Source organism: Pezoporus wallicus, unplaced genomic scaffold (assembly GCF_028554395.1).
Source record: "Pezoporus wallicus isolate ANWC-B61680 ecotype Strahan unplaced genomic scaffold, APGP_CSIRO_Pwel_v1 contig_3812, whole genome shotgun sequence".
In the NCBI taxonomy this organism is placed as follows: Eukaryota; Metazoa; Chordata; class Aves; order Psittaciformes; family Psittacidae; genus Pezoporus; species Pezoporus wallicus.
Genome location: NW_026639618.1, coordinates 1,352,574 through 1,496,752, shown reverse-complemented (window position 1 = coordinate 1,496,752; position 144,179 = coordinate 1,352,574). Strand labels below are relative to the sequence as shown.

The 144,179-nt window shown below is 41.5% G+C and overlaps 2 protein-coding genes and 1 long non-coding RNA gene across 9 annotated transcripts; 2 read left to right on the top strand and 1 right to left on the bottom strand.

Moving 5' to 3' along the window:
• Positions 1-25,285: 25,285 nt before the first annotated feature.
• Positions 25,286-30,953, top strand: CCN3 (cellular communication network factor 3). Its single transcript, XM_057415250.1, has 4 exons — positions 25,286-25,878; positions 26,079-26,330; positions 28,115-28,323; positions 29,776-30,953. Exons 1-4 carry the CDS (start codon positions 25,875-25,877, stop codon positions 30,070-30,072), a joined length of 762 nt encoding a protein of 253 aa, XP_057271233.1. The 5' UTR covers positions 25,286-25,874; the 3' UTR covers positions 30,073-30,953.
• A 32,308-nt stretch (positions 30,954-63,261) lies between these two features.
• LOC130602408 (uncharacterized) lies at positions 63,262-65,144 on the top strand. 2 transcript variants are annotated; one of them, XR_008972897.1, is made up of 4 exons: positions 63,262-63,368; positions 64,248-64,378; positions 64,494-64,548; positions 65,014-65,144. It is a non-coding gene; the product is annotated as an uncharacterized LOC130602408 (long non-coding RNA). The 2 variants fall into 2 exon arrangements; XR_008972898.1 differs by having other exon boundaries at positions 64,494-64,553.
• Positions 65,145-68,997: 3,853 nt separating this feature from the next.
• On the bottom strand, positions 68,998-138,624 carry ENPP2 (ectonucleotide pyrophosphatase/phosphodiesterase 2). 6 transcript variants are annotated; one of them, XM_057415244.1, is made up of 26 exons: positions 138,361-138,624; positions 123,823-123,925; positions 117,965-118,120; positions 115,730-115,855; positions 113,730-113,790; positions 112,466-112,563; positions 111,556-111,635; positions 110,249-110,368; positions 100,873-100,928; positions 98,595-98,660; positions 97,789-97,861; positions 92,916-93,071; positions 89,213-89,324; positions 87,925-88,050; positions 85,924-85,955; positions 84,997-85,124; positions 82,872-82,959; positions 82,661-82,748; positions 81,622-81,794; positions 81,270-81,321; positions 80,646-80,782; positions 79,453-79,588; positions 78,222-78,299; positions 75,612-75,744; positions 74,820-74,976; positions 68,998-69,608 (listed from the first exon to the last, which is right to left on the bottom strand). In XM_057415244.1, exons 1-26 carry the CDS (start codon positions 138,622-138,624, stop codon positions 69,438-69,440), a joined length of 2,970 nt encoding a protein of 989 aa, XP_057271227.1. In that variant the 3' UTR covers positions 68,998-69,437. The 6 variants fall into 6 exon arrangements, with proteins under 6 accessions (XP_057271227.1, XP_057271226.1, XP_057271222.1 ...); XM_057415243.1 differs by having other exon boundaries at positions 138,366-138,518; XM_057415239.1 differs by lacking the exon at positions 138,361-138,624 and adding an exon at positions 124,364-124,497.
• Positions 138,625-144,179: the final 5,555 nt, after the last annotated feature.

Genomic DNA, 144,179 nt, shown 5'->3' with positions numbered 1-144,179 from the left:
CATTTCTGGGGACATCTCCCTGACACCCAGCACTAAGATACATAGATTGGTGAAGCCTTTATTCAGGTTTCCTATGTCTCATAAATCCAGATTAAATCAAAAGCAGTATATATAGATATATATATGTATATATACATAATATATATAAAAATGTACATATATACACATATCTATATAGATATACATATGTATATCTCTATATATATAAATGTAAAAGAATTTGTAGTTCTTGCAAGCACAGTGGGCTATAGGCTTGTTTCAAGACTGGATAACTTAGGTATCACTGATACAGCATGAGAGGAACTCTTCCAAAATATCCTTCATGTGACCTTTTGGACCATGCATATGTTACCAGAAAATGCATTTATAACAGACATCGGGAAGGGGAGAGACTCTAAGCTATGTGTGTTAATTCAAAATCTCAGAACACTCTTCAATAGTAAAGAAATAAGACCAGTGATGGCACCTGTGCATTTATTATTTGCTAGGTGAAGTAGGAATTTAGCTAATTCATTTGGTTCTGCTATCGTATTCCTTTATAGTTAGACGTTGCTCCTGAAAATGGCTCTGGCTTGGGCTTTCCATCCTCAGAAGCAAGAAAGAGAGGTTCTGCAATGCACCAGCAACCACAAACTAAAGCCAGTGCCTGGTTCTGCTACTTGAAGGAGTTTAAAACATAAGGAGTGTAATTGTCTGCCCAAAACATTAATAACTATCCAAGGCAATGACGGGAGCAAAGGAGGCTCCACAAGGGCTGTGACTGACTACAGGAACAAAATAAGAGCTCAGTGATTGCAAAATTACTGTTCTAGAAAGCTTATTTTAGCTACTGGTTTCACGTGGCTCTTGTCACTGATAAGTGGCTTGAAAGCAATGACAGTTATAGAGAAAACAACAAGATGTACTTTCTGTTTTGGTCAAGTGTTTTTGTATTTTGGTGAATATTATTTTCTTCTCAAATCCAGGAATTAATTACTAAATAAATACACATTCTTAGTTTCAGAGTGTAAGAGCCATAAATTCCTCCAAACCAATGAAATCTGCTTGCCTGGAGACTTAAAACTTTCTATTTGAAAAGCTGGATTTTACAGACCAAAACTTGCAAATTTTTGTGTGCTTATATTATCTATCATGTGTATCCCACTGCAAATTTAAACAAGAACCTTCCTCTGAAAAGACTGAAGAAATTATTATAATAGTTCTCCATATTAGAAGTTTTCCATATTCCTGCTTCCCCTCCTGCCAGAAGTATTGGCTAACAAACTGTGTATACAGCAGTCCTCAGGAGAATACAGTAGCTAACTATAAACCTCCAGGAGGTGAACAGTTCTAACATTTAAAGTTCTCCCTATTATTCAAATTTCAACACGATTTTCATTCCAATTTCTTTCTCACTTTGATCTTCAGTATCTGATCCTACTGAAGTGACTTTGAACGATACCACATTGACATTTATGACACATCGGCATAATAGAAGAAAGGAATGAAAGCCTATTGTCTTGTGGAGGAAGAAGTAAAAGTACTGATTTAATTTATTACTTTTTTCTCGTTGCAGCAAAAAGCTGGATGGGGATAGACACAATTCGTCAGCACTTGGGTTAAGTTGCTATATCTTCATTTTCTATAGGAACCAGTCCATGCTCATTCCTGGAGGTATGCAGACTGTATACTTGTCACCAACAGCGTCAGAAATATGTGGGTGTAGCCAACATGTGCGATTGCTTTTGCTGAATGTTCTGGGCTGTCGCAATCTTCTGGTAATGGAGGCAAAGGGAAACACATTTCACTACGCATGTAAGGCAAGACAGATGTGGTTATGTGCTTCTCTCATCCTTTCCATTTTTAAAATCCTATTTAATATTAACTCTAATCTTACCAGTGCTTCCTTGAAGAAAGAAAGTAGACAGCTTTATCTCCATTGCACAGATGGGAAGACTGAGGCGGAAATATATCACAAAACACACCTGTAATTTAGAAGTCAGAAATCTGTATCATTTAATCCTGAACACTCAGCAGAGTATATTTTAGGAACATATTTCAGTATATTTTAGGAATACCATAATGACCCTTCATAGCAATATGCCATCATTTTTCATACACAGCAAATAGAATGGAATAAAAGTAAATCAGGGCTCATTACCACATATATTCACACTTCCGAACATTAAATGTATTATACACTGCTTCCTAAGTCCATATCAACTCTGACTTATGCAGTCAATTTGCAGTTTTAATTTAATCATCCTTCATTCTATTTTTTATTTATGATTTGACATGGAAATATTCTTTGCAGCATTTGTGACCTACCATCTAATGTGAACTACATGATACTTTATCCAACAAAGAACAAAGCCTCAGAACAAGATTATGTCTAGCCTGGGCCTGCTCCTTGTGTCTCACCTTTTAGAATTCTGTTGGCACTGCTACAGAAGCAAGAGGTGGATTATTTTGCCCCCTACATGATATTACTCAATATTCTTTGAGATGTGGACTTCTAAGAAACGAGAAGTTTCTTAGGACAGGTGTTTGTGTAGGTCATGTGAGTCTCTTGTGGGCTGTCCCATTGCATGCCCTAGCTCTTCTGTGGTTTGTACATCTTTGCTGGCACCTCTGATCAGGTCACCTCTCTGAACTGGGTATGCTGAATAATGTGCCAGTCAGGAGAGTGCTGTCTGTTCCAGCTGCTGTACAACTAATTACGAGTAGAAGACATGCACAGATGTTCAGCTCTCAGCTGTCTTTTAAGTACAGGGAAGGATCTGTGAACTCATAAACACATAAAGGCCAGAAGGGAGGGTTACAATCTCTGTCTAGCCCAGTCTTCTGTATGCTGCAAACACAGAGTTTCTTCAAACAATATTTACATCCTGCCTTAAGTGCTGGTAGAGCAAGTGAAGATGAAGCTAACCCTTCTGCCCTGCTATTCCTCATTTAGCTGAGATCTACCATTCCCATAGGACTCAATGAGCAATTAACAGTGAGAGGTGTCCCTGTGTCTCTGTGGATCCTTCTGCTCCACTCAGGAACAGCCTAGAGCTGGGACTTTGGGTGTCAGAGCAAGCTGAAGATATTTTCCCCATAGCCCACATAACCTGTCCACAACCAAATTCAGGCAACCACACTGGCTAGACACCCATTAACCACACGTGGCTGAAATGGCAACCCCTGAATAACACCATGGCTATGAAAGAGCTGGTGCAGGACTAGCCTCACATTCTTGTCACCTCTATTCACTATCTCCTGGCCTCCTTTACCTTACACTAATCTTATTAATTTCCCTACTGACTTCACCCCAGAGTCAGAAACACTGAACTGTGACAAATAACTGTTGATCATTTACTTGTTGTCACATAGTTTTACTTAGAAATGAAACTAATAAGCGGTGTGGGAGGAGAGGTTAATCTCCTACTTAAATTCCTGGGTGAAGTTTGCTACCCTTGAGTCAGATATGCTGAGACCCATGGCAGTTTCCTCTAGAAAGAGACAAAACCTCCGAAGAGTTTGAAGTCTGGTGCTACAAATACGGCCAGAGTGAGATTCTGAGATTCTGTCAGCTTCATTGCAGTCAGTTAAGTTTTACCGTTATTGTGGTTTGAAGGTAAAATTCATGGAGAACATCCTTAAATTAATTTGGATATGAATTTAGACATACAGTTACACACACCTATTTTTAAGGACAAGGATATTGATCTTGGCAAGGCAATAAATTCCAGTAATATCTCTCTGCAGAATAAAGCCAAGACAATTCAAACCCGTTTATTTTTTGTCTTCACAACATTTTGCCAAAACCATCATTTTGTTGGCCACATAATTCTGATTTATATTCAACAAGAGTAGTAAAAAGCTTTTATAGAGGAGACAGCCAGAGTGACATTTTCCTATAAATCACAATGATTTTTACTGCCACAAGATCCTGCGGCTCAACTTCAAATACAACTGTGCTGTAAACTGTGTGGATGAAGCTGCATTCCTTCTGAATGAGAACCATGTTTCCCTTTCCCAGTGAGTGACTCCACATTCCTATCAGTCTCTAGCAGATAATAACAATATCCAAACAAAAGCAATTTTCAGAGCTGGTAGAGCAGCAATGGGAAAACATGTTTGAAGTGGAAGTCACTCTATATCATATCATTCTTTTCTGGGTGAAAAAAAACCATCACAAAAGGACATAAGCAAGATACTTACCAGACAGAAAGTGCTTTTTCTCATGTTTCTGTTGGTTGCAATTTTGGGGAGTATATTTTCCTTCTGGTGGAATATGAAACAATATAGGGAGGACCAGAGCAACATTTAATTAGTGACCCAGAACATAGTACTCCTGAGCTTCTATTTAATGATCAAGGCACTTTAATCAGATAAAGACAATTGGAAAATACCTGTATTAACTTAACCTAACAAAGGAAAATCCATCAGGCACTGCTGAAATTAAAGTAACACTAATCTGTTTTATACTGTTAGGCATTTATTTCCTAACAAAGGCTGACATTTCTGTTCCACGATCCTCTCATTTTCTTATCTGGGACCTGTACCCACCAAAGCCAGGTGTATGGAGCAGGGTCAAGGATGCAGTGTTCTGGTCTGACTCTAGATTAGATTTAGGCAAAGATCCACCCATAGGCTCAGCATATGCTCCTACTGTGCCAAAATCACACTCGGAGCTGTGATGGGCCTGCAGCCATATCCAAAATAGAACCTGGAAGTTATTTTACTGCAGTCCATCACATAACCTCTAGCATTCCTAACTCTATAGTCACCTGAACTCAGGTGACAAGGGCTCCTGCTCCCAGATAATATCATGCTCAGGACTCCAAATCTCTTCTGAGGTTCTGTGTTCAACCTGGCCATGCTTCCATTCTCTGCCCATCCCCACATCTCACTTCCAGGATACAGAAGCCAAAGTGTCTATGCTGGAAGAGAGGCACCAGCAGGAATCCAGTACCACACTAATGGCAGCCTTGCTCCAGAGTCATAGGCAAATGCCGTTTTGTCACTGATCTCCCACACTTGCTTTTTTCCTCCAAAGGCACAGCTTCTGGAACAGCTGGTTCATGGGATCACTTGCTAGCCAGTAAGTAAAAATGTTAATCTGAAAGACACAAGTATAAGAAGGCAACAAACACATTTTCTAGTTATGATTTAAAAGCCACTTACTTGATTGATGGTGCATGGATTGTGATTATTTATAATTTAAGCCTAGAAGATGACAGTCCTGGATCTCCTCTTCACAGCACACTCTTCCTCCCAGCCTCTCTTCAGTGCACATTGTCAAATGGAAATGGGAATTGTGTGTGAGTCCAAGCTCAGGATCCTCCAAAAACCTCTGTGTGAATGGAAGAAGGTTCAGATTTAAATCTCTAGTTGTAGACAATTTCGGGGTGGAGAGGAAATGCACTTATACCAGACTGCTAATAAAAATATAACAGCTGTAAACTGCTGGAATATGTAGGAAGTTGTTCTTCCACATCTCTTAAAACTAAAATCCACTTCAAAATGTTTGTTTTTCACTTCTATAACTATAAATGCATAAAAATCAGGAAAATCCTGAAGGCTAAATCACCCCTATGGGGGCCAAGCTAACCCCAACTGACCCAAGGGATATTCCATATGATATGGCATCAGCTGGGGTTAAACCACAACAGAAGTAAAGAATGGCTCTGCCGTAAGTGTGCTTTATAGGTGCAGCACCCAAAAAGGGGGTAAATTTGGACTGCTTTTATTTTGAAACACCCATGACAGTGTTACTTCTACTAATTCTTTCTAGCCTCCTCACAAGTAGTTCTGAATAAGTAAGTCTTGCCCAAAGTAATATTCTTTCTTTCTACCCTCCACTACCTGCAAAGATAGCAAAAGTCAGGCCAGCATTGGGATAACAAATACTGGGCTCTGGCAACAGAATAAAGGTCCTAGTCCCCCTCAGACAGTCTGGAAGCAAAACAGTATTGTTTGGCAATTGCTGTACCTCCTGTTCTCAAGGTTAATTGATGCAGAGCAAGACTTAAGTCAGATCAAAGGCACATGTTAATGAAAAGAAAAAAATCAGAAATCTGAACTGATTTTATCATAGAGGTCTGAGGGAAAAAAACAGTGTGAGTGTATGAACTGTAAAAGAAACATCAGTGCGGGAATAAAAGGAAATCATTACTCTAAACCTAGAATCAAAGCCTGTGGTACCCTACCTGGGACCTGATTTGCATTATGAAAACTTCAGAGAGTGACCTCATGAGCTTCTCTTCTGCAGTGGGGAAGATGAAGACAGAAACTATTTTCTGAGTTTGAGATATATTACTGAGATCCCATTTTAGGGCCCCCAGTACAAGACAGACATTGGCAAACTGGAGTGAGTTCAATCGAGAGCACCAAATGGTTAAGACAGGAGCACTTTTTCTCAAGAAGAGGCTGAGGGAGCTGGACTGGTTCAGTATGGAGAAGGGATGGCTTTGAGGGGAGCTATCAGCAGTCGCCAGCCAGTGTCAATGAGGAGATGACCACGAATATAGGGAGACAGGCTTTTCACAACTGTACCTGATGGGTGGATAAGAGACTCTGGGCATAAGCTGAAGGAACTCTTCAGAACCAGAGTTGAGACCTCTGGACTTTTTCCTAGTAAGGGCAATCAGACACTGGAGCAGATGACCCAGAGGCTGTGCAGTCTCCATCCTGGGTGGGGATGGGGTCAAGGGTGTTCAACCTCGACTGGGCTTGCTCAAAGCCCTCAGCAATCCAGCCTGATCTCAGCGCTGACCCTGCTTTGAGCAGGAGGTTGGGATGAAGACCTCCTGAGTTCCCTTCCAACATGAATTTTTTTATGATCCTATGATTTACTACATTTTTCCAAACTATACATTTTAGCAAGCAGATAATAGTTTTGCCTAATCTTTTCAAACACTATTTCTGAAACAAATTTCACCGTGTCCAGCAAATTCCTTCCTCCAATTACTGAAATTTGCTGATAAGTGTCTCATTTATTATGGTGATTTTTATGATTTGGCACTACTTTCACAGAAATCCCTCAGAAGCCAGATCAAAACAGGCAGTCACACACAGTATTTCAATTGGAAACTGCAGGCCAAGATGAGCTGGGCTATTCCTTCCTTGGTTTTTGAGAATGAAAAATGAAAATCTGAACAGTCACCATCAAGTATTTAGTCTCCACATCCAATTAAACAGCACTTCTGTTGTGTTGACTATAGCTTACTTGAGTTTATCAGAGAGGCTTAATGTATCTTTTCGAAGACTAGTGGACAACTTATCACTAGAAATATGGGCAAGCATACAGATGCTAAAAACTGCTCCCAATGTATTAAGCTGTTCTGAATTATATTTCAATACAATTGAAGCTTCTGTTTTCATGTCCCTGAAACAGCAAAACCAGAAATATGTGCAAGCTGTTTGGACATTCTTGAGCACACCATTAAGCGACACTAAAAGAGGTTGTCATAGCTGCTGTGTCATAATGGAATGAGTTTGTCTCTCTTCAAACTGGTAGTGACATTCTGCTAGTCAGAACATCAGGAAAAAATGTTAAAATCAGAGCCAGAAAAACCAAATAAAACAAAACAAGACTCACAAGACAGTGTAAATCATCTTTTGTTTTATCTTAGTTCAAAATTTATTCCCTTTTTCTTTCAATATTTGAAATAAATAGCAAGGAAGTCAAACCAAACAAGATTAGCCACATAACTAAAAGAAGATTACTGTAGCTATTATTTCTCTGTATTGGACAGCTTGTCAAAAGAAAGTTGTAAGCAAATTTGCTTTCAAAACTTTGCAACTGTCTTTGCGTCCTGTACATTAACTGCCTCTGTTTATGGGCCCCAACAGAAGCATCTCACATGCATTGGCCACTACAGCCTTAAATTGCAAGTAGCTAAAAATATGCACACTTAGCATCCTTAATTACACATATCTTCAACACATTAACAAATTCTTATTTCTCTGTCATGATTTCTGTTATCATAATTTTATAACAGAAGTGGAATGAAACTGTTCTGCAGAAGTTACTATACATTGAAGACAAAGCTTTTCCAGAAAAAGGTTCATCTGCTACTCAAAATATTTATGCAATAACGTTAAGATTTGTAGCATCATCAGCACACCTAGAAGTACAGCTGTTGCTACAGAGACATCTGGCAGACAGGGCAGACAAACGTACAACATTTATCTTTTGGTTATATCTGAAGACAGGTTTTAATACATTAAGTATAAAACAAGTGAGAAAATCCTAGCTTAGAGATCAGTATTAGGTCCCAGGCTTTTAAAGCTCTTAGTTATATATAACTTATTCATTCTCGGGTTGTACAAACACAGCAGAAATTGTCCCAATCTTGCTGCTTCCTGCTTATGGATGGATCATAAGAAACAGTGAGCAGAAACATCCTTTGAATACAATTAGTGTATTGATGTGATGAGAATTCTCATAAATGTGCCCTCAAATGGGCATTGGCTCTGACATCTTTCAAAATACAGAGAACAGACAAGCCTAGCATGAAATTCTTCAGAATACATTCTTAGCCTTCATCCAAACTGAATAAGATCTACATTTAGCATTTAGAGCACTGAGGATGAGTTGTTCAACAGGCAGCATTCTGGACAAAACTGGGAAGAGAAGCAGGGACTGCAAAAGCTGAGAGCATGGATCAGTGCTCTGAGCAGGGCCAATGTAGTAATTGCTAGTACAACAACTGAAGGCTTTGCACTTGGAGGTAGCGTCACGTCCTCTTGAGAAAAATCAACAAGTACAATATTTCACAACTTCATCTTATGTTTCCAAGTATCTCTGCCACAGAGAGCAACATTTATGGATAAAATAGCAGTTGCTTACTCCTCAGTCACAAGAATAAATCTCCCTCTTTCAAGTCCCTCTCTTTTCCTGGACTTCCACTGTGGTGACATTAGCAATCCTTTCTCCTTTAGTCTTTCAAGGGTTGTGCATTAAAGGTGCTGAGAAAATATGCAACAACCTAATATTTATCCCCCTGTGATTTTCCTGTATTTCCCCACTTTATTTTCTATTTTATTTCTGCACTTACACTGCCACAACTGTTTAAGAATTTATTGCAGTGAATGAGAAATATTCTGTGGTTACGACTTCAAAAATATGATCAAGCTGAAAGGAAGGCAGTGTCTGAGACAAGGACAAAAGGGCTGAGGAGATAAATGCCTATTATGGCCTGTTTCTCAAGGCCACCACTGGCTGCAATTTCACAGTTTATTCAGACAATCTCACCCAATGCTTCACACTCCTTCCTGTTAAAAAATGTTTAAAACGGTGTTAAGCCAGAATCTTTTATGCTGTGATTTAGGCTGGTGACTTCTTGCACTGTTCACTACAGATATTACCTTAATCTGGAACTACCTTTTACACACCTATCTCCATGCTCAGCCTTGTGTGTCTTCCGTTAAAGAATCCCAAATCAGTCTTCCTATCCTCATACACCCTTGTCTGTAGTCCTCTGATAAATCGCTGCTGCTCTGAACTTCCTCCAGTTATCTACACATTTGTTCAAAGGCAGTGCTCAATACGAGACATCATATGCCCCTTGGAGTATTATACTTTGGAGGCCATACCCTTGTTTATGCATCTCAGAATGAGGTTTGCCATCTTCCAACATCCTGACACTCTTAGGTTATGTTTGCTTTTCATCTCTGGTCCTTTTTTAAAGATCTGCACCTATACAGCTGTTCCTACCTGAGATTTGTGCAATTGGTTGTCCTTGGTGATGATCTACACCAATTCCATAGTATTTCAGCCAACCATTTTGATGATTTCTCAGTTTTTCAGTTTCTTTGAAACTTTATCCTGCCCTTCAACGTTCCTGAAATCTACCCTAGCTGCTTATCTGTGACAAGCTTTAATACTACAATTCTCTCTCCATCACTCAAGTTGCTTATTCTGGTATTGAAGATTTCACTCAACATATTGATACCTTCTCTTTGGGTTCCAACTCTGTCCTGTATATGGGCGTAATGGTTTCAGCAAGATTACATCTTCCTAGCTTGCCTGTCATTAACGCAATTCAAATTGTCTCAGAGTTAGCCTATGTTATCTTTTGCTTCATCATTGACTTCTTCATTTTAGAAGGAAATTTGATGAGCTTGATATTAACTTTTGTTGTAAAAACACATTGCTCATCCTCCTGTTATCTTCCAAATGCCTATGGATGGTTTCTTTCATTATCTATTCATTCTATAACACTTTGGTTTAACAAGAATTTCCTACTCTTTAGTTCTCAAGGTAATTGCTGTATTTGCTGATTTCACATACTCAGTATTAAAATTGATCTCCACAGATTCTCAAAGATAACTGCTGTTTTTTTCTAGCTTACTTCAGCAAGTTCTTTAGCTGAATGGATGACTTTTGTCAAGTTCAGATTATTGCAAAACACCCAGCTCATCTAAGGATTCTTTTAAGTGTGTGCTAGACTGTGGCTTTACACAGTATTGGATTAGTTACCAGCTGATCTTCTAAATTATAACAGATGCAGAAAACACTTGAATCTTCAGGGTATCATCTTTTGCTAGCTCTTCTTTCTAATGAACAACAAACTGGAAATACCATTGTACTTCCTGTTAGTATATACAGACATAAATTAACATAAATGCATGATATATTAATAATATCAATTTACAATAGAACATTTTCTTGTTACTTTCCTGTCCCTAGCTGAGTTTTGCCTTTAGCTAGTGCTATTGAGTCATTATTATACCCTATTCAATTTATGTCCCATTTCCTATGCGCTTCCTTCTAGAGTTAAATGTCCATAAAGAGTTAACCATGTAACCAAAACTTCTTAAAACTTTTTACTCTTTTGCCATTTTTTGATAGTTTGTGCTTGCTCCTATAGAATGTTTCTGTATCTCCTTTACCTTAGGTTATATCTTTATGAAATCTCACCAACAAATCCTGAGTTTATTCGTTCCTGCTTTCAGGAAGCCTCCCCTTATAACTTTATTAACCTCTTAACCTCATTAACCTCATAATCTTGTCTAAATTTCAGGTCTAGTGAATACCACAGGGTAGATCAGGTCTCCTGACCATTCAAGCCAAGGCGTTTGCTGCAGCATAATAAGCTTCTGGCTCAGAAGCCTGGAACTTCTCCCACTAGAAACAAAAGAAGGGAGAAAAGTGTCATTCCTACATGTAGCCAAGGCGTGTCTGAGATGTGCACACAAACCAAAGCAGGCAAGTAAACCATCCACGTCCATAGCCTAGGTTTGGCAATGAGGGATGCAATATGACAAACACACTCGCTTCTCCTATTAGTACACTGGCTTATTTATATTCTTACCCTCTGTCAAACAGGTCTCTGCAAACTTGTTCAACCTAAAGGGAAAACAGTAACCCTGCACTGCCTTCATTGTGCTATCCACATAATACAGTCTGAGCTTGAATGGCCCCAAAATAGTCCCAGTTAGATTCACTAAAGAGCTCATGTAAGAGGAAGGGTCTTCAAAAACTTTGGGTTCGCATTAACACAGAGGTTAATGAACCTGGTACAGTTTCAGCACCAGAAAGTCTTTTTTCAACTGACAGAGGCAACTTGAAAGAACATTAGGTAAGTGCTATGGTCAGGTGCCAAAATAGTTTTAAATGCAACTTGCAATGGACTTCCTGAAAGGGATTATTTAGCAGAAAAAAGAGGCAGGATTTCATCCTTGCCTTTTTTTTATGGTCCTATTTTAAATGTTTCCATAAAAATACTATAATCTAGGTCTTCAGGCCTGAGAAAAGGTTTTATATCTGCACTGTCCGACTTTCAGAGGCCTTTTAAATATTTTGGCAATTGGAGCCATCATTACAGATTGGAAGTCTGTTGAAAAGATACCTTAGAGACTTCTGGCTTTACTTTACATTCTTACAGAAAGAAACCATTCTGAAGAAAAAAGGGAAATAAAATAAAAAGAACTTTACTGTCCTGCTGAGAGTCACTTTACCTATTTTTCCCCCGACCAGGCATCCTATTGGAAAAGCATTGCAATGGATACCTGGAATCCAATGACACCTTGAGCAGAAAATGGATTTTGGCATTTTCTCATCAAAGTCTTGCTTTTTTCTTTTGACACCTTCTGATAATATCACTATAGAATGGTCCCTCGCTCTGAACAATTGGACACCCAATGGTCCACAGGCTTTCTTTTAGAATTGAGATCATTCTGATGGGGTAAACAAGGAGTTGCTGCTAGATTTACATGGAAGCTTCAGCAGATTGAAACACGGACTGATAACAAGATGAACTCCTTCCAAGTTCCAAAGCTATTCTCAGGAGGTCTGTGCGGCCTGGTAAGCTCTGATGTGATAAAACTCCATACCACTATCAACTCCATAGCAAAAAGTGTAACTCCTTGATTTCTTAGCCAAAGTTGTGGCATAACGTTCCTCTAAACCATGAACAGCCTTTTCTTGTCCTCATGTTCTGCCTGATTTGCTATCTGATGTCACACTGGGACATCCATCAGCATTACCCCTCACTCCCTTCTCCTCATTGATAGCAGACTGCTTTTCCCTAGAGCAGAGGCTCCTGAAGTTTGGATGGCCACCAACTTGGACTTCAGTTAAGAATTGTATAATGACTAATCTGAAAAGCAATACAGTGCAGCAACTTTTAAAAGTCTTCTGTGGTCAGAAGACTCAACGTAAGAGTTGACAAACTTCCAGTTTCCTAGGCCGTGCTATCAGACTATCCTCAGGAGGAATAATATTGCCCACAAGTTGTATAACTCCTTTCATTTGTACAATGTTAACTGCTTTATACTGGTGAGTATCATCATTAGTATGAGAGGTGGAGGGCCTCAGGGTGCCAAGATATGAAGTGATTTGCCCAGGATCACAGAAAGTCTGGAAAAGTCCAGATTTTCCCCTTGGTCTAATAATTGTGCTTCACATATGTGCCTCCTACCTGCTGTTACTTAATACTTTAGAGAACAAGCCTGCCCCAGATCTGCTGATTTTGATGGAATTTTTTTCTATTAACATCAACAAGTATTGGATAAGACTCAGAGTGGGAGTGAGGACAGGACTGCTATGAAGCAGAAAAAGCAGAAAGTCAAAGAATTCAGGAACGCAATATTTTTGACTGAAATATGAAATGACTGAAATGTCAGCTAGGAAACAGAAAACAAAACATGGAGAGATGTCATGGAGGTAATCAAAGAATTACAAAAGACTGTATCCTGAGAATTAAAAAAAACCCCAAATTTATATATATGAGTATATATACATGTGTGTATATATATATATAAATATATATATATAGGCTTAATTACCTTAAAGTACTTAATCAAGATATCTGGTTACAGAGTATGAACTATACTCTTCACAGCTGCTTGAGAAAGAGCCTGATTTTCCCCAGATCAGCAAATATGCTGGGCTTGCCATCTGTTAGGTAAGAAAGAACCTCAAATCATAATCCACTTATTATTTGTAAATGTTTTGAGATGTTTTTGTTTTAATTCTATGACCTTCTTTTGGAAGCTGGTTTGAGTTTTACAAAATATGTAGATCTCTATTTTGCTGACTTTTATATGGAAAAGTCAGACAGCTGCATCCCAATATTTGGCACCTCTGTCTCTTTCCTTCATCTACACTTCAGGGGTTTGGCTCACACAGAAGCAAGCCAGCCAGCCGAGGGACATGCTCCATGGAGCCCTGTGCTGGAGTTCGTTTTCCTGCTGACTCCAGGAACGGACTTCCCAGACACAACCAAGTATTTACACATGAGCAAAACAACTGATGGACTTGGTTAATTCTCCTTGCTCCCCTTCTTTTTGTCCTCCCTTATTTTTAACCTCCTTTTCCTTACTTTCCTCCTCCTCCTTCCTTTAGGCTCAAGTATCTCATAATTTTGCTTTCAAAAAAGCTTGTGTCCCCCTCCAATGCAGAGAGCTCCTTATTAATGTGGGTGACCAAGATGTTAATCTCCACAGGTTAGGGTAATTCCGGAGGTATTGGCTGAAGCACTTACACTGGAACTGGGAAAAGGACCAGTACTGACTTCACTGGGAGCAGTGTTAAATCCACAGGACAGCTAGAGAGGATTTCCATATCTAAATTTTTCCAGCAGCTTTGAAAATTAGAGTGAGATTTGGACAACCAAAACATTTGCAGTAAGATATAATAATACTTCATCCATTCTTCACCCATGAAACTACTCAAATAGAAGGACTCTGATAAAAATATCTATTTGGGTAAAGTTAAAATCTGGAGAATAGAAAGAACAAAACAGATTGTGAAAAATCTTACAATCATAGAATCATAGAATAGTTAGGGTTGGAAAGGACCTTAAGATCATCTAGTTCCAACCACTCTGCCATGGGTAGGGACACCTTACGCTAAATCATATCACTCAAGGCCTCGTCCAACCTGGTCTTGAACACTGCTGGGGATGGAGCATTCACAACCTCCCTGGGCAACCTATTTCAGTGCCTCACCACCCTAACAGGAAAGAACTTCCTCCTTATATCCAATCTAAACTTCCCCTGTGTAAGTTTTAACCTGTTACCCCTTGTCCTGTCACTACAGTCCCTAATGAAGTGTCTCTCTCCAGCATCCCTATAGGCCCCCTTCAGGTACTGGAAGGCTGCTATGAGGTCTCCACGCAGCCTTCTCTTCTCCAGGCTGAACAGCCCCAACTTTCTCAGCCTATCTTCATATGGGAGGTGCTCCAGTCCCCTGATCATCCTTGTGGCCCTTCTCTGGAGTTGTTCCAACAATCTTGGTTAACTTTGAAACCTACAATGTGAAGACATTAAAACCATTGGTCTTTAGAGTATTCCTGGGTTTGGAAATCAGATGGGAAAAAATAGAAAATATATCATTAAAAAGAAAAGTATTTCCCCCAATAATTGCATGCCACAGAAGCAATTTCAAACATGGTATATATATACTTTGGCTGTTGAGACTGTTAAGAACTGGCATTTGTTATAAAACAGGATACTTCGGAGCTATTTCAATTTTAAGTCAATACAGCTTCATCAAGATCTTGCTACTTAAAAAGCAGGTTCTTTAATTTCACAGAAAGATTTTCTCTTGTATGAAACCAAGCACGAACATTTTAATAAGTTATAAAAATATTGAAGCCATCACATACTTTGTGTGAGAAAACAGTGTATTTTTACTTGGAGAAAAGGAAAAAAACAACAATGGTTTTGGGCTTTACTCCATGCAGAATCAAAAACTGAGCTGACGGAATAGAACTCAGATACTGATCATATAATTGCTTAACATTATCATATAAAAATTCCCTGAATAAAAGAATATTTATGGGAAATCCTACCTCTTGTCCCTGGAATTCCTAGGCAGCTGGGCAGTGGGGCAGTGAAAATCCTCAGGTGGATCTAGTTTCAGATCACTGTGTATGTTTAATGAAAGCAATGGAGCATCACTGTATCTAAACTATTCTGCTAGATTTGGGGAGATGGAGATGCGTTACCAAGGTTTCTGCCCTAAAACCCAGCCCAAATTTACCACTCCAGGCCTTGCCCTTCACCATACTATGGCAAAGCCAAGCAAAAAGAGATGTCTTTCTTTTTGATGGCATTTTAATGCAGAAAGGTTACCTAAAGCACAAGATATGAGAGTATACTTTGAAGCAGATTTGTGACACCTATCTCAATCTAAGAAGGGCTTTTATTCAATAAATTATATGAACTTTATATGAAACCTTATATTGCATTGAGTAGGACTAAAAATCTATATACTTCAGTGTCTTCTGTCTCTAAGTGCAAGTTCATCTTGTTCTGGTGATGGAGCAAGGTGTCTTTACTAAACAAATGGCATCATTGTCAGTCATTGCCTGCATTGCTTTCTTCCCTGTCTTGTCTCATCTAATCTTTTATTTAACTTATTCAAAGCTTTCTTTCTAGGTACCAGAGACTGAGAAAACCAAGAAAGATTCTATCCTGCAAAATCTGATAGAAAGAAAAATTCCCTCAAGGAGATCATGTGGTGTTATAGAGGGTTACCACTTCAGCTAGTGGGTCACTCATTAACCTGTGGATCTTGGAAGCCCAGTGGACCTCATCAACTTGCCACACTTGCCACAGTACAGAAACATCTGGGTGAAATAGCATTGAGCTTACTCACTAGGAAAATACAAAGATGAACACTCATATACCTTCTTTCTTATGTCCATGGCTGAAAGCTGAGCTGAAGTGTGAAACAGATTAAACAAACCACTCTGGGGAGCTGTTTTTCACTCCTTCTGCAAGACAAACTCCCTATTGGTTGACTATGAGAGGTTTCTCCATTCATATTTAACATGGTCATAAATGTTTTAATACCTTGTTTATGCAGATTTTAATACCTTGGATTAAAAAAACAGGAGTACAAAGAGAATCCATGAAAGGGGCTTCTTCCCCTTCTTTTATTATAAATCATAATTTGAATGTTCCTGAATTATCACTGAATTCCCTAATGCTCACTGTATCATACTGTTACTTGCTCCATGGATGCTGAACTAGAGTTTTATGTACATTACAAAATAATATATTCCTTCATAATCATTATAATCACCTAAGCAAGACCAACAAACATGACCGAAATTTTGGTTTGAATCTCATCTTCTAATCATACATAAAATGGTTAATGCCTAAAATTTTCTATTAAACATTAACAGCATAAAAAATGGCTACACATAATGCAGCTTCACTAAGCTTTTTTACAAGCAATCTGTTTAATTGACAGTACAATCCTTATTTACTAAAGAACACATTTTAGTTATTAAATGGTTTGTTAACCTTGGAATGTAAAATTTGCATAATCTAGGCTATGAATTTTTATACAACCTGGCACTACCTTTCCAGTTATTCACTGGAAACACTTTTATCTCTTCAGTAAATGTTTTAGAGTCTAGTTTGACCATTTTTGACAAACATGACTTTGAGAAAAGGTATATTCTTAACTGCTGCCAGGGTTTTTTTCTGCTCACAAGGAAAGTTTTAAAGGTCTAATTTATACTTTACATTAAAAATTATCACTCTTACGTGTATATCGAATGTCCTGAATTATGTTAATAGGAGATGTAATCAAATTATTCAAATTAAAGTATTTTAATTCACAAAAAAACATAATCAGAGTAGAAAAGCAAGGAATTTCATTATATGGGGAAGAGAGCATATAGTTTTGTCAGAAAGAGGAAGAGAAAAGAAATCACCTACTCTGCAAAGAACTCACAAGCTTGTTTAAAACAAGCTGATATTGCTGAGACAATGTTTGGATGAACAATGCTTGCATGGTGCAGTGCACACATTGTTTTTATCCTACACTATGAAACCTCAAGTGCTGAATACATCAGTTTAAGGATGTGGTGCAGAAAATATTTAGCATGCTCATAGATATGACTTCTGCTTCCAGTTTCCATTACTATCCATACATCCTTATGAGGAAACAAGCTTGTTGATTTTATTTATGTTCAGGGCTGTCAGGATTGGGGATTGTGTCTTTTTCTATGTCTGTATTGTGCCTACCACATAATATTCTAGGAATCTACAATGATAACTGTTACAAGAAACACAAGTTATTAATTAATAATAATATGTAAAACATCAGTGAATGACTTCTGCCAAAGCACTACTGAACTTGCTAAGATGCCAGTCTAGCCTTCAGTTTTGACAAGACTATTTTTGGAGACCAGGTTTGTATGCCATAACAACCAATTAAAAAGTTGCATTATTAATATAATATATGTCTCTTTCCTGCCTGTATTTCTGCAGTCTCTCTTTTCCTTTCTCCTGGTTTGTCCCTGACCTCCTTTCAGTTCTGTTTCCAGTTTATAAATTTTTTCCTTTCCTCTTGGCAAGAGGAGCAGACTTGCGGCCTAGAGACTTTAAAACATACTTGTGTAGCCATGGGTTTCACATACCCAGCCTGCAGTCTGTGCAGCATTTCAACTGAAAAGCTATACCGAAGCAAATATTTCTGGAAATTTTTATGGACTAAAAGAACATTACAGCTATTTATAATTGCCTGGCATAGGTACTGAAGGACGGACAGGTGCCAGTGAGCAGGACACACCAAAGGTCTTTGCCAGTCTTGTTAACACCTATATGAGCTGCTGCAGAGATGAAAGAGCAGAGCAATCAGAGGAAAGGAAATGGGTCAGCACACAGCTCTGCTTTACTTTACTATCCTCCCTTCCTCTCTCCCCCTTTTAAGGCTGCAGTACAGGAAAATCCAGTTGTGCACAGGTGGCAAGCAGCCTGGAAGAAGGTGCTTTTTATTCCCTTAAACAAACAAGTTAATGGCTATTTGCTGACCAAATGTTTCAGTCTTTCTCCCTAGGCAGAGGTTTCTTAACCCTTGGTCATCTCTATTCACAGCATGCTGGTGCTACACTAAGGTAGCACCTAGTAGTAGTAGCTACACTTGCTCCATGTAAAGATTTCATGTATTGAAGCCTGAGTGTCAGTTGTGAATGCACCCTGTTCTCTGCTGCAACCAAGTACAATACCCTGCTAGCATCATCCCTCACTTTTCACCCTTGCAGCTACTAGCTATTGTAATATTTTGGCTTTTATCTAGACTTACGTTTGTTGAAGAACCATCATTCACCAAAGTCAATAGATATTAAGGATAAAGAATCACTGATTAGTGCATCTGAGGTTTTGCGCTTTCTAAGAGTAAGGAATATACATTCAGATTGATGACTACATCCTTATGGTTCAAATTCTAAATTACTATTTTATTGTGGCAGTGGTACAGCACAAAAAAGCAATCACTGACAATCTGATTTGATATATAGGGTATGATTTTCCGTTCTTGGGTCATCTACATTTTAGAGTCCCCAGTTTCTTCCAACAAAACAGGATGTCCTGTACGGTACTTGTCATGGGTCTTTCAGCCCAATCTCACCTATTACAGATGTATGAATTCATCAAATTGCTGTCTTGCTAATATTTATTTGGAGATTTGCCCCTTTTTTCCTTGCAATCTAGATTTAGTGATAAGATGGGCATTAAGCAGCCAATCACTGAAATTCACATTGATACTCCAGTTCTGCAGTTTTTGAAGTGTTGTTTTATATTTTGCAGGACTAGACAACAGACCTTTTCAATGTGGCACAGATATGATTGTAGGGCGAATGCCCATGAATACAAATGTATGCGAATCCTATTGCAGGGTGCTCCGGTTCTCTGTAAATTTTCTTGTCAACCCTTCACGTAAATGTTCAGAAATCACAAAGCAGGAGGTAATGTGAATGTCAGTAATGAAATCATTTACTACACTATCAGGAATGCTTTTTAATCTACTTCCTCAGCTCTGTAGGCTCTCAGAAGACGTCTGGTAACACTTTGAGCCCATTGCAAAATTTACCTCTATATGTAGTAACAATCTAGAAAATTTCACATTTGTATTTGCTGAGCATTTGCTTTTATTTATAGCTATTTGCTACCAAACTCATCAACCAAATGGGATGATCCATTTCAGAAGTGTTGTGTCTTACTCCATGTACCTCTGCAAAAATTTTGTGTTTGGTTATAGTGTTTCAGAACAGTTTTCCATGTCTAGCACTTATTTGGTTAGGCTATCAATTTCTTTCAAGGCTAGAAGTAGTTGCTAAATTCTCCCATGACCCAGCATTATGTGCCAGATCAGCTGGCCTCCACCCCTCCTTTCACCTTGGTAAATTCTTCTGGTACTCTCCGGCTTTGGCAGAAGCAGCAATTTGAAGTTGCTGCTCCCCAGCTGCGCAAGCTATAATGGTGTATGGTACATGCTATTGGGCTGAGCTCTACCAAGGAATGGAGCTTCCCTTTCCTATGATGCAGGACCACTTCTCTTCCAGGAATTTCTGCATCCCCCCCCAGATCTCATCTTTGAATAGAAGAGTAGACAGTAATCTCAGATTTTACCTATGGGCTTCTGTATCTTCTGTCCATTCCTTGAATTCAGTAACGTTTATAGAGCAAGTGATGACAAGGTTGTGTCACGCTGATCTTGGTGAATATTTGCACTGAGTTTGTTCTCAGTTTAGAAGCATGCATATCAGCAAGCACATGTGTCCCAAGGAGAAAGTATATGGAAAAAAAAAAACTTATGTGAATTCATATCCAGCTTCCATTTCCACAAAAGGGAAATCAGAGGGAGTCTGTCCTGGAAGCCTCTTATAGGGACCAAAGAAAGGAAAATGGGAAATGGGAATGAACCATGTTAAAGCACTCTATAAACAAGCCCCTGACTTTGATTTGAAAAAATGGCATGCTGAATTAATAGACTTTTTCTGCTCCATGGATTGCAGTAGGAAAACCTGGACAGAATTTAGAGAAACACAGAAAAAAGCCTGAATGGATTGTTTAGAAGGAATATTGAAAGTATTAAATTATTTGAGCTTGGCTAAACAATGACACAATAACATTTTCAGTCCACAAGTATTTTTAAACTTTATTTTTAAATGCTGTTTTTACAATGAGGCAGCTTATAAGGGAAACAAATATGTGTACCACTCCTTTTTATACAGTATCTCCCTGGCAACCAGACCAGCAAAACCAGAAGAGATTAGATGACCAATCGCTTCTTCCATCTCTCATATCTTCGATTTCTTTGCTTGATGGCTGATAAAGCGCTCGGACTCAGTGACTCCTCTGGATGGGTGAAGCTCAGCTCAGTATGTTTCCTTTGGCATGAGTCAGTACATGCAGTTAGATGGTATGCTGTGCTGATATCATATGGCTGTCTAAAGGAGAAAAAAATCTCATTGGAGTGCCAGCAGTAAAGGCTTGGCTGTCACAAGAAGCCCAAAATTTCAGTGTTTCCTTATAAGTATTTTTAAGCCCTAACTTAGGGAAACCGCAAGGAGATTTTGTGAAGATCAGATAATTGGTCCAGGAACTATGGACGGGAACTGTTCCTTGGTAGGTCCTCTAGGTTGCCAGCCCCAAATGGGTTACTCATGGACAATGTAGGAACTCAGAACAGATGATGGGGAAAATGCAAATGTACTACTGACTGAGATAAAGGATAGATGCTCAATATCACACATCTGAACTGAAATGAATGGTCTTCAAAATTATTCCAGCTAGAAGGAGGAACACCTCATGCCAGGCATGTCCCTGATACAACCCTCTATATGTGAGCTCAGTGTCCTTGCCCAACTCACTCTGAAACAGGATGGCTGTCACACACTCTTGAGACCCCTCACAGAGTGCAGCAGCTACACAGTGTGCCAGAGCTTGTTAGGGAGTATTCTTCTGCAGGGAACATACAATTCTTGCACTTCTCTGTCTTTACCAGCTAGTCATTTGCTCTATGAGCAAAAGATAGTTTTAACCTTAAAAACCTTAAATGGTGAAAATTAATTCTGAGACTGCCTCTACACCTGTGGCACTAAGCAGCAGCAGAGATGATAAAAAGTGCTCAAGCTAAGAGAGTTCAACTTAACTGTACGTCATTTGTTTTCCTTGCTGCACATTCTCAGTAGTTTACAGTTTCCAATTCAGAGCTCTCTCAATTCAAAACTTTGAGAACTGCTCAGTCCCAGGAACATTGTAAGTTTTTCTTTATTCTCCCAAGCCTTTTTTTTTTCAGTTATGGCCACAAAAAGAGTACAACAAAAGCATATTGGAAAATAAAATTAAAACTATAAAATATGTTTTCATTACGTATGGCCAGATTATTCAGCACTTGGCAGAGACCAGTGAGATATGGGAAATGGGCACAAAGGACAGCCCTAAATCATGTCATTTGCTAACAACACTTATTTGGAAACATCAGTTCGCTGAATTAGGATCTCATTAGCAATATCCTTTTCTCTAAGACATGGCCTAGGAAAGGCTATTCTTTAGAGAAGGAAAAAAAAAAAGACAAGGAAACCCAACTCTGCTGAACTAACTTTCAGCTTGCAGAACACCCATTTTATCACCATTGGGTTCTTAAAATTGCCAGCCTCTTCTCCCAACCCACACCTACACAGGTATTCTTACTCTCAAAAAGCAACCTGAGAGGCAACCATTTAATAGCTGGTTCGTCAAGGAAGAGCCAAAAAAACAAGTGTTCCACATGACCTATCCATGTATCTTTTACTGAAGCTCTTCAAATAGAAATTAGATGATACAGTCCTCAAGGACCTTACCGGCCCTCTGCACCAAAATGAGTTTCACTCCATGAATGAAGAAAGGAAAATTTCTCCAATCCTGTTTATCCATTATAATCTCATTCAGTAAAATGGACCCAGTTTACAACCTCAGAAATGTGAGCCTGGGAATTTCAGATGCAAAGCACAACTATACATTTAGGGTTAATAAACTTTAAAATGAAATGAAATAAGCAAATAAAGACTACTTCATTTCTTTTTAGTGCAAACATGACTGACCCTTTTCTGGCACAAGCGTCATCCCTTTGCTTCCCAGCTTTGCAGAAATTGGTATGAGAGCACATGAGTACATGTTACTGAATACATGCACCTGCTGCCATCCTGAACAGGAGCAGGCATCCATACCAAATCCCATGGCATGCAACACCTTCAGATTCCTTGTATAAAAACATAATTTTGGTGCACTGCAGCATAGCCCTGTTGTTACTCCAAGATCTTTGTTCATTCATCCTGCCTTCCCCAAAACAACAGTCATGTTTTATGGCCATGTGGGTACAGAGAATCCCAGAGATGAATGCTTGCATTTTTTTAATGCTTGATACATACCTAGACACCTCTGGATAGGAATTGGATCAATGACTAAGAGTTAAGCCAGTTTTATTTGTAACCTCTGGTTCCAGCCTTATAGATCGAGCTTCCTTCAGCGTTTTGATTGTAAAACATACATAACCCATCTGGTGATGTGGAAGTAAACAGGATGGGTGAAAGTGTTACTTCAGTGTTTGTTCCCCTCCATAGCCCCTAGTTAGCCTTTTAGGTACTTACACAGGTTATGGTCCTAATGGTCAGAAATTACAGACTATACTGGCCTTTTTCCTCTTACTGGCTACCAGTACTTTCCTTGCAGCACTTTCCTTGCCTGCGACCTTGGTGCAGGAAAACCTTGAAGCACATCCTTAATCCCTGGACTCTGCTGCTGGACTCTGTTCCTGAGCTTACACCTCTCAGCACGGTTCTTCAAATGTGTCTTCCTGCAGAGCAAAGAGTGGAGGTTAATTTCTTTACATATTAGGAGGGATTACTCTTTGCACCAGCTAGAGCCGAGGCGGCAACCCAAATATTAACTCACTTAAACACAGTTCTTTGAAAAAAGCAAACCCAGAGAAACTAAAATATTTATTTGTACCGACTAATTTTGTACCATGAATAAATGCTATTCATTGCCAGCTGGGCCGGCATGAAGCCTCTCCACCTGATCATGATTTTATTCTATGAGGAGTAACAAAGGGTACTTTCACATGATAAGAAAAGTATGTCACCCTCTAAAAAGTTGCAAACAAGTATAGACAAAAAGGTTCACTGTTAGGAAGATGAAGCAGCATCCTAGAACCAGTAGACCCTAAATCATGCATGCTTTGGAAGGACTGAAATGTCTGGGGAAAGGTATTTGGCCCTACTGTACTGAACTGCAGCATCACCTTATTTTTGTAACTGATATTTTATAACAAACAGGGCCTTAATAAAGTTATTAAATGATGTGAAACAGTTATTTCTTGCAAATTAAGCATGTTGGTAAATATTATTCTAGTTTCTTTGATTGCCTCTGCAGCTTTATATGGTGAAAAATTTTTATAGACCAAAAGATATTTAAGAGTGGTATGAAATAATCTAATTGGAAGAGAAGATAACTTTCAGTGGCTGTGAATGCTCATCAGCACTGAAAACACCAGATTCACGCACACAGGGACCAGCAAATCCAGGCCTCGAATGTGTCCCTCTGGCTTACAGCCCTCCTTCTGGGAAATTCCAGGGACAGCCTTGCTTCTCTTTAGCAAATCTTCATGCCTGGCCATGCTGTTCAGAAGCAAGGTACTGCAAAATGTGGATTTGCACTGACTGCCTAAATCAGAGGCAAGTGGCAAAGAAGCAGGGGGGAAAGAAAAAAGAAAAGGAGATAAGGAAGGTGAAATACCTGTAAGGCAGTGGATGACTGAAATAACCTCAAACCCATGTCCAAGCTGATAATAAGGTTTGAAAAGCCTTATGTTCCCCTTGGCTGCTCTTGCTGTTTGTCAGTGAGAAAACAAAGGGCCAGAACATGACTGGAGAGAATGTGTTTCTGTACCAGTGAAGTGACAGAATGACAGGCTTCTCCAGAAACCCTGCTGCTGCCACTCAGCATCAAGAAAGGAACGGTGACTTTTGCCCAAAACAAAAGTTGTGTTTGGTGATTTTTGGTTTTGTGCTGAGTATTCCTTTGGCATAGGGCTCGAGCAGCCTTGTAAATTCATGTGTACCAGTTGTGTCATGTCTTCAGCTTAGAAGACATCTTGTTTTCACTAGTCTGTCTACAACTTCTGTTTATTTTTCAAACATTTTCTCTTTAACAAGCCACAACAGAATCCAGCACATATTATTTGCCCCAGACAACCAGGGATAGAGAATATCTGTATCCTAGCAAGACACAAAGTCCTGCCTTGGGCAGAAGGCAATTCCTCACAAGTAAGACCTGTTAACAGATTTAGTCTCCCTTATGATTGGCCTAAATCCGTCCAGCACACACAAAAATAACTGCAGAGGACAGAGCACTGGAGTTACTTCTCCAAAGCACTCCTGAGGCCTGACATGTCAGCTCTGTATCTCCCATGATTGCACATGCCATGGGAGCACTGGGGAATCTGTTACCCTATCAACTCATTGTGTGTACAGAGCATGGAGGGCTCCCTGCACAACTTCTCTTTCCCATCAGCTGATGCACTCACAGCCCCCTGGTAATGAACAGCGCCCATGACTTGAAACTGAAGAGTTTAATGAGGAGCACACTTCACCCCCACAACCCCTTGTCATCACAAGGTCCATTTTCAGCCTCTGTAATGCCCACAAGCTCAGGAGGCCTCACGCTAGGGCCAGAAGCAGTGTAGCCTTGAGAGACGGTTGCGTTTGGGGCAGCCAGTCTCAAATGCCAAGCACTGCCCAACCATACCGGTCGTGCCAGAGGCCGTGGTGTAGCCCCTCAGCAACAGGGGCAGTATCGTGCTTCCCCACAACTGGCCGCCCGGCACCAACAGCTCCCGTGGGAGATGCCTGCAGGCAAACAGGGTGGGTTACGGACTGTAGGGACGGGCTAAGGGCGCATCCCCGTCCGGGGCAGCCCCTCACCTCGGGCGCTCCGCCGGCCCAACCGCACGAAGGGGCCGGCTCTGTCGTCGGGACTCCGGTCCCCTCTCCACATAACGCCTCCGGAGCCTGGTTGGGCAGGGCCGTGAGGGGCTGGGGCGGGGGGAGCGGAGCTCCCGGCCCGGCTCTAACTCCAGCTTCAGCTCCAGCTCCCGCCCCCGGGCCGTGCTGCCCATCGCGGGGGTGGCGGCGGAGGGGGGTCCCCGACGGGCTCCATATAAGCGGCTACAATGGCTCTGCCGGCAGAGCCGAGCGGCGCGGCGGGGAGGCGGCGGCCGGGACCATGGCGACGGGCGCCGGGCAGGGCCTGCCAGCTCTGCTGCTCCTCCTCCTGCTCCGGCCGTCCGAGGCAAGTGCGGGGCGCCTGGCGGGTGTGTGTGGGGGGGAGCCGGCGGCCGGTCGGGCTCCTGTGACCCGGCCCTTGGGGCCACTTTGTCCCCGCAGGTGAGCGCCCGGGAGTCGGCTTGTTCCCGTCCCTGCGTCGGGCGCTGCCCGGCCGAGCCTCCGCGCTGCGCCCCGGGGGTGCCCGCTGTGCTGGACGGCTGCTCCTGCTGTCTGGTGTGCGCCCGGCAGCGCGGCGAGAGCTGCTCCGCGCTGCTGCCCTGCGATGAGAGCAGCGGCCTCTACTGCGACCGCGGCCCCGAGGACGGCGGCGGGGCCGCCGGCATCTGCATGGGTAGGTGGCGGCGGGGCTGGGGGGACCGGCAGCGCGCCTCGGGGCGGCGCGGGGACTCTCTCCGCAGGGGCTGCCGCTGAACCGCTCTTCCTCGCTCTTCCCGGGGGCTGCGTGCGGGCAAGGGCGCTGTGGATGTGCCAAGTGCGGCCCGCTGGCGGGTAGAGTGCCTCTCAGTGAAACGCATTCGCTTTGCTCGCTAGTGCTGGAGGGAGACAACTGCGTGTTCGACGGCATGATTTATCGCAACGGGGAGACCTTCCAGCCCAGCTGCAAGTACCAGTGCACCTGCCGAGACGGACAGATCGGCTGCCTGCCTCGCTGTAACCTGGACCTACTCCTTCCCGGCCCCGACTGCCCTTTCCCCAGGAAAGTCGAAGTCCCTGGAGAGTGCTGTGAGAAGTGGATCTGCGACCCTAAAGATGAAGTGATTTTGGGAGGTTTTGCTATGGCTGGTGAGGAAATGAAAACTAATTGTCATTGTGAGGAGGAGGTGATATCACACTGGAAATATCCATGGGGTTGCCAAATCTAAGACACAGTGCTTTGTGCAGTCTTTTTTTTTATGATCCTTTTTTCTCATCTAGAGTCACTAGTAAGTATAACAGTGGTTATGAATAAAGGCAGAGCTTGATAGGTAAAAGGAAATATAAGCAAAGGATGAATGTGCATAGCAGTTTTTAAAGGTAATTAAGTTAGTTCCCAATTCTGAAATTGCTGTTTATGCAAGTAGAATAAAACAGGGATGAGATCATAATCCTCCAAATATTACCCCCTAAATCAAAGCTGCAGTCTTGCCAGTTGCTGGGCAAGAATATCATTACATCATAAATATTATTGTGATGGCTTAGTCTACAAGAGACTTTCCCCACCCCCCTAATTCCCCAGCTCTTACAAATGGTCAGCATGACAGCTAAAATGCCAACAAATTCCTGCCTGTCTGTGCTAGAGCTCTCGCCATTATTGTTGACATTAAAAGCATTACAAAGTGCTCACAGAAGCAGTGGTTATGAACACAGTGAGGGAATCTGAAAAAAAAATCCCATTCCAAAACACAGACCTCATAAAGTGCTTTTGTAATTGAAAAAAGCTACATTATATTTTTCCCCTGTTTTCTTACTGAATTAGACTGTCAGTAGAACATGAATTTTCATAAGCTACTTTTACTGAGGGTTGAGGGCACTGCATTCTCTTCCAGTCACTGCTCTTAGTGGTTTTAAGTGGTTAGTTATGCTGAAACTCAGCTAATCCATTTGAAAAACAAGTAAGGAAGGATCCAGGAAGAAAAGCCATAATAACTTTTCAGAGGGCTATGAAGTGTTTGTTGTGAGGGACATAAGGTCTAAACCAAAAGCTTGCCACCTTTCTACTGTCTTTCCTTTGATTTATCTGACAGTGACAAGCTAATCCCTAAAATGCCTATGTATGGATTATCTGCGTTCTTTCAAGCAACAGCCATCCCTCTTGAGAGGCCACCCTGGAGCTTTACCATGCAAAAGGCAGAAGTGCTGATATAGAGAAGCTTAACCTCCAGAGCTGTAACTGGCAGCTCAGTTGTGTTGCCTCATTCTCTTTACTCCGCTGATAACTGCTGGATCAAACCATACAGTTAGTAATATTTCCAGAATACAGCTTAACACTGGCATGAGGGCAGGCTGATGATCAGACATGGGTTGGCTTTGAGTAGCTGTTGTGACTCCTGGAAATTACTCCATTCCTCCCACCCATCACCCTGGCTATAGTATGTCAATAATGGAAAGGATCAGGTGACTTTATGACTCTTGGAATGCAAGGCCTTTGTTTCCATGCTGATTATTAGTTCAGAGGATCATTCAACCTCTCTCAAAACACATCTAATTTATATATATTTTTAATGTAGCTTTAGAACAAATTGTGAAGTATTTCCATTTGAAGAATGAGGAAAAGGGAGTTGCTATTAAAGCAAAGTTCTAAACTGGTTAAAAATTTGGCAATGATTTTTCCAGCTGTGGACTTGTGTGAACTGGATCTAAATGCTTTGCTGATTACTGAGTTGTGCACCTTTCTGTTCTTTTTAGATGCAGGAAGTTGCTATCCAGGGTTCCTAAAAAGGCAGCTTTTAAAATTCCTGAATTCTGACAAAAGCATGGATTTGGACCTTTCTTTGTCTCTTTGTTCCTTCCCAGATATTATAAAACTCAATCAGATACTGGGTTTTCACACAAACTTCTAATAAAATTCTGTGGGATTTTGTCTCCAGCCTACAGACAAGAGGCCACACTCGGGATCGGTTTGTCAGATTCAAGTGCCAACTGTATTGAGCAGACCACAGAATGGAGCGCATGTTCCAAAAGCTGTGGAATAGGCTTTTCCACCCGTGTTACCAACAGAAATCAACAGTGTGAGATGGTGAAGCAGACACGACTTTGCATGATAAGACCTTGTGAAAATGAAGAGCCACTTGATAAGGTATGCTGCAAAGAATGGCAATGGAGCAGAGTCTATTCGGCTGTTGATTCCAAGGTTGCAATATTGTGGTCTAGAATGCAACATGTAGTAGATGCCCCATTGCTGGCAACATTTAAGTCCAGGCTGGATGTGATTCTGGGCAAACTGATCTAATTGGAGATGCTCCTTGCAGGGGAGGTTAGAGTAGATGACCTTTAAAGACCCCTTCCAACCCAAATCATTCTATAACAATTTGAGCCATCCCAAACAGATCAGATGTATTGTGTGTGCAGACTATTTCAACAGCTCACGCAGTCTAACTTCTCCCACAAATGCAATTGTGCTACCCTTCCATGTACTTGCTCCAGTCAAGCAGAATGGGTATGTCAGATTTCTAGTCTGTTAAGCATTTGGAGCTGCAAAGAAATGTGTGAAATCCTGAAAAATCTGCTTGGGTAAATTAAGCCTCATCTTAATCCTTTTGATGCTTTTTCCAAAAACAAATCCAACACTGACACTTCAAGTGCAATAAATGTGTATCCAAGGAAGCTGTCTCTTTTGCTGCTTCTACACGTGATATAAATGTTACTGTCAGGGAGAGTAACACAATAAGAGGACCATCACTTCACATAATGTTCTGAGTGTTGGAACCATTGCTAAGGCCTTTGCTGAATAGTATGTGCAGTTTTAAATACTGAGTTTGAAAAGGATTTGAAACATTTGGGAAGATTTAGGTAAACTAGCAAGAATGATCAGAAGTCTAGAAAACATGTCTAGGGAAAAACTGATTAAACTGAACTTCTTCTGAATGTAAGAGAAATGTTCTCATAACTCATCAGATATTGCAGCCTGTTCTGAGTCCATGGGGATACAAGAAATGGTGAGTTTAGACTGCATAAAAATTAAGACATGAGTGAAAACCTTCCAAGCAGTAAGAATAATGAACTGTTAGGTTTGTCTGGGGCAGATGTGGAGTCTTTGTCACTGAAGATTTCCAAGGATAAGTTAGACAACCATCTGTTAAGAATTAACATGGATAAAGCTGGTTCTGCTTTGGTTCACAAGAATGGTCTATGACTCTTGGTGTTAGTTTTAGCTCTCTTTTTATCCCACTGAATCTAGTCCTGTAACTTGCTTATTTGGCTTCCTGACTCTTTGATTCACTAGCCTGAGTTTTCCAGCAGAGTATATTTTCATAATGAATGTTGATTTGACTTGTCTTGCATGACAAGAGTGAGCTTTAATTATTTGTCATCTTTTACTGGTCCAATAACACACTGCTGTCAAAGGGCAGATGCTGCAGGAGCTACCTGTAAGTTACTACTAAAGCAGCTGCAGAGTCTTACTGCTGTTGAATGAGCAAAGACAGCAAATTTAAGTTTTCTAAGTAAACCTATATCCTTGCATGTCAATTTTTAACTGCTTTCTGTTTTCTGCAGTGATATATCTAATATCTCTTAATATTTCTCTTAGAAGGGGAAGAAATGTATCCGAACAAAGAAGTCCCTGAAAGCCATTCGCTTTGAATACAAGAACTGTACTAGTGTGCAGACATACAAGCCTCGGTACTGCGGCCTCTGCAATGATGGGCGATGCTGTACCCCACACAATACCAAAACGATTCAGGTTGAGTTCCGCTGTCCTCAGGGCAAAGTTCTAAAAAAGCCAATGATGTTGATCAACACCTGTGTCTGTCATAACAATTGTCCTCAGAGTAACATTGTTTTCTTCCAGCCATTAGATCCAACGTCTAATGAAGCAAAAATATGAAAAGCACAAATTCGATAGCCCAAAAGATAGAGTTTATACAAAACTTGACCCACAATCAGGTGAATGTAACAGTTGCATACATAAAATACCTGAGATGTTTTTCAAAACAGTCTAGGCTCTTTTGGTTTTCCTGTAGTTTATTAAATACCTCATTTTACATTTTCTCCCTCCAAATGTCTTTTATTGATTTGAAGGAAATGTTGTACCTTGGACAGAGCCTTCTTTTCTTGATGGTGGCATAAAGATTGCAAAACTAACAGCTAGACTTTCTCCTAGAGCTAAGGGGATCATGCCTGGAGTTTCAGTAGCTGTAAAACTGGGCTCTTTAAGAGTAAATGGATTCCTCGGGGAATGCATGATACCATATCACATAAGCTTCCAGGTTTTTAACTTCACTTTGCATAATGCATATAAACACTTATGCAGTGGGGGCTTTTTCCCCCATTCTAATGAAACTCTTTTTCTGATGACAGTAAAAATCTTACTGATGAAAGTGTTGCATGCTTGCATCTTATAAAATACCTTCTGTCTATACCTCCAGCTTCCTCTGAGGATTAAGTTTGCACATAGCCCCTGAAACGACACAGCTAAAATTTCTTATCCTTAAGTACAGCAGATTGATAGCTGACAGCAATTTCTCTTTGGTAGCTTTACTAGCAGTCTAATCCAAAACGCACTGAAGTCAGCATTGTAGGAGAACTTGGTTCAAACCAATGTGTGTCTGTAGATATAACTAGATACAAAATTCCTGTAAATTCCTCTAAAATGCTAACTGTATCATATGGTGCTTTGTATCTTAGAAAGGTGTACATGTAAATAGAAACTGTATATATTGTAATATAGCTTTACTAAGTAAATAAACTTTATATGACTAAAAATAATTTTTCCTAAAGTTGTTCTTCTGAAACGACCAACTTTTAACAGCTGAAAACAGTGGGAAGAAAAGGGATCTGCAGACTCCTAAGATAGAAGGCCCTATCTTGTGATCTTAGTGTACCTCATCCTAATCACTGTCCTAACAGGTATGGAGTGTCTTGGTGCAGGAAAGGATGAGTAATTTGTGAGGCACACGTTAGAAGAGAGGTCTCTTTCAGAGTCAGTCTGGGAGATAGGATGATGCAAATAAAGTTAGGTTGGGATGTGGTGTGCCCTGAAGCATAGTGGTGGTGGGGAAGAATAATTGTGTGACTTGGAGCTTGAGTTTCGGTCTGAAGTACTAACAAAGAATTTGAGTATTTCATCATTTCATGCTCCCCAAAACAGCCTGTGACCCTGCTTGTGCTAGATACTGTATGGCAATAACCCCAGGAGATATGGAGCCTGAGGGGGACAGTCTCATGTATGCTAAAGTATGGATGTAACGGGATTGTGCAAACAGGTCATAAGCACAGGTGTGCAGACATTCAGCTGCTTAGACTCTGAGACCAAGCTTAGCTCAGTGTGTGTCTATCTTTGTTAGAGAAACCAGAGTAGTACTTATGTCACAACTGTATTTACAACTGTGTGGTAGGAAATAATACTCTCTTAAGAAAAAAAGGCAGAAGGCCAAATCTCACCATATTTGGCCTAGCATCCTTCTTCTCTGGAGGGAGCTAGGAACCTCCAGAGGTTGGCAATACACAACAGGGTATTTAGCTCCAGGTTAAGACTCCTAAATTTGGTGTCTACAGGTAGATATCTAGATGCCCTTTTTAGCCATTGAAGCCTAAAGTAAAATAAACTGTAAGCAAGCATCAGCAGCTGAAGTTTTTTTAGTAACTTAAGTCATCCTTGAAAGCATGAGGCCCTGATGCTAAAACCCATACTGGTTCAGTTAAGGTTAGATAGACCTTGGGTCCTCACCCAGATTCTTGCTTGGCTTCCCCCACTAACGATACCACTGATAAACTTCTTTGTAGCCATTGCAATTGTTTTCAACACATCCCTGCCTACCTTATGCTGTTCAAACAGCTGGAACAAGACTAGTCTTGCCCCTCATCAGGAGTGTGCTCATGCACACATGCACACTCCCTGCCATTCCACTGGTGAATTCCCAATCATAGAATCATAGAATAGTTTTGGTTAGAAGGGGCCTTTAAAGGTCACCTCGTCCAATCATGCCTGCAATAAGCAGGGACATCTTCAACTAGATCAGGTTTCTCAGAGCCCCATCCAACCTGGCCTTGAATGTTGCCAGGGATGGGGCATCTGCCACTACTTCGGGCAACCTTTGCCAGTGTTTCATCATCCTCTGCATAAAAGATTTATTTTGTAGTTTCAGTCTGAATCTCCCCTCTTTTAGTTTAAAGCCATTACCCTTTGTGCTATTGCTATAGGCCTTACTAAAATGTTTGTCCCCATTTTAATTATAAACCCCTTGAAGCATGGAGAGGTCACAATAAGGTTTTCCCCAGAGCCTCTTCTCTTCTCCAGGCTGAACAACCCAAACTCTCTCAGCCTTTCCTCACAGACAAGGTGTTCCAGCCCTCTGATCATTTTCATTGCCCGCCTCTGGACCCACTCCAACAGGTCTGTGTGTCTCTAATGTAAAGAGTTTGTAATGTTCTTCTTCATTTTGCACCCCAGCACCTGCTGGAAAATGCCGAGTTCTGGAAAGCATGTGGCCAAGACTCCTCTAGGTGGCTGAGGAGTGGTTAAGAGGCAGGTTGAGGGAAGGAAGATTATTTAAAACTACTCTCTCCCCACATCTTTACCTGCCCCCTGAGAACCAGGCTGGTTTGTGCAGTGATTTCCAAATATAACGTTACCTTTATTAACAACAGAATTATTGCAGCTTCAATGTGTTTTTACAATGCTGTAGAACTTTAGCAGGAAAAATATCTTTTGGAAATGAACACCAATGTATCCTCTGGACAAAAGGAGCCAAAGATCTGACACAGTTCTCCACTGTCTTTTAGACTATATGCATAATGCCAATTCTGTGGCTATTTTTACCTCAATTCACTCGATGAAGCTTTTCATCTGGTATCAGTTTTGTTATATACATTTGTATTTGTTTTACTTGAATATGATGGTTACTGTCTTAGTCTTTGGGCTAGTTCCAGTATGTTCCTGCAAAAGGTCATGACACTGATTTAATTAAAACCCAACAGTGGTGAGCCAAGCCTGTGACATTTGCATAAATAAACCCCAGTGATAAAATCCTGAGCATTTATGATTTAAGATTAGTGATGTTCCCAAACAAGCAAAGTTAAATCATTCAGATTGAGAAAAATTAAATCGTTCAAATGTCAGTGATTCATTTTTCATATCTCCAAGGATACCCATCTGAGCATTTCAGGGAACATCACTTGGCATTCACTGCATGGGTCTATACAATGCCATGGTACTTTGATGGAACAAGCACAAAATATGCTGGTTGACTTGTTCATTCCGTGCTCTCTGAACAAATTTACCTTTTCTTTGCTAGTACTGTCCAAAAAAAATAAGCTTGTTAGAAACCTTAACTATCTATCATCTATCTATCTATCTATCTATCTATCTATCTATCTATCTATCTATCTATCTATCATCTATCTATCTATCTATCTATCTATCTATCTATCTATCTATCTGTCATCTATCTATGTATTTAACAGTTTTTGATTGTAGGACCAGGTGGGCTAGGTACCCCTTCAATAAGTTGGTGCTGATGATCACCAGCATCACCCCTTATAGCACATATGCCTAGTAGAGATATTTGTAGCTACTTTCAGCTTCCAGGACCGTTTCATTTCTAGGACTTCATTAAAGCAACATGCTTTTTGAGTTTAATCTACCTTAAATTTCTCTAATGCAGCAAATACATTTGCTGCAAATGTGCCTTCACTGACCAAGTAAGAAGACCATCTGTCTTATGCGTGACACTAGAGTGAAAACCTCACAGTGAGTAAAATACTACAGTTGATTTCATTAAGATTATGGGTTCACCCTTTCTGTTTTCCACTCTAATTCTAGGAGTAGTACAATAAAATCTTCAGGAAAAATAGAATTTTTTTCTTTCTAGTCCAAGCTATAATTTGCCTTCATTCTACTTTTATTAATTTATATCTGTGTGGGGAGAGGGACAGGAAGAAATTTAGCCACTGTTGCTAGTCCCAGTATTTATATCTTATGCCAAATCAGAACTTCATGAATTAACTTTGTATTTCTCTCCTCTGGCAACTTGCTACACTGGAATTTATTTTTCTCTTTTTTTTTTTTGGAAACAATAATAAAACAATTCTTTTATACCAAAGCTTTCTGTATGAACTCTGGTTTCAAAAAGCTATTCTAGTTATATCTGCCATGTTAAATTTTGAATTATGAGCTTCTAGTGCAGGCACAAAACTTAGCATGACCTGGGGGAAAAATCTGCTCTGATTGTCCCAGTACCAATCCCCAGTTTATGCATCACACGAGTATGAACACTTGTTTTATGATCAGAGATACTATGCTGATATCAGTCAAGATACCTACCATGCAGCTGTGAGAGGAATAATTTACTTGAAAATATCTAGTAAATATGTTTTATATTTGTTTAAATCCCTGCAGTTAACAACATTACCCCTATAAATGTGTAAAGTTAGAACTCACATCCTGTTTCTATATGATTGAGCCCATCTTTAAAATCTCATGTTCCCTCCATGGACTGCAGAGGGAGCCCAGTAGATTGCCTGTTAGGGAGCTTGCTGGAGTAGCATGAAATGAATCTCACACTAAGCCTCTCCACTCAGAGAAGCCGTAAGGAATAGCCATTGATAATCAATTTATTTAGTTGAATGATCTGTAGGCTCTTGCAAACAGGAAAAAATACTTATTTATACCACAAGAAATAGATTTGTCAGCCCTGGACATATGGATAGTCACATTAAAATAACGCAGAAAAGTTTCCTACTGACCTAAAAGGCTTCAGTGTTCATGGATGTTGATGTGGTTGTTGTTATTCTCAGTGTTAGAAGAAAATATTGCCACCAGAATATCGTGTTTCAGTTCATACAGGGAGACATGTATATCTCTTCTCCTAGATTGTTTCTCCTCTTCATTCGATCAGCATGAGATGTTTTCCACCCTTTTCCATATTTTTTCTGTATTTTTTTCATAAAATGATTTTTTTTTAACCCCAGTTCTCAAAGTCCACTCCTTGTTATTGATTTCTACAGTGCCCTCATGCAGTAAATTAAACATACATATCCCGTTGCCAGAGGCCTTCTCCATACACCTCATGCACCCTGTGCATCCCGCTTTCTCCCTTTCTCCAAGTCTTGCAGCCTGCAGGGTACATAATATTTGTGTCCATTGTGATTGCAAAAACACTTCCTTGGAGCTAATCAGAGCTTTTTGAAGCATATAAAGTCTGATTTTGCTGGAAGTAAAGAATAAAGGGTATTTTAAAGGATATAAAGAGGATATTCTAAAGAGGGAAAGACGTGTTACGGGGCAGGGGGAGATTTGGTCTTCTGCACTTCTGGGTCTGGCTCATTAGAAACCCAGGCTCAGCACCTCATGTTGCCTGACTCAGAGGAATTCAGAAAGAAAGAATTTATCCATTAGGCCAAACAGAGACTTGAGACTGCACATAAACCAGGGCTGTGCTCTGGCAATCAGGACAGAAAAATAAGCACATTAAGCCCCTGTCAGGATCGCTAGTTTGGGTTATTTTTCATTTTCCTCTCTCTTCCCCCCCTCCCCATTTTTAATTAAAGAATTGCACTTCAATGGAGATCTATTTCTTTTGTGCAAAAAGAAGCAAATCCCAGAAATCCATGCACAGATTGAGGAGGAATTAAATCCTCCGAACTTCCTTTGTAGGCAACTACAGTCATTGCTTGTGCTTGAAAAGTTGCACTACCTTCATCACTTTGCAAAGACTGTGTTTTCAGCCTGTAACATGTTAGGCTGTCTGCCTCACAAACAAAGTGCATCTCTTCGGAGAAAAGGATAAGACCTTAAACATTTCGAAAGCATATACCTTTAGCACTCTGCAGCTGATGTTCTCACTCTGTAGCATATGAGCTTGTGACTGTACATTAACCTCTGCCATTCTCATGCCAGGACCTTGCTAAGGGCCATGCTTTTGCCACCACTGCATTAGAGGGAAGGCGAAAGAGTCCATAACTGGAGGCCAAAATTACAAGCAGCATTTCAATACAAATTTACAATAAATGATGGGTTTCAGTGGGATGCCCCAGATCTCCTCAAACCACGGAGAAGGGGGACACCTTGTGGTTACAGCCGTTTTCTGCTGTCAAGGGTGGTACACTTTGGGGCTGCTCCTGCAAATAGGAAAGCGACTGAAAGGAGAATGCCAACCGATGTTACTTATGACCACTGTGACTGGTTATGGGGACATTAACAGTGGATAACTGTCTGTTTTTTGAGAGTATCCAAATTACTGTTAGCACTGTGGGAGGCCCTTGTTTGCTTGGTGTGAATACACGATGCAAAATAAAGTTTCTCTTCCCAGAGGTTTTCCAGTTAAGAGGCAAAGACACAAGGGATGAGGGGGAGGAGAGGCCCTTTTCTCTGGTCAGCACACAAGGCACTAAAAACTCAGAATATACAAGCAGCTTCTTCCCCACCACATGCAATTAGTGGCAAAACCGGGAAACGAGCCCATTTCTCTTAAGTCACCATCCACAGACTTAACCACAAAGGCTGTGCTCCTTTACCCTTTTGAGTCCATCCTTCACTTCAGAGAATCATGTGGCAGAGGAAATGAAGTAATATGCGTCTCTTTAGAGAACTGGAGGGGTCTCAGACTCCACATGAGAGCTTTACAGAGTAGAAGGACAACAGGCACAGGGAAAATGATGGTCTCAGGAATAGTGACTCTTTAGTCCACCATGAAGAGCCTGTTTGCTGCATATGATACAGGTGTACTTACCTAATTTAATCTTACTTCATCTGAATGCATACTGCCATGTTTTGGGTTTCACATTGCCTGCTGCAGTATGGCTTTACACCTCTCTTCCTTGGGATACTTGTGGAGGAAATGCTCATTTTTCACTTGCACGGACCATTAGTGTGGTTGCTGTAGTGCTGTAGTGTGGTTGCTGTGCAAGCTGTAGCGAACATTCTAGTTTCCGTACCAGCGTGCAAAACCCACAAAGCCCAGGGAGCAGTATTTGCAGCCCATGTAAAGCTGCAGAACCACAACTCTGGAGAGGAAGGGAAGGGAAGGAAAAAGGGAAGGGAAGGGAAGGGAAGGGAAGGGAAGGGAAGGGAAGGGAAGGGAAGGGAAGAGAAATTTCTGCTGCAACCTTCAGGCCTGCCTGAAGCAGGAGGGGAGAGGGAAGAGGGAAGGACAAGAGCACAGTTTAAAGAGGTAAAAAAAGCTTCAAGCCACTTGCAGCTGTTACACCAAGTTCTTTGAGGTATCTCGTGGTCTTTTGTTTAAGCTGACTTTGGCTTTTGGTTCCTTGAAAGAGCTGACGTGTTCTTGCCTGAATTCACATTTGTCCTGCATCTTAAAGACCCCCTCCAAAAAGTAAAGAAAAAAAAAAAGAGAAGTAAAAGGAATCTGTTGGAATGCAAGCGCTGAACTGCACCCAGGTTTTAACCTTTCAGTATTTCCATAAGCAGAGGGTTTCCAGATTTACCACAAGGGGGAAGCAGCTGAAAAATTATCAGAAAGCCATTCTTAGAACTCATATTTTTATGAAAAACACAGGGACATCTACAAAAAGAATGCAGCAAATCTGTCTTCAAACTGAACCTGATGAGCCTGTTCATGGCTGTTATCAATACATATCTGTTTAAGTAAAGGTTATTTTTTTAAATGGTATTTATTGCAGTTAGAATAAAATGCAGCATTTCCCCCAGGAAGGAAATCTTCTGATGGAAAAGATGCTCTTGCTTCTATGTATGGAGTGAAATAGCAGAAACAGTTTCTCCATTATTTAAATCAACCAGCAAATGCATGTTGCATGTTTCATATGAAGTAGATCAAGGAAAAAATCTTTCTGAAGTTCAGACGTGTTATATATTACAGATTGAATGAAAAAATACAAACTTGTACTGAAAAAAAGCATCAGTTTCCCCTTTCTAATAAAATATTCTCCAGACTCCAGATCTGTTCCCTAACCCAATTCATCTTCTGTGTGTCTGAAACAGAATTTTCAAGGACACAGCTACCAAAACCTAACAACACAAAAAGTTTTAGAATGATTTCTAAGGTCACCAAAAACCTTCCACTGCCCCCTGTACCAGCAGTCAAGGCAGACAAAATAGGCAGAGAAAGGTCAGCTCCCTTCCCTGTGCTCTCCAGCAGATCAGTGGTACATCCAAAAATACAAGGTACTAACAAGGTATCTCTTGGGTAACTTCTTTTTTCAATTGATAAAAATAAAGGAGGTTTCTCTTTCAGTGTCTCTGATGACTATGCTCCAAGAAGCTGTGGAGCATTCAATGTTTGAGGTCACTGTGAGTGTAGAGCTATGAAAAGCAGCTGGGGAACCCTTTGGGAACACTAATTATGAGCGTGTGAGAAATGGTCTTCTCCCCTGTGTGAGACATGAGTCTATCAAAGATTGGCATTCAATAGCAGGCTTGCAGAATAGGCCACCTTTGAAAGCTATAATGAATAACCTCGAAAGAAACCCTTATAAAATCTTAAACATGCACAAGATACTAGCCAAGGGCTTCATAAAATACACAAGCCCCACACGCAAAATAACAGACAAAACAAACAGAAACCTATGGCAACTCCAAACATAACAAGATGGACCTCATAAGGAGGAATTAACGGTAAATCTCTCAATAACTTGCCTTTCGTGGCCAGAGGTCTGCTATCTCCCCAGGGTATGGAGCACAGAGAAACCAAATTAAACTGTGGTTATCTGATGTCTCTGGTGAGATTCACTTCGTCCCACGTTAGAGCTCAGTGGGTAGCTAAAGCCCAGGACTGGGAGTCAGAAAGTCTGCTTTTGGTTCCCAGCTCTGCCACAGGCTTGCTGTGTAGCACTGGTCTACTTAGCCCTTGTTTGCCTCAGTTTCCACTGAGCATAGGAAGCCAATTGCAATGGTGCCGCAGTGCAGGATGATGCTGCAAAGCCCAGAGCAGGGCTGCTCTCACACCCACCAGGTCAAGGGGGGTAACCACTGCCGTGCTAGTTTCTAGATGTTCATCATCACACATATTTGAGTTCCCAGGACCCCTGGTAAGGAAGGATGGCTTTCAGACCAGCCTTCTCTATGGATGGTGGATTAAGTGATTGCTGGAAGATGCGGCATCTCTTAATTGCAGGAGGTTGGTGTGCCTGCATGCTGAGCAATGTGGTGACGGGAGACCACACAGTGGCATGTGGTCCAAGAGCCCAAGGCTGTGTAGCATAACACAGGGTTGGACAAGGGGCTCTGCTCCCTCAATACCCTGCTGAGCTGCCTGTGTTTTCCACCTATTAATGACCATGAGTTGCTCAAGGCGCAGCTGTAGGGGCAGCCTGCTGAGCCGCAGAGAACCAGAACCATATCATATGGCAGCTGTGATGGGGACCAACTGTATAACCTTTGTCATATGTCAGCACTGAAAAGGTATCTTCACCCCCACAGATATGTGAAACTGACCGCAACACAGCCAAACCCAGACAATATGCATTTTATGCCCCCTGTGACCCATGCAGTTTACAGATGGTGTCTCACAGCCTGGGGTAAACTCAACTTCATAGAAAAGAAATCTTGGACGAAATTCTCAGACCCTAGTTCAGATCCATAATGTCACTTGGCAAGGTCTCACCCCATTAGGCGTAGTTGTTTTCCATATTACCACAAAATGAAAATCCCACATCCAGCCCAAATTCTGATGGAGGTATACATAACCACACAGAGAGGAATGTGCAGGAAGCCTGTGGGAAGACAGGGCTGCAGCCAAGGGCAAAGGCTAGGCAGATGGCATGTAGGAACATGGGACAACAGTGAGCTAGATCCTAGCTCACACTGGGACTTATCCCAATTACTTATCCCAATTACTTCAAATCACACAGAGGAAAGTCAACAGAGCCTCTCCAATTAGGCAGTCAGCCTGCAAAAACGACAGCCACAGAAGGAAGTATCTGTATTAAAAGCTAAATCCATTTAAAAGAGAACAATTAAGATTACTGCAAATTCAAGCCCTCCCAATTTAGGAATGCCACTGATAAAGCTGTCCGTGTGAGTGTGATTCAAACAGGTCCTCTCATCAGTCTCACCCTTTATTTGCTTTAAGAGTTGAATCTTGATGTTACGATCCCCACAGCAGAAAGTAACCAGGAATTCACGTTTTACCTGGGATCTGTGATCAGAGCAACTACTGTGAAACCCAAGGCCCCTCCTCTGAATAAACTGGGGGTACTGCATATAGCAGCTGGAGGAGGCTCCATGATGGCAAGCCAAGATGACAGGGAGCAAGGGAGTGGGAACCGGCTTCCCCTTGCAGACAGACAGCGAAGTAAGCTGTATGAGCCAAACAATCTGTGCTATCTCTGAAATTAGGTGAATTCAGGCAGACAGGAGATGGAATAGCTGTAGTGATGTTCTTCTTGACTATAAAGCAGGTATGGGAAAGGTCAGTGGACACCACTGTGATCTTTTAAGTTGTATCTGTAAGATTTAGCAAAAACTAAAGTTCCACAGCATCTCAAAAAAGTGCAAGGAAGTTGCCACCAGAAGAAAATTGCCTGTAACATGACCATGTTGTAGACACTTCTAAACTTTGAACTGTTTTGGCTCTGAGTTTTACTGTTTCAGTTCTGAATTGTTTCAGACAGAGTGAAGGAACAGCATCAGATGGCCACAGGTGCTTACCTGAAACAAAAATTGTAATACTTACAAACAAAGCTTCCAGAATAAGAGAGGGAAAAATCGGCATAAACTTTCTGTGGGTATTTTTCAAATATTTGTATCACTACTTGAAAACAAACCTAATTACCTGTGCCCAGCATGATGGGGCTCGTACTTAATGGCTCTGATGCAATACAGGTCATGACAAATTGTAATAATAATAGATCAGATGTGGGATTAAACTCCACACAAACAGCTGGAGCTTTTGCTACTGAGATAGCACTTGTGCCTGACCAGCAACTAAAACCATCCAAACTATACAGATTCAGGAAGAAAACCACTGTGCTTTGGCCAACCCTTCACCTTCTGGGCTAACCAAAGAGCATTCTGGTTTGGGCCAGACGAAAGCAGGATGTTAGTCTGCATGGGAGTCCATATAAAGTGGCTTCATGCTGCCTTGCTTTACCATCCCCAGATGCTAATAGTGTTAGGACATGTCACTAACAATCACAGTAAGGTGCAGATGCTCAGTGCATCTGGCCTTGCCTTACACCAGCATGGGGAGCATAGCAGTGAACCTGGCTGATGGATTGGAAGTAGCAGCCCTGATCAGCCTTCAGGAAGAGCAAAGCAGTACCAAGGGAGATTTAGATGAACCCTGGGGGCTGAAGGAGCAGAAACAGGATGAAACTGTTTGGTATACGACACAAAACTGTGCATTTCAGGAAATAAGGAGAGTACTTGACAGAAAACATGAGATTGTGATTTAAGAACATTAGAGAAGGAGAACGACTGACATGTATCATAGCTGCTGCAGTGAGGCAGCCAGGGATATGTCATGGAACATACAGGGAGAGATATTTCTGTGAGTACAGAGTATAATTGATATTCCAGGATTTACCCAGAACAAAGGATTTTTGGGGAGGAACAGTATTCAATATGTTGGGGTTTTTTTGTCTTAAATACCTAGTTTGAGTAAATGTAAATTTCAGGCAGAGGAGCTATAAAGGAGCCAGAGGAGGGGAATGCCTGCCTTACAAGACACTATTAGAAGAGTCTGGGTTTGCCTGAAGCAAACACTCATGGAGAAAAACTGTTATTACTCTCTATAAACACAGCAAAGTAGACCAAAACCAGAGAAGGGAAAGAGCTAATAAAGTAAACTAGAACAGCTCATCCAAGAACACATCGGCACAGAGCGGCAATGAAGAAGTTTATGCTGGAAAATTAAAAAGGGCTCCTAATGCAGAAAGTCAGTAGCATATTCCAGTAAGAAAAAGCACAAACCCCAACTTATTTCTAGGATAGTGCTTGTAAAATTCATTTGAACCATTTGTTTTACTGCAGTGGCAAAGGGCTTGAGTTTAAGTTTTGATTATTTTACAGATCTAGGCTTTGGACAATCTTGGCTATGCACAGTCTCACCAGAGGAAGTAGTTGAGCAACTCATTGACCCCTGAAACTAACTAGAATGACAAAAAATGGTCTTTTGTGCCTCCTAAACCCATTCAGAATTTCAGGCTGAGGTTCCAGCTTTGCTCTGGGACCATCACTTGGCAGTATCAGCCACCTGTACACACACAATTGCAATTCTGCTTTCCTCCAGGTGGCAGGGGCAGGGGTGCTGCTCTCCCATGTGTTGTATCTTAGCAGTGAACGTATTCATCTGGGAAACAGGATGCACAGACCTGGTGGGAACTCACCCTGACCCATGTTCAGTGGGGGTAAGTACCACATGGCTCAGCAAGACAGAGAAGGCAAGAGGAGGTCAGAAGTCTGTGGGCAGAAAGAACTGCAGATCCTGTCCCTGCTCCCAGGAGTCTCTGTAATGTTACCAGACATTGGATAAGATATGAAAACAGCTCTGGGAGCAGAGAGGAGAAGCCAGGCCACTTCCTTCCCAGCTAAATGCCCTCTGCCCTGAACTAAAAGGTCATGTTTGTGCTCTTCCTCTCCTCCAGTGCATCCTATTCTTCTCTGCAGTTTCCACAAGAGCAATGCCGCTTGCTCAGTCCAGAAGAGTGACTAAGAGGCTGCTGTTTGAGGGGAGCCAAGGTTCTGAATGATGAACAACTGTTGTAACCACCAAGGTATGGGAGGGGAAACAGCTTTTGCTGGAGGTATAGCCTTAGGCCACTCCTAGCTGATGAATCTGTAAACAGCATTCTTTAAGAGCTGTAAGCCTCTAGCCCCTTATAAAGATCAAGCAAACCTTGTGAACAGATACTTTCCTTTGCCTAATCTTAAATATCCAGCCTAAGCTGGAGTACTTTCCCTTTTAGAGAGTTTCACAGTTTTTAACCTAAGGAAGCAATAAAGGAACCAAATAGAACTTCCCAAAGAAAATAAGGTTCATCTCCTTATTCACTTGCCTCAGCTTAACCTCCAAGAGCAGACTGCAATGACTCTTTCTCCAAAGCCTTTCTGCTACTCAGTTCTAGCCTCCACATCTGCCCAGCTCCCACTTCAGTGAATGAAACATGAAAAACATCCTTCTTGTTTTCCTCCCAAAATACTACAGGGTTTGGGGCAAATACTTCTGATTTGTAACTATTTGTACAGTAGTACATATGAAATTATGAGCTAAGTAAATCATGAACTGGGAAGACCAGACCACTGAGAATTATCTGTCACTCCACGACATTTTTATTTTGAAAACTGACAAGCAGAACAGACAGTGCAGCTCCTAACACATGAAAAGAGAGGACATGCTGTGACATTTAACTTCAAACAACATCACACTAATAGACTGTTAATCTGCATGGTTGTTTAAGCCAGCTAGGGTAATGGGACCACCATTAGTGCTAATGGTGGTCCTCTTGTGGAGCACCACGTACTCTGTACCATCAAACCTTTAATTGAAAACCTGACCAAAAGCTGTTCAGTTTGGTTCTGCAGCCCAGCTGTGGACCACTTACCATAAGCTCGTGGACCACCAGTGGTAAAAAAACATGATTTGGTAACTATCAGTCCAAGTGACTCAGGGCTAGAAACATGCCAGAAAAAGCAATGGTGGGGCATTAATGTCATTACAAAGATATTACACATAACTAACCATATGGATACAGAGCTCTTTCTACCACCCGCAGCTTTCCATGTGGGAACGCAGTTCCAACTCCTGATTGTCTTCCTGCTAATGCTTCCCATACAGTGCATTTTTTACAGTACATCCTGGGACTTGTTTATATGCATGAGCTTTGTGCCACAGCCAGTAGCTACAATTAAGGCATAATTATAAATGGTAGGGCAGGGAGGAAAACTTGGCTACCAGTAAATTTCACAATCGATGGTTCTCCTACATCTAATAAAACAGTTTAATTGGGCTCCTTGTTGTTTGCCTCATTCGTTAACTAGTTACAGGCCTGAGCTGCTTTTCCAAAGTCTCTGAGTCTTGTGGGTCTGTATTTTAAGGCCTGGTTCTTCTCCTTACATAGAGGAGGTGGAGCAGTGCAAACCAGAGATCTCTAGCCACAAATGACTACTTCGAGTCTTGCCCAAATACAGTTTTCTTATACGTTTTGGACATTCTTGAATTCTTGGTTTATGTTTCTAGGTCCATCCAAACTCTAAATACACATTGACCTTTGAATAGCAGATACTTGTTTAATCTGCTGCAATACACATGTACACACACGTACTCACATACACAGAGGGTTTATCTACAGGACACAGTGAAGTGCTGTGCAGAAATGCCTTAACTATCTATAAATGACCTTGCTGAGGACTGCACAGCACTGCACAGAGCCGTACTCAGAAACCCAGTGGACCTTAAAGGCCAGTCTCTTCGTTTCTGGTGTCAGTGGATACCACAAGCTAGAGAAGCACAAGTTGTCCTTAAACAAGCTTACTCAGATACCACAAACAGTGTAGCCATAACCCAATGGAGCAATGTTGGCATATTGTAAGTGACATATTCTTTACTGCTAACACACTTTCAGGTTTCCATAGTGCCTTTGAAAAGACATTCACATTCACTCCTTACTCTCTCATGGAAGTTGCAAAAACTCTGTTAACAAATTAGATTGTACAAAGTCCAAGGAGGCAAGAAAGAAGGATTTCAGCTGTCAGAAGGGGTGAGTGGGCTTTTTTGGAGGTTCTTGACGATCCCTAAGGTGGACCCTTGCAAATGCGTTTAAAGGCTCAGAAGACATTTTATGTAAAACTCATCTTGGGCACTTTCTGATTTGGACTTGTTGAAGGCTTTTTGGGCAGTATTTATGGCTGCTTGTGAAGCAAATGGCATGTTACCATCTGGACACAGAAAGGTTGGGTCAGTTGCTCTAAATGGCACAGCAAATCAGTGTCAAGGCCAGAAACCAAGGCAAAGAGTGCTGATTACATGTTCTGTTCTCTTGACCCTGTGCCTGCATCCCAGCACTGCGAAAGGCATCTTTCACTTAGGCAAACACAGAAGAGGGAGGGAGCAAGAGAGGAGTAAGATTAAAAACTCTGGAAAAGAGATTGCAGAGAGAAGATGTTGCATACCACCCCTGGAAAGCTGTTTGTCACATGGAAACAGCAGCAGTTCTTCCAGGCCAAGCCTGTGGAGACAAATTTATCTTCTGTGCAACATTAGTGAAGGAAAGAGACAAAGTAAACCAAGTCATTTGTGTTTGGTTGTAGCAGAAAATTGTCTTATTCTTCTTTATCTCTGACCTTTTATTGCGAAAAAAATGAAAGTAGAACTGCTCAAAGCTGTACTCTGGGAAAAAAATGTATCAGGAGCATATGGCTTCACAAGATGGAAGAGCCATGGAGATTTGTTTTTTTATACAGGGAAGATCATGTAGATATACTCAGTTTACACAAACACTACGCTGATGCTAATGCTGCTGATGCTTATGCTTGCCGTTGCCCCTGGCACCCCACCACGACACACTGTTCCAACACTTCTTGGCCTCTGTGACTGAGAAATGAATGTGACATCTTAATGAAACAGCCCTAAGTCAGTGGGAAGCTGCGTGTGTGGACATGGTTCTGTGTTACCAGATGTGGCACAGCACTGGAGCACATGCCTCATGCTTGCCACCTCCAGCACGCTGGGCTGGGACACCTCTTCAGGGAGATGGAGCAAGGGTGCTGGGCTTCCAGGAAGACAATGGCTCTGTGTCCTTCTGCAGGTTTGCAGCTCTCCAGGAGCAGATGGCCAGCTCTGGTCTTCCTGACAGAGGCAGACATGTGAACTAGCATTTACACATATATTCGTGTCATGTTTTTCACAGAGTGCTTTTGGAATCCAGGAGCTTATGGGTCTGAAATAGCACAAAGTCTGTTTTTCTCATGATACCTCAGATCCTGCTTGGAGGAAGTACGGCAAGAAGACTAGACCTCATCTCATCTTATTTCATCCTGGAATCAACTTGAGGAACTCAAAAAGCCTGTGAAAACAAAAAACAGAGGAAGGAAAGAGAAGAAACCCACAAACAAAGAAATCCAGCTTTATTTGGGTTTCCCCTAAACACATATTTCTCAACTGCACAGCACTGCTTACTGAGATATTTCCTCAGATACCTTATGACTCAGAGCTACATAAGCTATGTTTGCCATTCGTTAGGGCATTAAGTGGTGCATATTTAGTTCATCTCTATCCCTTTGCATTCTTCTTCTTATTTATGTTTTCCAGCTTCCTGACCAGTAACTCCTTCCATTCCTGACTATACCCATCATGACCTTTCAGGATAAGGAGGTACACAAACTAGCTTCTTGCTCTGTGACTTTATCTTCTTGTTTCAGGGCAGGTTTTGGATGCAAATGTTCACTCTGTTTTCCAAAAGAAAGCATAAGTTTCCATTCCTTTATTTACAAATGACCAAGTCAAGTAAAAGGTACTGATACTGTTCTTGACAGTGTAAAGCAAATGATCCCACTGTTGTTTTAATTCTTCCACTAAGCCTGTTATTGCTACCCACTTTCTAAAGCAAACTTCTCATGTTCCAGTGCATTTAATGGGTATATCTGAAGCTGCATTATTCATGCATTAGAAAGTCATATGCCCATAAAATAGCAGTGGCATCATCCAGTCACAGCACATCTGGAGGTTCAGCTGCTGAGAAAGGTATTATATAGAGGGAGTCAGATTAAGAAGTGGTCTGCAAATGCAGATGCTTTCATAGGAAAACAAGTAAGTTTTTTTCCTCCAACCAGTCCCACTAACTTATTCAGTGTACAGTGGGGTGTCCCCACACTCTATCACCCATGAACAGCGCCTCTAAAGCCTGTTTTCACAGTAGTTTCCTCTTGAATTATTTTTAATCTGGGGGGGAAGAAAAAAGAAATCATCAGAAGAAAGGGACTGAACTCCAAAGGTGAAGTTTGTTTTCACTCCACATAGAGCTTACAAAGAAATCTTTTTGAAGTCCCTCTGTGGGACTTACCTGTCCCCATCAGCATAGGCAGGATCTTCAGATATACCTCCTCCCCCTAACACTAGAATACCAAGAAGATGTGACATATTGCCCTGAGTCCCCATATCATTCTGTTCCCTGTGCCAGAGCACAGGTTGGGAAATGCCTATCCCTACTCCACAGGACAAAGGAAAAGCAAAGGCTGACTTTGAGACTCCTCGTGGAAGTCTCCTATCTAGAAGGAGAAACTTCTGTCCTTAAATCCAAATCCCAGTTTGAATAATTCCTTGAGTCAGCAGCTTTCCTGTTTGGTAAGGGAGCTGCCCAGGACCTGCTACTTGGCACCTCAGAACTCTGCTTGCTCAACACCAAGTCACAAAGCTCCTATGTAAACCCTACTGGGAGCCAAAAATCACAACCATCTACCTGGACGGACCAGCTCTTTCTGAGCCCCTTCAGCAGGGACATCTGGGCTCTGATACATACTAGCAGGATTAGGCCTTTCACAAAAGGCAGCTAGAGCCACTTCTTCCGAGGAAGCATCACGAGTATGGGGTGCAAGCACACCCCACCTGCTCTGTCCATAAAGAAAGCATGTGTCCGGGAAGTGGAATCTGAGGCTGGAGACATTCCTCAACCTGAAGTGATGCAAACCCAATGCTCTTACTAAATACCAGTCAACCTGACATCAGCCAAAACACTGATGTCAGGCAACTGCCTGAGGTTGCCTCTGTTCACCGTCAGCAGGCTAGGTTTGAATGGTCAGAAAGGTCGATGTTGCAAGTCTCAGTTCAGGAGACAGGCTTCATCTAGTGTCAGACCCAGAATGGCACTTTGCTTTTCAAGGGCTGGCTCAAGGCTGCTCCCTGTTCTGTGCTTTGTTTAGACACAGCTCCATAGGTCATTTTCTCTCTCCTTCCACTGATGAGAAAGCTTTAACACCCATCTGGGTTTTTCTCATCAGTCTTGGGCAAGTCACTTGGCCTTGCCACAGCTTGATGTAACCTCAGTGGATCTTGTGAGGCTCACACAGAAGGCCTGTGGAAGAGGAGGAGGCTCAACATGGGGTACAATATGGTCTTCTTCATCAGGCTACAGCACAGTCTTGTGAAGTGGGATGGCACATAGTGACATCTATGACAGAGACCAGGCCAGAACATAGTATCATATGTTACGTGTGGCAGGCTATGACATGCTATATGGACTAGGCACCTGGCTCAGATAAGTGAGACATCATCAGTCTTCCTTTAACTGACTAGGAGTGGAGGGCAGTCTGTTCTTTGCAGGATCTGAACCAGTGACCTAAAAGTGAAAGGCTCATTTTCCCATGCTAAACCTACTATTTTTCCCATCCATGAGTTTTCATATTGGCCTCAAATCAACTGCTGCTTAAAGAAAAAAACATTTTGTTTGAATATTTTGAGGTTTGGGGAGGAGGGTTTTGGCTAAATGTACAAAAAAATTAAAGCCTAAAAGAATTAATTACTGAGAAATAGCAGTAAGATTAAGTAGATTTTTTTTCTAATGAAAATGGAAAAAAATCCCAAGGAAGATGGAATCAAAGTAACACACGGCTGTCTTGTCATTTCTCCTGTGAAAATAAGCTACAGTAAATATGAAAAGAAGTCTGATATTAAAATAACTAAAGAAAATTGGTGAAAACTGTAACATACAGCTATGTGAAGTCAAGAAATGCCTAGTCCAAGGAATGTTTTGATATCTAAATATCAGTTTTCTTTCCATATCATTAAAACAATAGTCAATGTTTATACGAAAAAACATTTTTAAAAAGGCATTCTGGAATCATTTTTCAATGAAATCACCTTGTTTCATTAGAGTAATAATAGCATACCACATTTAAAAACATGGTATCAATGTTGAAGCTGTCGCTTTTAAATTAGAAAATAAAAAGTTCTCTTCCAAGAAGGTGAAGCAATACATTTCAAGCTTTATCTAAACGGCTTAATTTATATTTCCACAAAATAAACCTTTTTTAAAACAGCCATGTTCTTGAGCAACATTTATGATTTTGAAATTTGGAAACATGGGAAAACATCTTCCGGTGGAAAGGTTTCAACCCATTCTCCTGATGAATGCAGATTGAGGCACATCACCCATCCAAAACTGCTGAGCAAATCTTCCAAGTTTAAAACACCTCACTGCATGTAGTGCTTAGGCCCTGCTTACACTTCCCTCCTCCTGTGTATTATATTGCATAAATATCCTTCAATCCATGTATCCAGGACAGCTGCTACAGCTGAATGACCAGGTCAGTAAGTTGACATCCCTCAGGCTTGGCCACCAAGCTGTGGGCAGCCACTCCAAGGCAGGTTACCCCTAGGCTGCCCCTACTGTCTTGCGTTTGTCCTCACCTTGCACATCACCTTGGACCTACGGCAGCCCAAAGAGGAGGAGAAGATCTCGGCCATGACTGAGGGGATGCTTCCCTCCATGCCTTCTCCAGAAACAGCAGTGGTGAACAGCCTCTCTGGGCCAGGCAGGAGAGTTCAGCAGCTCCTGCCACTGCCAGGGTGGCTTGGTGGACAGTCAGGGGCTCAAAAGCCAAGATTCAGCTCCTGCAACTGCTGTGGCTAAACCATCTTCTTAATTACACAGGGAGATATGCTTGAAACCACAATTTACAGCCATGGTTCAGCTCAACCCGGTCTGAAACCAGAGAAAACTGGGCAAGAGGAAATCACAGCTCATTCATAGCAGATTTTGCCTAGCTGCACCAGCCTTATCAGGACACATGCACACTTGGCAACTGGGAACCAAAGGGTTTTTCTGAAACAAAGACAACCACAACCACAATGTTCCTTAAACCACGCAGATGTTTTTTTCATAGTTCTCTTTATCATGGTTCATATTAGCTGCTGCTTATTTAACCCACTCTCTAGGAAGCTACTGTTGATGACACTAGTGTTTAGCAACCACTGAAGCTTTCCCTAGCATGTGCTCAAATGATTATTTATATTTTTTTACTTGTCATAAGCACTTATGTCCAGAAACTCAAAACCAAGAACAAACTCTGAGACAAATCAACTTGCAACTATTACAGTTGTCCTTGATGTGTAATGGTGCTTAAACAATACAAATTCAGCTTTGCGAATGTAGGATAGATTGCTTCAGCAACTGTGTTGAAGACATTGTGGACTTCTTACTCAAAGCACACTGAAAATTACTTTCATCATACTGTTTGGAAAAAATAGCCAAACCTCAGGGATTAGTAATGATGGGTAAATAAACCAAAGTTAGCATTCTTGGGAAGGAGTAAATAGTAGCAGTGCTTGAGATCCCACGTAGTGACCCAGGCAATGATACTGATCAATGCCTTCCCGGAGGAGGAAAAATTAGAGAGTGCGGAATTAGAGACACCATTCAGTTTAAAATGAATAGAGCCTTAAGCAAAACAGAAGGGAACAACCTTATAAAGCTGTAAAAGGGCTTTTTATTTGCCCTGTACCATACCTCCTTTCATTGTGCAAGGCTATTATCATCTTTCATTAGTGGTCCTTTTAGCATAAGATTTTTCTCCCATGAAACATGCAGATTTTTATGGACCAAATTAGGACCATTAAATTAAAATCCTGGATGCTTGGCAATGAAATATGGCTGAGAAGTTTAAAAGCACACAACAAACAATGGAATCACCTGCAAAAAGAATAAACATATACTTCATGGCTGGATAAATGTTCTGCTGTGTTAGCCTTCAGCAACATCCAGGGACATAAGTCCAAGATGGACTTTAAATTCTCTCCTAACTCGGAGGCAACCACATGGAGCTCTAGAATGGGGTCTCATCTTTAAAAACACATACACATGTCAATTTATTTTACTGAAATATTCACTGTGTCTGTATCCCACATAGCCACAACTACTAAGCTGGAGAATGACTATTGCTTCCTCTCGCTTCAGGAATCCTGTAGCATTTCCTGAAGTGGGAACCAGCATCAGCAACAACATGGGGGACATCCTGGAGTGGTCTGCCCATACCATGAGGGCCAGTGTATGTTCCTGGAGAGAGGCACCTATAGAGAGGAGGTACAGACCTCTTCAAGTGGAAGAGTGAACTGAATGTGGGTCCTTACAACCTCTACAGTTGTCTCCACCACCAATCCATGGGAACAGGTTCCCCTACTGATCACTTTCCTGCCTCATGTGTCCTTCCAGACCATACTTTCTGCAGTTCTTATTTGTAATAGGTGCTAAAAAGGAGGGCTGGGCAGAAGGTTCAGTCCCAGGATCAAGTCAGGCTGGCAGATTAACGAGTAATGATACTTATCACTTTGGTGAATCTCATGGCAGGCCCTGCTCTCCTGCAGCAATAAAGCAAAGAGAAACAGTAACTTGGCTTTTGTCACAGATCTTCCACTCTTCTCTGAGGGCTCCTTACTGGCACTGAAAAAAGGCAGATGGAAGGGTATTTCTTAGTCACTTCATCATGGTAGAGAGCATCAAGAAACACTTTCAGCTTGAGAAGGAAGAGGGGAATTTCTAAGGACAAGTAGGAAAGTAGGAAAATACAATGTGAAGGACAAGACTGAGCACAGGACTTACATGAATGGACATGTAACACCACCTACAGTAACTCCTACATAAATATGTAAGAAATATGGCACCCCACTGGAGGTTAGCATTAGTATTATGCTTGTCTTAACAGTTTCAAAGTAAGGAATCAGAGAGGCTCGTTTGCACAAACTGCATGCAACCAGATTGAAATCCAAACCAGCAATTCTATATACTTAGTGCTTTCATGAAGTCAAATTACACAAAGCTGAAAACAGTTATGAGCCAAATTATTTCAGAGAAAGAATTTAAACAGAAAAAATGTGAGTGATAATTGGAAACTATTCAAACACAATTTACCAAGTGCCCCAAAAGGCACATTCTCACATTGCACAGAAGAGGTCAAGTGGAGTTAAAAACAAAAGCAAAACAAAACAAAATCACAAGCTGGCTTAGAGAGGAAATTAAATAAGCTTTTGTAGAAACCTCCACAAACAGTCCCCCTCCACCATTCTCCCAGCAACAAAATATTAAACAAACCAAAACCTCATATATCATAATGAATAAGGAAGGAACTACTGATAACAACTGTGTATCAAACACCAGCAAAGGTAGATGACAGGAACGGGAAGCAGCAGAATACAAAGGCAGGGAGTTATGGTCATTGGAATGACAGTAGGAAGGGTCCTTTTTTCTTAACTGTATCAGAGGAGTAGTAATCATTCACTGTTACATGGTAAATGTGGAAAAACTATGAATCACAGGTTAGGATTTTAATTATTTTTCTTTTCCATTTGGGAGGAAAAGAATTCCTATTTCTGTGCTGAGCTGGCTGGGGGCTGGTGTATGGAACCCTTCAAAAAGGGTATGAAAAATACACCTAAATAAGTGGCAAGAACACATCACTTTCAATCAAGTATCTCACCCAGAGCTAAGCTTCTAAACAGTGATTTTCAGTTTGTTAGAGTATGAAGAAACATACAGGACAATAAGAATGTTTAAGTTCAGGCAGCTTTCAGAGGAGGTGACCAAGGGCAACTGAAGGAATTACAGATTTACCTGCCTGACACAGAGTGCAGGCAAAATAGCAATAGTTGTGATGGGGCTGAGCTAGATAGTGAAGAACTCTGAGTGAAGGAGAGGCAAGAAACGCAGTGGCAATAGATACATGAGAAATAAGCCTTATCAAATGAGCACACATCTTTCTATGGAGGTTACGAATGCTGTTGCTAAAGATGTTAATGTTGTCACTGTATACTTAAATCTCCACAAGCAGATTTTGATTTAGAACGGAAGAACAGGAAATAAGTAATGCAACAGTAGAAATTCAATTTGGTGTACATTAAATATATTCAGAAATGCCTACCTAAAGGAGCACCGCTCCTTTTGGGCAGGAAGGTGTGAAGATGGACCTTTTCTGGCTGTACGCAAAGCCCTGTCCCACCAGAGATCCCACGTCAGGCATACATTGCCCTGGGGTCTCACAGGATGCGTGTTAGGAGGAAAAGGCCACATCGCTCAGCTCTGCAGGCTGATAGAGGTGTTCTGCAGGACATCCCTCTCCCTTGCTGCAGATTTGTCCACCTTTATACACCATACCCACAACAGCACAGACTGTGTGCTTGGTTACAAAGCTGGTCTCTGAGCACCTCAGGAGCCCAAAAAGCAATCTAAGTATGATCTACCCAACGCTGTATGTGTTAAACACTGAACCCTGGCCTCTGAATTGCATGCCAGTGCCTGTTCCCCACAGTCCTGGGGTCTGTTCTGAGGCGAACAGCATGAGTGTGGCCAGCACAAAGCATCCTTCACCCTCTATGTCCAGTTTCTTCACCCTCTACGCTCAGCTCCCACAGTCTTCAACTTGGTGGGGCCTGTGACCTCATGCAGGCACAGAATCTCTTGGGTTTTGTAGGCTTTCTGCTGGTTCATTTAGCCTTTAATGCAAGCTCACACCCCACCCTTGAAAGAACATTGACGTCAGTGTAGTGCTCACTGGAAATATGCTCAATTGCCTTTGTTACAGAGGCATCATTAAAATGACTGCAAAGTCCAGGCTCCTATGCTAACTTGGTCCATGGCATTTATGATGACTTCCAAAGAGTCAGGCCATGAGAACAGTGGTTTGAAATTGCTGTGACAGATGGTATGTGTTTTGCTCACAGCTGGTTGCATGTGAATATGTTACGTTCTTTTGAAAGGATTTGGCTGAGTAACAGAGAGAAACACTACCAGTTTGCCTCATCCTGGCTGCTGTGCTGTGAGTCAGGCAGAGTTGTCCATGGGGAAGGGAGATGGCGTCTTTCCCGAAAATCCTGGGAATAAGAGAAAACTGTCAGGAAGGACGATGTGGTGAGCAGAGGGAACATCCCTCCTTTGGCAAAGGGGAGCCCTTCAATGGAGCAGAAAGTGGGACATGAAGCGAGGTGCTTCTCCCAGATGCCTGGAGGGGACTGGGAGGGCTGGATGCAATTGGAGAGCTGGAATGAGGTGGCATAACTAAGCAGGCTCAAAGAAAAGGACCTGAACTTAAGGACACAGTGAGAAAGAGCCAGATTTATTTACAAATCTTCTTAATGTAATCCCAGATTTCCTTGAAGCTTTCTTGTTGTAATTTCTCTTCCAGTAAGACCTGGGTGTGGATTTGACCAGCTCCACTGGCATCCAGGCATACTTGCTCTCAGGAAAGTCCATAAACCCCCCTGAGATTGGTGGGTATCACCCACTCTTCTCACAGCCAACATCACTCAGAGCCAAGGCTCAAACCTAGACTGAGGGCTTTTAGCCCATTGCCGCAATTCCACCCTCTCCAGACGAGTTTTTTTACATCGAATATTATTCAAAAGATTGAAAACAAAACCAAAAAATACACATTGCCTAGTTCTATGAGAAGCTTTAAAATAGTATTTCTGTGGCTCATCCTCTTCAGGAACAAACGAGGAAACAAAAAGGATATGAACAACCAAAGGAGTATAAAGATTATTGCTGTCTAGAAAAGGAAGATATGCAACCACAGAAACATTTCAGCAAAACAGGGGTGTGCTGCCTGTTTCTGCCACATTTAAGGGACAGTCCAGAGAGGAAAGAGCTACTGGAAATGATCAATACACTGAATTCAATGGTCTTAAAGATCTTTATGATTCTATGACCTTGCAATGCCAGGCTGAGGCTGAGGCTGTGGCTGAGGCTGTGGCTGGCTGAAGCCCCTGCCCTGGCTCTCCACTGCAGAAATGCCCTCTGGCAATCCTGCCCAGGAGCTGTGGATTCCACACAGGTTAGATGCAAGGTCCTTTTCTTCTTTTGTAAGAAGATGAATGGGATTCCCAAGCTGTGGTACAAGCACCTATGGAAGTAAATCATGAACACTTACATGAGCATGGTTTGATCCATCTCCTCACTGCCTTGATGCCCAGCTGGTCTGGGTGCCAGTGATACTCCAAAAGGGACTGGAAATACAGCCCTATTTCCATCTATTTCCACACAGAAATAGAGACTGGAGGAAAAGCTCACCGTGTTTTTATTTGCAGCCACTGTGTTGCTTCAAGGAGTGATGCTGGTGCGGTCTGCTGCAGGGGCCTCCCTCATCTCTTAGGATTTTCTTCCCCTCTTAGATCATTTCATGACTGGTCTCTTCTGTGAGTCTCTCATCTCACTCTCTTACCTTGCCAAGCTGGCTGCAACAGCACTTCCCAGAGAAAAACAATGAGATGGGGAAGAAAAGTAGCTGGGCATCTCTTTGGAAACTGTTTGGACATGCTCCCAGATTCAAGTCCTATTTAGGCACACAATTATCTCTCATCCTAGCACTTATTTCAAGGATCATTGCTCAATGAAAATTTAATACCTTCACTTACACCATGCATTGCTTAAGAAAATTTTAGCTGGGATATTTGCTAGACTAAAACGTTTAAAAAAAAACTAAGGACTTTTGTGTTCTGAATTCACTTTTTAACCTGAGAAAAAGTTGGATTTAATTTGAGCCTCCCCAAGCAGAAAAAACCTAAACCAAACCAAACCAAACCAAAAAACACAAGCTGCTACTGGATTTTTCATGTTTTAAGGTTATCTTATTTTCTTAAAACATTTTCTTTGCTCATATATTTGAACAGATTTAACACAACAGGTCTAAAGTAGACCGAGCTGTATATGTAAAACAGGTTAATTGGTGTATGAAAAGATGCTAGCTTGATATTTATTTCTCTGGTCTAGATGCTGCTGAACATTTTGCAACTTTAATACCTGTTACACTTGCATTTTCTCTTTTATCTCATTTCCTTTTATACACTATTTTGCATAATTGACAATGTAAGAATTTACTGCAGTTTGGCATACATAAAGAACAACAAAATGAACAAACAAGAAGCCCCCTAAACCCATGCATTATGGAATAAACTCGAGGTAATGGAGCTAATAATTACTATTCCAACATTCAGAAGTTATACAGAAATGTGATGGGCAAACAAACTTATACATACTGTCATGTATAGATGACAGACAAAATGCTTACTTATAAAAATCAAGGTTGTTTTCAACCATACATACCATTTCTGGAAAATCAATCTACATTATTTTTAGTACAGGTTAGGAACTGGAGGAATGACAGTGATTTGCCAAGGACATGATTAGACAGACTCGGAAAGCTGGAAACTGTGATTTCTTTCCAAAGGGAACATAAGCATTGTCACAGCTGGTATCACTATGTAGAATAGTTCAGTCCTATAATTCACAGTGAAAGAGACCAAACATATTTTAATGCAAAGCCTCTTATTATCTCAGTAGCAGGAATTATCCTTGAGCATACTTCAGTCAGGTTTGGGACTTACACTCGAACTGCAGTAGGACACAACATTCTACACTTAGGAAGTGCAGTGCAGCACTGTCCAGTCCCCACTGCACTTTGGAATAAGTTCCTGAGATTATCACTCTGCTTTGCAGAGGGGAAGGCAGACACAGCAGGCAAGCCAAAAGATATGACAGGATTTGTAATTTATAAACCGACAGCCCAATCTACTTCTCCCCCAAAGTAAAACCCAATGTAGAAAATGCTTTACAGCTTCAAACACATGCTCAAGTGCCCTCAAAAATCAAAGGGATTTAAGTATACAGACGTGAGCTAAGCGCACACTGAAGTATCCTGCTGGGTTACACACTGACACAGATCTGGTATGGCTGATTGAATCCACATTGTTTAAAGCCAAGGCAGTCGCATGGTTAACATATCCATTCTACTGTAACTCAGTATGTCCTCCAGGAATTGTTCTGAGAAGGAGTAGATGTCTATACAAAAGAATTAGAAAAGAGCAGAGACACTGAGAAGAGTTTTCTCCTTTGCTAGCGTCCTGCTTTATGTAGAAAGACACAGCTTTTTAATTTCAGTTTAATTAGAGCTACCTTAAATCCACGTTTCCTGCAACACTTCATCTCTTTCCAGCTGGGAAGCTTTTCCAGGCAGCTTCCATACTGAAGACTTGGTCAGTGCTGCCTCTCAGTTGTGGCTTTCAGAGGCTGTGGTTGCAGCTCTGGTCCTAGCAGATGGTAGATGTGCCATACTCATCCTGCGCAGCAGATCTGGGGCCCTGGGATATACTGGGATGCTGTGCTGATGACTTTGGTGTTCAGAGCATCCAAGAGTACCAAGCAGGCTCTGGGTGTGCCATAGATAGTCTGTTTCTCACTACAGCCACCTTCTCAAAACCCAGGCTAAACTATAGAAGACTTCCCTGGAAATAAACAGTATCAGAGGAACAACGTAACTGGTTCTTCCTCTTAACTTAAGCCTTCAGGACTCCGGAGTGTTGAATAACTGGCCAATCCAGAAAGTGATCTATTTTCTATAATAGTAAGTGTTCATCTATCCTTGCAAAAAAGTATGTTGTGCATGATTAAATATTCATCTTTCCAAGAAATGAAAGCACTGAGCACTGAAATTCCTTTTGGTTGGAAAGGAACTTCTTGGAACTGTTACACTTACACATTTACTAATTTGTACAGCTTGGGTAACCGGGACAATCCCAAGCTTTAACCACATGTAGGACCCGATGTAAAACTCATCTCCTTGTACCCCCAGTAAATGTGGTTAGTAAATGGCTTGGCAATGGTCTACCGGGGTAGGGAGGACAAAAAGTAATTCACAGTGGAGAATCATGATCTAAAGATAATTCAGCATAACACCAGATGAAAGACAGAAAGAGATTAAGCACCTTTCAGAGGGAAATACTGCTCTTTACATTGCAAATAGAGGGTATCAGAGAAAACACAGATGAATCAGATAATAAGAGGAGCTTTTTCATTCAAATGTTAGGCACATTTTGAAGAAAAGAGCCTGCATACACGGAGGCTGGCAGTGAGGTCCTGCAAAAATGGCTTCTTCTGTTCTTTCAGCCTGGCAAATACACCCATTGAAAGGGTAAAAAAAGTGAACAGGAAAAAATAGCATTGCCTAAAAGGAGCTTGGGAGAGTTCAATGAGAGGATCTTCAGCTGGAAACAAGGTGTGAAACGCAAAGAAAATGTTGGGTGCAGGAAAAAAGCTTGCGGAGAAGGGGAACAGACTGTCAGGGAAATGGTTAAACCCCAGCCCTTGGGTCATTTGAACTGAAGTGAGAACACACTGCAGGGAACATTTGTGCAGGCAAAAATAAGATCAACAGGGATTTTCCATGAATAGTATCTTGTACAGTGGAAGAGGCTTAAATTGCATTCTGTCAGATCCCCCTCTCCTCATGTCTGATCGTGTTCTTTCAGACAAGTGACATATATAGGATGCCAAAACATCCCCCCAGTGTTCGCATCTTCTGCTTCCTTTCTGACTAGTAAGACAGCGATCCACCAGTTTAAAAGGTACTTTCCCAAGGAAAGCACTGAGGGGACCATCACTTACATTTATGATACCTGTCAGACACAGATTTTTCAGACCCAGTGGTTATATGTGTGGAAAAAAGCCCACGGAGATGAAGGTTGTTAAAGGGAGGAGATCACACAAATGATGTGATCACATTACCGCCCAGAAATACTTGGCACTGTGGAGAGGAGTGTATTTTTCACACACAGAAGCTGCATCAAGCACTGACACATACCTGGACTTGGGCAGCTCCTGAACTGTTTGGCTGAACAGAGAGCTCAGCAAAGTCAGGGCCTTATTTTCAGGTCTTACGAGCAACTGAGGAATCCTACTGGAGTCACTGAAAACAAGCAGCACCATTAAAAATCGAGTCATGCGGCTAAGTGAGCAAACAGGTAGTCAGGCAACTGCCTGGAACCACTGTCAAATAATTACCTCAGCACACGCACAGTCCTCATGCTTTGGACTGAAGTTTTCTTAAGCAAGAGATAGTTAGAATCAGCATCATAGCAGGGCTTGGGTTGGAAAGGATCTTTAAAGGCCATCTAGTCCAACCCCCCCTTGTAATGAGGGGTGGTAAGGCCATACCTTTGGGGAGCAATGTGTTGTTTAACAGGCTCAGCTGCCTCATAGGACAAGCCTGCACCAACCTGGTTAACTGGATTAGTTCGAACCATTAGTAAAGGTGATTTGAAATAAGCAAGCTGCTTTGTGTCTGAAGCAGACAAGGGCCATGAAGCATCATCTCTCCTAATTCCAGCTGTCTCAGATGAAAATATTTATACTCCCTACTAAATCAACTCAGTCCCTTCATCACTAGTTACCATTCTTTTTGGTTTTCTAACTAGGCGTGTGCTGTGTCCCTTTCCAACCCATTTCCAAGTAAATTGAGCCATATGAGTAGATCTTCAGCTTTTAAACTGCTCTGTGAAATAATCTGTTACTGAGTGGGTTAGTGGGGAGCAGTTCTGCAGGCACAGAGGAAACAATTACCCTTGCAGGGGGAGGAGGCAATAATTTCTTCAGCCAACTCAGTGCAGCTGAAATAGTCTGTGTCCAAAGCCCAGGAACATCACACCACCCACTTCTGCAATGCTAAGAAATTTAGCCTTCTGCTGGAGGTGGTGACTTGTGAAAGCATTCTGGAAGGTCCCACAGGAATATATCCTTAGGGGAAAACCAACACTAAATTATGTGGAGATGGACTAAGTGGCTGCTGGAGAATTGTTATCTTTGTGCAAGCTTTATTTGCTGGGGTACATTTAATTATGAGAATGGAAAATACAGTCCTCTCTATGACACCCAGATTGCAAAATTAGAATTAGGCAAAGCTGCCCAGGGTATAAAATGTAGGTGTGTGCTCCCATGAATCTAAATCCATAAAATAAATACAAAAACTAAACAAGCCCCTTTTCCAGGAATTAGAATCATAGAATCATAGAATAGTTAGGGTTGGAAAGGACCTTAAGATCATCCAGTTCCAACTACCCTGCCATGGGCACAGACACCTCACACTAAACCATCTCACCCAAGGCTTTGTCCAACCTGGTCTTGAACACTGCCAGGGACAGAGCATTCACAACCTCCCTTGGCAACCTATTCCAGTGCCTCACCACCCTTACAGTAAAGAATTTCTTCCTTATATCCAATCTAAACTTCCCCTGTTTAAGTCTGAACCCATTACCCCTTGTCCTATCACTACAGTCCCTAATGAAGAGTCCCTCCCCAGCATCCCTATAGCCCCCCTTCAGATACTGGAAGACTGCTATGAGGTCTCCACGCAGCCTTCTCTTCTGCAGCCTGAACAGCCCCAACTTTCTCAGCCTGTCTTCATACAGGAGGTGCTCCAGTCCCCTGATCATCCTCGTGGCCCTCCTCTGGACTTGTTCCAACAGTTCCATGTCCTTTTTATGCTGAGGACACCAGAACTGCACACAATACTCCAAGTGAGGTCTCACGAGAGCAGAGTGAAGGGGCAGGATCACCTCCTTCTACCTGCTGGTCACACTCCTCTTGATGCAGCCCAGGATACAGTTGGCTTTCTGGGCTGTGAGTGCACACTGAAGCCAGCTCATGTTCATTTTCTCATCAACCAACACCCCCAAGTCCTTCTCCTCAGGGCTGCTCTGAATCTCTTCTCTGCTCAACCTGTAGCTGTGCCTGGGATTGCTCCGACCCAGGTGTAGGACCTTGCACTTGGCATGGTTAAACTTCATGAGGCTGGCATCAGCCCACCTCACAAGTGTGTCCAGGTCCCTCTGGATGGCATTCCTTCCCTCCAAGGTATCAACCGAACCACACAGCTTGGTGTCATCGGCAAACTTGCTGAGGGCACACTCAATCCCACTGTTCATGTCAGCGACAAAGATGTTGAACAAGACCGGTCCCAACACCGATCCCTGAGGGACACCAATCGTTACTGGTCTCCAGCTGGACATTGAGCCATTGACCACAGCTCTTTGTGTGCGGCCATCCAGCCAGTTCTTTATCCACCGAGTGGTCCATCCATCAAATTGATGTCTCTCCCATTTAGAGACAAGGTTGTCGTGTGGGACAGTGTCGAATGTTTTACACAAGTCCAGGTAGATGCCATCAACTGCTCTACCCCTGTCCATCAGTTCTGTAGCCCCATCATAGAAGGCCACCAAATTGGTCAGGCAGGATTTCCCCTTAGTGAAGCCATGCTGGCTGTCACCAAGCACCTTGTTGTTTTTCATGTGCCTTAGCATGCCTTCCAGGAGAATCTGCTCCAAGATTTTGCCAGGCACAGAGGTGAGACTGACTGGTCTGTAATTCCCCGGGTCATCCATTTTCCCCTTCTTGAAAATGGGGGTTATATTTCCCTTTTTCCAGTCATCGGGAACTTCACCTGACTGCCATGATTTCTGAAATATGATGGACAGTGGCTTAGCAACTTCATTCGCCAGCTCCTTCAGGACCTGCGGATGGATCTCATCAGGTCCCATGGACTTGTGTATGTTCAGGTTCTTAAGATGGCCTTGAACCAGATCCTCTCCTACAGTGGGCCCAAGGTCTTCATTCCCACAGTCCCTGTGTCTGCCTTCCAAGACTAGTTGCAGAAGTTTCTTTTCTTGTTCAAAAGAGATGTCCCTGCAGCTTAAAAGAAAACAAAACTAAAAAATTTGGGAAGGAGTGGGTGGATTATTTAAATACCAGTAAGAAGGCGAGCTTGTCAAGATAAAAATGATGTTGACACAAAAGGGATAAGAGGATATAATCTGACCATGAACACGTTTAGGCTTGTCATTTCTTATCATTACAGTTCTGGACACTGGAACTGCACACAGTACTCCAAGTGAGGTCTCACAAGAGCAGAGTAGAGGAGCAGGATCACCTCCTTCAACCTGTTGGTCATGCTCCTTTTGATGCACCCCAGGATACAGTTGGCTTTCTGGGCTGCGAGCGCACCCTGAAGCTGGCTCGTGTTCAGCAGACTTTCTCTCCTAGTCACTCTGTGCAGTGAATCCAGCATCTCCAATGGACCATCCTGAGATCTGTGATGTAAACCACACACAGCCATGATGCCATGGGTGTTAGCAGAACTGTGTGGCTGTTTCCCCTCTTTAGTTATAAAGCAGGGAAGAACATACAGCGTCAGTCCCCACAAAGGCAAAAGCAAAGGGACTATTACTCCTCTTGCCCTTCCTCATCTTCACCTCACCCTTTCCTATTCCCTCATAAGCTTGCCCCAGATAACTCACAGTTTTGACTCGTGTACAGTGAAAAACCATTAAAAGCAACTTCCCACCATGTGGAAACAGAATTTTCCAAGGGGCTGGACGAAGACCACAAAATGAAGTCCCCAGGGAAGCATAAAACTTCTCCATCTTGAGCATAAGATTAAAATTAAGCACACCAAAGCCCTGTGAATCACGTACATCTACAACTTGAAGACAATGAGACAATAAACACTGAATTTATGTTAATTACATTATTTAATGCAAAATTGGATGTCCTTAGACAGACTGGTGGTGAGAACCTGGCTAGATCAGAGCAGAAAAGGAGAAGCCTCCAAAGGACAGCAAAGAGGGAGGAGGAGTATGCAGGGAAGAGAGATGAAGTAATAGGCAGCTTGTCAGGCAATTCCCCAACCTTGGAAAAGAGATGTGGACAGCATTCCCAGGGGAATAAGGTGTAATGAGGTCACCCCCACGAAGACCAAGGAAACTATGTAGATTTATTTTTCAATGGATTGAAACTTTTCTCAATGAATATTCCAAGGATAAGTTTAAAACTGGGTTGACTACAACAGATCTGGGGCAATAACCACAAGAATAGCTCATGATTTTGACCACAGGAGGGCTCCCAGGTTTCATGGATGCATATGGTAACCTTTAGAGAAAGGCTAGAAATAGATCATGAGGCATGGAAGATGAAAGCCATGGAGATGCACCCTTAGTTCAGACTGGAGGCCTGCTAGGCCAGCTAAGCCCGCTATATGGCTTTCATCTTCAACAAAATAGAGAAATAAAAGGAAGCATTTGTTCTGCAGACTTTTCTCTACTGCCATAAAAGAATCATTATTAAAGTGTCAGGTGTTAGATCCATGAAGCAGCAGTGTTTCTTCCAGTGTTACCAGCAAGGAGAACCTTTGAAATTCAGGGTGACTGCTAGTGAACAATGTTCAGGGATTCAGTTTTTCTCACATGGGGAAAGACTGCCAATCTCTGAGCAGGCTGCAGCCCACACAGGTTAGATACAGCCCGCCAGAAACAAACACATCATCTGTGACCTGCTTCCCATTGTCTTTTCCACTAGACTGCAGATGCAGCCAGTAACTGACCTACAGACCCTGAGTTCAGCCAAGGGCCTTTGGGCAGCAGGAGACAATGGTGGGCAAGGCAGATGAGCATCTGATTAAGTGAGGTGAGTAGGGACAACTGTTCATGTGATTCTACAACGGAGGAGGAAGAGGATGGTACATTTCCTGTTGACCCAGAACACCATGGCTATGCACCCCGAAACACAACAGCCAGCTAGAAACGTGAAGACGACTTACAGCATGAATGACAACGTGCATCAGGAAGAGAGGAGGTGAAACTGCAGCTGTCACCAATATCCTAAGGACTTTTTTAGACGAAAATGGGCAGATGAGCCACTGAAGTCAGTGCTGAGACAGATCCTCACCACTGATGTGCCTGGATTGGTCTGAACTTTCCAGTCCCAGAGGAGAAAATACTGACATTAATAGTTCATTTTCTGCACTGTTAGTCAGTCATGGCCTATATGGAGAATTTTGGTTGATTCATCAGATCTTTGACACCCTACCCTCAATGACATTAAATGCCTCTGTACAAAGACACGCACAAAGGCAAATACCATCTAAAATTCTCTGAAGAGGGTTTTTACCTTCAAAAGCTGTCCCTGGGGTTCTCTAGCTGTACTAGAGAAGAAACCAGCACTATATCATGGTCTTCCATGTCCTTTCTGCAGGAGGAGTGTGTAAGACCTGATGTACCTAATAGCTGGGAGAGCTGGTGGCAGTGCACACTGTAGAGATATGCTTGTGCACGGAAATTGCACTGGCTAGGCTGACACTAAAGCTCTTGCAGATGATGAACAGATCAAAGCTGAAATAAAAGAGGAAGGCAAAAAAAAATAATTAATTATAAGGATATAAGAGAGAACTTTTCCCACTTCAGGAGGGAGAAGAGACTGAATAGATTGAAGGTCTTGGAGAGACACCAGATGCTGCCAGAAGGAAACCAGGGCAGGTTTATGAAGTCCCTGTTCCTCTTCCAATAGATCAGTCCTTCACATCCAGCAGATGAAATAACTCCCTACTTTCTGCACAGAGCAAAGAAACAGAAAACTTCTCAAAAAATTATCACCTGTAAAAGATTTTATCCTTTTCCATTGAGGGTTTATGATGACAAGTAAGCTCACCTCTTTTCTAGTAAATTCCAGCATTAGAGTCAATCAGTTACAGCTGTGCTAATCCTCAGTTACTAACTTCTTTACCTGCTGATCTCTCCATGGTGAAACCTGCAGATGAAACCAGAGTGGTCTACATCTGCCTTTCCCTCCTGTGTTTAGAAAGCAGCAGGTATGGTAAGGCTGCAGAACAACTATGCATGTACTGTGGATGCCACAGCAGGGCAGGGATTTTCCGTTGTGAGGGCAGGTCTGAATAGGTTACATCCCAAACTTTTGACTTGTAAAGACAAAGAAACCTGTGGGTTTATTTACCACGGCTGACTGCAGCAATGCTGCTTTTTATGTCAACATACAATGTTAGCTTGTACTCTGTAGTGATGGACTGTTTGTGGTAACCTTGGGAATACTGCTCTTATCTTATATTTACACAACAAGTGCAAAGAAACGAGATTAGGTATTTTGTCACAATGTTTAAAATGCCTTTTTTGATCCTGTCTTGAACAAGGGCTGAACTTTAAACATTTAAAACACGTGGTCTCACTTGGAAAATGTACAGTTACCACAGTACTCATCATTTGCTGGCAAGTCTATCCTGATCAGAGTACACTTGTATTACCATGACTATCTATCTCAGGTCAAGTGCAACAGTTGTCTGGGAGTGCAGCAAGGGAAATGGATACTAGAGTCACAAAACCAAGCTGGACTAGGACTACAGACAGGATGGATGCACACACTCTGTGTCATCCCTCTGGAGACAGGGGAGGACTCTGGCAAGGAACCAGGCCTATCACAAGCATTTGAATGGATGGGATTGATAGAAAACTGAGCATGATTTACTGTCTCCAAAGGGAGATTTGCTTCTACAGCCCCTGTATTCAAATTTTATTTCAGCGACATGATTCTGAGGCTTCTGCTTTACAAAACTTCCCCTGTGCCCTACCACCAGTGGTACCACTAACCAGGAATTATTTTAAAACCTCACATATTAAACCCAACACAGGAGCGCTGTGACCAGCTTTACTGGGCTTACTGTATGCATGTCCTTAAGCATATTGTTCAACCTCTCCATGCCCCAGTTTTATCCATGCCTGTGATAGAAACCACCTCCAAGGAAGGCTGTGAAGTTTCATTTGTCTCCCTGTGCCAAAACAGCAGCATAAACCACACTGCCATAAGTGCAAAACTGGTTTGAAGAGCACTGGACTGCACCAGAGGGGAGGTGGCAGCTCTGCAGCACCCGCACATTGCCCTGCTCATGGAAAGCAAAAAAGGGGAATTTTCTCAATTGCACCACAAGTAGTATCCCCCTCTGTCACCTTAGACAGCTGCTGAGGTAAGCTGCACAGCCCTGTAATGTGAACTTAAAGATGTTTGGGTTGCACACAAGTCTGAAGGGAAGAATGGATGGAATGTGAGATCCAGCTGATATAAATTTGTTTCCTTCAGGTCAGGTCCTGCACTCTGCCCTCACTGTAGAGGACTCCATCCTTCCAGAGTCCTTGTTCTGCTCCTGCAACAAGCAACACCTTCAGGGGGGAACTCCTTCAACTTTCCTTAGAAGTTTTCTGTTTCCTGGCTGTGTGCAGAAAGTAGGGTATTATTTCATCTGCTGGATGTAAAGGACTGATCTATCCGGAGAGGCTGGATGCAGGGGAAACAGGGACTTCATAAACCTGCCAAATAAATCTTCTCCAGCCCTGGTTCCCTTCCAGCAGTATCTCCTGGACCTTCAACCTGTTCAGTCTCTTCTGTTTCTGGAAGTGGGAACTTCCTCTCTTATCTCCTCGTGACAGCTTTTGCTTTCTGGCCTCTCCTACAAGACCTGTGTTTTCATTTGTTAAAATATCTTCGCACCATCAGCTGGCTGACCATTACATATACAGCACTTAGAAGCTGGAAACTATGGCAGGATTGTTTCAGAGCAGTATCCAGGGACACAGCAAGACTGGCTTACTTAAAGATGGGTATGTAAATTTACTTCCTTTGAATACTGGGAAAACTTCACAAGGTGGCACAGACCTGACAATCACGTTTTTTAATTCTCTTGTTCATCTGTATTGTGTTGTAAAGTGTTTTACAACACAATGCAAACTCTGTTGCCAAAACAATGCCAGTGTCCAAGTGAGTGCAGAAACCTTGCACCTAACACCATGAAGGGAATAAAGGCTGGAAATCAAGAACAGCGAAGTAGCAGCAAGCAGGAAGTATCAATCTATCCAAGCTGTTAGCTGATCAGGATAGAATATAATCAGTAGTAATTAAATATGCCAGTACTGCCAGTATAGGATGGTGACTTCAGCTGACTTGTCATCATGGTAATGCTGTTGGTCAGGTTACTTGACCTGCTTTCAGTGTTTATTTGTTCAGAATAAGTAACTATGAAAAGGGGTTAAAAAAGGTAACAGTTTCCCGTTGCAGGGATATTCCAGTTGTGTAACTGCCTCTGAAGGGTTTCTCCAGAGCAAAAGGACTTTGTTAGGTGTGCAGGACACATACGGCTTTTGTTGCCTTGACAACTGGTCAACTGAACTGCCTCCAACCCATTAAACATGCCTCAGATTTACATCACCCATTGCAAACAGTGATTACCCAAACCCTCAAAACTAGTGGTTGCTTGACAGAAAAATTCAGAGCTTGTTCTCCTCAACAGACCTCTTGCAGAAGCCAGAGTAATATCAAGGAAAGGAAACATGTAACAGAAACAAGTGGTATTTCATATTTTCAAAATGGTTTAACAGGAATAGAAAGCAGAGGGGGTCCTTCCTACACATGGCCCTAAGCTAACATTCACCCTGATGAATACCAAAGGGAAGTTACAAGTTTCCTTTAAAACGTCTGTTGTTCCTGCAGAGGCCATGCTGTTTAGAGGGATTTACAAGGCTTTAGCTTTGCGCTGGAACTTTTGTGTTGATAAGGTATCTTTCAACAGGAAAAAAACCCATGCAATTCACAGAAGTCACCAGCATAGCTACTTCTGCCAGCATGGTCAAATAAATCAGCAGTGCCATACAACAGCATGGGACAAGAGCTGAAGAGAACTAAGCAGAATAGAAATAAACTACTAGTATTTATTCTCACAGCAAGCAGCTGAGTAAGAAAATCACATTTCCTACCCACCAATCATCATTCTTTAGTGAAACTGAGGTAAACAGTCTCTCCCAACCATCATCCAACATCACTAACTATTTCAAAAGCCAGCTTCTCTGAGTGTAAGAATATCTTTCAGAGCTTAAATGTTCCTTTGGTATAAATATTTTGGGAGAAAATAAAAGAATTACATCATTTGTTAGATTAAATTAGAAATAAAAAAAAAAAAAACAAAACCAAAGCAACAGATTAATGTCAAAGCAAAATGGTAGTGAAGGTCTTGAGTTTAGTTTCTGAACAACCACATTATATAATCACTAAAGTTGGTGTTGAAGGAATTAGGTCTTAACTGAAAACGGTTTTAAATCCAGAGGAAATACCCTTTGTAGCACATGTAAGAACGTAAAGTTTATCATGGCAAGAAGCCCTGCCAAAAGCTTAGAGGAAAAATACTTCTGTGCTACCAGACAACCACAAGAGACAATTTTTAAGTTGCAGGAATCAGATGTTTCCCAGAGCTTTATGCAGTTATTAGAATTCCTACCCTAACATTTTGGGAGGGATTTTAAAGCCTTCAAATTTCGTGCTTTTCTAATTTAATCTAAAATAATAAAATTTTGTCTACTGGTCACAAGAACTTTATCACTGGTGTTAACATGATTAATTCCTGTTTGCTGCTTTCTCTTAAAGAGATGTTACAGCGCTGCAAGTTGCTAAAATTGTGCCAGATTAATTTTACTTAGGAGACCTGGCTACTTGTCTGTGTACATGGCTGAGATGCTTTCCAGCCCTTTCCACTTCCCTCCAGGATTTCAACCCTTGAAAATAGATGCAAAGCACTTCAGTAGAGAGGGAAACCTGTAACCCCAAATGATAGCTTTGTAATAGCACCACTGGTGGTATGAGTCTTGAGAAGAATTCTAACCAATAATTTAACTTTTACATCAGCTAACTACATTAATGCTAATGCTTCATACCATATACCTTCTGTAGAAGCTGTCCATGACAAATAAGGCTAGCATGCAACAGTGTCTCTTCCATTGGCTTAGGACTGTGCCATCATTGTCACTTGGAGGGGCTTGCCAGGATTACGAGACTGTCGTCTCTAAGTCAAAGCAGGTATTGGCGATGGCACAGGTAATGGAGCAGACATTCCCAGGAACCAGCCAAGAGCAGCAGCAGCGCAGAAGAATGTAACACAGCCTTATCAGTGACAGCAGATATTGTCATGTCACAGCCTCCCCACAGCTCCCGAGCAGGGCCATGTATGGGGTACCCCAGTGGCTTATGACACCAAGCAAACTCCTCTCCCAGCTTTGCTACTATGGCAAAACCTAACTAGTAATGACATTCTGTGGGTGTCTGGTTTACGGACTCACTGCTGAGCAGTAAGGCAGGGCACCTGTAGTCCTGGCAGTCCTCTTACAAGCAAACCTAAGCTCTGCCTGGTGAATAAGAGAGATGTGGCAGCACTCAGCTGCCCACAGGCCCCTCTGAATGTCCCTGTGAAAGCAAATCAAAACACATTAAAAAAACTGAATGTGTGGTTTATTATATTTAAGATGCTATTTGTCTATAGGGTTTAAATATGTCTGTCATATAGTTAACAGTAAATGAATGTAATTTTACATGTTCAGTATTTTGATACACAGTACAGGACTACAAGTGTGGTAAAGGAACATGGGAAATTAATATTTCCGTGATGCACGTATCAAACCCTGCAGCACCACTTAAAAGCTCGGAGTAGGGCCTCAAGCTGCAGTATTACAAGCGCTACTAAATAAACCAAGAGACATACCTATATTAAACATTAGAGAAACAAACAAATGACACAAGGGTTTAATATTTAAGATTTGATACAGGATTAAAATACTAATATTTTTAATGTCCTGGTTTCAAATTAATAAATATAAAAACAATATAAAAATATACACCAGTTGATAAAAGGATGCACTGAGTAAGGTTAGAAAGCTAAATTTCACTTTCAAACGTATGCAGGTATGTCTTTAGGGAGAGGATTTCTGTGTAGCTGCGACTGGTCTTTCGGAAGAAGTCCAAGCTTGTGAGCTGTTCGATGTCACGCACACGTGCAGTGTGCATCTTAAGGAGATCTTCAACCCACTTCGATTCATCCTCCAAGCTCTGAAAGGTAAAATAAAGTTTTATCACATGCCACATCAAAAATCAGCTCCAAAAGCAAATGCAACTTTTCTAAACGTTGGGTCCATCTGAAGAATCTCTGTGCCCTGTTCAAGAATGACTGAGGTAAACAAGTTCCAAGAAAACAGATTTGAAACATACAAGATGATTCCTATTTTATTTTGGGACCCATTTTATGATGGGATGGAGACAACGACCATAGTCATCTAGGAAAAGCTGGACTGATGCTGCAGGCATTGCAGAAGAGCAGCCATATGCTTTTAGAATATCCATTCGTCCCTATGTCTTTTTTTCTCCCACAGAAGAGCTCCATATTCATCAATTGTGTGTTACTAAAGCCCAAACACCAGGCTGTTTAGCTTTGAACCCTGCCTCTACACATTATTCTTATTTGACCAGCACCTCTAGCATAATATTCTTTTAAACTTTCCACTTTAATGTTAGGATTACAATTCATTGAACAGTTGGGATTATGGTTTTTGTTGTACCTGTAAAATCCTGTTATTGGAACATACATATTATGCACTGATAGAAAAGAAGACTTCCACTAAGCATTTCCCAATATGAAAAGGCAGGTGATGCTGCCAGAGTGTGTGGTTTGGGTAGGGTTGCGTGGGTGTAATCTTTCTTAGGAGACTGCTCCTGCTGCATACCTTGTGCCAGATCCAGCACATGTTGGAGCCATCCACCAACTTAATGTAACTCGTACATCAGAAAATCGGCCCTGCAACACACTGCAGTTCCTGGCTCTTTTGAGTACGTTAACAAGCCCAGTGAAAAGTCCTATGAGCATCGCAGTCAGCCCTGCACAGCAGGAAGCAGACGTGGGAAAAGGACAGAGCAAACAGGACTTTTCCCCCTTTGGCCTCTCTGGCTGGTACAGTGACACCACTGCTGGGGAAGCAAGTTAGGAATGGAGGGTTGTGCCTCTGGCCATTTGGACTCCATGTGTGGTTTGGAAATCTTGCTGATAAAAATCTATTTCTGGGCTGACTCCTGAAAATGGGCCCTTTTCTGGCTGTCTCAAGGTCTCCCTGCAGAGTGGTCCTCTCGCTGATCAAGGCTAAGCTTCACAATGCCACAGCCTACCCAAAGCAGTAGACGAGCCATGGACAAGGCAGCGGGTTGCCCTGCAAGGGCCAGGAGGGCGAGCGTGATCATTTGCAGAGAGAGGTCACCAGGTACCAGTTTAGGTCACTGCTGGCTGCTCTAAAGCAAATTGCCATGACCCAGTTAGTGCTTGTCTGGTTTGAAGTTTCTTGGCTCAGAACAGACTTTCCTCTCAACCTGAGGATTAGCAACCTGCAGCTCAAAACCAGGTCTTGGAGCATAAGAAGATGCATTCAAACTAAGAGTGAAGAGAAAGGAAAGTGCCCTCCTCACACCCTGCAGTGCTGTGGCCGTGCTGCAGGAATGCCGCTGCTTGGCAGGATTTGGCTGAAAGAAGCCCCCGACTCAGCCTTTCTTCTAACAATCAGGTTGCTACTGTACAAAGGAGCCTCAATAGCATTATTACTACATTGCAAATGCAATCACTGTGACATTTTGTTGTATTCAAGCCTTCCTTCTGAGCAGGAAATCTACATTTTACAGAGCTCTGAGGGAAGTCTCATTGCTACAAAGCTTGCTCTTTTTGAATATAAGGAGGACTCCTCTAAATGTTTGCGAAAGGTCTGTAATATGAACATGAATAAATCACACAACTGTGAGGTTGGTTTAAACCAAGTCCAGCAAGACAGCTCCACAAAATCAATCAACTGATCTAGATTGTAGTTTTCCCTCTTCACAGCTGGCCCATGAAACTTCAGGTCCAGCAGGAAGAATTTTAAACATAATAATCAGCTAACAGGGTATTATATTACTGCAAAACAATGAATTAAGTATATATATTTAAAATGATATTTTTCTCCATCAGTGCCAGATAGTAGCACCTGAATAGTAGAGTCTTAGAAGGAAAAACTAACAATTGAAAACATGGAGGTAAACATAAGTAGGCAACCAATTAGGAGGCTAGCCTAAAATTCACAGGAAAAAATACTAGATATTCTGGACAAAAGATGGATGTCAGATTATTAGTTGGGAAAATTGAACATGATCAGAATGTAGATAAGGTGGGTGAGGAGCCCGCTTACTAAAAAGAGAAATTTGAAAGAGAAAATTGTGGCCTGGAGGAGGTTTCTAGTAGGGTTCCTTCAGCTTTGATACTGAAAAGGGGTTTGTGTAATGTTTTCATACATGCTTTTTGTGCCAAGGTCATTGGTGTGCTAGTAATAACAAACCAAAAAACAAAAATTGTGAGCTCCTGTCAATGCAATGGAAGACTATAAGGAAGTTGTGAATGCTCCATCCCTGGCAGTGTTCAAGGCCAGGTTGGACAGAGCCTTGGGTGACATGGTTTAGCGTGAGGTGTCCCTGCCCATGGCAGGAAGGTTGGAACTGGATGATCTTAAGGTCCTTTCCAACCCTAACTATTCTATGATTCTATGATTCTAACACTGTACTGGAGGATGAAACCCAGTCTGAAACACTATTGCTTAATGAATGAGCCCTGCAGGAAGATACCCTTCTGTAATAACCAACATGCTGGCTGAGAAGTGGCATCAATGAACCCAGATTTCTGACAGAAATTAAGATTAATTTAAGATTTAAATTTAAGATTGCTATAGGACAAGAGGAAACAGCCTCCTCAACGTGCACCAGGGGAGGTTTAGATGGAGATGAGGAACAATTCCTTCCTCAAAGGATGCTCAGGCATTGGAACAGGCTGTCCAGGGCACTTGCTGTCCCTGCAAGTGTTCACACACCATGTAGATGAGGCCTTCAGTGCCATGAGTTAGTGGTGGCCTTGGCAGTGCTAGGATAAAAGTTGGAGTTGATGATCTTAAAGGTCTTTTCCAACGTGGTTATTTCTATGATTCTATGCAGATGCAGTACAGTATGAAACTGGGTTATCCACAATGACAGCGAAAATTTCTGCTAAGCTGGGATTTTCTCACGTGAAAAGGCAGGCAGAAGAGAAGGACCTGGGTGTATTGGTTGTGCGTGACTCTGAGCCACCATTATGAACACAGCTATGGAAAAAGCAAATCCTAGATACTATCAAAGGAGCTGTGTTCAGTGGAAAGAAAATCACTTTCATTTTGAGATCTCAGCTGGAGTGCTTATCTCCTTCATGTTCCAGGCGGGGTAAAAAAGAGGAAAACAAACAGTCTGGAACAGATGCATGGGAAGGCTACCAAAGTGCTCATCCTTTCTTACAAACAGAGCAAAAAAGATCCTGGGTCTCCCATGAACAGAGAGAAGTATATGCCTTGAGAATCATCATAAATCATCACTAGAGTAAATCCCAACGAAGCCCAGTGAAGGGCTATTTAAGCCATAGAAAAATGTTGACACAAGAATAAATGGGTATAAGCTCACCATGAATAAACACAGCTTGGAAATGGAACAAAATCAAATAAGAAGAGTAGCGGTGTTCTCCAACAGCCATGTAAAAAGAGAGAAAGTGTGTGCAACAAGGGCAGAGTGGGGGGAAAGCTAATATTTCTTCAGATCTTATAAGAAACCTGTGGAGAGGTTAAGGAAAAATTCTTCTATTAGCCCATTCATTTCACCCATTAAGTATGTAAGGTTTTACAAAACCACTTCTTTGAACAAATAAAATGGAACACGATGGGCAGAAGTAAGACTGATGCTGAATTTGAAAGGCAAAATTTTGTCTAACTGTATTTTCATTTGAGAGCTACATTTAAACAATTTTGGAGTGTTTCTTTGCCATGTAAAAAGCATAGACCAGTATCTGCTAATAACCTTGTAGTATCACTGAAGTTCCTCCCAGAACTGCAAATACCATAAGTAGTATGACCTATAGGAAAAAGAAGCCTGGGTTGGAAATATAAGAAACCAAAACCTAAAAGAGTCCATTACTCTAAACACCTCATAAAAAAGATTTCAGCATTTTAAGAGGACTGTGTCACGCAATATAGGAGAAAGAAATAATCGACTGTCATAAAATTACATACGGGCAGAGATACAAGAACAGAGGCACAAATAACTGCCAGATTAGTAACTTCAGGATCACCAACTGTATCTTGATTCAGAAGAGGAGTCCAGAGAATAACCACAATCAAATATATGTAGGACTTTCTGAGACTTCTGATGGAAGACATCTCCGCCCAAGGAAGTTAAGAGTCTAAACAAGGGGAAGCCAGATCTGCTTGAGAGAGAGCGATACTGCTTCAAAAGCATGGTTTTAAAATGAGGGACCTGAAAGCAGGCGATGTTTGATGAATGAGAAAGAGACAGTGTTCCAGGTGAATTGTGTACAGAGTTGGAATGATTATTTCTGCCTGTAGCTGGAATAGGAGTCTTCACTTTTTTGTGCCAATACAAAATTCATAACGTTAATGCGTTCATTCAGGAAACGGCCTCCTGGCAGCCTATAGTGAAGTGTCTGTGTGCAGGAATCCGCACAGCTGTGTAATGGGAGAACAAGTTCAGGCGGAAGGACAAGTCTAAATACAGCTGCCTGGGAGGACTGATGTCCTTGCAGAGCATCAGAGCTCATGGGGACCTGACTGCTCTGCTCCTGCATGGAAAGCTGCTGAGTGTGTGTTACTTTCTGTAGTGCTGACCAGACCAAAGCCTTTGTATTTCACAAAGATTCTTACACTATAGGATCTTGCAACCTAAAGGAAGATAGGAAAGGAACCAGAGGGTGTCTGCTCGTCTCTGTTAATAAGAAACCCAAATTTTCCCTTGAATCAAGACATATTCTGGAAACAGCAAGAATTGACACTCTGCCCTTGTCAGGTTTTAACATATAGTTTTAAGACTGTGTGGGTTGAATGTAATCATGCTGTCTGATGCACCCAGACTGCCATAGCAGAGAGACTATACTGAACCTACACATGGAAACAGACCTCAGTAAAAACATCAGACTACTCCCAGCACAATACACCTACACACACAACCTCCCCCCAGTCTGCTCTGAAGTTACAATGACAGTGTCTGCCATAATGTAGAAGCCTACAAGTTGTTTACTGCCAACCTACTGTATGTCAGTTGTTCCAGACAATTTTAGGTGAAGTAATAGTTGAAGACATCAATGAGCACTAGCATCTAATAGTAATGGGATTTCACATGTCCTAGGATTGTATTACCACAGGGCTACAGTAGTGCAGCAGAACTTACATTGCAGCTCTCATCGTTGTCAGGCCGGTGGGGAAGGATGTATGAGAGAACGGAGAGTGGTCCATCACACTTGTCAGCTGGCTGAGTGAAATCTAAGCAGCTGGTTATGATGGCATAGTAATGAGTAGGAATGGGGATGGCGCTGCCTTCCACAAACCTGAGGAAATAAAGCAAACATTTATCCACAAAGGATAAACTTGTTTGGAAGAAGGTTACACAAACAATATGGTCTTTTCTCCTCTACGTGAGAGGACACATGTACACTGTTGAGATGTGTTTGATTCCTAAACACTATCTGAAAATGAGTATTCAATTAGCTCATGTTTTGATACTGTGCTGTAGAAATACCACACACCAGTGCTGAAAGGTTACTTCAGTTCAGGGACAGAGAGGAAAAAGCATTACTGAATTAAGGAAAGACTTGAGTATCTAACTCAATAGCACTGCTACGGCTTGCTATGGTTTGCTCTGGTATCCAGTTGTTAGCTCTTAAATTCTGACGGATTTTATGGAAAACAGATTATTTGGAACATATTTCAGCTTCATCTCAAGGATGAATGAACACTTAATTGCAAAGTCAAAGTGAACAGTTACCTACAGAATTGTCAATCACTTATTTTAACCACTGTCCTACCTACAGGGGTATTCAGTCTTGATGGACAATAATTTTAGAAAGAACTAAAAAATTGCATCTCCTCCCAAAAATCTAATAATGTGCAGCTAATGAACTGCTTAAGACAAAGCCATCATTTAGACAAGCAACAGGAAACCAATTTAAAGACAAACTCTTACTGTTTTATTTTGTCAGGTGTGTCATGTAAACCATCGAAGTCATAATCAAAGATTGGTCCACTTATAACATTGACTCCATTTCGTTCAGTGGCATATCTCTTCACCAAAACCCTTTGGAAATAGTTCCATACCTCTGTAAGGTAAAAAAAAAAAAAAAACAAACCAACAAACAACTGAAAATAAAATACACCACAATTTTTAGATGTCAAAACAAGTCAAGATTATAAACAATTCTTCTTTTCTCCTGAAAGTAAAAATCCAGTGGATTCTTTTTTTCCCTACCGCATTGGTAGGGAAAATCAAGGACTAAGCATTATAGATTTACTGCAGTTTCATTCAGTTAGGTCAATAAATCCTATTCAGGCTTCTTTGTTCTCTGTTGACTATTTTTCTCCCCAACCAGTGATAAAGGAAATGCATGGTACCACTCCCAGGCTAGCATTGCCATAGACATTGCACAGAGAGCCTGCTGTTCCTTCATCAAACAGCAGAAACAGCTATTCACATGCTTTTGATGTCCCTGCAAACACTTCCTTTGTCTTTTTTATCTAGTTACAGGGAATGGCGCTGTGGCTTTTTTGTTGTTGCTGTTGTTTAATTCCAGAAAGGAAACAGCACCATGATTAAAAGTAAAAACCAAATATTTTAAAGGAATGGGGAACACAAAGGCATTTACAAGGGAGTTAAATGAATATAAAATGACTAATTTTTAAATGAGGTGCCATCAAGGATGACCAAATTATGGCATGGCATCTCATTACAGCAGCTTATGGGAAGAGCATGACGCTTTCTCCCACCACACCCCCCTCAACTTTACAAGTTAAGATGCTTGCAGAACACACTGGAGTCTCCCATTACATCATTCTTTTCTGTCTTCTTTCCAACACTAATAGAAGTGTGTGTAAGCAAAACATCTCAGACTTGTAAAAGTTTAACTTTTGTCTTCTTGCCAGCTCAGTCCATTAAGTCCATGATTCCCTGGTGGTGATGGCAATGCCAGCAAGTTCCCCAGTACACCTTGTCCTGAGAGTCCTCAGCGCCACATGAACTCCCTGCTGGAGCTGACGCAGAGGGCCCCACAAGCAACAGTCTAACAAGAACCTCAGCTGTGGTAAGCACTTGGCAGTACCCCTCCTCCAACTGCTTGCTCCTCCAATGCATCAGAATAAAAATATCCCAAAAGGAAACGTTTCCCCCCTCAGTTTTCCAGCTGAATCAGTGACCAACATAGGTACCTACTGCAGCCACAAAGACAGCAATGCCAGTGCAACAGGGGGCCAGCCCAAGGGCATCATCTTGGAGCTCCTGGAGCAGAGCAGGAGGTGCTTAAGGCATACTCACTACAGAAAACATGGATACAGAATTATTGCCTGGGAGGGAGGTGATGGGACAGTGAATTAAAAAACCCAAAGAGCAGTGGGCCTCTGCAGCCACCACTGCCACCAAAGCATAAAACTGCCACCTTCTATTTTCCCTGGTGTGGAAAAAGCTCTGTGTAACACGCTTATAATCAGCTCTCAGCATTGCAACCTGCACACATGCAGTGGTTCATAACAGAATGGTATCAGTTCCAGCATTTTTTCTTAGGGAGTCCTTCACCCACTTGTGATGAAAAGGAAGGTCATTAGACAAAATAAGCTGCTAGTGGTGGGTTGTTCTCCTGTGATTAGAATCATGGCTAATTTACTTAGACTAACATTAGCATAAACAGCATTTTTATGAAGTGATTTGAGTGGGAAATCCCCAATAATTTTGCACTCTGTAATCAGTTAAGTGCCTTTGCTTAGATTTCCAGCAAACATCACCGCTTGTTCCTACTCAGAGGTTTTTCAGTTAAAACACTTTTCTGGTTAAAAAGAAAAAGCTTCCCATAGGCTTTGATGTTTATCCAAACCTCTCTGGCCTAAAATCTGAATTGGAAATCTCACAAGAATAGGCTTTTGAGATTCTTCCAAGGCTTCCCAATTCCTGCCAAGCCAAAAATGCCACCAGAATAGTCTGATGGTTTTCCTACCTCTTGGCAAAACTAGAGAGAAAAAGGATGTGCAGACAAAAGAAATGTTAATACTATATCCCTACAGTGCTGAAAGTTTCAGCCAGGTTAAAGTCATTCCTCATTTATTTTCCTTTTGCCTTTTCTTTATAGGTAATAAATATGTTAGGTCTCCCTCTAAGGGCATGGAAAGAAAGAATTAAAAGTAACCACTTGTCCCTGAACTACAACAACATGCTAAGTGCACATTCCCAGGTTTGAGAAGTAAAAACATGTTGCTGAAGTACGCTCTTCACTAGCTTGAGCTACAGACAAGTGTGAATTGTCTTGCACAAACTAAATTACTGTGGCATGAGGTTGCTGAACTACATCAAGTCTGTGCTCTTCTCTTAACCCAGCTCAAAGGAAAATAAACCGTACTTACAATGTAAGTCTTTCTTGCGGTATTGTGCCTACCCATACCTAGAACTATACAGGTGCCCACATGCATTATCTCCTGGCTACAGGGAACTCAACTTTGTGTTCTAAACTTGTCCCATCAATTTATTTCATAGTCCAACACACATATTAGGCAATAAGTTGGGAAAGAGAAGTACAGCCATGAAAAGGGTACTTACTTTTGAAGGCAGGATACATTGGAATGATATTTGTTATTAGAAAAGCATCATATTTGGCTTCTGCAGAAGAACTTAATTCTGAAAATAATAAAACAGAAAATATTAACAAGATGAAATGTCAGAAATTCAAAGAATATAAAAATGTTTTTAGGAATGGCTTTGGAGACTAACCAAAGGAAACACTGTCATCTAAACAGCAATCTGGATGCTATATTCATAAGTGTGCATTATATGCATACAATTTGTCTTCAATGTGACAACTGGACGTGGAAAGTGAGGATGTTATCTTTGCTTCAACCGTCAACAAGTTCAAATACTTTTATAGCTCATCTATTTTTGCAGTTTTCAAAAGCAGAGAGCGGCTCTGCAGGATTTTACAAAAGAGGCAATTTCCAGGGAGAGGAGTGCAGGATTATCTTCTAATTATGAGCAAGCTTTTGCACCAGTAATTCCATATCAGAAATCCACCATAAAATATTTCAGCCACTGAGTGAGGAAGCAGAGCAATGAAGTTCATAACTGTGAGACAGTTGTGCGCCTTGAACATTATCTAGCTCTGGAAGACTGTTGCTCCAAGGCTGAATCAGGACACTCATTTATGCAAGTGTTCTACTAGCATTATCCCTGTGGCATGGTTGAAATTTTTACAGTATGCAATAACCTACTTTGGATTTCTAAATTAAATATACATTTATCTTATTGCTGTTTGAATTAAAAATTAAAAACTCTGACTAGATTCCTAGTTCGTATAAGCTGGTATCTACCTACTGACTTTAAGTGGTCAGGTTTTGAAGACTGTCTTCTAGCTTGTACTCCTATTCTGTGCACTTGTTTGTTCACCTTTATTAACTAAACTGGGACACTGCACTCTTTACTGCATGAAGCTGGGCATCAGTTTGGAGCATCTTTCATGGAGATGAGGGACCACAGCAGTGGCATTGGGTCCTTGGTCCTCCACAAGGACCAAGCAGCAAGAATAATGTATCAATTCCTTTGGGGCCCAGACATGATGCAGGTGAAGGAGCAGCTACTCTGAGGTGGAGACATCACAGAGGAAGGAATCACCCTGGAGCAGGGGGAAATTAAACCATTCCTACCTCTTCTTTCCCAACAATCTCAAATACTCCTTAGTCTGATTATATCTGGAGGAAGCTGTGTCATACCTAAAGTTTTCTCTAACAAAAAAGACCATTACAAAACCTCTAGGTATTAAAAATCTCTCTGAACTTACGAGGAGGGAAGAGGAAGCCATAGGAGAGCTGTTTGTCTCCTCTATAGGCTGCACAGCTCTGGCTGTTCCCTGGAGAAATGCGGAGGTCGGGCCTCACACAGCTGGCCAGGTGCTCCGGGACACCAGATACCTCTGCCTGAATTGAGGAATATAGACAGAAATGACAAAGAAAGCAATTCCAGCATTTATAGCTAAAATAAAACTATTTCATATAGTCAACATTACATGGAAGACCTTGTGTGGAATAAACTACTTAGCTGTGCAAGCAAAACCTGCTCCTGTATCTGCTGCAAAGCCCTTCTTTCAGGAATTAAGTCACCATGGGAAATAACCCCAATGAAATTGCTGCTTATTCCATCACAGTAAAACAAACCCGCATCAAGCAAAACTTAGAAAGAAAATGAAACAGAAAAGAAATATACAGCCCTTTCTGCCTTAAAACTCTTTTCTCCTGAAGGAAAAGAAGGTTTTTGGCACTGTTTACAACTGTGTTTCTGGAATTTACAACATAATTTCTGGTGGGAAAAATCTACTGTCCTGGGTTCAGCAGTAGCAGTCATGTTTCTCCTTGGTAGCTGGTGCAGTGCAGTGTTTTGACTTTCGGCCTGGGAACAGAACTGATAGAGATGTTTTGGTTTGGCCAAGGACTGTGTGAGCCTCATGCTCTGCCAGGGGGGAGGGGAAGCCAGGAGGAAGCAGAGACAGGACACCTGACCCAAACTGACCAAAGAGGTATTCCATACCACAGCACGTCATGCCCAGGATGTAACTGGGAGTTAGCCGGAAGGGCTGGGAGACTGCAGGGTTGGAGGAGGTATGGGTCGGAGCTTGGTCGGGCTTGGGGGGTGAGTTATCGGTCGGCTGGTGGTGAGGTGTTGTACTCTCTTCCCTTGTTATTTCCTTTATCATTATTATCACTGGTGGTAGCAGCAGTGATTTGTGTTATACCTTAGTTACTAAACTGTTCTTATCTCAACCCGTGGGAGTTGCATTCTTTTCGATTCTCCTCTCTGTCCCTCCGGGAGTAGGGGGAGGGAAAGAAGCGGGGGAGTGAGTGAACGAGTTACCTGACTGGGTTTAAACCACGACATCTACCCAGGGAAGGGAAATTTTAGGTCTTCAAGAAAAGAGGTACTGAGCAGATTTCCCCAGGAGTTTTTAAGCACTTTTTTAAGGCCAAACACAGAACTAACCTGTTTAGATACAGTGTAGGATGTCCAGAGAGGCATCAGGAATGTTTCACTGTAGCCACTTTCAAAGTCATGGTGATGCAAGATGTTGTATTTTGTGCGGTACAGTACTGCAGGGCGCCCATAGAGAAGATGCTTCTCTACAAATCAGAAGAAATTACATTTACATTTATTACTGAAAACTTTAAAGGTCAAAAGGAAAAAAGTGTCTTCTTTCCAACTCATGCTGAATTTACAGTGATCCTTAATCGAACACTGATGCTGAATAACAGCTAAGGAAATCTTTTAACAGAGAGAGCAGCAATTCATCAATAGTTTTGGATAGGATCCCCATTCCAGGATCACAACCCCCTTTGAGGTTAAAAGTCCATTTTGCACGTCAAAGTTTGTTGGAATCATAGCATGGAAAAAGGGTATTTCTCGAAACACAGGAGACTCCGCAAGGATCTTTATGTCCACATTTCAGTCACACATGAGGTGATGACTTTTTTTGTACCTTTAAGTCAACCCCTATCCTATCACTCCTGCCACTATTCTTCAGACTTTCCTTCCTATGTTTATTCTAAAGTCTCTCTCAAAAGGGAAGCAAAAGTGGTCACTCAGTAGAAGGGTATTTTTATCACTTACCTTCTGTTCCCTTAACATGAAAGCGCTTGTTGAGTTCATCCAACTTGTTCTTCTCAAGCATAAAAAAAAAGGAAACAAGATTAGGATCACTGGAGCGCTCTGACTTCTAGTATTATTAGACAGCTAAGCAAAACATCTAAGCAAAACAAAACTAGAGATATGAAACACTGATAATTTTTTTGTTTCCTGTTTTACAAAATGCCAGAATTGTTCCAAAAGGGCACAAACACTTCACAGGAAGGATCTGGGGAATTCTTCCAGATCAAATCCTCACAAAAGAGATAAAATGGCCTCAACTTTACCAGGCAACTGTTGCAAACAGTGGAAACTTCAGCAGATCCTAAACACCTACCTTATCATCACATGTACATCCTATATCAAAATCTGAAGCAGAAGGTAGAGCAACAGGATAGAGTGGTTTAGCAACTTCATCTGGCACAGTTGGTTTATAAACATTGGCTCTCAGCAGGTGATTTAAACTTCCATGGGTGCCATTATTGGGAGCAGGCTTTAATCCAAGCAGATCTACGAAACCACCAAACACAAACGAATGATGGTTAGGTTGTAAATATGTATTCAGCAGCATCTCCACTTATAAGCATTTATTTGCAATACTTTTTACACCCAAAACAAGTAAATGAATGCTTTTAATGCAATAAAAATACTAACATTTTGTCCACACCATAAAACTGCAGATGCTGGCTGAATAGTATGGTAGCCTTTATGACAGGAAAGTTTGTTCACATCAAGACTGGTAAACAATTTAACTACTCCTGCAGCTTCCAGTGCAAACCTACAGTCAATGTATAATGACCTTACACCAGCCAACTGAAACACAGGGTTATTTAAGTCACCTGCTTTATAGAGAAGGGCTAATTACCTTCTTAGTATTCAATATTTGAAACAAAAAGTTTAAATAAGTGACATACACACACCTTTGGCTTGGAACTTTTATTTCACTGGAAAATCAGTATTAAAGTTCCTAATGAAAATACATCATCGGATTCTTCTTTGCTGTTATAGTATGAGTTCAGGGAACACAATCATACCAGGAGATGACATAGAAATCTAAGTGATGTTCCTTAGCTGCTCCATGAGAACTGCGGGTTCTTGCTAGACTGCTGAGGTGTGGACACCACGCACTGTAGTGGTGTGTATTTGAACTTTGCCAAGCTGCATGCGGCAAAATTATGGGACCTCCCCCTTTACTGGCCAGCTGCTAGAGTAGAGCAAACTGAGGTCCTGAAGAAGAGCCTTCAACCCTCCTTGATAAAAGACAAACGTTTGGGACTGGGGAAGGGACACTGGGAGGAAGTCAGGGCATGTGCTCATAGGTGGCTAAATGAAGCCCTCTTAGTTAAAACAGCATGTTTCTCAAGTAGGTAGCTTACCACACATGACGTTGTAAAGTTCAATATTTTCAAAAGGAGGTACTTTGGTCTTATATTTGAATGTAGGGCCATAACCTATAAAGACAGTCTTAAGGAAAAAAAAAAAAGTCATTAAAAGGTAGGGTTTTTCAGTGAATATTTATGTTTTAGAGACCTCCAATTTCTTCTGCCTTTAATGACCCTCTCACAAAGGTTACTGCATTACTCATACCTGCATGCTGTTTATCTTGTTGTCATAGCCATGGTCTCCATGGAAGAAACATTTTCCTGTTGGTTTCTTGTAAACATCCACAGCTTTCCTAAATTGAAAAAAAAAATTAGAAAATTTCCTCAAAGGTGCAGGTGGTTGACCTGATAACATACAACATAGGTAGGAGGGATAAGGTTACAAAGCAGTTCATTGCTTATCTTCCTTGAATAGCAGTAGTGAGGACCGCAGGCTCATCCAACAACCTCAGGGTTTCCCCCTCTGCTCCCACTATAAAAGGGTGCAAATCTAACCCAACTCTTACTCATTGACAACAACCACAGCATCTGTTTACTTATCTTCTCAGTTTCTCGTATCACTTCATTTCCTACAAACTGGAGGTATTTTGGACCATACTCTTCCAATCCTCGAAAGACCAACAGAGGCTTCTAAAAAAGGACTTCTGTGATGTTACAATGCTGTAAAGCACTTTTACCTGTTTGCCTTGCATCCAATAAACTAAAAATGGGGAGCAGAAACAAAGCTGGAAGGAAAACGGAAAGATTCTAATGAATAGTTGAGGAAGTAAGTGCTGTATCATAGGAATACTAATCACCAGCTTGTTACTGGTAGTTTTGGTTTGTTTTCTTTTTTAATATGTGGAAAAAGAAGCATTATGTCATAGGAATTATAAGCATGAGCTTGTTTGGAGTACTTTTTTTTTTTACTCTTTTATGAGTGCCACGTGCAGGCAATACATACAGTGGAGCACATTATCTTACAAGTTAATTTCTTCATCTGCGATAAAATGATGCTCATTTTGGCCTGGTAAATTACTAGAGTTACAGCAATCAGTTCTGTAACTGCCATTTTCCTGGCTGTGAATATACAACAAATTGCAGTTACATTAACAAATGAATTACCGGTGAATGTAATTTCAGAAGAACTAATGCATAAATAAGCCAAAGAAAGTCTGATGTAATTAATAAGAAATTACTAAATGTAAATCAACTTTGGCCATCCCATCAGTTCCAGTAAAATCTGTAAAACTGAAACTTTTATAGGCCTAAGTATGATTCTTTGAAATGTATATAAACCCTAGCCACAGAAACTGCACAGGGCAGCTGGCCAGCCAGCTAGTAGAGTTATGCAAGAAAACAATTGGGGTTTCTCATTCACTGCTTCAGCAGAGTGATCTTTGCATAATTCATGGAAAGATAAGCACAGATGTTAAAAGACACTTGCAACACATTGTGTGTTTGCCTGGCAGCTATATGGGCAAAAAACCCTACCATAATTTAAAGCTCATTACAGTTTACCATCAGCCAAAACCTGTGTCATCTTCCAAGAACCACTGAGTCAATTTTATGCATAAAGACCCAGCCATTCTTACACTGTAATACACAACATGTGTCAAAAGATCGAAGCAAGAAACAGAATACATACTAAACCTGAAAGGGGTGCACAATTCATATACAAAGGCTACTCCTCTCCTGTTCCCCCTATATATATATGTGCCAACTTGTTTTTCCTCACTTGATTTTTAGCCGAGTGGGAAAATTTAAATTTGCCCATATTTTATAACTGAAAATCCTGAGGCGTATGGGGAAGAACAACCCAAAACAGGGCTTTTTTTGAGGTAATGCATCTTGGATTTCTATGATTTTGTTTTCCAACTCAGTGAGCTGCTGGCACTTTGATGGCCACCCTGTCATACCCTTCCACATGTTTTCAGGCATTTACCCACTCTGCCAATAACTGTTTCCTTTCCATTTACCTATTGCATCCACTCAGCCTCTTGTTCCATAACATCCCTGGTCAGTCACATACAGCTTCCCCTTCCTTCCATATTCCCTGCTTCCCAATTTGAATATGCTTGCATTAAAAAAGCTTATCAGCTTCTATATTTGAGCTAATCAGTCAAGAAAACACAGAGCTGCTTGAGGAAACAAATCTGGGTTTCTGCCCTCTGTCCAGCTACTGATTTTCCCAAAACTTAAACCACTTTTGTGTCCTCAGACACATAGCCTGCACCAAACATCACTGAACCTTACCATGAGTTCAAAACTCAAGACAGGGCAATCCCAGGTGTTTCATTCCTTAGAGAAAAAGGCTGAAAATCAGGACGGAAGCAAAAGCAAGAGTTTACCTTGCCACATGCCATTTGCGATCCACCAGTAAATGGACATCCTCAATTCTTCTGTTGTAAGCATAGTGCAAGCGCTTAGGCAGATGCTGTTTCAGGTAAGGCTTGAAATGCTGGTCTGGCTTTCTACACTAAAAAATGAACAGTTACAAATTACACTGCTGTCAGTTGGTTTAGACGCACATAAAGCCTTGAACTACAGAAATCAAGCTGTTTAGGTCATTACTAATGTGTTGAAAACAAAGTGTACATCTAAAGTATGTGGTCCACCCCTTCTGTGCAGTATTTACGTAAGATCAGGGCCCAGGGAGTCATTCAAAGATGTATTTGGAAAGCTCCATTCTCATGACAGTCTTTTTGAAAGCATCATGCAAAACATCACACTTATTTAGCCCAGGGATGAAGAATTTTATTCTAACTGGACCCAAACTTAAGTTTCAGAGGAAAGCTGAATGCTCAAAATATCTCTCATCTGCAGATATATTTAAAACCATCTGGTTACAAAATCAGATTATTTTTTTTAATCAGCTTTTATTTTAACACTTTTTTCCCCATTAAAAGCAAGGTTATAGTTGGAGGCTATCAAATGAACTTTTTTAACATCTTCAAAGTGCTAATAAAATATTTACCCTAAAATATTAGTTTCCATTTCTGAAGGAATGAATAAACAGACTCAGTTCAGGGAGTCAAGGTGGTCAGAGAGATTCTGGCTCTGCACTACCCAAAAAGGTTATAAAAGCTCCTACAGCAGCAAACAGTGGAATTTATGACAAACATTAATCTGTACTCTTGAAGGGCACCATTTAACACTCTTTATTCATGCTTGGTTTTCCTGCCTAAAGAGTGAGGAGAGAATCCTGAATAATGCACCAAATTAAGATGTGAGCAGTGCAGTGTAGACAGAGATACCTTCAAGTCCTAAATACTTACTGTAAGGTTGGCAACAATCACTTTAGGGTCATCTGTTAAGCAAAGAAAAAAGAAAAAAAAAAAAGACAAAAATATAAAAGATGAACAATTTGCAGAATAAAATACAAGGAAAAAATACAGTTTTACAGAAGAATTGTTCCTAAAAGTTGGCTAATTTTACTAAAAGTACAGTGGATATGTCATGCGAAAAGCCACAGTAAAACATTCTGGATATGTCTTTGGACTATTAAAGGGACACGCAAGATGTAGAAGGTCTAAAACCAGCAAAGGTCTAAAGAAGGTCTAAAACCACAGTCCACACTAACTCTGTTTTCTTCTAGGGTGCAGGGGTGTGTGAAAAGGTTGGGGTGGCATTTATCAGACCTGAGAGAAAAAATAGGTTAAGAGAAGATCTTAGGAAATTAAAATCTCTTGCTTAATTATTACTGTTTTGGTTGCTTAAGTCATTATCTTGCTGAGCTTGAAATGAGCTCTACTGAATCTCAAAACATTGCAAAGGTGTGTCTGCAGTATTGAGGCAGTATTATGGAATGGAAAAATGGACAAGGAATAAAAAAGTTCATAATTTGCCATTTCAGGGGACAAACCCAAGCTCTAAAACTAAGGAATATCTTTCTGTTTGTTTGTTTGCAGATATTCAAATTAGGAAGCTGCAGAGGAAAATGGTATTACGGGAAAACCCATAGTTTCTCAGCAATTTGGGAATTCAAGGGTTGAAAGATCTTAAAAAAACCCCATCAAACAAACAAACAAAACCACACACAAAGAAAAAAAAACCCCAATGCCTGGAATCGAATACAAGATTTCAGTAGACTGCAAAGTACAAGAATTCAGTCTTTATGCTAGTCTAGTAAGTTTTATCAACATGCGCAATATTTTCAACAGATCTTTACACACTCATTCCATATTCTTAGAGCATAAATACCCAGTTAAATTGTAGTAAAATAAATGCATGCATAAATCAGATTCTAAGAAAGTTTTAGCACATTCTTATGATTCCTGCTACTATTCTGAAAACATTTACTCTCCAAAGATCTTTTTGTCAAATCTGGCCTCAACCAAAGTATATCTGAACTGTTAGGGTGAGTCAGTTGGCTGACCTTCCCCTCTATCAAAAGTTGTCATCCTCGTAGCAAATGTTGCAAAAACCATAGGTGCTTATGGTTAATTTATGAGTTTCACAGTTTGCATGGTAGCTTATGCTGCTGACAAAGCCAGATGTGCCCTGGCATGCTGAACTAGAGCAACCACAGTGCTGGCACAAGCCCCGTCGAGGTACTGCTGCCCTGTAGGTGATAGTCCTCAAAGGAGCAGTAGTGATGCAGCTGGGTCTCTGATGCTTTAAATCTCAGAGTAAGCTTCACCAGAGGACTCCTGCCTGAGCCCTGAGTGCTCTCATCAAAGACCAGATAATCTCAAACACCAAGTCAGGATGAGTTTCTAACAGCACAGTACAAAAAAGCAGCAAGTTTTACTGTCAACACTGGCCCTGAATGCATGCTCTAAATCTCCCTTTTATCCTTCAACATCCCAGATCTGTTGCTGTTTAGCAACCCGTGTGTTCTCATCTGTGCCAAAAGTATGAAGAAGCTCCTAGATTCAAAATTAACAATTCATTTATTTTCCACTAGCTCAGAAAAGGTACCAGATGCTTTTTTTATATATCAAATCCATGCATGGCTGAGGTACCCCAAATCATGCTTGTTGGCAGAGAGAAGTGCATGCATAAAGTCACAGTGACATGTAAAATGATGTGTGAAACTCTCTATGAGTACTCACTCCTTGCTACAAAAAGGTGGGTTTTAACTCTGAATATTTCAGCCATCCTCTTGACACAGCTGTGTCACCATGGGGTCTGTGAACTAGAGACTGCGAAGGGAGCAAGCAGCTGGTTTCCAGTGGGCTTCCATCTGAATGTCCAGCCAACATGTACACTTTTTGGACAACATAAGGAAGGGATGGAGTCTAGTTCTCAGGACATAAAGGGTACAAGTAACTTACATTTTATGCTATTGCTAGACCTGGGGCGAATTCGCCCTAAAGATCCAGGCAGCAAAATTATATCTTCCACATTAGTGAGATAGTTGCTTAAAAATTCAGTTCTTTCACATGTAGTGTCTTCCATCCCTGCAGAAGGAAATGAAAAATTAATCCAGCTTGAAAATAAATATGTTTTCCAAAACAGCACAAGAAGAGACTCCAAACAGCCTATGTATTCTTCCCTTTTGTTTGACTCATCTTGTTCTTTCCAGTGTTTTAATTCCAACATCAGACACTGGTAGAAGTCAAACTACGGGTGATTTTAGCACTTGCCTTCACAAGAGAAATACCAGTCTCAGCACCACAGAAACAGTCACCACATATACCATGTGTGCACTGACATATCTCCAAACTAAGCTCATGGAAAAATGGAAGTCTGTTTCTAGTTTAGTGTACTACTTTGGAGATGTTTGGGTTTTTTTAAACAAAGGATTTTAAGAGAAACTGCACACAAAAGGTATTGTCTGTTGGTGGTCTGTTCCAAGGCAGCCGCAGATAAACAATTCTCTTCTACAGCCGTTTGTGGCAGGGAGGAATGTATTCCCAGTCACAGGCGTTTGTCAGCGCAAAACTGCCTCCCCTGGAAATCTTCCCTGACCCTTGTGCTCTCTCCCCACAGCCAGAAAGGAGACATACGCCATTTTATTGTCAATGTAGTAGTTAGTGTGAGACTTTATTAAACAAAGTTCTAAACAGAAAAGGACCTTTGCTACCACCGCTAAAATGTTATGCAGAAACAGGTTTATCTCAAACATGGTCAAATTTTTCTTTAATAAAGCTTTCTTTTTTTCTTTCCTAGTATTTACTATTCTGTTTATTGTAGAGTTTCTTCTGATGCCTGAAGGAATGAAACCTACTAAAAAATACCTCTGCTTTTGGGTGACTCTCTATCTAACCTTGACCCAATATATCATTTTACCATTTTCCTCCTTCCCCCATTATTTTGATGACATTTCCCACCCAAGCTGGACACAGTCTCTTACTAATATTCCCCAGTCTTTCTCCTAGTAGGACAACTTGACTCACTTGGCCATGGAAATGTCTCGCTCTAAAGCCCCTGTCTCACCCTAAAGCCCCACTTCTCTCCTCATGAAAAGGAGAACAAGAACCTTAAAGATCATCCAGTTCCAATCCCCTGCCATGAGGAAGGGCGCTTTCCACTAGACCATGTTGCTCAAAGCCCCATTCAACCTGGCCTTGAGCACTGCCAGGGGTGGATCATGCTGATAAAGAATATTGTTTATTTTACCATGATCACCAACAAATATGACATTGACACATCGATGTAGTTTCAACTGTTTCAGTCCATCCATTAGTTGTCCTACTGTCTTGTCAATCTCTCTCAGAGGATTCACCATCATCTGTGTAAACATGCAGATAGGAAAAAAGGTTAATGCTGTCATTGCAATGTTCCCATTCTACAAATGGAGATCCTTTGGCAAAATTCTGATAGGAAAACCATCCAGGTCAAGAGGCAAAGCCTTGGCTGAGCTGTTACACCTACAATTATAGTCCCATTTCCTTTCCTATATCCACACTGTGATTTCATCATTAGAAAGTCCTGCTGAAATTCTGGTGCAAGACAGCAAAAGATCTTTATGGCTGATCCTAGTCCTCCTATGGACGCATGTAGATTTGGTAAGACAATAGATATCAGAAAAACACATGTTACTTTGGGGCATGGTTTGTTTCTCGTAGATAAATAGCAAGACTTTTAAAAGCTATTTTTTTGTGACTAGTTTAGTCAAAACTTGAAGGTGAAGTTTTGGGCTTGGGATTCATACGCCAAGTCACTTAATGAAATTCAAGTAACAATCTGATACTAGGATGACAATATGCAAGTCACTTGAGCAGCACATGGGGCTCAGAGGGAGCATTCTTCAGCTTCAAAGCCAACAGTTTTCAACATATCAAATGGCAGTTTTGGCAAAATTGTCAACAGGCCCCAGAAGACATGGATGCAGTACTGCAATTTCTTCATTTAAGTTTCCTTTCCATCAAGCAACAAAACAGAAAACACCAAGACATGTTCATAGGACTTTGTTTTCAGCTATATGAAAATGAAAGATCTTTTACCAGATGGTGCAGAGAAGGGAAACATTTTAAAGTAAGACTTTAGGCAGAGGACTCATATTTTGTTTTGGCTTTGAGAAGAAAACATTTCTTGTCATTATATGCCAACTTCCTCTTTGCTTCTCCGTTTGATTTGGCTGGTCCAAGTCTCCTCAACAAAACATCCTCCCATTGACAAACAGAATGCTAACAAATTTTGAATCAGAAAAACCTAGACCTTGGCAGAATTTTCTGGGAAGAAAAAATAAACATCATGTTAGTTTGACCCAGAAAGAGACGGTTCAGAAATTCTCCTTCTGCATGAGTCATTAAGGGATGGATGTTAAACAAGTCTGATAGGTTTTGAGACAGGATATGTCATCTCCCATGCGGCACTATAAATACAGAGAGAAGAGGCTCATGAGAGATGGAATCACAGTGGGGAACAAGAAGAACAGTTTCTGCAACATATGGAAGTGGTTCAGGCAAAGAGTAAAATTTTGAAATACTTCAATTCAGGAAAGCCTGAGTAGTCAGTTCAGTTAAAACTTTGAAACTTTTCAAGTTTAGAAAAAAAGGAAATTGTCTGTTTCAGTATTCTTCCACTCTGAAATGAATTTCTTCAACAAATGGGAATTCCATCCAAGCTGTATTTGTATAACATCAATCATATAAGGAAACACAACTTTTACTCAGAATCCAAAGCTTATTCAAGGAAACTGGAAATCCAGATGGATTTCCCATTAATGTTTACATTTGTCAGCAGGCTTGAGTCTTCTTTTAAAAAGTAATCAGAATAAAAAAATAGAGCAACAATACTTCCAGAGATTTCAAGGATTTCAAGTGATGGTAATTTTGTTTAGATACCCTCTTCACCAAATTAATCTGTAAACCTGCAGACACATTTCTAAGTAAGAAGATCAATATAAATGAAAAATCTTGGTTTTAAAAGAAACAGAAAAACTCACGCAGAAAACCACAAAAAAAACCACCTTCAAATCTGCCATCTTCACTACTTGACTGTTCAAAGCAGCCCTTAGAAAGGCCTCACTTATATTTCTTCATTTCATTGCATTCTGTCTCTCTTCAATTTTAAATTCAGCTACCTTTTATTATTCTACACAGTGCTCAATTTTTTTCCCAGTCTTCGCAGCCTAAGTGTGGCTGCAGGTGGCATATTCAGGCAAGGATATTTTGTGTGGACATGTTGCTCTTACAGTTCATGTTGCTCTTACAGTTCATGTTCTTTCCGAGATGCAACCACCAAAGGGTTATTGGGAAACAAGTAAAACTCTTGCATATACCTTTCTTCAGCTAGTATGTTGATATCAAGACTTTGGAAGCCTGTACAGAAATATTTTCTCTTTCAGGATATCTCTAAGATGGTGCTACAATAAAGAGTTTCACTACTGTGACAGCTCCGAGTATGGGATCTGAGATACACACCATTGGATTTTCTCCTGAGCTTTTCCTTAGAAGAACCTTGATTAGAAGGATGAAAGAATTTATAACTTTGTCATTTTTTTTTTTTTTTAATTAGTAGGATCCAGCCTGTATTATATTCCATTGCTCTCAAACAGCACCAAAAGATTAACTTGCAGATACAATGGGAACTATTGTGAAATATTAGGATTTTTTTTTTTTCTGGAATAATAATTAAAAATTTTCATATTTTAGAACAGGAAGAGTTCTTTAGGGCTAAGTTTGGGTGACCTTTTCATCCAGAGAAAGCAATTAAAATAGGAATGTTACATATGCTCATATCAGCAGGAATGTTACAAGCTATACTTCATGACAGAAGGGTATAACTTGGAATGGCAAATTGATCAGTAATAGCAATATCATCCATCGCAGTTCTCAATTCTCCTCTCAGGTAAATCTGTGTCACAAGTTCTCTGGAAAATTCCTGTTTTCTTATACTTGATCATTTTTTGCGTGTCACTGTCAGTCATGACTTTACACTTAAAGAATCAGTCTCAAAACAACTGGTTTAAGTTGAATCACGCAACAAGTCAAGAAAACACCCTCACAAAAAAAAAGTACTGAGAAAAGTGTTTATAGCTTCTTGTAGGAGAGGGTGGAGTGTCAAGGCTTTTGTTTAAAGCCTAAAGGAGAAATATCAGGTTGCTTATTTGAAGAGTTTTTTAATTATTTAGTTCAATTTTTGAAATAAGAATAATACTGAAGTTGTCTATAACCCTTCCAGGGTCTTAGCGCCAGCTGGAGATAGATGATACACTAAGGAGTACCCTTTTCCTCCACTTGCACCTTTTTGTAGTGAGCAATTTCCATTTGACATTTTTCTTGTGAAAGCAGGCTTAGGCACCACTTCTATTGCAAATGCAGAGTTCAGAAATCATGCAATCAAGAATCTCCTCCCAAGTCACAAACTGGCTTTAAAATACATGTTCTTTAAACAACTTTTTGAAGTTTTTTTTCCCTTTAAGATTTTATGAGTCACATTTTCAGGACTTTTCCACAACCACAATGACTACACATAGAAGCTCAAACAATCACCAGGCTCCCATGAGCTGGGAGTTAAGGAAGCTGCAATATATTGCACAATTTGTAATAGCTCAGAAGGGTTAGCAGCACTGGTAGCATCTTCGCAGGGATTTGTTTGACAGTGCCTTCAACTGATGGCTGGATTTAAAACTATAAAGAGATTACAAAGAAGACTTTCCCTAGTACAGAGTCTGGAACAAGAAAAACATAGCTCCCAGAAGACTTGGTCGGGTTTGGCCGCTTTCTTTGGGTCCTTCAGTACATTTACAGAGGTTGTCTGCCAAATCCCAACCTGAAGCATGGAGTGAACTCTCAAGTCAAAAAAAAATAAAGCTAGCATAGTGCCTAAAAAGTGGCACTTCCATCATAACAGTTTGGAACATATGTAAACTTACTTTCTTCCGACGAGCTTCCGCAGCATATTGATCCACGCTATGTACTTTTCCTCTTCCTTTCTTTGGAGCTGCAACTGGTCTTTCCTGTCTCCTCTTAGGAGGAAGCTTTCTCTTAGGTCTCTTAGGCGCAGTAAGAGGGGAGCCATAACTACTCTCCTGTACTGGCAGGGAGAGATGTCTGGACTCAGAAAAAAAGCCTGTCTCAGCTCACATCAGATAGTAAAGCTACCTGTGCCAGATAATCCTGAAGCATAAATGCTGTGGCCTTTTCAAAAATTTAGGCTTTTGGACAATTTAAGGTCTATCTTTTCTTAAGGAGGAATCCACCAAATTGTACTGAAAGCAGAACAGCAGTTACAAGAGCGGGCAGCATACAAGCAAATTAAATTGGTGTTTCAAAAGATAGGTGAGGCTTCTGGTTTTGAAAATATATAGTTATATGGGGGGAGTTATTTATCAAATGTTAACTTATTAATATTAGCAAAATCTAAGTAAACTTAATTTCAATTTAAGTAATCTTAATTACATACAATTTAGCAAGTCTGGGGTAGAGTGCTAGTGGAAACGCAACATTTCACTTGGAGGATGGTTCAGGTGCGAGTACTAGAGCCTGTCCAGTTCAAATGGCTTTCTGAAAGGTTTTTCACACTGACTTTTTTTGGCTGAATCAGTGACATCAGGTACCCTAAACAGTAGGATTAACAGGTGCCACCATTGTGTGCCAGCCGTGCACCCCACTGATATCACCAGAACCCCACTAGCCACTGTTCAGGGACTGCAGGTCTGCAGGACAAAACTACAATGCAAGACTCAGCATGGAGCTGCACTGTTACCTGCCTTATTACCAGCTTTATGGGCAATTTTAGAATTTAATTTCCTAGCACTTTTGGTGTTGCATCTCACTGGGTATTGTTACTGTTCATAAATGCACAAATACCTGGGATAGACTTGTAGAAGGGGAAAAAATGAAGACATGACTGGAAAAAACTACTGTCCCATTAATCAGCTTGCACATAATTTTAAACTGCTGGCTGGCCTTAAACCACGACAAACTGTACCACTCTCACTGACTTTAACACAACTTGCAAGCTCTTGGCATTGCTCAGGATTGCGTGTGAAGTGCTGATAGATGATACCTACAGGGAGGCAGTAACTACAATATGCTGCATATTACAGAGCACGTTGAACAGGCTTGAGAAAAGTCAGAGATTTATGATGATATTTAACTTCTATGTACTTAGGCAGCTTCTCACAGTTGTTCAGTTACAGAGCTATGTAAACAGGGAAGGGAAGGAAGGGGATGTTACCATCTGCCATGCTGTTTCATTGCTTCCAAGGCAAGCAGCTGGAAAGGAGATTCTAGTCCAGTCTCATTCGTCTCTCTCCAGAAAGGCATTTTAATAAAGCAGCACCAGAGTTTTCTGTTTTTAAAAGGCTTCAAGCTTTGTGCAGTCCTGATGAGAGGAGCAGCAGGGAAAGGAAGGATTCTCGGTTTACTGTCTCTGAATCAGCTCAGACAGAGCTCCACAATGCCAGAAACACGCGAGCGCAGGAGACCCAGGTCTGAACACTGAAATTGGCCGTCTCAAGACAGTATGTTAGAGGAGCAGCAGGAACGGCTTAGCAGTGCCAGATTTCGATGTGTTTTAGAGCTCTTATGGTAGTATATTTCTAGAATATTCTATTTTCAAAAAAATGTTAGCTAGGAGAAAAAAAAAAAAAAGCCAAGTTCTTATTAACCAGCCAAATCTTAGTCTTGCTTGAGAAGAGTCAGAACAGAGTTATGGAGGAGGGAAACGAATCCCTCCTCACTTACAGAAGGGAACTGTAACATCACAAGGGTAACTAGCCAGCCAAAGCTTTGCTTCTTGACCCGGACGGAACAACCTACCAGAATTCAACTGCAGAAGCACAGAGGGAAAGAAAAACAAAATGCAGAAGTAAATCAAGAGCAAGCATATATTTGATAACTCCCATAACTACTCCTGAAAACATAATGGAACTCACTGAAATACTTCCTGTGATGTTTATTCATGTCCCTCCCCCCCCCCCCCCCCCCCCCCCCAAAAAAAAAAAAAACCCAAATCCTAGACAGCCAATTCATTTACACTGAAATTCATAACGCTAGAGGACATGCAATGTTACACTACTGGACACGGGCCATAATTTGTATTCTGTTTTCATCAACAACACTGGCAATTCACTCATAAAGTTTAAGAGCATCTAAGTGCCTTTATTTCTAGCTTTTAAGACACTCTGCTGTTGTGCATGTCCTGTGAAGCTCTAAGTGCCATCTGATGAAGTCTAGAAGATGAAGATTGTCAGTAATAGGTAACATTAGATTATATGTTTTAAATGCATTTAGAACATTATTTGGTATAATAAACTCTAGTAAACATTCACTTTAATGATCACGTTTCCAAAGTGTAAAAATATTCCTCTAGCTACTAAAAGCAGCAAGAAAACTCAACATAAAATCTTCGCTCTTCAAAAGAAGAAGTAAGGAGCCTATCTTAACCATAACTCAGAATTATTAAGAGCTTGTTTTCAAACATTATTGTTTGGCTGGTCTGCCTTTGCCTGGGGAAAATGAAGTGGCCAGTAAGTATTACTCCAACTGTCTAACTGCTGCCAGCTGTATACAAGAAAAGAATGATTTCATAGAGAGGTCGTGCTGTTGGTATCAAGAAAGCAGCTGAACGGGATCCCTTTGAGGACTTTCTTTCCAGTTGATTTACCTACATTCATAGCTCCTAAAAATTATATTGAAAACAGTGTCAAGAAAAACAATATAAACTATCTGTCCTGAAACGAGGCCCCCAGCAAATTTCAGCATCTGTGTACTTACACAGCTGTATTCATTTATTTAAATTTCCATTCACAAAGTCATGTCCACTGTCTGAACTGCAAACCCATACATGCTCATCTGCTAACTTATCTGTTCTCAATTTGCTAACAATCAGTTTCATGCTCTTGTGTTTAACACTAATGGCATAAATCAGTCTATTTGTAAAATTTTCATAAGCTATTAATTCATGCTTATTAAGAGCCTAAGCTTTGCCTTGCAATTAGAGGCAACCTTCAGATAACCATCCAGAAGGGCCACCAAATATTAAAATGCTTTGGGGTATTTTTGCTTTTATAGTGACTTTTTCTATGAAGATACAATTAGACTTCACTTTTAGACACTTATAATTAACCTAAAACCAGATTACCACATTGGATGCTAAACTGGTTAAAGACAACAATTTAAAGGACAAATTCAGTGTCATCATGTTCATATTCTCCTCAAAGTCCATGTAAAGAGTCCCAAAACTCTATTCAGAAGGAAGTGACTGTCTACAGATAAATAAAATTAGAGTGGTCAGTCATAAGTCACACATAATATTTGTAACACTTCAATGAGAGGAACTATAAAGCATCACCAAGCAATAAATCCTTGACTCAGAAAGCTCTCATTACCAATACCTCACTTAACTAAATCAGACGTCTCTCCTGGTTTAAGCAAAATGACAACATGAAGACATATCAATGCCTGTCAATTTAGCAAGAGTGTTGGCAGATTTGAACTGCCACTTATCCAGAGAAGGGGACTACTTTCTATCCAGTGCAGTGTTCCAGTGCTGGTTTGGAATAATTCGTTACACTCACTGCTCTGTGATCATGGCTCAAAGCTCTCCAACAGCGATGCTACCCACAGCAAGTTCATAACCACTGCAAACTTATTTAAACAGACTAAATAGCTCTGAAATATTAAAAAATACTATTCCTGCTTCTCTTTGCTCTCCAGCAGAGTTCAGCTCTCAGATGTATACCAAATAAGTAAGAAACTACTGCTGTGTACCTGACTGCTCAGGGAGATTTGTATTACCTTCCACAGGGTAAGTATCTGACACACTCCTCTGTATTTGAAGATTTGCAAACATTTGTTTCATTTGTTTACCCTTTAAAAAGCATGTATAAAAACTCCTGAAGTCTTGTGATGGCAATCTGCAGGCCTATATTCGCACCGGAACTTTGCAGAGGACCTTTGCCAGATGTCAGAGATCATCAGAGATGCCAGATCCCAGCCACACAAAGCAGATATTCAGGTGCAGAATTTACTTTCCCTCCCTACAAAACCCAAACAAGTGCATGATCTTGTCACCTGGACAGTGTTGGCAAGGAAGCAGTACCTGTCAGTCCCAGCCACCTACCCAAAGTTCAAACAAGGGGTTAAACTACTGTAGTGTTTTGCACATCATTTCTCATTAAAATACCTTACAGTGCTTCAAAACTTTTTCCGAACTCAACAGTATGGTCCTGAGGGAACTGTACTGGCAAAGCTTTCAGAACCCCTGTAGGGCCTATATGAAACTGGAAATAGCAGCTTTTTACAGTTCATGACAGACTGGAATTATTACTTTGGCTACTGCAGGCTGTCAGCTTCAAAGAAAGCTTTTTCTCCTCTGCATTTTTCCTTAATATTTTCTGCATTATATTTTTATTACTTTTAAGAAGGATAAATCCTTAGGGGAAAGTTAAATTATGCTGTTGTACCTAAATATACTCCTGTCTTTGACAAGTAAATGTTTCCATTTGCATTATCATATCACACAGAGCAACAGCCTTCTGAAAGGCATGGGCAGTTCCTTCTCTCAGTAGGGAATCTCACATGATAAATCATAGAATCAGAGAATCAGAGAATCGTTAGGGTTGGAAAGGAATCCTTTAGACAACAACTTTGCTCTCTGGCAGAGGGGAAACATATTTCAGAAATGGGTGAAAAAAGGTTGCTAGAACTGTTACTCCTGAGCAGTGGCAATTATTGGGAGAAAAAAAGTAAGTGTATTTCAGACACATGGTTTATCTGCAGAAGAAAATCTGTACTAACCTCTGAGTTGAAAGGACCATATCTATGACCAGCAGCATCTGGTTGCTCAGAGTAGAAAGCATAAACATAAGGCCTGAAAGAAATAAAGAAAGAAAGGTCTTGTTCAGGATAGCTTTCCTTCAACAACAAAACCTCAGATCTGTTAGGTCAAGTCAACCTTCCAATGAGAGTTGGCTTTACGGAAAAAGAACTGTTTCTCAATCACAAAATCATAGACTCATTTAGCAGTCATATGTTCCCATGGTACGATTAAGCAATTAGTTGTTCTACAGTTTTATTAAATCCAAGAACACATGCAGGGAGGCACATGGGGTACCATCTGAGGACACATGCTCTTTCTAAGTCTTGTAGGAGAGATCACAACAGCAGCTTGCCTGAGCTTTGAAGCCAGTAACGTGGGAACTTGCATATTAAAAAATACTCATAATTAAAATCTTAACATTTTCCCACTGCTCAGGATCCAGTCCTGCAACTGCCACAGCCTGTAAGGTTGTTAAACCATATTAGACTCAGTAGGATAAGGACAATCTAAGTTAATCCATGTAACTACATGCTTTTTGATAAGAAATAAATTCAAACCATGCTACACATTTATTGACAAGAATGAAAATACTGACGGTTAAAAGCTGAGACTAAAATAAAAGATTAAAACTAAACATGAATCCCAAATAAATCCTTAAATCAGGGATATCATTTAACAGACAAAAATTATTTTTAGAACTAAATTTCCCCTTGCTCTTCCAGCTACTTTTAAGAAGAAGACAAGCTAGCAGTTATCCAACAGCAGATGCCAATAAGTGAATTACCTTTCATTGTCTGGAAGAGTTAGCCACTGCAGTATTGTTAATATTCTGCGCTCATGGGGGATGACACTGGACCACAAAATACAAAAATATACCTTGTCATCATAGAATACAAAAACTATCAACACAGTCTTGCTATGAACTGATTCTAACATGATTAAAAACAATTATAACAATATTATTTGCTTTTAGTATGGTGTGTTTTGTTTCTTGTTTGATCCTGATTCTTATTTTGCAAATAGAATTACCTCCGATCTCCTGGATGTCCACATATGCCAAAAGAAAGATGACCAAAGGTTGTGACTGGAGTCAGAACTAAAAGCAGTAAATCTAAGTGTTCTAAATAGAAATGAGTAACATTCTGGTAGCTTTAACCCAGATGGACTTCTTTTTATGTACAATGGTGCTACCATTGGATAGCTGGCATGAGTAAAAACCATTAATTTTCTCACATCAGTACAGGTTTAAACTATCATCCTGCTCTGGCGGTCCTGAAGGCTGTTCCCATAGAGTTAATGGTAACCAAACTGAGGGCTAGTCTGGTGTAAATGAAAACAAAGCCATCTGATACACCAGGCCATCAGCATGGTGACTTGCACAATAACTTTGACGGCTTCTCACTCTGCAGAACAGACTCATCCTATTTCAATGTTTGTGTCCCGAGACTTTTCACTTGGCTGCAGAGGCCAAGTTTATGCTATGCAAAGGACTAACCTTATAAACAGCTGTTAAATACCTCATCCTAGGAAAGCTCTGCTGGTCAGTGACCATGCAGCTATTTTAATACAGTAGCATAGTCAGTCCAGATTCCATCAGATTAATTGGGCAGGAATCAAATACAACCGTCTTGGATTCACCGTGCTGAACTGAATTAAGCACTCTTTGGAAACATCTGACAGAGAAATAAAAATGCCAACAGCCATTTTAAAATGAGTTCATTTTTAATGCCATGTAGAGCAGCAGTGGTCCTCAGTCTCTAACTACAGGGAAAACTTTAGGTTGTAAAACAGCTATAAAAATGAGAATTTGTACTAAAATTTGCAAACAAGGCAATATCGTAAAGCAGAACAATCATCTTGGGTATTGCCCAGCTTAAAATTTGTATTAATTGTGTACTAAGAAAAAAGCCATTGTTTCAATTAACTAATTTGGGACTAAGATGGTTTTAACGCTTCTCTTTTCCAAAAAAAAATAGTTTGCCTGAAACTCTCCAAAAAATCATTCTGTGTCTCAAATTAAAAAATAAAGTTTTAAGACATATGCATTCACCTATCTCATTTGTACCTGAAGTGGCTGTCTTGCTCTCGTATTATTGCCATTCACATGACATATCCTCGGTTGCCTTCCGTAACATTTTATATCCCCAAGCATTTATTGGCCAGGGTGTTTATGGTGACTATGTAGTTCTAGAGCTTAGGAATCACATTAATTTCTTTGTTTTGTAGAGCACCAGACTGGAGCTCTGTCAGATAACCATCCTGCAAGCCTAAACCTACCATTAGGCTCATACACAATATATTTTATTTTATTCCTTCCATATGCCAAATGATATTTAGAGTAGCAAAGAGTATTATTCCTAATGGAATCACAAAAAAATAGGCAAAACTCCTTTAGTACTTCAGCCTTGACGGTCTGCTCATTTTCATTGCTCCTCCAATCCTTCCATTAAAATGAAATAGAGAGACTGACCCATACAAATTCCTCAGAACTCAGAAATTATCAAAATTTATTAATTGCTTGGTTGGAAAGATATGTTTGGTTAGAAAGATATGTTAGCTGGGACAAGGGAAAATAATTTGGAACCATTAAACAAAAGAATAGACAGCAAAAATCCTCAAGGCTGTCTTTTAGGAAAGGGAAATTGGATATCTTACTCAAAGGTCAGACTGGATTGTAAACTGAATGAGTCAGGCTTTGAGTCAATTAGGCTGTTGATGTCAGATGACATAAGAGGACAATAAAAGAGTCTTCCACAAACACTCAAAGGACTAGGAAACATTACTAGCAATACTAACGATGTGAAATAACACACCATGTAATGAAAGTAATTTATTACATATTCACACATCTATTCTTCAAACAACTGCTAAAAAACAGTGTATGAACTTCAAGCAGCAAACTGTAGCATCAGAAACATTGCACAAATGAAACAAGGGAGGCTTACAGATATGGTCTCCAAGCTGACAAATGCTTAGATTAAGAAAAATGACTTAATAAACCCTTGTATCAGATTAATTCTGAATTATTAGTTACAAATCTCCAGAAAACAGGGTGCACTTACACAGACCAGAAGAACGTGCCAGCTTTCACCCCTTGCTTGGCTGCAGTAATCCAAATCTAATGAGGAAAATATAAGAGGATTAGAATGTGTTCAGATCTTTAATTACCCTCTGAAATCAAAAGGAATTGTTTTCAACACACATTCTTCTACCCTGAGCCTAGAAGTGAAAATTGCAGTTTTCAGCCTGTGTCCCCAGTTCAAACACGTGGAGTGACAAACCTATGTAAGTTCTGTATTGGTGGATCAGCCACTGTGCTGTGGACTTTCACCCCTAAAACTCTGTGTTGCTTTTAATACAAAGCATTACGATCCATGGCCAGGGATTTCTCCAGTATTCTATTTGATTTTCAAAAGTAAGTCATTACTCCCCTGAGCTTTTTAAGACTCAGGTGTTGGAGGATACTCTGCAGGAAGGAACACGGCTTAACACTAAGCAGTGCTTGCAAAAATGTGCCTCTTTCCCGATATTCTACCACAAGCAGCCATCAACAGAAAACGTGTTAGAAAAAAGAACACAAAAAAAGGGAACAGATGAGTGAGCAAGGCTATAAAGAAAGCAATGAGGGACACCTTCCTCCATAGATGTTTAATTTTGAGCTCATCCCAAGTGCTTGATGGAAATGATGGAAAAAATCTCCATTAATTTTTCAAATCCTTTTTTCAGTCCTTCAGATCCCATGTATTTTTCTGCCTACAAATCAGTTTGGAGCAGAAAGTTCCACACTGTATTCGCACACTGCATCAGTGTATTTTTGGTTTTGTTTGGTTTCAACATGCCAGTATCTCTGGGATTAGGGTACTGTTCTCATACTTTGAAAACAGGCTATTAATCCTTTCTCTTCCCACTTCTGTACAACAGTCATGATACTCTCCTCTATTTATTACTTTCAAGCATGAGTAACCCTACAGAACTAAATTTTTCTAGCAAGGAGCTATCCAAATTATCTCAAAACTCACCTCAAAAGTGGTAATGGCTTAAAGGCCAGCATCATGTGTACAACTGGATTATTTCTTCCCACTACTTATGCATACTTATCCGTTTCATAAGCAGTTACACCAAAGTGTAGTTCCCTTACTTCATAACTGCAAAATCTTTGGTTTATTTTATATCAACTTTCTGAAAATAGATTCCTCTACCTTGCTCAAAGAGGCACTTATAAACTGTCATCTGGGCATGGACTCCTCAAATGTCATGCCTGAACTATTCATGCATCAGTCTTAATTAAATAAGTTTGGCACAGTCTAATGGAAGATCATTTGCACACTGAAGCTATAGTTAACAGCAATTAAAATTGGATATTATGTTATTTATGGGAAAATTGGTTATCTTTGCCTTTCCAGTGCCCTGGTCACACCCTTTAACTGATCTCTCATCTTCTACTCTTCAAAATGTTACTGGACTCAATCCAGTTAAATTAAAATCACAGCTATAAAAGATCTTTTGTTTTTATTGTATTCTAACTTTTTAGCAATGTATCCCCTTTTTCAGGCAAAAATACATCCATGTTAGCTCTATAGAAACGTTGGTTTACCAAATGCAGCAGGAGCAAAATGGCCACAGATATGCAGTCCATCCTTCTGTTTTCAAGTGCTTCTCCTCGAGAGTCTGATTTCAAGGTTGGTTCATATTAATCTATGCTCAATCTGCCACCAAATGAGGAGTCCCTCATGTACCTCCCCCAGCCTTTTCAGCCTCAGCCTTCCACCAGCACTGGGGTTTGCATGGTGACAATGACCACAAGATGATGTGACTGCAAAGTATCTACTGTAAAAAAATTTTAAGATGACTTTGCATTTATATTGGAATTTGGTTTTGAATTGTTGAATAACAGGGATATTGTCTTCAAGTGCTCACAGAATATTACTCCTTATGGGATAGGGCAGAAGGAAGCAGGTGAACAGGAGAGATGAGGAAGTGTGCCTACAATCCACTTATCATGTCACTGAGCCTGTATGCTGCAGTCAGAGGTGTAATTCAAGGATGCATCCACAAGCTCATTTGTGTCATATAAATCAGCACAGGTTATCTACCTTCAGCCTGCACCCTGTGTCTAACTAGGGCAGGAGCTATTCCATATTCCTTAGTAGTTCATGGACTTTCCAGGTGAAAAAAGGCCCATACTTTAATCAATTACATTTTCCTTTGCATTGCTGACTTATTCCTAGAGTAGAACCCCACTATGGCAAAGAAGTCAAATACAAATTCAGTATGAGGAGTGCCAGCTCCACTGCTGTTATGCTCTTTGGTCTTGCAGTACTTGGAAAACCATTGTTCCTACAGAGCTGCAGCAGATTTCTTTTTCTTTGAAAGTGTTTGTGTTCCTGCAGAGTTTAAATCATTTTGCAGATATCTTTGGGAAGGTATCAACAAACTGAGTCCAGGGAATTCAGCATTTGGATTTTACCATATGTTAACTCTAGTTTGACTTTCTATTGTTTTGCCCTGCACAGGTCCAAGTGGTCCAGGCTGCCTCTTTGGCCAAGTCACACCAGCTAAGTTCCACCCTTAGCAGCTGAAGCTGTCCTGTGCTGCTCCTCACTGTTAGCACTGCCCAAATTACATGTGACTCTGTCTATTTTAGGCAACAATTTTATACACGTACCAAAAGACACCCTCCCTCTGGCCAAGCAAGTAAAACGCCAGTCATCTTGACAGATGAATGATCAGGCCCTACCTACATTGCCAAGGTGTACCCAGCATGCATGCAAGAAGGTGTTAGGTGGGTTTTATTCCTTTTGAGCATAGAGCGTGCTTTATGAATGCCATGTGGAAACAGCACTGAACACTTTTCTGAAGCAGGAGCAATGCAAGTAAATGGAGACCATTCCTAGTTGTGCAAGCTTAAGTAAGCAGTAAGGACAGTCCAAAGGCATCCAGGGATGGCTTCAGACAGGAAAACTGTACCCTCCCTGCTCCTCAGTATTTCACCTCAGGAATGCAGGCATTTACATCGGCATTAGCTATTTGGATAGGGACACGTTTGTTGCACTTGAAAAAAACTCAACAGCAAAGACAATGTTCTGTTGAAGTCAAAGGCCAGCAAATCAAAAGGCCACTATCTGACCATAACACCTGAGCAGTGAGTCTGAATGACTTCATCCTGACATTGCCAGGCAAAGCCTGATTCAACTCAAGGTTATAACAAAATACTACTGGGCCTCCCTCTTACTTTTTTTTTTTTTTAAAGAGGTGAAGCCTTTGGTTTATTTGAAATTAAAATAAGAAAACTCAACAGTATTCAACATCTTACCTAAGGCTCCTACTTACAGCTATACATTTGCAGAGATGTCTTTGAGCATGCAGATTAGCAGCAGTCTTGTAGATGGAGGAATTTCTATCAGCATTGAACAAGCTTTAAATCAACTTTTCAGTGTGTTTTATAGTTGTGACAGTTACTGCTGATGAATCTAATGGCAGCAATCTCCCAGAAGTGTCCGTGATCAGCCAGGCCCTTTACTGGCTAGGTAAAATTAGACAACAAACTGGAGCAGCTCATAGGAGCACAAAAGTTTCTTTATTACCCTCAGCTATAAGATAGTAAGTCCACCAGAAAAGCCTGGCAAACTGTTACTGCAGCCTAATCACCAGTGAACATCTCTCACTGTCTAAATTAAATTCATTGTCTTTCAAGTCAAGTTATGCCTCTCACAGGCTAACATGACTCTATGCTGTCAGTCAATGTACAGAAAATTAAGTTATCCAATGCTCACTCAACCTTGCCCATCCAAACCAATTGAAATTAAGATGGGAATAGGAGTTCTGGTTCCATTTCCTCTCTGTTGGTTAGTCACAGTCTTAAAGTTGATTAATTCTAGATGTTCCAGTATGCAGCATGTAACTGCAATACATTACATATGCTATGTGGCTGGTCACATCAGTTCAGGTCACTTATAAAGTCTGCTGTCTTAGGTGTTGCGAGGTCAGTACCATTTGTGAGCTTATGTAATTTATTTGCTGTATGTAAATACGTTGGTTTTAACTGTTAATACATTAGAATCTTAGAGTCAGCTGTTTAACTATGTCAGACATGCACCCCTGCTTTGCATATGAAACAAATCTTATTGTATTACAAACTATATAAAGGCCGTATTTCTGAATTAATTTGCTTGAGCAGAGAGGAGGGGAATAAATATTAAAAGATTTAAAGATTAACCATTCTGTCTTCATATCATGCCATAGGAATTAGAGAATATCTAATTTTTATAATACAGACCTGTTAAATTATGGAACTACAGATTCAAACCTAGTACACTGGCAAATGTCACAGGAAATAATATACATGTTTTTCTAGATGTCTATGAAACATCCTATACATTGAATTAGTAATTTTTATATCCTATATGTTGAAGGACTACAGTTTTTCTCCCTCATTTGTGGATAAAAATAGACAGGCTAAGCAATAGTTTAAGAGGCAATGCCATATGGAACATGGAAGCCCCAAGTTTTCCCTTCTTCTGACTGCTAGACACATTTTCACAGATACTACATACAAAATTATTTGAGATAGCTGATGAATTCTTTGAAAGCCTGCATAGGAAGTAGGGCATCTCCCTACTTTTAATCCTCTATGAATAAATAAGAGCCCATAACTTTGCAGAGGCTGCCCTGTATTTGTTGCATTATGATAGGACTGGCAGCAGCACATCTCAGGTCAAGGCTGATGGGAAGGGCAGCTCTGAAGTCTGGCCCTTGGGCCAAGTTACACAAACCTGCTGACCAACCAGGGAAGGAGGCTCATGTCAGAAGCAGGGGAAACACATACAAGAGTTAGTAATCCATGAACAGGAAATCCTTTCCACATCCAGGCAAAAGTGGTAAAGGGGAAATCACAGCATTTTCCAGGAGAAAAAACATCTCCAAGACTGGTGCAAGCATGGAGAATTAATACAAGGGTGGTGCCACCACTGTTCTACTCCTGCACTGTTTGCAATTTGTCTTCCCAACAAGGTAAAACATGGAGTAGCACCTTCAATACTCCTTACTCTTTAACAAGACACAAATGATTGTTGAAACTAAATGGAATTAGAACTAGATGAAATTAGAATTGGAACTAGAACTTCCAACCATGACCATTCTATGATTCAAAAGTAATTAGACAGACTCAGAGAGCCCTGTTACTTGTTTATGGATCAAGCTGTATAAAAAGAAATGCTTCTAAAAAGACAATTATAGACATGCCTCTTTTTATGTCTCCACCAAAGTGATTGCAAAATGTGTTCCTGACAAAAAGGCAGATGACAGCTTTCTGCAAAGCTGAGCCCAAAATTTGGTCTCCTCAGATGCAGCTATGCTGCCAATGCTCAGGCTGAATAAGTAAGAAAATTAAAATAAGAAGTTCTTTCTGTAATCTTTAGATACTTAAAAACTAACAGAATTCAAACCAACAAGTGAGAAAAATGGTTTTATCTAACAACTGATATAGAATGTGAAATTTAGATAAAATCAGGAATACTCAGTTAAGCTGTGTAACAATGATGAAGGTTGTATTCTCTTTAAAAGGTTCATAGTGAAAATAAAGCCTTCTACAAGGTGCCATAAACAAGCTTCAATACTTTCATAATTAAGATATTGCTGAAGAGAGAGTCATCATCAGAGCCAAACTCGGGTCCAAGCTGGATTACTTTCTGAATGAAGGTCTCTCCCCATTAACCACAGACCCACAGTTCTACAATTCTGTGATCTTCTGACCTTGGGAAGGCCAATAGATTTCTACGGATTATGAAAGATCACCAAAGAAAAGCAATATATTTTCTGTAGTATAAGCTTAAGTTTGCAACATCAAACCATGATATGGAAAAGTACTGCTTAACAGAAGCCAAAGGCAGCTGAGGCCTAATTTAGTGCATGAAATTACTTGGGATGAGCAAAGAGAGCCTCAGTGTCATGAAAAATGAGCAGTAAACTTAGTTTCCCCTCTGGGACCATGGGCCCTGATGCTGACTATTTCTGTGAGATGCTGTGAAAGGAGTGGTTTTGCAGCTGTTTCTTGTCAAACACTTTTGTTTTGAAAACAAGGTGGTTTTAAGCTTGTATAATAAATCAAGGTTGTATGCTGAATCAGAAAGATTGGATTTCATGAAGTCCCACAGCCAGCTACAGCACCTTGAAATACTTCCAAACTACCTTCTTCCCCTTTCTTTTCCTAATGCTCTCAAAATTAATTTCACATAATTCCTGCTGTAGAAACATTCAGCTACTCATCTTTCAAATCCCACTGAACCTTCCACATTTTAATAAAGCCAGATACAATAGACCAGTTTCCAGGAGCAAGTACTTCAGAAATTATCAGCATTAAATGACATTCTCTTCTAGGCAGTTTCAGCCATAATATGAGGCTGGGGGTTTCAGACACTTTTTATGCCTTCCTGGGAAGAAAAATAATAGTTCCCAATTGTGTGCAAACAAAGTACCACTCTGCAGTTGTTTGAGTACTCTAGTTTGAGACCCAAGACCTACAAAGAACCAGATGGATGTGCTATGACAGTAAAGTGGGTGTTGGTCGATGAGAAAATGAACACGAGCCGGTTTCAATGCGTGCTTGCAGCCCAGAAAGCCAACCGTATCCTGGGCTGCATCAAAAGGAGCGTGACCAGCAGGTCAAAGGGGGTGATCCTGCCCCTTTACTCTGCTCTCGTGAGACCTCACAGAGTATTGTGTGCAGTTCTGGTGTCCTCAGCATAAAAAGGACATGGAACTGTTGGAACAAGTCCAGAGAAGGGCCATGAGGATGATCAGGGGACTGGAGCACCTCCCGTATGAAGACAGGCTGAGAAAGTTGGGGCTGTTCAGCCTGGAGAAGGGAAGGCTGTGTGGAGACCTCATAGCAGCCTTCCAGTATCTGAAGGGGGCCTATAGGGATGCTGGGGAGGGACTCTTCATTAGAGACTGTAGTGATAGGACAAGGGGTAACAGGTTAAAACTTAAACAGGGGAAGTTTAGATTGAATATAAGGAAGAAGTTCTTTCCTGTTAGGGTGGTGAGGCACTGGAATGGGTTGCCCAGGGAAGCTGTGAATGCTCCATCCCTGGCAGTGTTCAAGACCAGGTTGGACAGAGCCTCGGGTGATATGGTTTAGTGTGAGGTGTCCCTGCCCGTGGCAGGGGAGTTGGAACTGGATGATCTTAAGGTCCTTTCCAACCCTAACTATTCTATGATTCTATGATTCTAAGACTTCCGTGATATGCAGAAAAGGTTTTCCTTCCTCTCCCCTTAGTTTTACTGTCTTGTCTTTCAATACCTAGCTATTTTTGGCAGTCTATGTCAATGTGATAGTTAGAGAAAATTATAGATAGCTAGAACAGACTGTATCTAACCCATGTATAGATGGAGATAATTTTTTCCTCTTATAAAATTCTGAAATTCACTCATCATATGTGCAATTCTTCTATGTGCAGGGTCCATGTGTATCAGGTTTCTGGAGATCTACCAGCTCCTCACCCAACCACTACAGCCACTCAGTCAGGTTTGCCCAACTTACTGGTTGCCCTCATATTAAATGCTTAGGATTAAATTACAGCTCTTCCCCTATGCATATTTCTCGTTTCCCAAAGGCATTTCCAGTTTATTGCTTGCATATTTTTCCTATTTAACACTTGCTCGGATCAGGTGGTTGATTTTATTGTCCATACTTGTTTAAGCAACGCACTCCCTGTCCTCTGAGGATTTCATCCAACATATGGTCATCCACTGTTGTGTAACTTTCTTGAACACTTCTCAGCTGTCATTTTTCATGACCCTTGCTTACAGTCCAGAAAAACTTCTTTTTGCTGGAGCAGCATAACTTTTTAATGGACATGTGTGGGAATTACTTGTATTCCCCACTCAACACAGCAGGTGTGAAGTATTTATAGACTTTGACTGGTATAAATATCACAGTTTAAAAATAGATACATTTGTATGGTCCCAAACAGTTACTTCCCCTCTAACTCTTACCGAATTGTGATTAAGATGCACAATTAAATATGCAATGTATAATTAAATTACAGCTGTTTAACAAGTTGTCACACAGCAGTTGAACCATGAGATTGTCTGTGAGCTTGCTGCCTGAATGCAGCAGGAATGATTTGTTAGCTGTGTGGCTCCAGCTGTAGCTGAGGTGAAGCAACCCACTGCCACCTTTTCACTGCTGCTAGTTTTGATCCTGTTTCTTTGCTCGCATCTAGGAGGATAATAGCTAGTAAGGTTCCTTGACTACTCCTCTTGACACAAGCCGTGCTTAAAGCTAACCCAGGTCATAGCTGGGCAAGGGAGTGTCTATGCTTAGTGTTAGGCTGACAAATTTTATGAGGGAAAAAAAATACCTCATTTTGGCTCAGCTACAGCCATACACATCTGCCTGTCACATCTGCCTGCAGCTTGAAATTGCCTTGTCTCACATTTGTTGTGGACTAAAACCACATGCAGACAAATAACACACACACTTGTTAAGCCTAAAATCATCTGAGTAACTTCCTTTAGTCTCCTGGGATATTTCTGTTTTAGGGGATTCGGGGGATAACACTTATCACATCAGCAAACAGCAGTGACAGATGATGGTGTTCCTAAACCCCTTCCAATTTCCCTGCTCTGTCACCTCACTCTTTTGTCGGTTTAGCTGATCAAGAAGCTGCTAAACGACAGTTCTGTAAGCAATCAGTGCAATGATGTGTGCCTGCACCATGGTGGCTTGCACATAAAACTTGTTAGTTTAATTTAAACCCACTTTTGTTGGCAAAGCAAGCCACCACAGCATGCACTAATAGAGGAAAAGAGCAGCTGAAGCAAGGGGACTCTTAGCTGTACTAATAAGGAATATTTTGAAGGAGGATGTTTCTATGCCCAGAATAAGGAATCAGAGCTAGAGAAAACACCAAGTCCAAGACCAAGAGGACCTGGTTCAGCCACTGCTGCTATGCTCAAAGCAGAAATTAATTCAAACTTCTACAGCCTCTGCAGCAAGTCAGGTAACAGCAATCGCTTGTGGACTTAATTATGAAGTTGTGCCACAGTGTGCTGACAGAACATTAACACTGCCACAAGGACATTACAAGGATGAAAACCTGAGAAACCCACAATGAAAAGGAAACATTATGCCACTGTGACGAAAATACAGTGTTAAACTGCTGCCCAAAGTGAGGGTTTTTTCCTAGCCACATCTAATTTATACGTATCAATGCAAGCACCTTTCCATAGTCAATGGCTTTATTATTCTGAAAAGCAAAAGCCAACTCAAAACATGAGGTTAAATTAACAGACACAGGGCCAGCCAGGGGGGAGATTAGGTACAAATTGTTCACAGATGTATTTTTTTAATTATTATTATTGGCTGTGTTCCACAGCACAGGGGGAGGGGAGGAGAGGGAGGAGGAGAGGAGGAGAAGGGAATCTGAAACTTACTGGTTGACCTCCCCACCATCTGTGATTGAATTTCTCTCGCCCTCGAAGACTGAAGCTGGCATCAAACACTGGGTCATACATCGAATTGCCAACGATTCCATGTGATTCAGGATAGAGTCCCTTTGTGAGAAGTACACTTATTAGTAAAACCCTAATGCACGCAAATCCAGTTCTCCACAGCTATCTGCAAAGACCACTGAATTATTGTAAAATAGGTATCTTTGTAACTGCACACCAGAAAAAGTTTTAACTTTAAGATAAGCACATTTAAAACTGGTTGTAGTAACGAAAGCAGTAGGACATGATTGAATGGTGCTAAAAAGCATAAAAACTCCTGTTACTTGATACTTCAAAGTATTTTCACACTGGTTAAAAGTTAGTTTGAGGCCATCTAAAGTAAGCAAAATTTTATGAAAAGATTGATTTGGACTTTCAGTTCCCTCTCTGGAAACTGTAATTCATTCTCTGGTTGCAAGAGTAACACTTAGCATTTCCATCTTATAATGTTTTATCTTCACCAGAGCCTCTGTGAGATAAATTATTTCCAAGAAATAAAAAAACCAAAAAAGGCAAGGCAACCAAAGCCACAGAGCAATTTGTCCATCACTAAAGGCAATGTAAGAAATTTCTGCTCTTCTCCCTTTCTCCTGGCCCTCTCCCATCCCCAGCTATTTGTTTCTCCATCCCCTCTTTTCCCATTTAACATTTGTGCAGAGGCTGCAGGAAAGAAAGGAAGGAGAAAAAACATGCAACTGCAGGTAGGAAGTCCCTCATCCCAGTTTTAGGAGTCCTGTCACATGGGAACATTTGCATGCCAGCATGAGGACAGGCTGGCACCGGAGTGCAGAAGGGATGGCTTGCTGTACTGCAGGGCCAGCGCAGCATCCAACACACTCAGCAACTGTAAACTGTAAGTCAGCTGCTAAATCAGCCCCACTGAGTTCAGCTACCCCAGTGAAGGAACAACTGCTGTTTGTATTCTGGGTAGGGTTTCAGGGTGGTTTTTCCCCCTCACCCCCCCCCCCAAAAAAAAAAAAAACACAAAAACTTCAACCTGTAATTACACAGCAGTACAAATAACTGCAAAAGCAGGCATTAGAAAGCACACAAAAGCTGTGGCACAGTGTATAATGGTGAGATACATTATCTCAGAACAGCAAAATGATGAAGAAAATACTTAACTGAGGACTGAAAAGGATGGACAGTGAAGCAGTTTTATTAAATAAAACAAAACCTTGCTTCCCACAACCTACATTTCTGTTGCAGTGCAACATTTTATCATCAAAAAGTCTTTCACAGGGACTTACAGTAGCAAGGGTGTACAAGTTGGGGAAGGTTTTTGTAGGGTAGACAGGTCTCATGTAAGGAGAGTGTGTTCCACAAGATCCTGAAAATTCAATAGCAGATATAAACATTAGGAAGTGGAGCTCTCAGACTTGGAAAACAACAACAGAAATTGTCATTTGCTAGGACTCAAAATGCTGCAGAAACTGGTTAAATTTTAACCCATTTAAATGAACATTCAGCTGCTTAACAGTGGCAGATCTTCCCATGGGCCAGTAGTAAATCCACTCATACGCACTTTGTACTTCACAATAAGCAACTGAAATGAAGCAGACAGAGGACTACGGAACCAGCTGCATTTCCATAGACTGTTTTACTTTCTGAGCTACCTCCTTCCAGAATCCAGAGTCACTGGGAGTATCTGGCTAAGTAAAACAACATGAGAAAATGCAGGCTACTTTTGAATGATAAATACACTAAAGCTGCAGTTTCACAATGGGCTATCTTCAATATTTCTGAATCAACTGGAAATTTTTTTGGGTACCTCCCAACTAGCTTATAAGTGCATGGTACACATAACATACTGAAGATTGCTTTGTTCGCTGACAAAACCACATGAAAGCCACTGATTCTGACCACCGTTCCTGAAAGCAGCATCTCTCTCCCCACTCTGATTGCCGGGTGCTCTTTTAGCCAGCGTGCTTTTCAAGTCACCACTTGATGCCATCTAAACCAAAACAGACTTTTCTGCCATTTCATGGGAAAAAGAAAAGACTTAATCTTTGTCAGACCTTTCAGTCAGAGGAGCCCTGCATTTGTTGCAGCCCTTCTACCCACCAGCTCACACTTACGTCTGTTGCTCAATAAGCAATGGAAACAATGGGGCTGCAAGAGATTGTCTTTCAGTTATTGCAAGAAAACAGATGTACTCACTGAGTTTTTCAATATTGGGCATGACCTTGTTCCCTTTCTTCATATATGATGCACGGAAACCATCAACAGAGAAGATGATCAAAGGGGGACGAACAAAGCTAAAAGCAAAAGCGGCAGGAGTGTAATACAGCATTACAAAGTGATTTTATTTCCACTTGCTCACTAAGACTCCAGAGAATCTACAGCTACTACATATGATATATGCCTATAATTATTTTGCTTACTTAACAGACCAGCACAAATCTATAATCTTCACACTTAGTAACATCCATTGTTCACTGACAGTCAGTGAAAGGGCTGAACTCCAACATAAAAGACAACTTCCCTGAGCAGCTAAAAGCATTTAGCCCCAAAAGGCAAGTGTTTATAGAAGGACAAGGAGAACAAAGAAAAATAGTATGCATGAGTACCCACCCTAGCATACAATCTGTAGTTAAAAACCACATGGCTTGTGACAGCTGGTCTCCCTTCACAGACAAAAGCCTGTGTGGCATTTTGAGTGAGCTCTTGAGGCAGAGCCCATTCTCACATAATAAAGATAACAGTATTTCATGTTATTTAATTACATTTTTATTTAGTACTGCTACCGGGAGTTGACCCTAAGTGGGCAGCAATGGGTGCTGGAAACCTGCTGTTGGGGTAAGCACTCATCACTGTCACCAGGAGAAGCAGGCACTCCTATCTCCTCCAAACTATCTTCTTAATAGCACAGACTTTGCAGCACCTGACCAGATGCTTACCTCTAAGGCTAACAGTGAGCCACCTGGTTCCTGAAGTGCTTACTTTCTCAGTGTTGGCCATGTGCTCAAATACCTCATTCAGTCAATCCTGTACTCCACTGCAATTTAGAAATCCTTTCATTTAGGAACATTAATACAAAATTAAATTTAAAAAAATGGCCTGAACTATGTTCACATATGGACCAACCTGCATTTTATTGCAGCCAAAAAACCCTAAACCTTTTGGTTAGGTTAGAGGAAAACAAATAGAGTTTGGCTACCTTCCTTACATGGCAAATGAAGGAGGCAAACCCATCAGCAGGTGATCAAAGACCGAGAGTTCAAGCCCACCATTTCTCATCTAGCAGCTCAAAGCATACGTGTTACAATAGTATCTACCTAATTGTACAAATGGTGAAGCACAGGAAAGCATCCAGACCACAGGCATTCAACCTATGAGATGGGGCAGTGAAGAAATGCAGCGCTCAGAGGGCTGGGGCAGAGCTGGGGACCATTGGCTTTGCCGCTGCATAGGAAATACTTACCCTGCTGGACATTCAGGAGTCCTTATCTCTTCACAGTCATCATCCACCCAGTGGGTTTCTCCTACCAGAAAAGTCACATTGGAGTTTGAAAAAAAATAGAAAATAAAGTCTAGCTCCAGGTAACGGACTCCCTTGTCATAGTTCCCATGAATGATGAGCAGGTTCCTTCACAAAGCTGAATGAATGATCTGGTTTTATTCTATTCAACAAGAATATCCCAACTAGCACTCCTAGAAGTAGCTCTTAAAACTGGAGCTAAGAGTGTCCTTTTGAGTGCAGGAAACAGAGGCTACACTTCATGCTCAGCGGTCATCTATTTCATTTTTTTTATATTCAATCTGTCAAAATCATGCAGCGCTGCTTCTGGCAGTGAATTCCCACCCTCCTCTCCATGAGCTGATGCAGCTGGCTAAAGCCACAAAACAAAAATTCATTCTGGGGAAGAAAAACAACTCTAAATAGTTTCCAGCTGATCAGCTCACAGATCAGGTGAGACCAGACACAGCTAAAAAAAAGCATTAATACTCTTTCAGAGCTAGATTAGTTAAAATTACCTTATGTAATCAACTATTTTCTTAAGGGTTTCATCACTGAATGCTGTGTATAGAGTGGCTCATGACTTGCACTTTCACAGGTCAATTGAAAAACAAATTATTAGCTAATGAAGCTAGCTTCCTGAATCTGGCACTATTAAAGGAACTGCAGTTCAATTAAAAGAACAAAACAAAAAGCACCATAGAAAAGACCTGCAGGAAATATGTCCTGCAGCAATGCCAACTGACCATGACAGGAGGTGGAGGGACTATTTCCAAGAAGGAAAAAACCAAAACAAACAAAAAAACCCCAAACACACTATCCTCAGATAGGCAAAGGCATGAAAGAGGAAACACTGTTCTCACATAAGGCTTGCTCCTGTTAGAGTGCCAGGGTCACTGAGATCATTTGTTATTAGCCAGTTCAACAAAGATTATGTACATTAAAGTGGGAGACATGTAAATTCTTCTGTCTTGACCCTTGTAAGAGGGAGCTCACAAAAAAGGCAGGAACTGAAAACTATACCAACATTTAAGTGGTCTCAGCCTTGGGTTTCTTTGAGAAGGGGAAGAACATAATCTACAGTGCTTGCTGGGAAGTCCATGTTTCATTTGGATTCCAAGCTCAAGAGAAAAAAACCAACCCAGTTTTCAGTGTATGGATCTGGATTATTACATTTTTCTCAACATATGCAGTTGGCCAAAATTGTGTGGAAGGAAGACTTTTGAACTGTAACCCTTCCATCGGTAAAGTTAATGAATAAAAATCTAAGAACTAGCTGAGGCAAAAAAATAGGAACATGTAGAGCACATTAGGAAGGATCAAAAGATCTGCTCTGAATGGGAGACACATTACACAAGGCAGGGTGTGCTCCAAAAAGTCAGGGTAGAGGATCAAAATTAAGCCCTCAAAGTCCATCCACCTACCAGGGCATGGTGTGCATAAAGGTTGCAGTTATCTAAAGGCAGTTATCTAAAGCCCATGCCACCATCTGCAAATTACCACCATTCTGTATTCTCACAACTCCAATCCTACAAGAAAAAAACCCTGCAGGTGTTATGCCAAGTAGTTTAAGAAGGAGTTTTTGTGGTGGGGGTGGGGAGAGGTCTTTGAAACAGAGATAACATATCTAGGAATGCTTCATTCCTTCCCAGACCACCAGATATCCCTGCTTTCCCTGTGATGCAGGCAAATGCATCTGAACACTTGTGTGTTTTGCTTTAAATTCTTGTTCATCCACCTGCTCCTCTTCCTGTAATTATCTCTACAGGTAAAGATAATGTCCTTCTACTATCAATAAATTAGAAGCATTAACCCCAGCTAATTCCCATGCAATTCCCCATTCTTCACCCCATCCTCCGAAAAATCAGAACAGAAGATTCCTCCTTTAAAAGAAGACTCTTTACCCACAGGGCTGCCTTCTATCGAGTTTGGAAAAATAAGAAGTAGAAAGACCAAAGATGTACCTTTGCAAACGACTTGGTAATTAGTACAACAATCTCCTCTACTTAAGCAGTCTTCAGAGCAGTGACAAGCATTGTCATCATTCCTGGTTTCTCCACAGCGATCTTTGGTACATTCCCAGCCCCGAGCTAAAATATTCATAAAGTAAGCAAGAATGAGAGATTATAATCAAAACAAAAAAGTACTCACTATACGCATAATGACAACACTCTAGTCGTTAAAGTGGGAGGTAAAGTTTATGGCCCCATTTTAGTGATTTCAAGACCTCTGAAGTTGGCATGTCAACCAGAAATGAAAAGGACCCCTGTATCCTGCAAGTGCAGGAGGGCTCCTCCACCCACCCACAAGTGCTTTTGCTGCCCTCAGGTTTTGTACTCTGTCCTTTATACAACCTGAATGCCAGGAAAAGTATGGAAAGCAGAAGGAAAGAAAGGATCTCAACAGAAAAGCAGTGAGGCCTGAACCACAAGCTAAGGATTCTGATGTTTCTTGGGTAATCCTGTTTTTTCTCCCAACTACCCGTCCTTGATTCAATGTATAGGAAATAAGAGAAGACTGAAAGGTAAGACTATGTGAGTGCAAACTGATGCTTTCCTCCCATCATTTCCTCACCCATAGGGTGAGATTCAGTATCAACCACAGAAGGTATGAGTACAAGAGCTGTTCTTCAAGGAAAAGCATGGCACAGCTCCTGTAAAACACCCCAGACCTTCTCATCTTATAAATTAAGTTAGGATCTAAGCATTTGTCTAAATTTGGGTGCTCTTTCAAGGACAGTACATTGATATATTTTGGATTAGGGCCTAAGGATGTAAGCATATTGTTTTCCACATCCTAGCTCAACCAAGAAGAAACTTTAGAATCACTTTAGACAACATGCAGCCAGCAACAAACACACCACATAAGAGCAATGACTTTTACCCCTTTTTCTCCTTCATTTGGGACCTTTTTCTATAATTACGTAGTATTTACAGATGTACATGTGATAATTGCCTTAATAAATGCCTGTGGGAGTGTATGACAATTCACACACCAGTCCCAAGGTCCATGCAGGTACCCATACACATGTGGACATGGTGCATTGTGGACAGGTGGCTGAGAAATTTAGTATCTGTCCTTTGGTAACAAACCTCTTGTATTGCACTGAAAGTCTTCAAATAGAGCCGCTCTTTCTGCAGACATTTACACCAAGAGCAAAACAGCATCAGCCTAAAAATCAGAAGTTTTTTCATACCAGATTAGCTCACTATTTTTTTTTGGTACTAAGTTATTAAAATGATACCATTACAAACAGAACTGAGGAAGTCAGGACTTTCAAGCATTGCACATCCATGGGCAATGATATTTTTCACCATCAGACTTCTGGCTGTTTAATAAGTGTAATTCTTTGATAAAGCAATCAAAATTTTAATGGCAGAAGTATCAGGCACCTGTGTCAACTGACCAATGTGCAAACACCCAAGGAGATGGGTACAACTAATAATTTAAATGCACTATACTATGAAGTGAAACATGGTTCCCTTTGGTGCTCTTTGAAGATTTTCTTGACCATGACTCATGCAAAAAGCAAAATGAAAATGAACCCAGTGCTGTATTTCTATCCTCCAGGGTCTAATGAATTGAAGTCAAATGTTTTTACCAGTGTGTTATATGCATCCTGACATCTGGAAATCGGAGACTGGAGCAAGGGTAACAAGCCCCACCTGTCACCTGCAGCTCATTCCCAAAGCACCCATGCTGTTTCAGTGCTTCCAGCTTCTGAGCTGCTTCACAAGCAACCGTTTGCCCACAGGCATGAATTGCTCCAATATGAATTTATCACTTGGGAGAAAAAAAAGGATGGCTGACACAGAATCACCAACCCTCCAGCCTTTACCATGGCTCTTATCATTGCAACTTGGAGGTCAAACTGGTGCCTGATCACTGAGTATTGCTTTTAGCTGAATACCAGAAGATCTATTTTTCAAGTAGTGTGAATAGTACCCTGCTTTTTGTGCCCTGGAAACCATGGCCGAAGCCCAGCAATGAGGAGCAATAGGTGCGCATCCCTACTGCTTCTTGCAAAGAAACATGGGCTTCACTTTGGGCTGAGCTGAGCCTGCCCGGCAAGGCAAGGTGAGGTAAGGAGGAGATGCAGGTTATGTCAGGGAACGCTGGTTCAGCAGGCAGGTCCCGACTGCTGGCAGTAACCAGGTATCAGCAGCGCCTGGCAGTGTGGGACAGGAGACCCATCCTACCTGTCTTTAAGCACAGCTCATCAAAGTCGAAGCAGCAGCTGTTGTAGCTCTTGCAGAGGTTGTCACAGCGGCAACCAGGAGGCTCTGCCTCTTGAAGTTCAAAGCATCTGTTTTTGCAGGAGCCAGAGGTACTGATCCAGGGGGAATCTGACAGGACTGTGTGGAACAAGAAACAGGGCAACATCTGTCAGGCTGGCAGCGGCGTTATGGGTGGCTCAGACCTGAGCCACTCAGATGAGCAAAACCTTGGCTGCCTGCTCTGGGGAAGGGAGCAGGGAGAGGAGAAGGATTGCTTGAAGGAGAAAAAGAAAGGAACAAACTCCAAAAAGGTTGCTCTTGCTCTTTTTGGGGGAAGGAAGAAAGAGGAAGGAAGCAGCATGCTGTGATAATGTCCTGCAAAGAAACAGGCTTTACCTCTGTAACAATCAAGAGATCATTAGCAGAAATGTATTGAAGTCTCCAAGGCCCAATTCCAGGAGCTGAAGCTATTCCTCAGAAGCAGGCCTTTGTTTTCAGAAGCCAAGTGACATTTTCATGGCTGGCTGGGCAGTTTGCATAGGAAAGGACTGCAATTAATCTACACACAGTCAGCAGGACTTGGTTTGCTACACTGGAAAGTGCCAAATCAATGTCAAGCATGAAAGAAAATTGTAAGATGCTCTATCTTTTGGTGGGCTTCTGCAGAGCATCAAGTCATAAAAACAAAATTCAGAAATATGTAAAAAAAAAAATCAATGTATTTAATGTGTATAACTAAATGAAGGACTGCCAGTCTGAAAACCATGAATAATGTATTAGACTTCAATAACCTGTTTATTAGTGAGGGCCTTTACTGTCAAAGCTGATATGTACTTCTCTGCTCTCTTCTCAGAACTTAGTATTTTACACACTTGATATAATTTATACACTTTTCCTATGAGAGAATTCTACACAGCAGCTTACATGAAGCAGGCAGGTTGTGTGCTACTTTTAGTGTTAATCATTTTTTATGAAATAAAATAAAAATTGTTATGTTATTCCTTAGAAACAGAGGTGTTCCAAGGAAAATTTCACAATGCCTTTTGCTCCTTGAGAGACCTATTAAGTCTTTGAAATTTTCTTAGGGTTTGGTTTCTTTTAGACCACGGTTTGGTTTTGGCAAACCTCACCATGATTAGCAGTATGATTTTAAGAGGACTGATGCAATGGCACTTTTGGGAAACAGCTGCTCTGATCTTTTCTTATATATTTTCCTACTCTTTACGTAGTTAAAAGTTTAGTCTCCACATCAACTGAGAGGAAACCCTTTCCCAAACAAGATGGCATTATCCCATGAGAATGGGTGGAAAAGATGATGAAAGGGGAGTTTGAGGTGACATGGATGGTTGATGTTCCATCAACTCCCATCCCCAGCACTACTGCTCCACCACTTTCCTTGGAGAGGCACTGGCACTAGTTGGACACCAGCACAAGCCACTTCAGGGAGCAAACCTGGAAACAAATCAACCCTACAGCAGGATAACGGGTAAGAAACTCAAACCAACCACAGTTGCAGTCATGGACCATAGCACTGGCAAGGTGCATTTGTATGAGTGCTGGAAAAGGTACTAGTAAACAACTGTGTCTCTCTGCTGTTGGGTTTGGGTTGGTTTCTGATTTTCAGTAAGGTCAGTAAAGCTAAGAGCAAGTAACATCACATACAGAGTGAAGTTTCACTCCATGGTACATACCATGCAAACATGTTCTTATTGAGCCATCAGTATTTTGGTCATCTGGAGTTCTAAGAAGCTAAATGTTGTGTGTCTATGCTGGCAACACACAGATCAGTATTTTCTTTACTCACATAAATAGGCCACAAAGCTACATTAGAAAGCAATCACACAAGAATTGTTTCAAAGCATGCCAACACTGGGATATTTTCAGAGATATGAACTCTTGTTCCTTATTCTTAATGACAGCTGCTTCCTGACAAATACTTCCGAAAATCTGTTACTAAATAACGTTTCCATGTTATTTAACCTCTTCTATTACTTTCCTTTTTGGAGGCTAGGTAATATACAATCACACATTCAGTAAGCTGCAAATCAAAGACATTAGGGACTCAAAGGTATTACATACTAGCTCACACTATATATCACTCATACTGGCATTGCCCTCTTCATTTCAAAGGAATGAGAGAGATCATTTCAGAAGGTTAAAAAACACATCAACATGTTTAGGAAAGAGAAGGTTTAAATCTGATTGCAGATTGCATAAGGGACAGAGTCACCTGCAGCTCAAGGAATGCCTAGCCGTTGTAAAGAGCAGCTCATTTATCTAGAGCTGGAACAAATTGCCCACCAAGGCTGTGCAATCTCTGATCTTGGAGATTTTGAAGAACAGGTTAAACCAAGATCTATCAGGAGCACTTCAGTAATAACTGACCACATCTTGGGATATAGAGAAAGTCTACATACCTGTTCAGGATCCTCTCTAGATCCATTTTCTATAACTGCAGGTAGAGTTTCCATTTCACATAAGAATGGTTTAGCCCAACTACCTTGTGTGTTATATTTTCACATCTCTTTACAATCACATTATTACTGATGTGACAAATTATCCTAAATTACTTAACAAACTCAGGTCACACCTCCTGAGCCAATGTAGGACACTTTCCATACAGCAATAGGAAAAAGGACTTGTTTTAATTCCTGTGATCTCTGAATACATTAAGATCATTCCTTTGTTTATAGTGCTTGACCTTGCTTTTGCAGCCAGACCATGGTTTTCAGGTCATGCACAATGCCATGGCAGAATAGTCTGAAAATACATCATCGGGAGTTCCAACCCTGGCGAGCATTTTCAAATTAACAGAAACCCCTGCACAGAACAATCCTGCACAATTTCAAAGTCCTTTGCAAAACGCCTGCATCCCTCCACAGCTCCTGCCATCAAACCATGCAGCACAACAGCAACATGAAGATCCTCCCCTCCTTATTTAATACATAAAGCTCTTTATGTCCTTTTCTATACATTCTTTTTTTTTTTTTTTTTTGGCCAGCTGAGCTCAAAACAACCATCTAAGGATTGCCTCATGTCATAGATTATAGATTCAAAAGAGACATTACTTGGGGCAATAGTGCCATATCCAACTACTTGCTCTGATTCTATCCAATTACAATATTAAAAAAAAAACAAAAACATAAAAAAAAAATCAAATCCATTTACTTTCAGTGGTATTTTGGTCATAGAACCACACAACATAGATGTGCTTACATAGTCATTACAAGAATGACACTACCTGATAATATTCATATTACGAATTCTCTTTTTGAGAATCCAATTGCAATGAGTAAAATTCCAGTGAAAAGCCCATAAAGTAGAAAAAAAAAAAAAAAAAAAAAAAAGAAGTCCTAACTGTTGTAATACAAGAAAGATAGAACTCGGTTTCTAATGGCACGTTTAAAAGTCCAGGCAGAAAGGGCAGAAAAAACTTTTCTCCTTCCAGATTTATAGCCATCATCCTCTCATGAACAAGGAACATGCCTTAGGACACTAAGGCCATTTTCCCTGCAAGCTCTTACAGAGCTATCTAAAAAGCTCATAAAGCAAATCACCGAGTTATGAAAAAGTGGGGGCCTTGGTTCTTTAATGTCTTTTAGAAATTTTAAGTCAAAAAGCTATTTCAATGGCATGATTTGCTGGGTACAAATATTAAATATCTCAAAACGTATAAAGGTTTATATACCTCTACAAAGTAAAAGTAGAACAAGAAGGGGTGTTCAGGAACTATGGTACTTCTTTGACACAGCATTAAGAAACAAAACATGTTGGTTTTGGCTCACAGAGGAGGTCTATGCCAGATGAAAACTGAAATTTGCTTACAGTCATGGCAAACCTCTGGAGAAATACCTGGTCTACACAGCAATGGTTGGTAAAGAGTTTGGTCAATTTAATAATTAACTCCAAACACCAAGAAACTTGGAACAAATAAGCCAAGGGAGGGTGATGTTGCAAAAGAATTTATACCAATATTTTCTTCTGGATACTTCATTGCACTGGATTTCTGAAAATATAACTGGGAGTCATGCAATTGGGAGAGCCTAAATAGCTTCTTTGATCACTCTGCTTTTCACTTATTAGAAAACCAGCTCTCCAGTGTTACTTTTTACTTTCTCCTTTAGCCAGATGACACTGTAATACTTTATTCTTTGCTATCATATCCTGTTTTTTTACTGCAATAAAAGTAACCAAGTTGCATAAACACAGAAGAGACAAAACCCTCCATCACTTTTCCATCTCTCACTACTGCACCCTCAACTGCACTACTTCAGTGCCAAGTGCTGGTCCAGTCCCACTTAACAGCAAATTCTCCACAGAGTACCAAAAGTACCTCATCTCCTGCTCTCTTGCAAGAGATTCTGTTTGCTTCCTATTTTTCTGGAATGCTGAGCTAAAACTCCTGCTATTGGAAACAGCACACAGCTACTGATCCCAGAAGTGATGGTGGTACAGAATCAGAATGGTTTGGGTTGGAAGGGACCTTTAAGATCATCTAGTTCCAGCCCCCTGCCATGGGCAGGAACACCACTGAACAGTGCTGGTTGGCTTAGCAGAGTTGGCACTGACCAGCTGCAATGGGTTCCCAATCTCAGACCTTTGGGACTTCAGTACAAATCAGCTGAGCAGCCCTGCACTAAAGCCTAGATGATCACCAGTGAAAGCAAGCAACTGGCAGTCAGGTGTTGAAGACATGAAATATAGATCTTTCACATCACTATTAAACACACTCTGCAACTACGCCAGAAGATAAAAATAGAAATATATTTGGTTTTCAAACAATTTTTTTATTGTTATATAAAGATCAAAAGCAATGGATGCTATCTTTCTGATTATCTAAAATGCCTTTGCTCAGTGATCAGCAGCCCTGATTGTGGTTGTCATTAAACACCAATTCCCGTGAAAGAGGACACAGATACATTACCAGGAACACAACAAACTTTGGCCACAGTAAACAATTTTGTAATTAAAATTCACAAGCCATCCTTAGAGACAGGCATTGCACATGAAACCCTTTCACTTCAGTTATATTAACCAGCTCTAAGTCAACGACCACAGGTTTCATTTTTCCTGCCAAAGGGAACAGACACACAAGTCAAGCCTACTTTTTCTTTAAAGAAAAAAATTACTAGTTTTCCATTTAATGTATTTTTCCATTCTGACTCTGCCCGAGCTCACAAACCCCTATCCTGCCCCAGAACACAAACAACAGTCTTCCCTGTGGCATGTTCTTGCTTTCCTCCAAATCAAAAAGGAGGCTGCAGAACAAAACCAGAGGACTCGGCGACAGCACATCTGGCTGAACACCTGCTCTCCTCTGCCCGGCCCTCCCCGCCGTCAGATGTCTGCCGTCTGCTGTTCGCAAACCAGCATGACCTCAGGAGCCGCACAAATCCCAGCAGCGTTTCTCAGCAGCGCCTCTCGAAAGCATTCATCAAGTTTCTAGAAATCGCTTCAATAGCTACCAAAATAAAACCAGGACTCTTAAACCCACCGGGGAGCTTCTCCGAGCTCTTCAGGGAAAGTGTGTGAAGCGCAAAACATGACAAATGCTATGGACGTGCTCTGAGAGCAGTCTCTGAGAGACTGACAGCACTCAGTCCTAAAATAAGGCAGATTTTCCATAGTCACAGGCACACAGAGCAAAAGTTTAAGTAAATAGGAGACCTATAGGTGAGTCCCAAAGGTCAACTGACCCAGGCTTGGCGAGTTATTTCTTCCCCTCTATATCCTAGAGGGAAAAGGAACAAGCAAACTACTGTTTCGGAGTAGGAGTGGTTTCTAAGTACACTATATAACATAAGGGTATTGTGATGTACAATTTATGTCTGTTACTGTACCTGAGATCGGGCCCTCATCCCATTCTTCAGATCTCCTAAATCGATTTGCTGTAAATCCCATGCAGACATTTACTCCAAAGGCAAAAGCAAATAAAGATATAACCTGCAAAAGTAAAACAGCAAAGTAAGCAAACAGTGCAAAGCGCAGTGCTTGCGTGCTAAGAGCACTACGGTTAAAGGGGCAGAGATGGTCCTCTGTACATTGGAGCTCCCCAGCACTGCAGTTCCCATCACTGGAGCAGCAGCTGACAGCGTCACCCTTGGAGAGTAACACGAACCAGGAGGGCTTTATGAATAAAACATCTCTTGCTGAGGCTGAAACGCTCCTTTTTGTAGGAACTTATTCAGGAGAGCAGGGCTACTCCTCCTCTGAAAGCAAACACGCTGCTCTCCTCCCTACCTGGCGCGGGCGGACGCAGCCCTCCCCAGCCATGCCAGAGCCTGCTTGAAGAGCCTGCGCGCACCCTCGCCTTTTCCTTACGGGGAGCGCAGAGCTCTGTTTGCTCGGGGAGTTGGGGCTATTAGCTACAAGTAATCCCACCTGGTGAGGTTGACAGGCTCGTGTGATTTGTCCAGGGGGTGATTTCATCATGTTTCACTCACAAATCGCAGCTCCGAGTGCGAGGAGCTCCAGGCATCATCCCTCACTGCGCCCTCCCCCAAACACACACACACGCACACACACACACGCTTTTATGTGGTTTCCTCTGGCAAAGCAGGGCTGTCTTGTGTTGCTGCGGCCAAGAGCTGTTCCTGCTCATTTTATTCTCCTCGCAAAAGTAACATGACTAAAAGAGAAACCAAATGCATCTCCATCTGGCTCAGAGAAGAAAAAGTGGAGGGGGAGAGGCTCACTGAGAGCTGAGAACTTAAAATACCCTGGTGCCACTCTCAAACGTCACCCGGTGTTGCAGTGTGGTGGGATCGGTGCTCCCTGTGGGTTTGGGGAGCTTGGGCACCCGTTTCATTCTCCATGGGTACTCCTGAAGTTTCCAACTGTGTTGCAGAGCAAAGTTTCCGCCAAACAGGGGACACCTTCAGAGCAGGGATGTATTTTTCAATGCTGTTCTCCCGTGCTTCTGTGGCAGTGCAAGGCTTGGATTGATGGAAGCACAAGCAACTTTATCTGAATAGCTGGAAACCATAGACTTCCAGAAAGGAAGGGAAGTGACATGTTCCTTCTGCTCCACATTTTCCCATTTTCATCAACAACAGAAAGCTCGGCTGTTTGGATAAACACTTCTATTTACAAAGCAAATGATAACGCTGAGCAGAATTACAGTTCAGATCAGTGACTTATATATTATCTGCCAAGGCAAATTACTTACCAGTGTAGTTTGGCACTTTTTTCTCTGATGAAAGTTTCTTTCATTTAAGTGTTTACTAACAATCACATTTAAAGGGACAGAGTCTAGATTTGTAAGCCCTCAGAAGGTCTAGCGGAAGGTATCCCCCTCATGGCGGGGGGGGGAACTAGATGACCTTTAAGGTCCCTTTCAACCCAAACCTTTCTATGACTCTAGGATCTTACGATTCTATGGTCTGAGCTTCCCTTGGGACCTGTCCCATGTTCTATACTGGAATGAAGAGAAACACAGGTTTGTTTTCTTTAACCTATCTTGCAATATTAAACACATATAACTTTGAGGTTTGTTTAGAGGCACCTTTTACCTGCTGCAATATCTCTCCTTCCTCACTGTGTAGCTTTACAGAGCAGAGGCTAAAAAGCCCCCATTTTCCTACCAACATCTTACCAGCCCACCAGCCCTTGCTGAGAGCTGACCCTTTTTCAAGCAGTTTCCAACTCAAGTGGCTCCATTGTGCAGCTGCATCTTTGCACTGCAAGGCTCCCGTAAATGTAATTAGCCTGGAAAGACCTACATCTTAGCTTAGAGAAGAGTAAGAACATCATGCTCCTCTCCCTTGCACAGACCGGGGCTGTGAAGTCAAGACCCATCTTCTAATGGTCACTCCATCACTAGCTGGGGTGGGAATTAAATAGGTTGAAATAGGCAATATTTTTCTAGTAAAAAAATATGTGCATACAGGTCTAGAGAAAAGTAATCACCAAAGTTTTTGCTAGCTGTTCTGATAAAACTCTTCGCTGTTAGACTCTGGTACATCCTATGGTTAAACAACTTCACACCTAAACACTAGGTAAGTACAGCAGTGTGTGACAGCAGCAGAAGGGAAACCAAAAGTGTCACAAACAAAATCACTCAATGGTATTGCCTACATAGCTAATGGAATTCATGATTCCACAGGCAAAACATGGGAATCAGCAGCCCAAAGCTCTCCTCTGTCCTGGGACCTTCGGGTCACTGAGTGACCCAGGCAAAACACAGTTGAATTTTCAAATCTGGTTGCCAGTTTTGAGTGCCCAAGCCAATACGTCCATTCAGAGGTGCTGAGCCCTTGCTGTTCCTGCAACTCTTCCTTACACACAGGTGCTCTGTTCTTTTGAAAGGAAGTTCCTACATAAGTTAAAAATGGCCACCCAGAAAATTAAAGCAAGAAAGAAACCCCCAAAATACAGCAGCATGGATGACTTCTACTGATGTGAAAATACATATTTCATTTTTCCATTCATGTAACCTCTCTGGACCTCTTAAACAGCACAATTCTACATAAGTGGAGGAGCTTGTTTTATGTTTCCTGGCCCATGTTGCAAGTATATTACATTAATTAACTTCCTTTGTAATATCCTTTAGAACTATAGATGATGCTGACTCTGAAACTGCTAATCTTTTTCATATGTGTTATGTAAGACACATTTTTCAGTAGCTCTGAACTGACCGCATACCCAGATGCACAATCATCTTTCTGTCACAAGGGTTCTGCCTGGAGCCACCCCGTAGATGCACAAGGAACCTATTAGAATAAACAAAGCCTAATGATTTTGTTCAGGCAAAATTTCACTGCTGGGATCACTGGCAATTAACTTTTTAAGCAATTAATTGCTATTTTACTCATCAGAACAGGAAAGACTTCAGCTGAAATAATGTATTCTCTGCCCAAGAATGCAGCAGTTCAGTGCAAGTTTTAGGGCTTAAATGAAACACATTAAAAAGGAATTTTAACCAGACCAACGGAATATGAAATACCCTTCATCAGTCATTGTGCTTAAGAGTTGGTCTTTGGCTTTTATGGCTTATATGATCATACTGATTATTAATTCGGGATGCAAAACTTCCAACCAACCACTAGGTGACACTTTACATGAGAAGTTTATCCTGTAGCACTTCCACAGTTACAAGCATTCATAGGATCGTAAAATCGTTTAGATCGGAAAATACCTGTAAGATCATCGAGTCCAAAAGTTGACATAACACTGCCAAGTACACCACTAAACCATGTCTAGAGCCTTCACCAGCTCCATTGCCTTTCTCTGGCCCTGCTCCAGCACCTCAATGTCTCTCTTGAGCGAGAGGCCCAGCACTGAATACAGGATTCAAGGTGCAGCCTCACCAGTGCCCAGTACAGAGGGACGATCACTGCCTCGGCCCTGCTGGCCGCACTATTTCTGATGCATCCAGGATGCTGTTGGCCTTCTTGGCTGCCTGGGCACAAGCTGCTCGTGTTCAGCTGTGCACCCCCACATCCTTTTCTGCCCAGAAGTTTTCCAGCCACTTTTCCCCAAGGCTGGCATGTTGCAGAGGGTTGTTGTGGCCCAAGTGCAGGACCCAGCACTTTGCCTTGTTGAACCCATAGAACTGGCCTCAGCCCATAGATCCAGCCTGTCCAGATCCCTCTACAGAGCCTTCCTATCCTTCAGCAAATCAACAGTCCCACCCGGCTTGGTGTTACCTGCAAACTGATTGAAGGTGCACTTGATCCCCTTGTTCGGATCATTGATAAAGACATTAAACAGAACTGGCCCCAGTACTGAGCCCTGGGGATCACCACTTGTGACCAGCCACCAGCTGAGTTTAACTACATTCACCACCATTCTTTGGGCCTGGCCATCCAGCCAGTTTTTTACCCAGCAAACAGTACACCCATCAAGCCATGACTGGCCAGATTCTTCAGGAGAATGCTGTAGGAAATGGTGTCAAAGGCTCTTCCACACAGTTAATATAAGAGAAGCAATATTTACAGTCTGATTAAAACTACTTTTTGTTAATCATTTCTTTTTAATTGAGACAAGAAAATGCAGAGAAATTAAGTATACTGGCTGAATCAGAGGCTGGGGAAGGAGTGGGCTTTAAAGAAATGGGCCTTTTCACCTGCTTGTCTCCACATTGCACTGGGTGCTGGATGCAGACACATCAGGTGACTGAGCAACTAGGGTGAAAGCCTCCAGTATGCCTGACAGCAGCATGAAAGACAGAAAGGTGAAGGACTTCTCCAAAGTGACCCAGAGCTCTCACCACCCACCATCTCCCCCTAGAAGGCAGCTTCCACATGTAGTTGTGGCCAAGGAAAACAGTTGGGTACATGAAATAGCAACTCAGAGAACAAAACCTTCTGATAAACTATAGAAATTCAAGCAGTGCCAACATCAAGCTTCCCCAGATACAAGCTCTATGAAACCAAATAAACCTCCAGCAGCCAAAGTGAATATGGGAAGATGTGAGTACCTCACTGAGAACACCCTGAGCATTCTTAGCAAACCCAAAGAGGTACAACATAGCAAGAAGAGCCAATTTGGTGTATAAAGGACTTTTAACTTGTTTTTTAGACTTCATATATCAATAGCTCAAAACCAAATATCTTTGGCTCTCAGCTAGTGCAGTGACTGATAAACAAGATAGAGAAGGAAGTGAAGGCAAGTGTGTGAGTGCAAGGACAGTAAAACCAGCCAGGTTGACAAAAAGAGGGGCAAGGTGGGTAAGATTCAGTGCAGGAGGGTGATGATCTGGGATGAGCAGTCTCTCAGCAGAGATCAGCCCAGGATCCAGGCTACAGCCACATAGAGGAGTCCAGAAACATGATTTCACAACCCATGTATGCAAGACACCGGAGTTGCTGAATGACAAAGGAGCTGTATCTGCTCAGCTTGTAAGGGCAGCACTGAAGACCCCAAAAGAGGGTCATTGAGAAGTCCTTTTTTACCTGATGGAGGCAAAACACTCCAGCAAGTGCTAGACAGCAAATGGCTTGGGAGCAAAAAGTTATGATCTGGTCACAAAGGGTAGGAGAGGACACAGCTGTTCACATGGATGCATTAAGGGATAAGCAGGATATAGAGGAAAAGAAGCTGCTAGCATAGGCAAGGGTCAGCCTGTCCCTTCCTTGGCCTGCAGGACATGTTGTGAGAGTTGCAGCAGCTTCGGCAAGTATTTTTTGTTCTTAGACACATAAAAGCTACGTTTTGTACCTTTTATAATTATCCCCTGGCAGGGGGCACAGGACTGACTGCACCACCATAGCCACTGCTACCCCGTGAGACTGGGAACACCCACAAACCAGGCTGTGCTCATGAAAGTACACCCTTCTCATCACGGAGCCTGAACACACCACCTGTCAGCACCCTGAGGCTTGAGGAACAGTCACCAGCTATCTGTCTGCTCATCACCACCCTGAAGGGAAAGGTATGCAAACCATAAGGCCTGGTGCGCAGGAGTGTGCTGAGAATAGCTTTCTTAGCCAGAAGGATCCATAAAGGGGTGCCAGACCCTCGGGGACTTCGACAGACAAATTAAAGTCTTCAACATTGCAGTTTGTTTCAGCCCAGCCCCCGAGGCACGAAGTGCCACAGGCACCTCTATGCCCATCAGCATTTCTGAGCAGCCTATATAACACCTGCAGGGCTCACAGGGCTCACAGAACTCACTGAGGACAACCAGCAAAGCACGTCGCATCATTCCTTTCCTCACCCTTGTCACATCCCTTTCCTCACTCTCCTGTAAGTACCCTCCCAAGATGGCTGGCAAACCATGTTCTGCACAAAACACAGGTATATTTGGTGTATTGAGTGCGTGCCTGTCCGAAACGGAGCCTACATGCTCTGCCTACCTGGAGAGAGGAGGAACCACCAGACAAGGGAGTACCTGAGTGCCAGCCTCTGCTTTACCCTTTTATATGTACTGTGATGAGGCCTGAGACCCAATATCCTAGTGAATAAAAGGGCAGCATAATGGAGTGGAGAAATAAATTCTCCCCCACCCCGCCTCAGATACAACGGTTTCAGTGGCTAAATGAGGGCTGTGGATTTGGTGATAGCACTGCGGCTCCTGAACCTGCCTCTGAAGCCTGCGGGGGGCCTTGGCTCAAGTGCACCCTACACACACAGTCACCATTTGTGCCTGCACGCAAGCAGAGCAAGGTTTATCAGTGAGATCACATCTTTTATCAGATGTCTTTATCTCCTGATAACGAAGTTTTCAGTGACCTGAAGAAAGCTCTATGTGCCTGAATGCTCGTCTTTCTCCTCCCAGCAGTACTACAGCTGACAGACCAACCACTCCAACGCAGGGTATTACACCTCTCCATGTGAACTGCACATGTCAGCAACAGTATTAACACTAGTTCAACATGTATACCTTCTTCTCCTTCAAAGAAACAAATATTTCCCATTTCAGTTTCTGGACAACATTATTAATATGAAGCAGCAAAAGTGCTTCATTAAAATGCACTGAGCTCAGAACTATATTTCTTAAGATAATCGTATATAAAAATTCTAGCATGACGCAGAATAAAAACTGTTCCATAATGAAAAATCAGTTCTGCATGGAGTGGGTGAATGGGTGAAACATGAAGCCAAAAAGCCCATATATGTTTTTAATGCAGCCCATGCAAGGCTAGCTATGTCTTCACATCCTCATCCTTGCTTTCCATTGCTTGAGATGGTGACAGGTGTCACAGGTGCTCATCAACAGATTTACTGTAGGTTTCAGTGGTGTGAAAATCCCCCCACCTACCCCTTGACAGTAATCTTGCATGGTACCTTGAATGTGCCACACACATTCACTGTTAATTCATTTGAGTTTTACAAGCGATACAACCTATTCCATCCCACAAAAACCTTAGCCCTTTAGAAACAATGAGTTAAAGCTGGAAGAGAAAAAAAACCAACAACTAAACCCAAACAAAATCAAAAAAATGAGTAAGAAACTACTTAAAGATGCAACAAAGCAGGTTTTCTAGACTTGGAATCATAGAATCATACTTAGAATCATAAAATAGGGTTGGAAAGGACCTTAAGATCATCCAGTTCCAACCCTCCTGCCATGGGCAGGGACACCTCACACTAAACCATATCACACAAGGCCTCGTCCAACCTGGCCTTGAACACCACCAGGGATGGAGCATTCACGACTTCCTTGGGCAACCCATTCCAGTGCCTCAGCACTCTCACAGTAAAGAACTTCTTCCTTATATCCAATCTAAACTTCCCCTGTTTAAGTTTTAACCCGTTACCCCTTGTCCTGTCACTACAGTCCCTGAATTCAAATTATATTCCTAGCTTCATTCACTAACTTGTATGTACATCCTTCACCATGTTTGAGCCTTTCTCAGTAGACTATTAGCTTTGAATCTCCTGGGTATATAAAACTTCTTGGGGGGACTTCCTCAATAACCCTGTCACATACCTCTCCTGCTTAATCACTTTTACCCTCAGCTCAAGCTCAATTTTGGCACACTTTTCAAGCTCAAGGCTTGGATATGATTAAAAAAATTCCAAGTGCTAATCTCACCCCTACAAGTAAAATGTGGATATAATTAATGCTGGTTTGTTGACTTTGAGTTTGTTTTCTTTGCGAAACAAGAGTTCCTGTTTGTTTGTTTGAAATACCTTCTTTTTTACATGTTTTTGGCCCTTGGAGCACAAAAGAAGTATTATAATCAACAGTTTTCTTCTTGTTAATCTAAAAAAAACCCAACCCACTGACATTTTCTAAATAGCAAAATCCGATTTGATTTCAGTGTAAAGAGATATGTCCCTAAGAATATTGTTCTCAGCTTGCCTGCAGCTGAGGCTGTGGACATTCGTGGTCTGGAGCACCAATGCTTCTTCTGGGGAAAAAGTGAAGTGTGGTCAGGCTGGAAACAGAGGGCTCCTCCACAACAAACAGGGACATGCTTTCATATGGGCACATTTTCCTTCTGTTTCTATGCATAAAGAGGCATCTCAAGACTGAAGAACTGGCTGCTGTTATAGTAATCTGTAAGTGTCTGCACCTAGGAAAGCTTTCTTTGGCAGTGTAAATGACTGCATGGACACAGAACAGGCTGTGGCAGTGTTAAGACAAAAAAAAAAAAGGCTGAGAGCCTTCTGGGGCTTGAACCTATTTCACATGAACACAAGTCCGATTCAAGTGCAGAGCTATTTGCATAAGGACTGCAAGACTGCACCACTAAATGCAATTAGTCCAGCAGAAAGGGAAGGAAATCCTCCATTAAAAAGAAATCCTGAAGAAATTGGGACAGCTGATGCAGATGGCCTCTGGAAAATAGTTATTAAAAGCTGCCTGATCAGATTCACTGAGTGGACTCATGAACATTTATATGGAGGAGAATACAATAGGAGCTGTACAGGCTGTTGCTCAAAGAAAAATGCATAGACACACCTAACGCTGTCACAACCTTAGTCCCATCTACAGCCCCTTTTCTGGGGTACTGATTTACCTCACAGTTGAAAGACATTCAATTTACACAAGCTTAAGCTACCTCCAGCTGTTAGAGAGGGGAGGTATTTGATTCACTTGGAAATAGCTGGATTTTCTGCCCTTTTCCTTCAGAACAGAAACAAAACCAGCACTAGCGTCCAGATATCAAGTGTCCACAGCAGTCCTGACAGACCAGCTAGTTCTTGCCATCACTTCCAACCCTCTCAACCCAACTAATCATTCCTAGGGCCACAGTGACAGTCAAAACAGCTTAAAAAATTCAGGTTCTGCAGTTGGATGAGGTCGCTGCTCTGGTCCTCAGCTCTGAAAGCAGCGTGCCTGTGAGATACAGGGAGCTGCCAACTGCCACTGCTTCTGAACCCTGAGCTGGGTACTGGAGATAAGCAGCATCCCATGGCCAGGGAGGAGGAGGGCAGAGCACAGACAAGCTCTTCCCCCTCTCCCTGCTGCTCCCAGGGGAGCAGTGCCACGCTCAGCTCTCCCCATTTCCTAACAGGCATCTGCTGCTGCCTGTTTTAATGGCAACGCACAAAAGGTTAAAACAATTGCATGTTACTTTTGGGGTCATTTCGGACAGATGGGCCACTTTCCAAGCATCACAAATTTTCCTGAGTTGAACCGTGTCACCGCCGCTTTAGTCCAACGCCAGCTTTTTTTTCTGATTACAGCCCAGTGCAAAGATGACAAATGTAAGTACAAAGGGAAAAACATCCTGTTGGAACAGTACTCCCTGTTTGCTACGGGTGAGAAAAGTAAAAGCAACATGTCAGCAACAAAACAATGTGGTCTGTTGCTGGATTACTTCTTTTAAACCCATATTATAATGTGTAACTGAAGAAATGTCAAGCTCTGCAGGAATGCAATATACAAAAAAAGTAAAAGAAGGAAAGTGCTAAAAATCAAAAATATGCTACTCTGAGCTAGCATGGATTTGCATAAGGATTATCGGGGTTTTTATGCAAATACTTTTTTCACCTTTCAGCATAAAACTTTGGAAAGGAATAAAGAGTCATTTTTTTAACAGATTAAACAAGTAGGCTTTAGGGAAACTGGCCACTTAAATATCAGTAGATTTCTTCACTATTTTAAAGCAAATAATCTAAGCTATTTAAGGTTTATCTTTTTTTTTCATTTAGCAATACAAGACTTTCAGACAGAGTAGGCTCCTCAGCTTAATGGTTGCTGACTGCTGTAAACCAAAAGCAGTTCTGCTTTGCTCATCCATCACAGAAGGCTCCCCACCCAGTAAATCTCTTTCACAGCAGACAACCATGCAGTCAGCTTGAAATCATATTTGTTGAAGTTTCTCAGGGCAGAGGCAGATGTTCCCGGGCATCCATAGAGAGCCTGCAAAGCAGCTGGGACTATTTAATTTAGCGTCCTTTCACTGCCCCCTTTCCCAGGATGCTGCAACCAAACACCTTTGAAGGCAGCATCTGATCTAACCCTCATAGAAAGGACTTTAAACTACCATTCTGGTGAAGAGAGTGGAGACACCTTTTCCAGCCATAGTTTTGCCCTTGAAAGGAAAGCCCTCTAGTGCATGCTGTCCCTGCTCAGGTGTGCAAACTCAACATTTCATCCTTCTGGGTGACGAGTTGACCAGCCCAGCTTCTTCTAGCCCTCTTCTTTGCCATGCTGACCATGGGAGCTTCACTGCTCAGGTTACCTACCTCCAGCTTGGTGCTGAGGGCAGGCTGGTGCTGAGGAACTCTATGATTTAATCACCTCAAACAAAACATAACAGGAAAAAGAAAACAAAAAACCCAACACTGAGAAAAAAAAGTGAGGATGGAGCAGGGGGTTGGAACTTGGTGATCTCAAAGTCCTTTCCAACCCCAACTACTGTATGATTCTATGGAAACAGGCAAGGAGCAGCGGTATCTTCAGGTGGCAGCTGAATTCAGCAGAGGAGGAGCACCACTACCCTTGGGGTGAACCAGGTTCACTTTGCACTGAGACAGAGCAGAAGCACATAGAATCATAGAATCAGCAGCTTCAGCAAATAACCCAGGTCTGATGCTGCCAGCAGCAACTGCCAGGACTGCACAGTAGTAGCTGAAGGGCACCCAGTATCCCATGATTGTCACAGCCATCTCCTGCCATCTGTGGGGAATGCTGGGCTGGCTGGGCAAAGGAATAGAAAGGCAGAAAAAGACATCTTAGTGTTGGGGGTGAACAGAGACAAAATGAATCAGAACAAAAGTTTGGAGATTCCAAAATGGAATCTTTCCTTCTTGTTGCCTTGTTGGTCCTTCTTCTTGAGGGGCGTGGGGGAAGGAAACCATGCTTGTGATCTCTGAACAATTGTAAATGTTCTGTTTCAGTTGTACTCTACCACACAAGTCCAATATAAGTTAAGAGACGTCAGAAAATTAAAGCCTATTTAGGTGCATTGACTTTATCTGGTCAGGCACAAATGACCTGAGTAATGAATCCTTTTGGACTCAGCAGCCAGCTGATATTGGAACCCTTCAGGCTGTTTCCTTTAAAGGAACTTAGAGGACTTAGATTGTGGCATCAAGGGATTTTTTGGTACACTCCTGTCGTTTACAAAGAATGTACATAAAAATGCTGCTTCCTTGAGCAGGGAAAGGAATGCTATTGTTTTGGATATGCAAGAGGCATTTAAAATCTTCTCACATTTATCCTGAAGGGCCATCATCTCCAAGGGAATTTCACCTAATTTTATAGCAGCATCCCTGTCCCACCCCAGGGGGGTGACCTTGCCCATTTGCCTCTTTTCTTCACTGCCAACTTAGCTGCGCAGCCTCAGCGTGGCAAGAAACAAAAGCAAGCATTTACAGGTGATAGCAATGGAATTATTACAAAGTGTCATTTCATCAGGACATTTTCTCCTCACCCCCTCATAGCTGCCATATTTTCATTCACAGATGCTTTGTCTTAGCCAAAATTCCTGTTGAGGGTACAAAGAGAGCCTTTGAGGAATGTCCAGAATGACTGAGGAAGTTGTAACTCTCCTAGGCTGAGCCACACACTTCCAGTATCACCTGCTGCAGGAACCAGACCACAGCTGCAAACTCACATTCTTCATTCTCCAAAGATGTCTAAGCCAAGCCTTATTTTACCTGTATACAGCTTATGAAGCATTTAAGTACTGCACTCAACATCCTTCACTGATCCTGATACAGATAAGCCTGGGCTGTCATTGGCTTATTCCCACTATCCCGCTCACATCTGAGGCCAATGCAGACATACCAAGCCACTAGCAATGATGTTACAGTTCCTGCGGTTGCAATCAGTGTTTCTGCGTCCCAGCTTTGGCTGCCCTGACACTGAATTTACCGCAGGGCTGATGCTCGCAGACCCTCTGCTGCTGCCACAACACAGGTTCCTCACCACCATCCTGTCCCTGCTCCAGTAACCCCCAACAGCCATTGGCCATCCCCCTGCTCCCCTGTCTTTGCTGGGTAAAGGTTTTCAAGCTGTCACGTTCATCAACGGCACCAGGGATGTATAGATGACTAAAAGGGTTATCCTGCCAGGGGAAATACATAACAATAGGTGAGCAAATATTCTGTAGATAGTAACTTTTACCTTGAAATTCACTTCATTGTTGTCCTGGTTTCAGAAATCGGGACAATCCTCTTTGCCTTTTCTTCCTGCTATTTGCCAAGAATGCTGGTGCATCCTGCTGCACCAGAATCTGGGCCTGCCTCAAGGACTTGCAGTTACATACAGCAGTTTGGAGCAATTCTGCAGAGCTGAGCTGCTGGAGTCAACGCATTGAAAACACAGGGAGTGTGATGGGGTGACCCTAGGCTATATTCCTCCTCCTTACTTTGTTATGCTGTTTGCAAAGTGCTGAGGGAAGTGTTCAGATCCTGTCCTAGGTTTGCACAGGGCTCTGCCTAAAAGCTGGAGTGATTCCCTGTGGAAAACACTTGAAGAAGTCACATGGATTTTTCACATGGAATTTTAACAGTACACAACAGCAAAATAGTTCTCAAATGTTGATAGAGCCCATATGCATTTATTTATGTATTTAACTTTTTTGTGTGTACCCAAGTGACAGCGATCCCTTCTCCTTTACTCTAAATGCAAGGAGCACAGAGTTTCATGGGGTTTGAGACAAAGGAAGTCTGTGAGATCATTTGGTCTGACACCCTGCAATCATAGTCGTCATCTCATCCGGTGATGAGCCCAAGGGAGACTGCATCCCAGCTGGACTGGGCCGGCGTGGGTGGTTCAAAAGCCCCTGTCCAGCAAGATGCAGCACAGGTCAAGGATGCCACCACCTTTGCAAGCACATGAAACCAGTCTGTGTTACTGGTGTGTCAGCAATAACAGGTTTTGCTCCATTTCCATAACGGACCCATTAATCTGGTGAGGGGCCATAAACGAGCGCTTACATTCGTTGGGAATTTGGACGAGGTGGTGCTAGCCCCAGAGCAGCCTCATGCCACCACCTTTCATTCACCTCTCAGAAACACTCATTCCCTCCACTTCCAGTTGAACTGATGTCAAAGGATTACATTTGGCATCATTTAGTAAAGGCTGCTGTGCAAGTGCTGCTAGTAACAGCTATAGCTTTCAAGAATGATGCTGGCATATCTTTAGCTATCTGGCATTCTAACTCACCTGGTGTCCTTGATGCATAACTGGAAACCTCCCTGCTGCAGTCACTTTAAACTTATAGTTTAACCATTGTATTACGTTCTCTGAAATCAGGCAAGGTGTTGCAGAATATACATTGCTTCACAAATGGAGCACTCTTTTGTTTTCTTAACATCCTATAGAGGCCAGCCTCCTAGGAGAAAACTTTTTTATAGCCTTGGACTTCATGAGAAGCTCTTTCACCCACCATGCGTCCAGCGGGGAGGGCTGCAGCACTTGTGTAAGCTGTAGACAGAGCCCTGACACCACTTAGGTAATGCAGTGTTTCAAACCTGCTTTGCAACAAAAATGCCTGATTTCCTGGTGGGGATCTTTTATATCAAACAAATCAATCCCCTGTTTTGACTTGCAGAGCTCTGCATTTCCATCACTAATGTGGTGGCAATAAGAGCAGCCTGCACAGCCCTGATGCCGACAGGAAACTTGCATAGATCAGTAGTAATTTGAAGTAAATCACAATTAAAATCTAAGCAAATCAGAAGCAAAAGAGACTCAAAACAGGGACCCAGTAATTAATACTTAAAAATCAGAGCAATTAAAACCATTATGAATCCAACCAGAGGGGAACTGCAAGGCATGCAGGAGTTTTAGTAACTCCTATCAACTTGCCTCTCTAGTCAGCGCTTTACATTTGTGGCATAGGGAGTTATGAAGAAATGATAGATCCTTGAGGTGTAACTGCCCTGATTAAAGAAATCCATATATTTCCTCTGGAGGAAAAGTCTTAGGTAGAGGTGCCTGTAATGGGAGCCCTGTTTAGACAGACTGCCTTTAAGTCTTAAGCACATTAAAGTTGCCCAGGAAGCTCCAGACACTGGAAATTTTAATATAAATCAAAAGCTAAGTGATGTGGGAGCTTCAAACTCAGAATTATGTACTTGCATAATATTAGTATTGTAGGAGGAAAATACAAGCAAAACACAAGATACTTTGCTTCTGTCTGTGCCAGATGCCAATTTTAACATTCATTGCTATAAGGTAACAATATAAATGAAAGGCAGATTAGATGAAAATGGTCAAGAGAGAAGCTATATTCAGAAATCAAAACAAGCTATAAGAGGTCTAATATGGCTTTTAAAACACATTTTCTTCTTTGTGCCTTACAAATACTTTCTACTTTCCTTATGAATCAGAGCACTTCTAACATCACCCCTGAATGCACACTGAAAGGATTTCTAACTTGCCAGATCCCAATCCAAGTTGCACTTGGCAAAAACACATTCTTGCTACTTCATAGCCTGACTTTCCTTGCAATTATATTTATTTAAGGCTACTTTAACGAGCCAGAAAAACACAGGGGGTGGGAGGGGAGGGAAGATGCGCCTACCGTACCAGCGGGTCTTTTTTCTCCATGACTGAACCTTGACATGGAAACATCGCTTCTCCTTGGCCTGGCAATGGCTCCTTGCAGAGGGATGTGCTTGCCCGGGGAGGTTGCAGGCTGCCTTTGGCCCTGGCCACCCCGGGCCTGGGTTCCCGGCGCAGCACGGCTGAAGTCAGGGTGCCAGCTGCCCTGTGGGACAATGGCTCCACTGGGAGATAGCTGCGGAACAAAGGCGCTGCTTTCAGGAATGATTTGATATGCACGCATGTGACCTTTGCCTGAAATGACTCTATGGAAAGCGTCCCTGTCCTGAAGCTCTGCTTTCAAATGCAACAATCTGAGGCACTTGCTTAATCTGTCCTTTTTTTACTTTCCTTTTTCACTTTTCACCGCAGATGGCTCAGGACAGGTCATGTGCAGATAACAAGGTGGTGCTGAGCTTTTTCTGACCACTTAGTACAGCTATTCAGTAATGGATAGGATTAGTATCTTCACTTTTCAAAGTGCTTCACCAGAATCTACTAACTAGAGTGCTTTTAGCTGCTTTTAGGAATTTAACTACAAAACCAGAGTACCCTAACTTCCAATACCATATCCTGAGCCATATTTTGAGCCACTTCCAAGCTCAGGCCACTTTTGCTAGAGTACATATACTTTTACATTTGCACATCCAGATTAAGAAGAGCAGAGCCTTTGGATTTTTAATGGATTTGAATGATTTAATTGTTGATTACAAATCTTTTTATTGCAGCTGATTTTTAAGTATTTGAAGGTTTCCTACTTGAATGGATATAAAATAGAAGCTGTCAATATATAGCACACATGGAACCCAAGTATTGCTATAGCCAGGCTGGAGGTGGGGGGGTGAAGATGGAGTTTATCATCTTTACACTGGGATATGGCAGCAAATGCTGCAGCTGTGGTGGGTGAAAGGAAGGTCCCTTTAGAGCAATTCTGTGTTAGGCCGTAAGGAAGGCCAATAGCAGTGTGTATCTTCAAGATTAGCCAAACTTTCCTTTGTAAAATCTCAATTTTTGCTGTTTATTGCTCTGACAGACTAACATTCGCACTGACATTTTTGTGCTGGAAAGAGTCATGTTTTTTAATCTATTTTTAATTTAAGGTAAAATACACTGAACATTTATCAGACTAAAAGGAAGGTTGTGTACTTTGTTATTCTAATGTTAAAGAAAGTTGTATCTGTCCTTCCCATAAACAGATCTCAGGCTTACATGCCCTAGAGAAACAGGTTGGACTTTGGGGACTAGGGAAGAATGGCCTTTGTTAAGTGAATAAGTGCATCCATCCCTACCTAATTCCAGCCAAATTTGGTCAAGTTATAAATCCTTTAGGGATCTTTGTGTATGTTCAGCACCCTGTGCAACTTGTTCACACTTAATGGTTGAGCTCTCTGAAGATCATCTTTGAGTGTCTTTGAGCCCCTTACAGACCATGAGTCACTCTGTGGGTTTATTTAAAGGGAAAAGAGTTTTAAAAGGTGCTTACAGTCACAATGGGATCCAGGAGTAGGGCCATGTCTGTTTGTGCATCACACACACCCTGCAATAGCACAGCTGCACGCAGAACTCGCATCTCTCCTGTTAAAAGCATGTGGTTTGTGCAGGCTGGGGAAGTGGATTCCTTCTCCTTAAATTAATCTAGGCCCCCAGACAAAATCAAACTCACTGAAATCTCCCCACAGACTCCCCATCCATCCTTCCTGCTCCCTACAGCCCCTTCCCTCACCATCAGTCCTTCAAGAGAAGGAACCTTTAAAAAAAGCAGGATAAAATCAAAGCTTTGAGGATCTGCTGAAGGGGTAGCGGGTCCTGCTTTGTAGATGAAATAGGGCTGCTGCTGGAAGGGCAGCACAGAGTACCTGATAATGCACAGAGGCCATGGAAGCAGGCAGATTTCAACTGTTTGATTTAGAAATCTTAGAATACAATGTCAGTATTTTTGCGGGTCTCATCAAATAATTTTAGATGCAAATTCAGTGAGAGATACAGAAGTACTAAATGCAAGCAATTTAAGAAATATGTATTTTGCAGTATCTCGAAGCAAAATATCTGAGCTTCTTAACACAAGGGAGGAAAAAAGCACCAAAAAAGAAACAAATTAGCAAATTCACAGGTCTCCCACCTCATAACAGGCTGTTCTCAGCATTGTGCTCCCTGATACTTGTTTGAATTCCATTTAAAAGATGCTTCTCACTTCCCTTAGCAGCTAATGTGCAGCCTGCCAGGCCGTTAGCAATTTGTTATCCTTTGATCCCTATCTAACTTTAATGTAATTATTTTTTTCTTAATTTCATTTTATAATTTCTAATTATTTGTTGCCCTAGAAATACATTCTTCTACAGCAGAAGGGTTGAAACTCATTGCTACAAGTGCTCTGCTGAATAAGGGCATGTTTACAGAGCATTATATGCTACCTGTATTTGGAGACAAGCACAAGCTTCCCCACTTAGCCCTGTTGCAGCATGGTTCACGGGAAGTACCATGATTTAGTATTTCCCAATATAGTCTAAAAATATTTTGGCAGCTCTTTACCCCCATTTAACACCACAGCATTCTTGCTCATATGGCTATCGACTCCTTTGAGTCATGCTCAGTTAAAATAAATCTTAGTCATCTCTCATTCTGTATAAACAAACTCAGGCTATTTAGCAAAACAGACGCTGCTGTCTCTAGATGTCATGGGGAGCAGTGTGTATTGCTTTAGATACTGCTTTGTCAGAATTAAGGCATGCCAGCAAACACAGTTCAAGCAGGGGCAGCAGCCCCAGGCAGGGCACGGTCAAAGAAGCACACAATGCTGCAAGTGGAAGCCAGTGACCATCCTTCAGGCCCCAAAGGCACGGGAAAGGCTTTAGGAGTGGATTTTAACCCATAAACACATCCTTCTTGTATGTATCCTGGGCTGCATCAAAAGGAGTGTGACCAGCAGGTCAAAGGGGGCGATTCTCCACGTCTACTCTGCTCTCGTGAGACCCCACTTGCAGCACTGTGTGCAGTTCCGGTACCCTCAACATAAGAAGAATGTGGAGCTGTTGGAACAAGTCCAGAGGAGGGCGACGAGGATGATCAGGGGACTGCAGCACCTCCTGTATGGAGACAGGCTGAGAAAGTTGGGGCTGTTCAGCCTGGAGAAGAGAAGGCTGCGTGGAGACCTCATAGCAGCCTTCCAGTAACTGAAGGGGGGCTATAGGGATGCTGGGGATGGGCTCTTCAGTAGGGACTGCAGTGATAGGACAAGGGGTAATGGGTTCAAACTTAAACAGAGGAAGTTCAAGCTGGGTATAAGGAAGAAGCTCTTTACTGTGAGGATGGTGAGGTGTCCAGGGCAGAGCTGGACATGTACAGGAATATAGCTGCTGCATTTAGGAAATCTCCAGGTGTAGCAGGTAGCTACCTCCCACTTGAAGGGACAGCTCAGCTGGACAGACCATGGATTGCAAGTCCTGGATGAGGAACTAAAAATCCACTAAAGTCCTATTTTGATCATGCATAGCATCCAGTCGAATGGAAACCAAACCTACAACTTTCCAGATACACTAGGTTCAGAAATTAGTATTCAGGAACCTGATTTCACAACAAATGCAGTAAGGAAAATACTTACAGAGGGGCATGGTTCCATGCTTTCATCCGTAGCCCAGCCCAGCCCAGGCTGTACTGGAGGATTAATGAAAACAATAAAAAATATTCTTTGTTTTTCAATATTCAGAATGTAAGGAGATGATAGTGGGTGAGACTGACCCTATGCAGGAGAAAAGATTAGATAGGCTCAGCTTTAAAACAACTGTTTTCCTCATCAGACTCAGAAATCTGAACATCTCTTGATCTTGTGCAATCAGAGGGGGTAGATATAGACTTAAATCAGGCCACACACTGAGCACCTACGTACTTATTTCCAGAGCTAACATTAAGATCTTGTTTTTAAAAGCTGTGTTTACAGCGGCCCCAGCCTTCTAAAATAAAGACTTTTTGAACATTATTCCTTTTAATCCCTGCATTTTCTGCATTCAGCTTTGAACAGTATTGTTGTAAATAAACTCATCAGAAAATCATCCTGGCATTTAAATATGTCTTGGTTAGAATAGCACCAAAATCAACCATAAGAAAGAGTGCTTCAAAAAAATCACTCTGTAGATAGTCATGAATAAAAGAAGATTGTGATTTACAAGAAATCTACAACCCCTCCTCCTGTTAATCTGTTCCATATTTGAGGATTGAGCATGAATTACAGTTGAAAAATACCCCAAGGGATTACTTAATATGCTGCCTAATCCAGCCATCCACCCCCTGCAAAGCACAACCTCATGCGGTTTTGCTTCATTACGAGTTTCTCTGCAGCTCCAATGTCCCGGCTCAGTTTCACCTCCTGCAAACAGGTCTGAGCATGAAGAAATGGCTTCTGTGGCCAGAACTGTGCAGAAATATGTAATTCTCTACAAGCGTAATTGCACGAGCTGAGCTAATGGAAAAAGCATACTTTGTCCGGCTACCTTCTAGGCATGGCTGCAGTTACCCCTTCTGCAATCTGAATGGGTGATGTGGTCTTGTATCTCTGTCTTTGCTTTGGCATGTTTTATTTTTCTTAACCCTTAGTTTACAGAATTACATCTGGGTAACAGCTTTGCTCCAACTCCAAAGGTTTGCCACTTCTCCTGTTCAACAACTTTAGTCCTGCTATGAAATGTCATCTCATTTCCACTAGACGTTGCCTACCAATGGGGATGTTACAGTGTCCTTTATCTTCAGTTTATGCCAAAATGTATCTTCACTTTGAAAAGTTGTCAGGCCCAGGGCTTCCAGAAATCCTGTCAAAAGGTTAATCCTCCCTCCTCATCACTGATTCCCACAGTACATGAGGCTGCAAGCATCTATGAAATAGCACAGCTCCACAAACCTACACCATCAGGATACAACTCCTTGAGGGTATCTGCTATGGGGAGCTTGGGTTGGAAGAGAAGTAGCTGCGAGTAAACTTGTGCAGGAAGAAAAAACATAGATATATGAAGAATTGTAAAGATCACAAACTAAAGCTCTGTTCCCCTTGACCAGCATGAAAAGGCTCTGCATGGGCTGAATGTTTCCTCTGAGAGAGTGCGAACTTGCTGAGATAGACTCATAGAACCATAGAATAGTTAGGGTTGGAAAGGACCTTAAGATCATCCAGTTCCAACCCCTCTGCCACGGGCAGGGACACCTCACACTAAACCATCTCACCCAAGGCTCTGTCCAACCTGGCCTTGAACACCGCCATGGATGGAGCATTCACAACTTCCCTGGGCAACCCATTCCAGTGCCTCACCACCCTCACAGTAAAGAACTTACTCCTTATTTCCAATCTAAACTTCCCCCGTTTAAGTTTTAACCCGCTACCCCTTGTCCTGTCACTACAGTCCCTAATGAAGAGTCCCTCCCCAGCATCCCTATAGGCCCCCTTCAGATACTGGAAGGCTGCTATGAGGTCTCCACGCAGCCTTCTCTTCTCCAGGCTGAACAGCCCCAACTTTCTCAGCCTCTCTTCATACAGGAGGTGCTCCAGTCCCCGATCATCCTCGTGGCCCTTCTCTGGACTTGTTCCAACAGTTCCATGTCCTTTTTATGTTGAGAACACCAGAACTGCACACAATACTTCAAGTGAGGTCTCACAACACAAGAGCAGAGTAGAGGGGCAGGATGACCTCCTTTGACCTGCTGGTCACGCTCCTCTTGATGCAGCCCAGGATACGGTTGGCTTTCTGGGCTGCAAGCACACACTGCAGCCGGCTCATGTTCATTTTCTCATCAACCAACACCCCCAAGTCCTTCTCC

Bases quoted from the DNA above. Each gene is read 5' to 3' on its own strand.
- CCN3 (XM_057415250.1), top strand. The intron at 26,331-28,114 runs GTGAGGAAATGA...TTTTGTCTCCAG, and splicing joins GGGAGGTTTTGCTATGGCTG to CCTACAGACAAGAGGCCACA. The intron at 28,324-29,775 runs GTATGCTGCAAA...TATTTCTCTTAG, and splicing joins ATGAAGAGCCACTTGATAAG to AAGGGGAAGAAATGTATCCG.
- ENPP2 (XM_057415244.1), bottom strand. From the start codon at position 138,624: ATGCGTGCATATCAAATCATTCCTGAAAGCAGCGCCTTTGTTCCGCAG. The intron at 85,956-87,924 runs GTAAGTTACTTG...TTTGCTTAACAG, and splicing joins GTCTAGCAATAGCATAAAAT to ATGACCCTAAAGTGATTGTT. The intron at 81,322-81,621 runs GTAGGTGTTTAG...TTTATGCTTGAG, and splicing joins GATGTACATGTGATGATAAG to AAGAACAAGTTGGATGAACT.